General features: G+C 45.6%; 2 protein-coding genes and 2 long non-coding RNA genes across 6 annotated transcripts; 2 read left to right on the top strand and 2 right to left on the bottom strand.

The window, feature by feature from the left end:
• Nucleotides 1-4,187: 4,187 nt before the first annotated feature.
• On the bottom strand, nucleotides 4,188-60,893 carry CSNK2A1 (casein kinase 2 alpha 1). Its single transcript, XM_028144652.2, is given in 15 exon segments — nucleotides 4,188-4,830; nucleotides 6,941-7,017; nucleotides 7,019-7,089; nucleotides 8,904-8,990; nucleotides 10,716-10,864; nucleotides 11,916-12,016; nucleotides 13,274-13,375; nucleotides 14,806-14,916; nucleotides 21,533-21,616; nucleotides 23,092-23,151; nucleotides 24,391-24,441; nucleotides 24,952-25,053; nucleotides 27,224-27,335; nucleotides 30,593-30,808; nucleotides 60,760-60,893. Coding segments are annotated over 14 exon segments (1,230 nt in total). The 5' UTR covers nucleotides 30,694-30,808; nucleotides 60,760-60,893; the 3' UTR covers nucleotides 4,188-4,808.
• On the top strand, nucleotides 12,039-49,151 carry LOC129151018 (uncharacterized). The gene is made up of 3 exons (XR_008557824.1): nucleotides 12,039-12,120; nucleotides 46,911-47,051; nucleotides 49,031-49,151. It is a non-coding gene; the product is annotated as an uncharacterized LOC129151018 (long non-coding RNA).
• Nucleotides 60,894-78,222: 17,329 nt separating the features above from the next.
• Nucleotides 78,223-115,220, top strand: LOC114231359 (uncharacterized). Its single transcript, XR_008557823.1, has 4 exons — nucleotides 78,223-78,294; nucleotides 78,603-78,718; nucleotides 108,381-108,465; nucleotides 113,662-115,220. It is a non-coding gene; the product is annotated as an uncharacterized LOC114231359 (long non-coding RNA).
• TCF15 (transcription factor 15) lies at nucleotides 110,551-116,242 on the bottom strand. 3 transcript variants are annotated; one of them, XM_008140986.3, is made up of 2 exons: nucleotides 115,673-116,242; nucleotides 110,551-110,975 (listed from the first exon to the last, which is right to left on the bottom strand). In XM_008140986.3, exons 1-2 carry the CDS (start codon nucleotides 116,189-116,191, stop codon nucleotides 110,901-110,903), a joined length of 594 nt encoding a protein of 197 aa, XP_008139208.2. In that variant the 5' UTR covers nucleotides 116,192-116,242; the 3' UTR covers nucleotides 110,551-110,900. The 3 variants fall into 3 exon arrangements, 1 of the variants encoding a protein (XP_008139208.2); XR_008557822.1 differs by lacking the exon at nucleotides 115,673-116,242 and adding an exon at nucleotides 111,427-112,014 and having other exon boundaries at nucleotides 110,888-110,975; XR_008557821.1 differs by lacking the exon at nucleotides 115,673-116,242 and adding an exon at nucleotides 112,673-112,911 and having other exon boundaries at nucleotides 110,896-110,975.
• Nucleotides 116,243-123,095: the final 6,853 nt, after the last annotated feature.

Here is a 123,095-nt window from a genome sequence, read left to right as displayed (position 1 = left end):
CCATGTGATTTCATCTGGCCTCTTGTGCTCCAGCAATCCACAAGAGCATGCCCTTAGGCCCTGGCTGGGTGGCTCGGTTGGAGCATCATCCTTTACACCAAAGGCTGCAGGTTTGATCCCCAGTTGGGTTCTGTAGGGGAGGCAAATGATCGATGTTTCTCTCTCTCCCCCTTCCTCTTTCTCTAAGGATCAGTAAAAACATAACCTTGGGTGAGGATTAAAAAAAGAAGAGCATGCCTTGGGTAGCTGCTGCAACTTCAGCATGGGACTCAGAAGGAACTGCCCCCACATAGAACAAACCCAAATCCAATCAACATAGTTGCTCAGCCCAGCCAATCCTCAACCTGAAGTAGAGCTGCTTGGCTGAGCCTCGTGTGTATCAGATGAACCTAGATCAGCTGACCTAGAAATTTGTGTGAGAATAAAAATTTTTGTTGAAAGGACCAGAAAGCAAAAGCAAGAGAAAGAAAAAAGTTTATCTACATTGGCTGGCTAGAAACCTGAACAGGGATTCCTGGCAGCACAGGTATGCAAAAGCATTCCAGGAAGCAGAACTAAGTTAGGAGAAATGGGCTCGAATCTCAGGTGCTGGCCTTGGCAGACTGAATTGCCAAGGGTGGGCCTCTTCTTAGCCAGCTCCAGCAGCCCCTCCTCTGGGAAGGACTCCCTGACTATTTTCCCTTCCCTAAGAGCTCAGGACTCCTTTCTTTCTACAGAGTTTTTCTGTGACATCTATCTTAACCTCAACCCCAAGGCAACTACAGTTAATATTTTGTTTTCTTCCAATCCTTTTTTCTAGAAACAGCCCTTTCAAGTGCCAGGTGATTGTTTCAGTTTCCACCTTGAAAGGCCCAGAGGTTGTCTCCCGTCTCCCTGGGGGCATTCTAACCCTATCCCCTAAGGCTCATCTGTTTGCTAGCCTGGTGTCTTAGGGGCCACTGTGACTTCAACATCCACTTACCTTCAGGATGAATTCTGAATTTGTTTCTGCCACCCAGGAATTTCCATTTCTTTCCTTGAAATTGGCTATTTATTTGGAAGCAAATTATGCTATTTTAGTCAGCATCCTCAAGTATTTGGAGCAGGAGGAGTTAGCTGACTACCATTTCGACTGGGCAATCTGATTTTTTCCCCTGGGGACCTTTTTTTTTTACACACAGATGAAATGATTCCTTATACACAATTTCATTTCCTGCTTTTGTATTTGAAAAGAACACATTTCCCCACAGGATTGAGTCTCATGGACAACAAATGTTTGTTGAAAGGCATCTTACAGGTGAGTACATAAGGAACTCTGGGGTTGAGAAGAAGCTGAGTGGGTGAATGAGGTATACATGAGATGCGGAGAGCTGTGGCTATCAGGATTCCTTCACAGAACTGCTCAGCACACAAAAGCAAGGTCCTGCCTTTCTAGGTAAGCCTGCAAATGTTTGACTCTGACGCACAGGGTGGGACCAGGGAACCACTTACCAGCCACTGTTGCTTTCCCTTTTTAGAGGAGCCAAGAAAACACTGCCAAAGCAGGTGATGTAAGAATGAAGCTGACTCAGAAATACCCAATTGCCTTAGGAACTTCTCCAATAAACAGACTGGCCATCCTATAAACTCCCATATGGAGGTAGCTGGGGAGAGCTTCTTACAGTAAGGCCAGTAAGAATCCTTGGTGAATATAGCCACAGAGAGGCAAATCCAGTGCAAGAATATTTGGCTTTTAGTAGAAAAATGAAAAATTCAGAGGAGACAGAATGATAGAATCTTAGAGGGAAATCACAGAGGGTGGGAACAAGGCAATTCAAATTAGACCCTTGACCTGCATCTGTTGAGAACCTGTCATGTTTAATGTATACATATTTTCCCTTTCTAGAATAAGACACTTTACAGCCACTTTACCCATAAAAGTATAGCATCCCTTTAGATGTGGCATCATTTTCTGTACATAATCTGGTCAGGGTCCATTGTTTAGCTTCCAGTCACATATAATTTCACCAACTACTCATTAAACCAACCTTTTCTTATGTTAATTCAGTCTGGGGTTTGTGGCTTATAATTACAGTTGCAAGCCTCAGGTCAAGTTTCTACTGACCTTGAGATGCTCTTTATGCAACAGTACTTCTATTAACTTTTTGTGTGGTGGGGAGGGGTAAGGTGGAGGTGGGAATAGAGGATGAAATTACCATTTATTGAGCAGCTATTATGAGTCTGGTGTGGTGCTAAGCATTGTCCTTGTGCTACTCCAGTCAATCATCTTCAATACTGAGGGATAGTGGCCCATTTTAAAGAAAAAAATTTTTTATAATTAAGCACAAATTAGTAAGACATACAAGATCATCAGGGAGTTTATATGCAGGTGGGGAGAGAGACAATAAATAAATCAACAAAATAATACCATAAAAGTGCAGGTGTTGCCCTGGCTGGTGTAACACAGTGGTTAGGGCATTGACCCTCATACCAAAGGGTCTTGGTCAACGGCATGTATCTGGGTTGCAGGCTCAATCTCTGGCCCTAGTTGGGCCTCGTGTGGGAGGCAACCAATGGCATCCTTGGGTGAGGTTAAAGAAAAAAATTCAGGTGTTAAGAAAAAAGGGCAATGGGATAGTGGTAGTGAAGGCAGTGGGAGGAGCAAGGAGACACTTTATATAGGGTGGAGCATCAGCTGACATCAAGGATTTCAGACCCATTTTGAGGAGGGAACTAGGGGCTACTTTACTTCAAAGCCTTTGGCTAACTTTTTCCGTAAGGAGGGAAAGGCCCTGGAAGACAGCCTTTCTAGCATGCATGTCACCGATTACAGGCTATACAGTCCCTACAGCTGAGGCACAGGGAGGAGGAATTACCAGTAGGGAGGCAGATAAAGACTAATGATTAAACAACTACTCAAACCCAACTTTAATCTTAGGAGAGAATCTGCTGGTGGGAATCTTTAGGCAGTTATGACAAAACTAGATTTTTCAAGAGATGCTCAAACAGTCAGTATTAATTATAACCGCACTTGACAATAGGTTAAACAAGATGAAATTTAAAGACCGAGAGGAAATTAACATTCCCAAGTATGTCAACCAATCTTCAATTTTCTGTACTACTTTAAGGCTATAATAATTAGCCATACCCCGAAAATCTAATTTTACACAATATATTCCTGTCTCTAACAGGCCCACTCTAACAATTTAATCTTCCTATGTTTATCATGTATAAAATGGGAATGTTAGAAATTAAAGTTCATATTAGACATTTCAGTTTCAAGATATTACACAATGACTCCTTTATCTAAACCACACTTAACTCCAAATATTGATAAGATGTAGATGCCATAAGATAGTATGCAGTGAAGATTTAAAGGAAACTAATTTTTAAAAACTGTAAATGAGAAAGAATAAAAGGCAATTCAAGTATATACTTTTGTAGAATGTACTTATTTGGCATTGATAAGCAAGTAAAACCCAGGTTCATCTCTTTTACCAGCCCTCTTGATAGTTTTGATCGGAGCTGCCAAGTATGTTCCCATAAGCTCACCAGCACACCTTCATTCCAAGCACTGAGACTTTGCCAAATTGTCTCCGGGACTGGGGTTATCACCTTCCATAGGGCTTATTGCCATTCATTGAACACTGGTCTTTTCTGCTGTGAATAAGCTGTCTCTATGGACCTTTTCACTTAAGAATCATTCAAACTTTCTAAAATCAATGTCAGAGTTGAAAAGGAACTCAGAACACAACTCACATAGTCTCCCCCTGATTGAACACACACAGAGGTCTGGAGCGATCCAGAGGAGATTGTATAGTGAAATTACTAGCAAAGTCAGGACCAAGGACTAATCCTCCAGGGAGACAAGGAAACTAGGTTTATCAAGGGCTTAAAAAGTGCATAATACTTGACATTTACACTGATTCAATTCCAAGGAAGCAGTGGCTCCATTTTATAGATGATGAAACCGATTCAGAAGTTAATTTGCCATTTGCCAAGTACGTGACAAGGGCAGGAATGAAACCAGTCCTGTTTAGCAACGTCATGCTCTCTTTCACTGTATCTCAATGTCAAAAACTCCCAGACTTTAGAGCTCCTCAACCAATCTTAAGTCATCCCTCTTCACATCCCTATAAACTCAATATTAAATTTAAAGTACGTGAGAACTAAGCCATCTATCACATACGGTGTCGGTTGGAGAAGCAAGTTACTGCTCAGGCTGTAGGGACATTTCATTTGTTTAAATGTTTTTATTAAAAAAAAATTTAAAGACCTTCATGGCACAACTTCTTCCCAGCACAGTTATGTTTTAGTTATACCAATTACAATACAATTACAACCAATAAATCAAGGGGGAGAGGGGGAACTTCTGACTTCAAACTTAAAAAAAAAATGGGGAGAGGGGGAGCCCACTTCAAACAAAGTTTAAAAATACTAAAAAACCTTTCAGAGTAATTGCCAACACAACTGTCTTATATTGGCATTCCATCTCCTGCAATCTGATCAATGCAGACACAGGTAGTGCTGAGAAATAAAGTGTCCCAATACAAGGTATACAGATGAGGTAATTTACAACAAAGAAGTTGTTACTCTGTAAACCCTTGCCCCCCACCCACCCAATTGGGTCTTTTTTTCATGCTTTTGCAGTGACTCCTTAATTAGCATTTTTAAAAAGTTTGTTTCTTTTAAAAGGCTCTTGGGTGGCATTTCAGAGTCCTCTGCATTTACCTTCAGTTTCTTGCAAGGTCTGATGCGTGTTAGGAGGTTCAGCTGTCTGCAGCTCCTCACATCAGCCTCTGCTACACCTAGATTCTCTGAGCTACAAAGGTAGGATGTGAAGTCTTGATTTACAACAACCCTCCTCCCCACCTAAAAAGAAAGAATTCATTAGTCATCGTGTCCTGTTCAAATCACAATCCAGTGCAAACGTAATCACAAATTGCATCTCTGGCACATCCGGTGCTTTTAGCTTCTGCACAAATTCAACATGGTAACCCACACAGCATTCTAGGGCATAAAAGGGTCAAGAACAATAAATATCCACTGTAAGTGGCGACAAGAAAGAAAACCACCTGCCACACAGAATGTTCTCCCTATGGTTGAGAAGCATTATAAAAGGAGGCTTTAGCTTTCTCTAAAGTTCACCATTATACTCACTAAAGCCATCATCTTGATAAAGTAAGTTACTAGAGCCAATTTGGGTTACAAAGTTAGGTAAGTTCATTAGATTCAACTCCTCAAATAATTACATTTATCTATGACGCCCAGATGAGAAAGGCTTATGAATCTATAAAGGTAGGAGAATGGGGAACTAAGATTTTAGGCCTTAAAATATGTTGGAAGAATTTTTCCTAGTCCCCACAAGCAGCTACTGTAATTAAATTAACAGGAGAAAATACAGAGCTGATGGTTTTGCTATTGTGCTTAAAAAACTAGGCTTCCTCAGTGAAGCACCTGATAAACTTAGGTGGTTGGATTACAGTGGAAAATCCACTTTACATACACACAAACACACAAAACTGGCGACTTTTCCATCCCCAATCCCTGCACTGCTGAGACACAAAATGAATTTTATGGCAAAGGATCCTTAATCCCCAGAGACGCTTTGGCTTGTGGTGCTTTTTTAAGGCCTCTCTGCCCTGCCCGGTACCATGGGTCAAATGAGGGGTGTATAAAAATGGTGGCCTTAGGAAGCCTCCACGGTACAGGGCTGCAGGCCCCTCAGATGTGAACGTGAGACACCCACCCAGCGAGACCTTTACACAGGGAACTTAAATCTAACCTTGATAAATAAAACCAAACGTTTATTTACACCAAAGAATTCCAACACTGGATCTTTCACATATGAAGGACAAAGTATTATATATATACACACAGCAAGGGGTGGCAGGGCTGTAACAAGAGTTTATAGTTTTCCCACAATTACAGGTCTACCATTTCAGTTTCACTGGAGACAGTGGTTCTGCTCCTACCTCTCAGATACATTTACAAGACTGAGGGGCAGGCCTTCTCACTGAATGGCATGTGAAGAAAGGGGAAGGTAGGAGGGAAAGAAGGTGGAAAACTTAAAATGAAACTGTGGCCACATCTCCCATTAGCTCTTAAAGCGTTGTTAACATGAAACCTATACAGACAATGTTTTTTTTTCTTTTGTAAAAAGCAATAAATTATACCCAGTAGCTAACTGAATTCAAAATGGCCAAGTCTCCTTCCAGCTATAGAGTATGTTGGGATACGAGAGGGAAGAGGACCAAGGTAAGGAGCCTGGGAGGGAAGGTTATTGTAGTTTTAAACTAAACTTACAAGTGAGTTGGAGTTAGGGTCAGGTCAATAAGACATGATTCAGACTGAACGTAAGTTTTCACGACCTGTCAGCACTTTGGGTAGATTTTTCAGCATCTCAATGTAACTATAATTAAGACATATTTCCACTAGAGTCACCAGGATAACCCCACTGAAGCACTTTTGGAATAAAGTGATGTAAATGATGAGCAGGACACTGCTTTTATAGGTTGGGTCCTCCCTCCTTCCTTCCCACCTCCCTTGAAGAAGCTACATTTTTGTAATCTCTGGAAAAGAGCATGAGATACAAGCCCCGGGCCCCAAAGTGTGGGATGGTGGGTGAGCAATGGTCGGCATGGGAAGAAATCTCCACCCAAATGCAGCAGCAGGAATTGAGACTGGTTTATCTTTGTTCTTTAGTGATGAGGAACTGAATTTGGAAGGGGAGAAAAAAATTTGTCCGTGAAATATTCCACTTGCAGGTAATTTTTCAGGGAATCCCCTGAGTTATGAAAAGTTCGAGTTAAAAAAAAAAAAAAGAAAGAAAAAAAAAAGAAAATCAGCCTATTATAATTCTTTTTTTATGACTGAACTACTATAAATCCACAAGCAACGGTTCAGACACGGTGCTTCTTAAGTTATTTCACCCCTCCCCACCAGGCGCAAGCTGCATCAAGGAGAGAGTGGACTCCCCCACCTCTGCTCAGGCATCAGGAGACAGAAGGGGCCATTACTGCTGAGCGCCAGCGGCAGCCGGAACAGGCATCCCAAGGGGGTTGGCAGCAGCAATCACTGGTGAGCCTGCCAGAGGTCCGAGGGGTGAAGGGGTTGGCACTGAAGAAATCCCTGAAAGAAAACAGATGAGGATAAGCCAGAGACACCAATCATGGAAATCTTAGTCACCAGTTTTCCATAGCCCCTACCTCAAAAGTGACACACACACAATTCTCTTGGTCTGTTCGATGCTTCTATGTCTCTGGATCTATTTTTGTTCATCAGTTTATGTTGTTCATTCTATTCCACGCACACAAAAATTCTCTTTATTAAAGGCATATATATTATTTGCCAGATTTTACAAATAAAAATAATTTCAAGTTAAATCCTCACAAATTAAAATGGCAAGTTCTAATTAACTTAGGAGGTAAATAAAGAAATCCATGCTTGGAGAGTTTAAGCAGTCTGACCAAAGGTAAACAGCTAGTAAAGTTGGCAACTATGCTTGGATTCCAACCCAGGCCAATCTAGGGCGGCACTGTGCAATCAAATTTCCTGTTCTATAATCTGTGCTATCCTAGTGGCCACTAACCACATGTAGCTACTGAGCACTTGAAATGTGGCTAGTGTAATTACAAAACTTTTTTTTTAACATTTATTAAATTTGCTTAATTTAAATAGCCACATGTGTCTAGTCACCATCATACTGAACAGCAGAGGGCTAGAGTAAAAACTCATGTGCTTATATCACACTGCCAGCTAAAATTTCAAAATTACTTAAAGGAGCACTTCCCACCTCTAAGCTAAAACAGTATTTGAGAAAGTTCAAAAGAATATACAGTTAATAAATCTCCCCTGCCCTGTCACTATGGCACCATTTCTAGGGTATATCCTTGCAGAAATATTTTATGCATATACATGAATATAATTTTATCAAAATATTCATATGGATACCATATATAGAAATGTGATTATATACTTTTGCCCACTCCTGGTCTTGGACATGGCTCTGCATCTTGCTTATTTTATTTTCACATTATCCTGGAGTTGGAGCTAGAAAAGAATACGAAACATTCATTCTTTTCTCTGGCTGCATAGCATTCCACTGAATGGATGTCCCATAATTCATTTAACAGTTCCCTACTGAGAGCTGTTTCCAATATCTTGCTATTACAAGTAAGGCTACAACCTCGGACATGCATCATTTTGCACATAGGCAAGAGTCCCAGGGGATAAATTCTAGAAGGCAGCTAGCTCATTAACAGTAATTCTCTGAGGGTGTCTGAGTAAAGGCCCTCACTACAAGTGTACCCACGTGGATCTGCCTATATGTATAATTCTCACAATATGGGCCTATAATTTCTTTAGAATAATTGTGTACTCTGTACAAAAACTTGCTCTAAATCGTAGTGATTCAACAGTAAGGAAAAATAATTTCATATATTTACAATTTATTAGGTACACTCTAATTGCTTTGGGGGGAAAAAAATCAAAGAACCATTCTTTTACTCATAGATACCCCATGTGCAAACCCCACCTCTTCTCTCCCCAATTTCTTAATCTTGTTTCTGAGGACCATGTCAACTACTGTCACTCTAAACTGTGAAATAAAAGGATCACTTTTTCTTTTTCATGGCTTGTGGGGACATTCATGTCCCTCTGAGACATTTTGGGGATTCTGGCCTAGAAGAGCCTGTTGATAGCCTACTCAAAGTAGTGTCACTGAAGTATATCAGATGTCAAAAGTATCCTGAAGCCTAGTGGAGAGAGCTGCACAGGTTAGAATATCAATTATCAATAAGGTAATCATAACAGAGAGAAGAGGAGGTTCACAAGAAATCAGGTCACAACAGGGACCAAATCAGGCCACAAAAACACAAACAGGGAAGAATAATTGACTTCTACCGCTTAAGAAAAAAAGAAAAGAAATTCACTAATGAACTGACCTGTCATCATATTGGCGCTGCTGACAGGCGTACTGCCTCCTGGCATGTTAGATGAGCCCATTCGAGCCTGGTCCTTCACAACAGTGTCTAGAAAAAGACAAATATGTTTAAATTCTGTTAGGCTTAACGATTAAACTAATGATCTTAAAGCAGTCACGCTCATGCTTTCAATCTTATTTATATTCCATATAATTCCCAGAAGAACTTAAGGTGGCAACTGCCTTGTCTTCACCATGAATTAGACAATAGAAAACAGAATCATCTTTCCTGTCAAACTAGTAAAGGCAACCTCTAAAACTAAATGGTAGGAAGATGAGGTAATTATCCATGGTAGATCTAAGTTAACACAAAACTGATCATGTTAGGGTTTAATGAGATAATATAATCTAACCTGGCCTAGAGAGTGATATAGTATCAGAGTGAAATGATCTTATTGCAGTCCACAACTCACCTGGTTAAGCATGGTGCCAAATAGGCCAAATCCAAATTTATAGATTGTGCAAATTAGTGCTATTACCATAGACTTCAGGTCAGTCTGCTTCAAATACAGGAGACTGGGTAACCACATAATCAGTTCACTACAAAATCACTCCAACACTCCAAGAAATAATCCAATGTTGAAGCTAACAGCATAGTGGAGATGGAGTGGGTCTAATCGACATTTTCACCCAGGATAGCACAGTAAGCTATATCACAAACCTAAGTCAAGGTGTTCATAGTTAAGATTTTTAAGTTTCCCTGGCTCTCCAATAAATTATAACCAGAGACAGGACAGATATAGGGCTATCCTATCTAATAAAAGGGTAATATGCAAATTAACCATCACTCTGTCACAAAGATGGTGGCGCCCAGTCCTCTCAGCCCCGTCGGAGTACCCCAGTCCTGGGGGGGGCGCGGCCGCTGAGAGAGAGCAGCATGAGCGGCCTGGCGGAATGCTTGCTTCGTCGCCACGGCAACAAGGCAAGCGTTCTGCCCCAGCCCTGCAGAGGGCCTCTGGGGTATAGGGGGCTGGGTCGCAGCCTCCACAGCCGAGCGCAGGCCGGAAGAGAAGATGGCGGGCCTGCCTCCCATGGAAGCAGCGCGGCTCCTGGTGGCGCCCTGTGGTTCCCACCGGCTCCTGCAGAAGCTGCGGGCAGCCAACTGCACGATGAGCTATTAGTCTATATATAAAAGCCTAAGCGACCATCTGACCGTCCAACCAGTAGCTATGATGTGCCCTGATCACCAGGAGGCAGACGCTCAATGCAGGAGCTACCGAGCTGTAGTGACTTGGCAGCTGAGGGTCTAAGGTGATGTACCTGGAATCAGAGAGGAGGGAGCCTGATTCTGGGGTGCGTCACCAGAGAACTGTCCTCTCGCAATCCGGTACCCCTCAGGGGATGTTGGAGAGCTGGTTTTGGCCCGATCCCCACAGGCCAGGCAGAGGGACCCCACCCACCAGTGCACGAATCCATGCACTGGGCCTCTAGTTCATTATAATCCAACCACTCCAGACTAGCTAACGCCTGATAAGTGTCACTAACACAGTAAGAAAAGCAGTTTGTTTAGAAACAATCATGTATTAAGTACTGTTAGATAAGAATCCTTCCAATAATTCTGTAGGACAGTTGCCATCACTGTCCTCATTTGAAGAAACCAAGGCTCACTGTGGGTGAAATAACTTTGCCACAAGATAAGCAGAGCTGGGATTCCAACTCTCTTCTGGTGGGACCGTGGGTCCACAGTTTTCCTCACAGCATGTATTTTCCCTTGTCTTGTACAGTCTGCTGGGCGGGCCTACACAGGCTCTGTGGATTGAACAGTTGGACTCACAGAAATAGGGGTGTTCCATGGCTTCTCTTGCGGTGAGCCGTGACTGGTGGTCGTATCGCAGCAGCTTGTCCAGGAAATCCAAGGCCTCAGGGCTGACAAGGTGCTGGTTTTCACTGTGGACAAAGCGTTCCCATCGCTTACGGGAGTGTCTGCAGAGCCAAAAGGGGTAATGCGAAATGAAACAAGGGGTAGAGAAGCCCAACATTTATTTCCCTCCTAAATTTTCCTTAGTGACTAGGAGCCCAGCCACTAGCAAAAAGAAATCAAAACTCACGAGAGCAGTTTTATAGCACTCTGTCACCAGGGAGACAACCAAGCTAACTGGAGAGACTGAAAACAGCAGTGTTGCACAAAGTAGAAATCTGGGTGCTCACAATTTTACAAACCATAATTCATGTTCCTTTACAATACTGAGTACTTCTGCACAGCAAGGAGGGTCAGGTGGTTAGTCTAACCAGGCCTCTTTCCCATCCCCTCACACATTTCTGGCATCCCTGCCACTTGGCCAGCAAAGCCTTTGCATCAGGAAAGTCCACCACCTGGTAAGTGGTGAATGAATTAGTATTGTGCCTAGCCACTATTGTCAGTCTGTTCATCGTCTGTCTGCACATCAGTCTTGAAACATACATTTCCTATTACTATTTATTTCTCTTAGAGGGTTTTGTCATTTGGAGAAGCTAAGTCAACTGTAACACTTCTATTAGAATCTACATTTCATTAATTTTACAGGAATCCTCTGACAATAATCTCCACACCCATCCTGTAAGTGAATTTGGGAAAATGGCCATTCAATCCAGTGATTTTATCACAGGGTCACCCAAGCAGCATCCTGCAGTACAGGACCAGTGATGCTTCAGCACTGCTGGCAAAGAGGATGTAACTACTTCTTAAAATAGTTTTAAAGAAATATATTTTATTGGTTTTTAGAGAGAGGAAGTGAGAGGGAGAGAAACATCAATGTGAGAACAAAACATCGATCAGCTGCCTCCTGCACGCCCCCCACCAGGGAATCAAGCCTGCAATCTGGTATGTGCCCTGACTAGTAATCAAACTGGCAACCTTTCAGTGCACAGGATGACACCAAACCAACTGAGCCACACTGGCCAGCGTCATAACTATTTTTTGAGGATATGAAGTGTCAATTTACAGTGTGTCTTAAAGTGATTAATGCACAGATGCATAGATTTTGTTTTGACTCACCTGCCCAAGATATCATTGAAACGTGGATCTAATTCAATGTTGTATTTGTCAATATAGTCATATAAATCTTCTGTCCCCAGAACCTTGGCTATCCTCACCAACTAGGATTGAAGAAAGACAAAAACCCACACAACAATCATGTTACAAGATTAAATCAACAAACAGCCATGACTGGATTAACAGCAAGGGATCATCGTGGCTACAGGTATGAATATACACTCAATTTATTCAGATTTCTGTGTACTGTAGGAATAAGTTCCACCCAAAATTCTCTAAATCAGAACTCAATGTGATGGTGTAAAAAAAGAAAAAACAATGATATAACCTGATTCCTTCCCCTTGAAACGTCTCCCAAATGAAGCCTTATGTTTTTACCCTCACAACCCAGCTAAGGGTGTCACTTTTTTGGGGAAACTCCCCTTGTACACTCAGACCACTCACTCCCACAACTGCCTTTTGTACCTTGTCTACGTTTCTATTCTGACATTTACAACTGTAACTTATTTCCTTGTATGTTTGATTCCCTTACTAAACTATGAACTATTTGAAAGGCTGGACTAATCTTTTTTCTTAGTACTTTTAAAAATATGTGTTTTTTTTACTTTTTATAGAAAGAGGAAGGGAGAGAGAGATAGAAACACCAATGAGAGAAACATCATTGATCAGCTGCCTCTTGCAAACCCCCTGGTTTTGGATTGAGCCCCAAATCCAGCATGTACCCTGACTGGAAATTGAACCAGTGACTTCTTAGTGCCTGGATGGACGCTCAACCACTCAGCCACACAGGCCAGGGCTAGACTAAACTTAAAAAAAAAAAAAAGAAGAAGAAGAAGAAGTCTTCTCCAACTCTGCATGGTGCCTCATAAAGACTTGCTGATTTTCACTGATCTTCAAGGGGAAGTGGAGCTAGTATAAAAAACATCATCTATATTTCTACTGACATACACCAACTCAATCCATATAAAGAGACAAAAGGATCATAGAAATACCATATATAAACCAACATGTTGAAGAAAATATTCCCAACTTTAGTGAAAACTCACATTAAAGGATTCTAAGGTAATGTCCTATTTTACATGTATAATTTACAATGAAACAAGCAAACAAATCAAAAGACTAGGGGAAAAACTCAGTGATTTCAGAAGGCTAGACAGTAGCTCCCAAAACACCAATATAAGGATCAATGTTGGGCTAACTGAATAAACCATGAATTGAAAATTATTCTAGGGTCTCATTCTAAATGATTGGGATGGACATCTATATTTTAGCAAAATCCACCACACTTTCTACTAAGTAGCCAGATCTCATCATCACTAGGTTAGCCCAGTAAGTTGCCTAATGAGAACAACATGTATCACCTGATCATAATTGTCATGTCCATGAAAAAATGGCTCCTTCCGAAAAATCATACTTGCCAGCATACAGCCCAAGCTCCACATATCCAAACTATAATCGTACATCTGCATTGAAGTTAAAAAAAAGTCAGTTATAAATGAAATGACAAGAATAAATTATCTTGTACTTCCCAAATAAAAAATTACTATTAAAAAAAAATCACTCCACTAAAATGTCCAAACACCAATAACATCTTCATATATTTTTCAGTTTTTTCTTCTATGCATTTCCCCCATTATAAAACAATCTGTACATACTATTTTGAATTACCTTTTTCACTCACATAAAAACATCTCAAGTTGTGAGCCTCTGGAAACTTTTTAATGTGTAACATTATTTTATTGAACAAATGTTTCAGAATTTAATCTTTAATTTCCCTATAATAGGATAGTGTTTTGTTTAATAATACAATAATTATAAATAATATCATAAAGAATATTTTTGGCCCCGGTCAGGTTGCTCAGTTGGTTATAGCATTGTCCTGATATGCCAAGGTTGTGGGTTCAATCCCCAGTCAGGGCACATATAAGAATCAATCACTGAGTGCATAAATAAATCGAACAAAAATCAATATTTCTCTTTCAAAATAGCAGTAATTTTTTTAAAGAAAGATTTAAGGTATCTGATAACATCTTGGAGGACTGGGCATGAAAGATACGCCCAAGGATTTTATTTCTGTGAGAAGAGGGCTTTTTTAGTAAAAGGAAGGTCTTTATATATAGAACTAGAGGCCTGGTGCACGAATTTGTGCACAGATGGGGTCTGGCTGGCCAAGGGGAAGGGCCGCGGGTGGCTGGCCAACTGGCCCCGTCCCGATCAGGCCAGTTGGCCAGCCGCAGTGGGCATCATAGCTATCAGTGGTTCCAGTCATTCTGGCGTTCCAGTTGCTGGCTTTTTATATATATAGATACAATTTGTGAAAATCTTGAGACCATTATTTTAGTTTAGTCCTTAGGTTGGTTATTCCTAAGCTCTGGAGTTTCTAAATAGAAAAGGTTATCTTTGGTGTACTTTTTCTTCAGTTAGGATCAAATGCAGATCTATTCATATTCTACTGACATTATGATAATAAAAACATAAGTTACAGATGAATTGAGGTGATTCATATTTTAAATTTATATAAAAGGGACAGCCATGGACATGTATAAGTAACCTACTCAAAATGACATTTTTCGCAAATTATGTACAAAATAAGCATAGAACAGAAACCTTTTTGTTTGTTAACCCTCACTTGAGGATATTTTTTCCATTTTAGAGAGAGTGGAAGGGAGGGAGGGGTGGAGAAAAAGACACACACACACACACACACACACACACTGATTAGTTGCCTACTGCACATGCCTTGACCTGGGCTAGGGATCAAACCTGCAATCCAGATAAGTGCCCTTGACCAGGAATCAAACATGCAACCCTTTGGTTTGGGGCTGACGGTCTAATCACTGAGCGACACTGGCCAGAGCTAGGACAGAAATTTTATTTGACTTTCTCTTCTCACCTGATAGTCTACAAGTAGCTCAGGACCTTTGAAGTATCGAGAAGCAACTCGGACATTATATTCTTGGCCAGGATGGTAAAACTCAGCTAAACCCCAGTCTATTAGCCGTAGCTGCAAGAAAAAAGAGAATAAATCATAAGCAATTTTATCTTCCAAGCTACTCCATACATTGCCTTTAGGGTACTCTTTTAAAAAACTAGAGGCCCGATGCACGACATTCATGCACAGGTGCAGTCCCTAGGCCTGGCTGGATATCGAAGCGCGAGTGTCTGGCATAGAAGGGCAGGTCCCATCTGACCTTTGGGTCCTGGGCAGCACCTGGGTTGCCAGGCACCTGAGTGCGGGGGCTTCCCTGGTGCCCGAGCCCTGGCGTCTCGGAGGAGGGTAGCAGGGGGAGTTCAAGTAAGCTTAGGGGACACCCCACATTCTCACCACACCTCCATCTCCGTCAACCCTGCCCCCAGGTAGCCAGCGAGAGGTCACAGCCCTCCGCGTCCTGGCACCATAAGAAGTTTGTTGCCGCCACCCACCCCAAGTTCTCCATCCCAGCCCAGGGCCATGCCTCGATCGGGTGATGGGGGTTTGCCGGCTGGGGGCATGGACCTGGGAGGTTGGCCACCAGCCCCAAGAAGGGAGCTGGTGTTCGGCCCCTTGGGAAAGGGGACGCATCCCCCACCACCAACCCCCGGTTCCCCATCCCAGCCCAGGGCCTGCGGGCTGGGGGCAGCTCCTTCTATTGAGCGTCTGCTCCCTGGTGGTCAGTGCACGTCATTGCGACCGGTTGTTCCATCATAACGGCCGGTTAGGCTTTTATATATATATATATACTAGTGGCCCGGTGCACAAAATTCGTGCACATTAAAAGGGATTAGAGGAAATATTTTAATATTACTATTTGCCCTTTCTCTATAATAGAAGTGTCAGAAATGAAAGGAAATTAGTAAAATGTATATAAAAATCTTCCTCCTGTCAGAGTCTGGGGCGCACCATGGGACCGAGAGTCAAGTCCCCGCCCACCCACGTCTACCTCAAAATCGCGTGAGACCCAGACCCAGCCGGGCCCCCCATTGGGCTAGATCCACACCCGGCTGGTCCCACCCTTGTCATGCCCCGCTGGGCAGGGGGTGTGGCCTGAGGTCCCCTGTCAAGCCCTGCCGGGTGGGGGGCATGCCTTGTGGTCCCCCGTCAAGCCCCACCAGGCGGGAGGTGTGGCCTGAGGCCTCCCGGCCTAGGGCAAGGGGAGCAGCCTGAGGTCCCCCGGCCCAGCACGGGGGCGGTGCACCTTGAGGTGCCCCGTCAAGTCCCATCGGGCTGGGGGTACAGCCTGAGGTCCCCTGGCCTGGAGCTGGGGTGGGGGCGCATCCTGAGGTCCCCTGGCCTGCCACCAGGGTGGGGGGAGCAGCCTCAGTTCCACCATGAAGCCCTTCTGGGCGGGGCATGGCCTGAGGTCCCCTGTCAAGCCCCATGGGGGCTTGGGGGGGGGGGCACAGCCTTAGATTCCTGCTGATTGCTCGTTAAGGCTCCTTATGGGAACTCAGTGTCTGCTCTGGGCGCAGCCATCTTGTGTTACGGAACCTCCCCCTCTGCTGTGGGCGCTGCCCTCTTTGTGGCAGAGTGATGGTCAATTTGCATATTCCCTCTTTATTATATAGGACTAGAGGCCCTGTGCACGAAATTCGTGTACTTGGGGGGGGGGGGGGAAGGGTCGTCCCTCAGCCTGGCCTGCACCCTCTTGTGGTCCGGGAGCCCTCGGGGGATGTCCGAATGACATCAGTGGGACATCCTTAGCGCTGCCGTGAAGGCGGGAGAGGATCCCGTCACTGCTGCTGCGCTCGCCAGCCACGAGTCCAGCTTCTGGCTGAGTCGCACTCCCCCTGTGGGAGTGCACTGACCACCAGGGGGCAGCTTCTGCGTTGAGTGTCTGCCCCCTGGTGGTCAGTGCGCATCATAGCGATGGGTCGTTCTGCCGTTTGGTCGATTTGCATATTAGCCTTTTATTATATAGGAGGATACCAGCCATGTCACTTTAAATTAAAACCCCTTCAGTGACTACCTATTATACAGAGGGGACAAAAGTAGATTTACAATTTTCATATGGAAAAACAAAATACAAAAATGAATAATACAGAAATAAACTGTGTTTCACGTACCAACAACTGTAAACCTAGTTTATCCAACCCCTGTATTTAAGGTGAAAATCAAACTTTTTGGAAAACCCTGTTTAGCTTGACATAGCTAGTTCTCATGACTTAATTCTTGTGCTCTAGGGAAACTTGCTGAAAGACAATTTCATTTTGTGCTTCTGCAAATTTCTTATACTGCTCAGCTGAATAGAATGTCTAGACTTTTCCTATTGGTGAACATCTCATCTTTTGAGATAGTTAAGTTAGGCCCTCACTGAAGTCTTTTCTAATTATCAAGTAGGACCAACCATTGCCTTTAGACCCTCCCTGAACCACAAACAATGAAGTTGATGCTCTAACTACTCAGCCAGGGTGAACCCACAATACTTTATTGTATATTTGTTTCCTATCTTTTTTTTTTTTTCAAAATGGACTGTAAACTCCTTGAAGGTAGGGACTGTTTTATTTACCTTTTAAATTCAACATAATGCCTAGTACACACAAGAAAAACAAAAAGTATTTGTTGAGTGAATGAAGAGAAAAGCCGCACAAAATGGCCCTTACCAAAATGTATCCCGAAAGTGGAAAAAGTACTAGTACAGTCAAGAGGCAACCTTATTTGCCCATTGTGTAAAACATAAGCATGATTTGAATTGTGGGTACTAGGGTGTGACTAGTCTGTCACTGTTAACTAGGTATAGTGTCTTCATTGTTTTGATGAACAAAGGGAATTATAACAAAAGGAAAAAAAGTATAATTTTTTTAGTCTTTTTTCTCCAACCCCTTAAAAAAAGTGCTTCAGGGCTATCCCTGAGTTTCCTTTTTTTAGCAACAAGTATTCCCAGATGAGTAGTTCTGGCCCCCCCGGCTTCACACACAGCATATCAGTGTTTCTCACTTATACTCTCTAGTCCAGCAGTCACCAACCGGTGGTCCGCGGACCACTGGTGGTCTGTGAGGTCCGAAATGTTTGCGACCGCTGTTCTAGCCCATGTCTTCTACCAGCCATCTCTGCCTCTTTGATCACCCAACAAACATCTCAGAACTAAACCTCTAATTATTCCTTCTTCCACAGCCTCCACCTTGTCAGTTAAAGGTAATTCCATTAACTCTATTGTTCAGGCCAAAAACACTCCACCCTGGACTCTTATTTCCCTTACACTCCATATCTATCTAATCTGTCAACAAATCTTGTTGGCTCATATTCTGACCATCATCATCACCTCCACTGCTACTACCCTGGTTCATGCTACCACCATCTCTTGTGTGATTTACTGCAATAGCCCCTTCTCCTAGCTTGTCAAGCTGCTTTCACCCTTACCCTGTATTCCTACACAGCAACCAGAATGATCCCTTATAAATGCTTTATATATATATATTTTTAAAAAATATATTTATTGATTTTTTTACAGAGAGGAAGGGAGAGGGAGAGTTAGAAACATCGATGAGAGAGAAACATCAATCAGCTGCCTCCTGCACACCCCCTACTGGGGATGTGCCCACAACCAAGGTACATGCCCTTGACCGGAATCGAACCTGGGACCCCTGAGTCCGCAGGCCGATGCTCTATCCACTGAGCCAAACTGGTTAGGGCTAAATGCTTTATATTTTTAAAATTATTATAAATTTACTGGTAGCCCTGTGCAGAAATCCATGCGCTAGTAGCTCTCTGCAGGGCCTGGATGCTCCGCGCCCGCTGTCTAGAGTCTATCCAAGGCCCAGAGGCCCATCCGTGGCCGGGCGTGGAACGCTTGCCTTGTCACTGCGGCGACAACACAAGCATTCCGCCGGGCTGCTCACGCTGCCCGCTCTCAGTGGCCGTCCCACTGGGACTGGGGGACTCCAGCGGGGCTTAGAGGACTGGGTGCTGCCATCTTGTGGCTATGGGTGCCTCCAGCTTTGTGATGGAGTGATGGTTAATTTGCATATTACCCTTTTATTAGATAGGCTAGTAAGTTGGGAATTCTGTGTACCCTTCACCCAACTTTACATTTCCAAATGGTACAAGATCAAAACCAGGAAATTGACATTGGCACAATCCACAGACATACCTTATTATTCACCAGTTTTACATGCTGGTGTGTGTGTGTGTGTAGTTCTACGTAATTTTATCATGTGTAGATTCAGATAACTCCTACCATAAGATACAGAACTATTCCATCATCACAGGTGTCGCTTTTGCTATTATTTTTCCACTTCTAACCCCTGGCAACCTCTATTCTCTAGCTCTATGACTTCGAGAATGTATTATAAATGGAAAAATCAGCACAACTTTTTTTTTTCACTCAGCATGAGATCCAACCAAGTTGTTGCATTATCAGTAACTAGAGGCCCAGTGCATGATTAAATCATGTACGTGTAGGGTCCCCTAGGCCTAACCTGCCATCCAGGCCATATCCACTGCCCCGCAAAGCCTAGCACGCTCTGCGGAGACTGCTAGCAGCCTGCTCCCCGCTTTTGATGGCAGGGGGTCCCCGCTGGTGCCGGAGCGGACAGACAGCCAGCTCCCCTACTTTTGCTCCCCGCTTTTGATGGTCCGCAGCAGGACGTGTGCTCGCTGCCCCAGAGGCCCCTTCTGTGCCGCAGCACAGCCATGGTGCAGACGCTGATCTCGCACCACCGCTGGCGACGCGAGCTCAGCGTCCTGCTGGCCCAATCGGCCACCCCGAGTCCCGCCCCCTGCTGGCCCAATAATGGGCGTAGCTGAGTGATGGTAATTTACATATTACCCTTTTATTATGTAGGATAGTTCATTCTTTTTTATTCCTGAGTAATACTATTCAGTAATAACACTACATGGTATAGATATACCTGTTTGATTAACCATTCTCTCACTGAAGGACATTTGGCCCCCCAATTTTCTAAAAAAAAAAAAAAAAAAAAGTCTTTTTAAATTAAATAAAGAGGGTAAGACACAGAGAAACATTGATGTGAGAGAAACACATCAATTGGTTGACTCCTGCATGTGCCCTGACCAGGGCCCAGGAGGAGCCTGCAACCAAGGTACGTGCCCTTGACTGGACTTGAACCCGGGACCCTTTGGGCTACAGGCCGATGCTCTATCCATTGAGCAAAACCATCTAGGGCCCAATTTTTAACTATTAGGAATAAAGCTGTATTCATATACAGGTTTTTGTGCAGACCTAAGGTTTGGTTTCTCTGGAATAAATGCCACAGCTGGATTGTTTGGTAAGCATGTTTGTTTAGCTTTTTTGTGATATGTCTTTTTAAAAAATTGATTTGAGAGAGAATGGAAGGGAAAGAGAGAAATATCGATGTGAGAGAGAAACATTGGGGACTGGAAACACAAACTGGGCATGTGCCCTGACCTAGAATTGAACTGGTGACCTTCCAGTGAACAGGATGATGCTCAACCAACTGACCCACTCTGGCTGGCGCTGTTTGTTTACATCCCTGTCCCTACTGTATATCCTTGCCACTGTTCCAACAAGCCAGGCACATTTTTGCCTCAGAACTTTGCATCCTCTATCTGAGACATATTTCTTCCTAAGGTTGTATGGCTGATGCCCTCAAGTGTTCTCTAAATATGTCATCTTCCCAATGAAATCTTCCCTTTACCCCTTGTTTAAAACCGCAACATCCCCCACTCTTCCCTATTCCTGACTTATTTCTCTTCCACATCACTTTTAACTTTCTGGCCTACCAGCATACCCCCCAAAGGCAAGCTCCTTATGGACAAGAATTTTTTACTATCTGCTTCAAGCATATATCCCCTGCTTCTAGAACAATACCATGCATAGTGTGTGTCTAAAAAGACATTTTAGGTGAATAAATCCTCTACATCTCCAAAGTCTACAACAGTCATCACTACCTATAAAAGGTACACTTGGTTATCTTACAAAACTGAAATATTATAAAGTATGTGTTCAGTAGAACTCTCATTAATAGCACTTGTACTTGCTAAATATTTCATCCATTTCACAACTGTGCACACTTAATTCTCACAATAACCTAGTGGCATGGATAGCCAATATTATTATACCTGTTGTACAGGTAAGAGAGAGGAGGCAAACAAGAAAGGAGTTTCCCAGATACTAGTTATTCAATAAATAAAACCAGAAGCCAGGTTCCATGCCCAAAACTGATTTGCCCACTATTCTAATGTTTCCTTCTTGGCAGTATTCTTTTTGTTGTTGTTAATCCTCACCTGAGGATATTTTTTTCATTGATTTTTTTTTTAGAGTGGAAGGGGGAGGGAGGCAGTGGGAGAGAGACAGGAGAGGGAGAGAAACATCAATGTGAGACACATAAATTGGTTGCCTCCCGCATGCTCCCAGACTGGGGTCAGGAATGGAACCTGCAACCCAGATAACGTGCCCTTGACCAGGAATTGAACCTGTGACCCGTCAGTGCAGGGGCTGACGCTCTATCCACTGGACCATGTTGGCCAGGGCGTCCTTCTTGATAATATCATTAGGAATTTGAATAATGGTTTAAACATTCTGATTAATTTATTCATTTACCAAATATGTGTCAAGTGCCTAATAGATACCAGGAACTGTAACAGATGCTAGGGATAAAGTGTTGAAGATGGGCTGTTCACTCTATCAGGCAGGAAAAGATTTATTAGTCTATCACATTACCTTTCTGTGCTCATGATCAATCATGACATTATGGGGCTTCACATCTCTGTGCATAATTCCCATGCTATGACAATAATCCAGGGCCTGTAAGAGAAACAGGAGAAAAAAAAAAAGGTTAGCTTGCATAAGAGTGATTTTCTAGTTAAAGCTTTTTACTTTTTCCTCTATAGTTTTCTTTCTAGTCTCACAACATCCCTGGGAGTCAGGGTTAGGACAATCACTCCGACAGCTATTTTGCACACTTGCTCAAGATCCTAAAGTCAAACTCATGGCCTCTGAACTTCAAGTTCTGTTCTTACACAGTTGTTACGACATCCTTTCTGTTCAAAAAGACCCAAAGTGACACCAATTGCATCACTTCCAATTTCTCTCCCTTATATAAAGCCTGGATTATTTTCATAAGCATAGGCCTCTCAAAAGAAGAAAACTGGTCTGTACTACAAAGTGTTCTTCAAAGAACAATAATTCTTTAGCAGCTAAGTGTTTACAGTAAAGGTCCATGGCCCATATATTGCCTGATGCCTGTTTTTGTGAATGTTTATTTTATTGGAACACAGCCACACATATTTGCATGTTATCTGTAGCCGCTTTCATACTACAACATAGCCAAGTAGCTTGAGAAAGACCCTATGGACCACAAAGCCAAAATTTTTACTGTTTATTCCTGTAAAGATGCTTGCCAACTCCTGATTTATGACATCAAATCCAATTTGAAAACCATGTCCAAACTCAAACTAAGGTGAACTGAGTGGTACAACCTTTGGGATTTGCTAATCCTGGCTTTTAGATCAGCTGATGTCACTGGCCAAATTCTTGTCCTTTTTAAAGGGCAACTTGAGTTCCTATGGTTTCTAGGACTAGGCAAGCATATCCTTAACTTTTTGAAGTCCTGCTTGCTATAAGACTGCATGAGCCAATGGGAAGATCAAATATCTCTACTGGCATAGTCTCTTCAAGGTACTTCTAAGGTTCGAATACAGGCTTTACATCAACCCTCATTTAATAAACTTTAGCCAACTCTTAGCAATTTTCTCATATATAAAGTTGATCTTGTGACTACTAGGAGGAAGATAATTTGGTGATTTCACTTTAGAAGTCAAAGTCCACTCTAAATCAGCAATCTCTAAGCAGTGATTTATATAATTTTAGGACAATGACCCTTTGACAGCTGAGGAAGTTTTTTGTTTTACTTGTTCAATTTTAAGTGAAATAAAGTATACCAGAAGCCAACACATCTGGATATATTTACAAGTTTGAACAATTTAACTGTTAACTTTCGTAGGATCAAGATGGAGATTACAAACATTTATGGGGCCCCAGCTCTCTTCTAAATACTCTTTCCAAACCATTCTAAATTATATTCCTACTAGACTCTATTCCATACCCTTACATTAGCAGAAAAGTTCTGATGCTATTAACTTATTAAAAACTTACATGAAAAGGCCCCTTCTTTCAACATATTTTAAAAAGTTAATTCACTAGCTTTTCTATAGTCATTTGAGTTATTTAACAAAGGTTAAGATCAATCTAAAGGTATTTAGTATTCAAAGTTCCCTTACCTTCAGAATCTCATACATGTAAAACCGAATATCATAGTCTGTTAACGTCTGGTATAATTGCTGTTAAAGACAAATGCAACATTTGAGCCATGAAATACTGCTGATGGAAGGCAATTTCTCATTCTTATTTGTAGTAATTCAAACCAAGACTTGGTTCATTTGCCATCATTCCAAGATCTATATCTACACCAGTCTCTAATTCTTCAACATAACATTCCCTTTAAAGAGATACGTTGAGTCTTTATATATGCAAAAGTCAAGAATTACTTAACTTGTATTTCTGAAGCTAAAATCCACTGTTGGGAATATACCAGTTTATCTAAGTAATATGCATTGATATACATTTGCAATCAAGTTTGCTTTTCATTTACCTCCAGACTTTCTCAAAAAAGGCATTTTGGCAAATACACAGCCTCCTTAGTAGGAAACTACCTCATCTACAGATCACCAGTGAGTGTGCAGATGGCTCACTGCCAAATCTGTCAAGCCAATTTAACAGATTCCTCTCCCAATTTGAAATAAACTTTGAACAACTGTTATGTATCCTTTCCAGCTTCCAAAGAGTTATGGTCTTTAAAAACAACACATGCATGTCATTAAATGGTTAGTGATGTCATCTGACGTTTTCTTTGAAGTTATTGCTCTGATTCTAAAAGTTCCTTTTATTCTTATTTAAACAAAAGAATTCATCCATTTATTGATACCTAAAATTCTTCATACTGAATTGGTTCAAAGGCAAGTCAAATACCCTTACAACTTGAAACGCAAGAGTGTCCATATTTTTCTTTTGTACTAGAATTGAGAATTGTTTGAAGTAGGCTGCTGGATGGGCAGAAAGTCAGAGATCAGTTGTAGAGGTATGTGTTGTAGAATTTACACCACCCTAACCCAGAGGAATCCTAAGGTATAAGACGACTTTGCTTTCCATACACAATACAATCCTCCTTGAACACTGCCATTTTAAAGTAAAATGCCCACGGACAGATCTTGACTTAACATGTGTTATTGCTTTCATTACATTTGACATCAGGGGAAACTGTTAAGTGAATGGTAAAGGTGGTGAGAAGTAAATGTATTTGGTTATTAAAGAGAGCACACAACAAATAAAAATGCAAACTACCAAGATGTGGAAAGTGGCAGTTTGTACAGCAATATTTCTATCTTATAATTTAACACTGTGAAGATAAAAAGCTCTTTTAAGCAAGTTGGAAGGGAGTTCTTCTAATACTAATATCCCTAAATGGCTTTCTATGTGGTCTGAAAACCCAACAGCTTGAAATGATTGGTTATATATTATACCTTGAAGTCTGTGTTGTTTACATGTTCAAAAACCAAGGCGGGAGTTCGTGACTAGGGAAAAGAAAAAGAAAACACACATCAGCAAAAGCCCTGGCAGCTTTAATGAGCACAATGTTTGCGGATGCTACGTGGTGAATTTGGCAGTCCTCGCCTCAGTAGTAGGAATCCCTCTATTGCTACAAGCCCTCCCACTCTGATCACCACACTTAGGTCATTTTTGGGATGGATTTCAAACAGAAGACATGGAGCTGAAGTCTCACCAGGCTCTAGGCAGCCCGACAATGCGCCCATCGCCCATCGGCATCGGACCTGAGTTTGCAAAATGGATTAACACATTTCAGTTTCCAGTGCTATCAGTCTCTTATCCTAGAAGAATAAGAAATAGTCTGTGGGTGGAGGTCTCTTTGAAAGAAAGACCCAAACTAGTTAAATGCTATAACTGATTAAGCACTTTTAAAGCAGGACTTAACAGTAGAGGGGGCAACAGAGAGAGGCCAGCTGTGCTCTGAGTCAAACACCACCTCAGCCCTGGTGGGCCTTGCCAGCACATACTATACTTACCACAGGGTCTTTTACAATGTCTGCTAGTGTGATGATGTTGGGACCGCCTCGCAAATTCTCCAAAATCTTTATTTCACGCTTAATTTTCTTCTTCTTTACTGGCTGAAAGAGTACAAGTACGCACATCAATGAAATAAAGTATTTCAGGATATTTCAACAGGTAATGTAATACATACATATTTATGAGCTCCTTGAAAGAAGGAAATGTATCAGATTCATCTCTGAATCCCCTTCTCCTAGCTCTATGCCAGGCATTCTGTAGGTTACTTAGCAAATGTTGAAAGAAAAAGGTTTCCATTCCAAGTATTAGACCTCTGCAGAATTAGCATTTAATTCCAATCATCAGTCTTAAAATGTTAACTCTTTATAACTATACAAACTAGGATTATAAATGGTAATACTAATATTGTAAATGGTAATCTTGAAAAATCTTTTTACCAATTAGAATGAAACACAGACTTTTTCTATTCCTTCCTCTAAGTCTATAAATAAACACCCAACAGAGGTTAGATGAACAGGACCAACATCAAGGACAGCCAAACCATCTTTGTGCAGCATAAACTTGTGGGTTAAATGTGGGCCTTGGAGTAAAAAATCCCTAATGTGAATCTTACTTTCATGACCTGCTGGCTGTATGCCTATGGGTAAGTTACATGACCTCTCTAAGCCTTCATTTGGGAAAAATGATCAACAAGAGTACTTATCTCATAAGATGGTTATAAGAATCAAGTGAAATATATGAGATCTCAGAATATTACTGGGACACAGTATCTAGCTAGCCTTATGACCAGTATTCCTATAAATGAACTCATCTCTCTATTCTAAAAAGACCACTCTGCAGAGTCCCTTAACATACTTCCATATTCTTTTGTCCTCACTCATCATTTCCACATCTGCTCTGGGACAGAATCTTTTTCATTTTTCTGAGGAGGGCTTTGGTCCAACTGTACCATCTCCACAAAGCCTTCGTCCTAAATAGTCTAAAACAGTGCTGGTCCAAAAGAAATATAATGCAAGCCACATATATATTCTCAATGTTCGAGTACCCATGTTAAAAAAAGATAAACAGCCCGGTCGATGTAGCTCAGCGGTTGAGCACTGACCCAGGAACCAAGAAGCCGCAGGTTCGAATGCAGGTCAGAGCACATGTCCAGGTTGCAGGCTCAATCCCCTGTGTATGTGTGTGTGTGTGGGGGGAGAGGCGTGCAGGATTGATGATGCTTCTCTCTCATCAATGTTTCTATCCCTCTCCCTTCCTCTCTCTCTAAAAAGCAATAAAAACATTAAAAAAAATAGACAAAATTAATTTTAATAACATTTTTTATTTAACAAAATATATTCAAAATCTTATTTTAACATGTAAATCAATATAAAAATTACTAATGGACAGTAGAGATATATTTATTTTACTAAGCCTTTGAAATCTAGTATATTTTATCCTTATAGCATATTTCAGTTTGGACCAGCCATACTTAAAATGCTCAATAGCCACATGTGACCTGTGCCTGCTGTACTGGACCTGCAGCTCTTTCCCAGGGTGTCAGACATGCTGACATGCTGCATACAATTCTCAGAAATTATTTTAAGCATATATAATCTCTTCATTAACAAGATCAGTGGCTATTAAACTTTAATGATCCATAACCTGGATTTTTTTAATACACAGATTTCCAGGATCCACATACATATGCTCAATCTGAATCTGTACAGTGTTTTTTTTTTTTTAAAAAAAAACTGAACCAACATTTAAAAACCAGGAGAATTCATATACATATATAAATCTTTATAGTTTCTTTCTGCAAAGGAGTATCAAGCAATGCTGGTCTTGCACTACTACAGCACCCATCACTCACCTCCTCTAATCATGGGCATTTACATCAGACTAGCTGCATGTCATTTGCCTGCCTGACCTCTAAAGGCCTGCATTTGTGACTCCTCATCCTTACACCGTAGAGATAACAATTTATTGAAAACAAAAGCATGAAATAGAATTAAAAACAGAGGAAATCAAATCAGTCTTAGGCTTAGAGAGAGGACTGAACCTTTACTCCCTTCCTCTGCCACAATATAGCTGTATGACTGAAGCCAATCACTTCTCTTGCTTTAGTTTCCTAATCTGTCAAATGAAGATAATATCTATTGATTTCAGATGACAAAATAAAATAAAGGTGTTAAAGTACTCCAAACGCCCTTTCGGCATCACTATTACTTAAAAACAAATTCTAACTTCCAAAAACCTCTGAAATTACAATCTCTCTCTTTTTTTACTCACCTTGAGAATTTTAACAACAACTTTTTCATTATTTGTGATGTTGATGGCTTCAAATACTTCACTATATTTACCCCGGCCTAATTTTCGAACCAGTTGGTAGTCATCTTGATTTCTGTAAACAAAGAGTCAAAATCACAATGATTTTAAAAGTTCAACATACCAAGCACTAATTCAACTTATAAAATTTATTACCAGTAAAAGAAATATGAGGTGTCCTATATAATAAAGAGTTAATATGCTAATTAGGCCGGATGGTGGAACGACCTTCGGGAACAGCCTGTTTGGGGAGCGGGGGCTCCCAAGGAGGCAGCCGGGGCTGCTGTGAGGGCCGAGCCTTTTGCATGAATTTCGTGCATCGGGCCTCTAATTTCAAATAATTCCCAAATCAGTTTCTTTATTTTAATTGGGCCAATTAAAAATGGGCGCATTCCAAATCCTTTCAATTATTTTTTTAAATCCGAAATGGTTTACATTTATATTGGCATATGACACATAGATAGCTTGTATTAGGATTCATTATACATGCTTGACCTATAACAACAAAGAGCTTTCCCTTGGAGAATAATTTTTATATATTCCTGTCTCCTAGTGCCTGGCCCACTGTTGGCACTTAGCAGGAAGTAAATACACATTACAAGAATATTTCAATTCAGCCACATTTTGGGAGCAGCCTATTTTGAATGGGCTTCTTTGTGTTTTTGTTGTTGTTTTTTAAATATATTTTATTGCCTTTTTACAGAGAGGAGGGGAGAGGGATAGAGAGCCAGAAACATTGATGAGAGAGAAACATCGATCAGCTGCCTCCTGCACACCTCCTACTGGGGATGTGCCCGAAACCAAGGTACATGCCCTTGACCAGAATCGAACCTGGGACCCTTCAGTCTGAAAGCTGACGCTCTATCCACTGAGCCAAACCGGTTAGGACTGAATGGGCTTCTTTGTAGGTAAGTGGCTTTCAAATATATAGGCTTGACCTCTCACTTGTTCTCCTAGGCAAGCCCTGAGAATAGTCCATATAATGGAGTTTTGCAAACTATATTATAGATCATGAACCATAGTTAGGGGGTCCCTTCCTCTATTTTACCCATGTTTATTTCATGATCACTAAACAACATCAGAGTTAAAAACAAGAAATACACTAACATTTTCTCTCTGCCCCTGCTAATAATTTAGAACACTTTGCACTAAAGAATGACATAGTCCTTTTAGTAACATCTAAATTCTATTTATTCCTGCTGGAGACAATAAGAATCTAACATGTAACAAATCAGCCATTAATTTTCCTCAAGCAACTAAAAAGAAGTGAATGAACAGAAAAGGCAAAAGGTAGTAAGGACAATGAACAACATAATAATCATGGCAGGTCTAGGGCAAGGGTGCTCTTAGTTCTGGTTGAGATCCCCTCCTGTGGGAAGGTAGCCTATATAATAAAAGGCTAATATGCAAATCAACCGAATGGCGGAACAACCAACCGGTCGCTATGATGTATGCTGACCACCAGGGGGGCATGCGCAGAACATGGTGGGCGTGGACAGCAGGTGGCAGAGCATGGAACATGGTGGGCCTTAGCTGTGGTGGGATGGTGGAGCAGGTGAGCAGGGGCGCCAGACCAAGGTGGGGCACCAGTCACTGTCATTGGGGCAAGCCTCTGGTGGTTACTAAAAATTCTTTGCTCCCAGCGCTTGCACCTGCTGGTGGCACTGGAGCTGCTGCTCGCACCCGCTGCCGTGGCCCAGCACTGGCCCCGATCGCTCAGCGCAGTCAGCTGGTGTGAGCAGTGGTTGCCGGCCCTGATTGCCCCTGAGGGCTTCTCCACCTACCCCTGCTCCTGACGGGTGATCAGGGCAGCTGCTTGCACCTGCTGACGGCATCAACCGCTGCTGGCACCAGCCCCAATCGCTCTGTGCCGTCAGTGCGTGCAAGTGGGGCCAGCGGGAGCAGGGTTGCAGGCAGACAGGGGACCTGGGGCCACTATGGGAGGGGCTGGGTAGGGGTGCGGAGGATGGGCCAAGACCCGCCCCTGGGCCCACTGCAGTCTTGCGGGTCACAGTTCCTTTCAAGGTGCATGAATTCGTGCACTTGGCCCTTAATAGGAAATAAGAGCAAGCATGCAAATAGGACCATGCCAAAAACTCAATAGTACTATTTTAGCAGAACTAAATGCAGAGCACTAAATTTGAACAGAATAGTTGAATTTCTGTAAAATGGAGAGGCATCCCTAGAACCCAAAGCCTGATATAAGGAGAATTGTTAGATTATCATTAACTAGAGGCCTGATGCATGAAAATTCATGGAAGAGTAGGCCTTCCTTCCCCTGGCTGCTGGCACTGGCTTCCCTCTGGCACCCGGGACCCAGGTTTCCCTCCTCCAGCCGCAGGCAGGCACCCGGGACCCAGGTTAGCTTCCCTCCAGTCCTGGCTTTGTCAGGAAGGACGTCTGGTCTAATTAGCATATTACTCTTTTATTATTATAGATGATAACATTTACTGGTATTGTACCACTGGTTCTTGACAGTATATCTTTAAAGCACACTCTGTCTCCTTGTGCAGAGGCAATGACTTAACTGTTAAGATTAAATACACTCACAATTTTTGGAGGCTATATTTATCTACTTACAGGCTACGGACATCACATGTGGGTAGATATAAAATATAGCATATGGAAGCTGTAGCTTTATGAGTTTTCAAATAGTTTTCTTTTGCATTTGAATGTCAAAAAGCTTTTTATCACAAAAGTATGACCTGATGAATTAAATACATACCATGTTGGGACAAGAAATGCAAACATCCCAATGAGATTGCACAGAGAATTAGGAGAGCAAATACTGCTGTTCCGGCAGAGTGCAACTGTTCAAGATGGAATTTGGGCTGAATTCCATGTTAAACATGTCTAGTCTTATGATAAGGGCAAGTGTTTAAGGTCTTAATTTTGCTTCTCATTAGAAAGAGGACACCTTTCTGGAGAACTGTTTCATTCTTCAGAATCATCATGGGACAACATTCTCTGACCTCAAAAACACTTTATGTAAGAGTTAAGTATTTTCAAAATCTCTTAAGTTTTAATTCTCACCTAACCATAAAGCCCTTAGCTGAGGCAAGTTGATAGGTAACTCTTCATCAGCTTTGTATACAGAATATATAAATCAAAGAATAAGAAAAAGACTGAAATGATTCTTCAATGATAAGCTCATCAAAATTGTTAATTTGTCAAAGCAATACCTTGGTTCTTCATTGCAGAAGAAAACACAAATCGGACTTCAATCTTGAGGTTTACAAATCTCAGTCAGAGAGGTTGTGTGACATAAATTACTCTACAAATCCATGAGCCAGCCCTTTGGGTGAATATAGTGAGATAAAAGGAAACAATTACCCCCATTCCACCACATGTGACTCGTAATCCCAGTACTCTCGGGGTCTGTGCGTATTAACATCTGTGTAAACTCTGGCCCTGCTTGGCACGGGTCCCGACATGTCAGACAGGTTGGCGAACAAAGCTGAACTTGATGTTTGGAGATCTGGCAGTCACTGTGTTCAGAGGCAGCTGTGGGGTGGGCGAAGACTTTGTTTCAGAACTGTTTTCTTCAAACTGCAAAAACAAAATGCACAAGGGCCAAGGAATTACTTTTTAAAAGCATACAGGAATAAAAATTACCTTACAACAATGGCCTTAAATATAGTTCTGGCTCTCTTACCTGTTAAACCAATGAATATATTCCAACTGTGTCACAGTGTTTCCCTTAACACAGAACAAAAAACAAACAAACACCTGTATCAGCCCTAATCCTATTCTGCAAAGTAGTTTGTTACCTCCTCAGCTAAAGTTTGGATAGCCTGGAAGGGAAACATGGCATTGAGGACAGACCCATCAGTATCACTACTATTTATACATTCTATAGAAAATGTTGGCAAGAATAGTACTTTTCTTTCAGCAGCTTTCTACAGCTCAAGTAGGGATGCTAAAAGGCTCTGGAGTGGTGACAAAGCCAATATAAACCACCAGTCTGACTCTAATATTTGATGAAACAAGGAAGGAAATAGACTGTTCTCACACATCAAAGTTCAATGTCATTTTATATTAATCCAAATCATTTGGTGAACCTTATGTAATAATCAGTACATCCTTGATCACCATTTGAAATACCGTATTTTCTGGCGTATAAGACGACTGGGCGTATAGAAGATTTTCCTGGGTTAAAAAGTCGTCTTATATGCCAGAAAATACGGTATATACTTTATTTCATTAAATTCAAAAATAAAATATTCCTTTTATTTACTTAATACAGGTACAAGCTTAATAAAAACTGATAGAAAACATTAACATATATTGGATGAACTAATGAAAAATTTGAGAGAAAAATCTGTGAAATTTTAGAAATACAAACTGGTAAACTAAGTCTCCTTTATGATGCCTACCCTGATTTTTCTGAGATTCCTGTAGCATGTTGATTCCTATTACTCTGCATTTAATTAAAAATGCATTTAGCCCTAACCAGTTTGGCTCAGTGGATAGAACGTCGGCCTGTAGACTGAAGGGTCCCAGGTTCGATTCCAGTCAAGGACACATGCCCAGATTGCGGGCTCAATCCCCAATGTGGGGCATGCAGGAAGCAACCAATCAATGATTATCTCTCATTATTGATGTTTCTATCTCTCTCTCTCCCTTCTCCCTTCCCCTCTGAAATCAATAATAATGTATTTAAACAAACAAAACAATACTATGAAGATCAAATGACAAAACCTTAATTTAGATGGTAGACTGGGTAAGCTCTTGTTGTCTATACTTTCAGTGTCATATCTGTACTATCTTTTTTGTAAATTTGAAGTTATTTCAAATAAAAGGTTAAAATAAAATCTGTATAAGAAAACTGTGGCCTAGAAAGAGGAAAAGTGACCTATAATCCCGTAGCTACTACTTAATAGCAGAGCGAGGACCAGAAACCAAACTTTAGATTCTTGTGACAGTGATTTCTCTGCCATCAATTATATAAACTAATTGGATAATAATAGCTAACTCTGCAAGCATTCACTATGTGCTTTATGTGGATTTCATTTAATCCTCACCACACAAATGGTGAGAAAGTTATCATCATCCCCATTTTACAGATGAGGAAATTCAAGTAAAGAAAGTTTAAGTGACTTGCCAAAGGACATAGAGCTGGAGGAACTGACATTTAACTAGACTGTAAAATAGGGATCACTGTAATTACATCATAGGTTTGTGGTGAGGATTCAATAAGTTAATGAATGCCAACTGTTTACAACTGTGCCTACTTGAGAGCTCTAAGAGACCCATTTATGGCAACTATGATTTTCCAATGTTGTATTTAAGCTGGAGCTTAGCGAGCATACACAAAGAAGATAAACCAGAAACGATGTCTCCTTGTGCACATGGTTTAATGGCTTAAACCTTTCAGAGGATGAGCAAGAGACTGGGATGGGGATTAATGATGTACTGGAAAATGTGACAACCAACCAGTGATATTCTGGAGCCCCATGAGGATAAATTTAAATGGCCAGAAAACAACAAAATGTTCAAATAATTATTAAAAAGTGAACCAAACAGTTTTAAAAATTATTTCCAAGTATTTATTTCTTTGGTTTTATAGAACAACCAGATTATAGTAATCTATCTTAACCTAATATTGGTTAAGTGAAAAAACACACACATCCTCCATACTAGCAAAAACAAAACAGAAAGCAGACACTTTTATTGTAACTTTTGTTCTTCCCAAGAAACAAGGTCCTTGGTGCTGTGGGAGTGCTGGCTTTTTTGTGTGGCTAGACGACTGCATTGACAACAGTGAGACACTAGGAAAATGGGTAAAGGTGTGAATGTGTGCGCACCTGCAAACAGCTAAAACAGTATAGACAATAGCTGAAACCAACAGAAATACTGTCCCCAGGTACTTATCCTATCTAATAATAGAGTAACATGTAAATTACCATCACTCCGCTACGCCCACGATTGGGCGGCAGGAGGCTGGGGGGCGGGACTCGGGGTGGCCTATCCGGCCATTGAGAGGCACGGATCCGCTGCCACTGAGGGGGGCTACCCTGCTGTTGAGAGGCGCAGGGGGCGGGAGTTCCGCCCCCGGCGCCTCTCAACTGCCAGATCCATGGCCGCTGAGGGGGCCTGCCATGGACACCCAGCTGCGCTTCTCAACTGCAGGGTAGCCAGGTGTCCCCGGCAGCCCCCCTCAGCGGCCGCGGACCATCAAAAGTGGGGGAGCTGGGTGCCTGTCTGCTCCGGCACCAGGCCTTTCAGAAGACTGCCATGAGGCTTCTGAAAGGCCTGGTGCCGGAGCAGACAGGCACCCAGCTCCACCGCGAGAAGTGAAAGCGTGTAGGGGACCCTACACGTGCATGATTCAATCATGCACTGGGCCTCTAGTGACTTAATAAAATGATACTAAACTATTAAATTCTTAGCATCTTCTCTGATAAAAACAATCTTTCTCTTCAGTCTCCATATTCCTTTATAGGCATCTGTGGATCGCAAAGCCTTAACTTCTGCTCTCAGCTTAAGAAGTTTGTAAAATCAACACAAATTTAGTAACAGGGATTAGATGCAATAGGGTGATGAAACAGTAGAGTCCTGGTTTCAAATCCTTAATTGGCTACTGGGCTTCTTCCAGCGTTGGTTCATCACTTACAAAACCTGCCTAACTGCACTTGCTGACTGAAGAGAAGATCAAATGAGATAGCTCCCAGAAAGGGCTCAGGAACACCAATCACATGTAAATAATTATTAAATTACTACTATGCCATAGCTCCTCGGTGAAAACTAATAAGAAACCTATCTTTAAAAACCTACAGTTTTCACCCTGGCCAGGTGGCTTAATCAATTTGGAGCGCCAGCCAGTACACCAAGAGGTTGCAGGTTCTATCCCTGATCGGGGCACATACCTGAGGCAACGAATCAGTTTCCCTCTCTAAAAAAAAAAAAAAAAAAAAAAAATTAAAAGGCTACAGTTTTCATTTCTTTACAAAAATTATAGAAGCTGTGGTTAATTCCCAGCTTCTCAGGGCCAACTCATGGGTGAAGGTGACATTACAAAATGAGACTTCATTTCTCCCTTTCAGAAACCACCCGATTCACGTGAAAAATATTCCCCAACTCCCATTTACTAGCCCTATGTATCACAACCACCCCGTCTTCTGCTGCTCTCTTACAGCCTTGGCATTCTCTGTGATGAGCAGAGCAAGACTATCCACTAATGAAACTCTTGAGATTCTCAAGTACTTGTTTGACTGACCCTTGCAGCTTTGTACCTCATTATTAGCTGGGACCTAATTTATGAACTAGTGGATCTGACTCTCCAACGGGAGGGCAACTATCTGTTTTACAGTACCCCCCAAAAAACTTCACTTTACTGTCATGCATACCAAATAATTTGCTTATAAGAGTCACTCACATGAATTTCAATGGTTGGCCTTCATTAAATATATGGGGAGAAGATAACAGGGTTCTTGAATTCAGCAACTTTAGATAAATAAAATGGTGTGAAGAAGGAAGGTAATGAGATGGAGATAGAGTGGGGATGTGAAAAGACTGGGAAGAAAAGTCATCAAAGATAAACATTATTTTATTCAAATAGTATTTTGCTCATATCGCGGTAGAAGTGTATGTATATTCACATGCAGCCTAACATGAAGGAAATACAAGGATAGCATAAATTTCTCAATTATAACTTTGATCCTTTCATACATCCCTTCCTTTGTTCATCCCTTAAATATATGAGCATCCTATCCTATCTAAGAAAAAGGTAATATGCAAATTAACTGTCATTCCATCACAAAGATGGCGGCGCCCATAGCCACAAGATGGTGGCAGTCCAGTCCCCTCAGCCTCGCTGGAGTCCCCCAGTCCTGGGCGGGCTGCCGCTGAGAGCAGGCCTGGTGGAATGCTTGCTTCATCGCCGTGGTGACTGAGGGCCTCTGGGGGACAGGGCGACTGGCCCGCAGCCTCCGCGGCCGAGTGCAGGCCCGGAGAGGAGACGGTGGGCCCACCTCCCACGGAAGCAGCACAGCTCCCATGGAGGCGGCGGGTGGCCTACTTCGCGCGATGGGCTACTAGTTTACTATGAAGAAGTACTATGCTAGGCCTTGGAAATATAATGAGCAAGGCAGAACAGGGTGAGATACATATGCCTTTATCTGCAGACTAAGGATAATGGAAATTCATCAGAGTTTTAGGCAAAAAGTGATTCATGTACATTTTTAAAGTTTGTTCTGTCCAGGTACGGGCCAGGCAGAGATCAGATTTAGGGAGGCTGCTAACAGTCACCTATGTGAGAGAGATAATGGAAGCTTGACCAATGGTGGTAGCAATGGAGATATGTGGACTAATGAGGAACAAAAATTTATGGTGTGAAAACAGTATCTCTGGCCCTGGCTGGTATGGCTCAGTTGGTTGGAGCATCGTCCAGTGCACCAATGGGTCCTGGGTTTGATTTCCAATCAGGCCACATACCCAAGTTGTGGGTTTGGGGCGTGTATGGGAGGCAACAGATCAACGTTTCTCTCTCACATTGATGCTTCTCTTTCTCTCCTTCCCTCACTGACTACCTCTAAAATAAACAACAACAACAACAAAACACTTCCGGGCGGACTGGATAATGGGGTAAGGAGTGGGAGGTGAGTTTTAGGTTTCTAGCTAGACAGACTACTGATGTTTCATGAAAACAGAAAACACTCTGGAAGCAAACTCACAAAGTCAAGTTTTGGACTTAAGGTGAAAATGGTTTTGAGACATTAAAAAGGATACTGAACTGGAACTTAGATATTACAAGTCTGGAGCTGAAAAAGCTTCTCAGCTTTAAATATCTAACCTTCACCAGCAATTCCATGAGACAGGCATTTCTTTCCCCAACCTACAGTTAAGTAAGCTCAGTAGCATGACCTAGAATATCCAGTAAAAATGGAGTTGGGATGCAAATCCAAGTTGGCTTACCTCCCAAGGTTCAATTCTTTTCATGCCTATATAAAACTTATCACGTTCTAAACCCTTTATTCAGTAGTCTTCAAACCTTAATTTCTCTATTACACCCATAGCTCCCTGAAGTCAAGATCCATGTCTAATTTACCTAGTTACTTTACAGTAGCCAGCTGGGCTTGATTTATTACAAAAAAAATAATAATAAAATGACGCCCAGCTGGTGTGGCTCAGTGGTTGAGCATCAACCTATGAACCAGGAAGTCATGGTTTGATTCCCAGTCAGGGCATATTTCTGGGTTACTGGCTTGATCCCCAGTGTGGGGCAGGCAGGAGGCAGCCAATCAATGATTCTCTCTCATCACTGATGTTTGTATCTCTCTCCCTCTCCCTTCCTCTCTGAAATCCATAAAAATATTTTTTAAGAAAAGAAAATGCAGTCGCCTCTGAAAGGCAGGGTGCCTCAAACACTTCTGATCATCTGGTGCACAGATAGGGGGAACTAAAAGACCAACTCAAGGGTTCTTGAGAAATTGCTCCCTTTGCTCTCTCTCCCTCCCAATATTATAGCTTCTTCTACTAAAGAACAGGCCACAGACCAAACCAGAGGAAGTCGGACCTGCATTACCACCATTTGTCCACCATCCAGAGCTGAGGGGTCAGTGCCGACATGTACACATAAGGAACTGGTGGACATTGAAATTGGGTCTCAAAAGAACTGTTGGTCCAGAAAGAAACTCACTACAGACGGATTCATTTGCCTGTCAGCATAACTATTATTGCTAGTCTCACATTCAGTTCTTATAAGTATATCTCTAGTGACACATGATCTCGCTCATCTAGGGGAAATGATGAACAACATAGACTGATGAACGAGAACAGAGCCGGAAACAAGGAGGCATTGATCGGACTATCGGGCCTTAGAGGGAGGATAGGGGAGGGTGGGGGGAGGGGGGAGAGATCAACCAAAGGACTTGTGTGCATGCATATGAGCCTAACCAATGGTTAAGTTCAACAGGGGGTTGGGGCATCTGTGGGGAGGGGTGTGGGATGGGAATGGGGGGATGAGGACAAATATGTGACACCTTAATCAATAAAGAAATTTAAAAAAAAATAAAAATAAAGAACAGGCCACAATTAAAATTTGCCCCCACTGCAATAATTAAGAGAATACTGGAGAAACTTTATTTTAGCAATTTTTTAAATAGTTATTTGGAAGTTTGGAGAAGTGCCTAAGTCCTGGATACTCTGAAGGTCAATTCTCCTATTTACTGTTCATAACACATGTACCATATACCTCAAGAAAATCTAACATACCACTATTTCTATCTAAAAAGCCACCAGATTAATTCTGAAGACATAGCTAACTTCTGTTTATCCAATGTTTAACCTAAAAGAAGCCAATTATAATCAACTATGAAACATTATCTTGTCAACATTTTCCCTACTGAAGTCAGACCACACCTATAACCAATTACATGGCTCTACTTGACCTATCTATCCCATATAATAAAAGGCTAATATGCAAATTGTCCCCTCAACCAGAAGTTTGACCAGGGGGCAGGGCCAACCAACTGCCCATGGCCTGCCCCATCCCAACTGGGGGCGGGGCCAGTCAGCCAACTGCCCATGGCCCCTCCCCGCAGCTGGCCTGATCAACCCCCAATTGGGGTGGGCTGGCCGGACCCCACCCATGCTCTGGGCCTCTAATCCTACAGAATAAAATGGTAATATGTAAATTACCATCACTCCGCTACGCCCACGATTGGGCAAGCGGGAGGCGCAGGGGGCAGGACTCAGGGTGGCCGGGGTAGCTGATTGGGCCAGCAGGACGCTGAGCTCGTGGCGCCAGTGGCGCCGCGAGCTCAGCATCTGCTCAGCGTCTGCGCCATGGCTGCACCGGAGGCTTTCTAAAGGCCTGGTGCACCAGCGGACAGCCAGCCAGCTCCCCCGCGATCGAAAGCCAAAGCGGGGGAGCTGGCTGCCTGTCCGCTCCGGCACAAGGCCTTTCGAAAGCCTCTGCCGCGCCGGAGGCTTTTGAAAGGCCTGGTGCACCCGTGGACAGACAGCCAGCTGGTGCACCAGGTGCATGATTAAATCATGCACTGGGCCTCTAGTATATATATAAAAGTCTAAGCGACTATTATGACCGAATGACGGGTTGCTATGACATGCACTGACCACCATGGGGCAGACGCTTAACGCAGGAACTGCCCCCTGGTGGTCAGTGCACTCCTGCTCAGCCAGAAGCCGGGCTCACAGCTGGCGAGTGCATCTGTGGTGGCAGGAGCTTCTTCTGCCTCTGCGGCAGTGCTACCGAGCAGCGGCGGTGGCAGGCGCAGTGGGGCCAGGATGAGCGGCAGCAGAGCTGCGCCAGGCCCGGCTGGGGCTCCTCACTGGCCGCCTGCTGCTTCAGCACTCACTGCTACATCCCCCGAGGGGTCCCAGATTGCAAGAGGACGCAGGCCAGACTGAGGGACCCTATCCGTGCACGAATCCGTCCACCGGGCCTCTAGTTCTTTTTCTTTTTTTTTATACATTTTATTGATTTTTTTTACAGAGAAGAAGGGAGAGGGAGAGAGAGTTAGAAACATCGATCAGCTGCCTCCTGCACACTGCCTACTGGAGATGTGCCCGAAACCAAGGTACATGCCCTTGACCGGAATCGAACCTGGGACCCTTGAGTCTGCAGGCTGACGCTCTATCCACTGAGCCAAACCGGTTAGGGCAGGCCTCTAGTTCTTTATAAAATGCAAGGAAATAAAAATATTAAACAATAAGGCTAAAACATACACTGCCAAAATCAGAAGTTTACTGACACAAATGGAATGTAATAGAACTAATTAATTTCAATAAAAACTTCTCTTGCCCTTCACAGTTAGTGTGTTTCCCTTTAATCTTTTCTATTCCATATGATTTCTGTTTTTCAATCTGACAATAAAAAAGAAAATTAGAGGTCTAATAAATGGTCTATCTAATATCAGAAAACTGCACAAGTCTGATTGTTCATTTGTTTTAATATACTTTTATACATTAATATTCTAGTAGAAGAGCTGTAAAAATTATTCTGGAACTTTAAAGTTAAAAAGTTAACTTCATTTTCAAACTGTAATACAATTTTATTAGTTCTTGTAACCCTAATATTTATTAGGGTCTCTATCTTACCTTTTCCCCTTTCAAAAGTAGCACTGCTTTTCTTTTCCTGGCTGACACAGTGGAACTTATGTGCATATTACTAAGTGAACAAATCCAATCTGAAAAGGCTACAAACTATGATTCCAACTTTACGACTTTCTGGAAAAGACAAAACTAAGGAGACAGTAAAAAGATTAGGGGTTGTCAGGGGTTGGGAGGAGGGAAGGACAAATAGGTAGAACACAGAGGATTTGTAGGGCAGTGAAACTATTGTATGATACTACAATGGTGGATACATGTCCATCATACATCTGTCCCATCCCATACAATTTACAACACCAAGAGTGTACTCTAATGTAAACTACTATTTAAAAAGAAAAAGAAAAAGTGGCAGCAGGCGATATGAACACAAAAAAGCATTAAATAGTTAATACTATTTGGAACACTTATTTCAAATTCCACAGTTGCCCTTAATTTCCAATACTCTCCTCCTTTTAAATCAAGAGCAGAATGTTCATCAGCATTTACTATGTACCAGGAAATGTGTGCCTGTTGCCAGAAAGGGATTCTTTCTCTAACACCCAGAACAAGGAAACCAAACCATTACAATCCCAATTGATCAGCACTTGAAATAATTAAGTCAGGGTATTCTGAAGGCACGGAAAGGAATTTAAGTCACCCTGCAACCCATTATCATTCATCCAATAAATATTTATGGAGTACCTCAAAATTTTGGGAAAAGCTGTCAAGGAAATAATAACATCTAAGCTTAGTTTTGAAGAATACACAGGAAATATTCAGGTGAAGAACACTAAAACAAGAAATTGTAAAGAACAATATACTTCAAGCAAGTTCAGAATTTTAAACACCTGTAATTTTGACCCTAAAATTGCCAAAGGCTGGAACACCTTGTTAACTCCTATAAGAAGCATATCGGATCAGCAACCCTTTTATATGATTTGGAGAATACTGGTGTACCCTACTTGACTGTTACTATGTGTGCCTAAAAGAAAATAGAATCATTAATTCAAAATTATTACAATTCAAATCTCATTCTCTTCCTTTCTCCACTCCTTATACAAATCAGTTTTACTGCAGAGGTCACAGAGCAAAATGCTTTGAAAGGACAAATAACTAGGGAAGTGTAGATGGATCCCTGAAAATGTGATGAGAGCTTGTCAGTTTTCAAAGTAAGAAAGCAAGAATTTTTCAGATAATATTTCTGTTTCCAGTAATGGTGGGATAGGTTATTTGTGTCAACCTTCCTAAACACACACATACACACATACCCCTCCCCTTTCTTTGTCCCTCTTCCTTTTTCTGTCTCTCATTCTTAAATAAAACATATAAGCAAAAGAAGAGAAAATGAGAAACTCAGAGAAGCAAGCAAGCCCAAAGGGTCTGTTGATCCCTAAAAATTAAATTTTGTTCTGACAGAAACCAAAGCCCAGGGCCCTCACAAGGTAAAGAGTCTAATAGGAGAACCTCTCCATAATAGGCTGAGATTTTAGGGTTATTACCTTAGGATGAGCGTTGAAGGGGATGGGGTGAGTAGATCCAGAGAAGAATTATGACCCCATGGAGGGACTATCAGATCTGAAACTTGTTTTAAGGTGGTCCCTGGACTAGTAATGCTTAGATACCTGATATGAATAAGCTCTCTGTGGAGAAAAGTTCCTTGCAAAGTATGGGCCTCAAACGATTCTTACAAATAACTTTTCAAATACAACATCAAGTCCTAGCCAGTTTGGCTCAGTGGATAGAGCGTTGGCCCTCAGACTGAAGTATACTGGGTTTGATTCCGGTCAAGGGCTGTACCTCTGTTGCAGACTCCATCTCAGGCCCTGGTTGGGGCTTGTGCGGAGGCAATCAATCAATGTTTCTCTCTCTGTCTCTCCCCTTCCCTTCTACTCTCTCTAAAAAAAGAAAAAAAGAAAGAAATCAATGAAAAAATATCCTTGGGTGAGAATTAAAAAAAAGAAAGAAAAAGAAACAAATACAACATCCAGCTATAATAAAAGATAACTAGACACTGAAGGAAAACCTCCAAAGTAAAAACTGACAGAAAAAGAGACAACAGAAAAGGCCAGAGACTTTTGATCTTATCAGACTCAAACTACGAAACAATTATGCTTATAGGAATAAGAGATGTTTCAGAATATTTGTAGGGAACAGGATACTTTATAGGCTAGAAATTATCCACAATGTAGCAGATAAGTCAAAACTATGAAAAAAATGAGAGGAATAATACAGTGAAAGGTTTGATATATTTTTAATTGGTACTAGAAGAAAAGGAGGAAACAGGACAGGACAAAGGCAATATTCGAATAAGTAACAGTTGAGAATTTCCCAGGAGCAACCAGATAGTCACATTCCAGAAACCAACAAATTACAAACAAGATAAGTAAAAAGAAATCCACAACTAAACATCTACACCAGTGGTTCTCAACCTTTCTACTGCCGCGACCCTTTAATACAGTTAAATCATGTTGTGGTGACCCCCAACCATAAAATTATTTTCGTTGCTACTTCATAACTGTAATTTTGCTACTGTTATGAATCGTAATGTAAATATCTGTGTTTTCCGACCCACAGGTTGAGAACCACTAGCAGGTTCACCTAAGACCATTGGAAAACACAGATATTTACATTACGATTCATAACAGTAGCAAAATTACAGTTATGAAGTAGCAACGAAAATAATTTTATGATTGGGGGTCACCACAACATGATTTAACTGTATTAAAGGGTCGCGGCAGTAGAAAGGTTGAGAACCACTGATCTACACTAATAAAAGAGAACGATGCAAATTGACCGTACCTTTGCTACGCCCACCAGCCAATCAGGAGTGAGTATGCAAATTAACCCAACAAAGATGGTGGGTTAATTTGCACGCACAGGTGCCCAGCGGCCGGGACACTTGCGTCATCACCATGGTGACAACGCAGGCTTTTCGCACCGCCCCAGCTGCTCCGGGCCTCTGGGCAGCGTGGGAAGATGGAAAGGCGGCTCCTGGTGGAACGAAGGCAAAAAGGCGGCTCTAGGCCAGAGCAAAGGCTGTGCTGGCAGCCAGGGTAAGGAAGGCCCATTCTGCATGAATCTTCGTGCATTGGGCGTCTGGTATAATTATAAGCAAGCAGAAAAACTAGAGACAAGGAGAAATTGGAAAACCAAGCAGAAGAGACAGATTACATTCAAAGGAGCAATATGAGAATAGTAGTTGATTTTTCCAAAAGCAACAATGAAGCCAAGAACAGTTTAATACTGCAGAGTGCTTAGAAAAGAAACCTGCCAAATTAAAATTCTATATCCAGTAAATATCTGGATATAGATATTTTATGTTCTATAGATATAATATGTTCTATTAATGAAAGAACATAATCCCACTTAGAAAGTTTGAGTTGAAAAAAGGAGCACAAAAGAGAAAAATTTATGGAAATGTTCAAATAAACATTGACTATGAATATTAGACTTTGACATGTTATGGCTCTAACTTATAATATCTATGATGGTATTTACTTACAGAACAAAAATACCATATATTTCCAAACTAGAAAGGGGTTTAGGGGAATAAAGTGATAAAAAGAATCCAAAAGAATGGTAGGAAAAAAACTATAGAACATAAGACACACAGGGAAAAGTTAAACAGAAATATGGCTAATTATATTAAATATAAATGAAATAAATTATCCAGGTAAAAGACAAAGACTGTCAGAGACTGGATTAAAAAAGAAATCCAAATGAATTAGAGTAACCAAAACAGTTTTAAAAAATAAAAATAAAGCTGGAGGAATGACACTAATTTTAAGACTATTATTACAAAGCTAGTTATTAAAATAGTGTGATATTGGCAAAGGGATAACAGATCAAAAGAACAGAATGAAGAATACAGAAATAGATCCACACAAATAATAGCCAATTTATTTTTGACACCGGTACAAAGGAAAAAGGATAGTTTTTCTTTTTCTTTTTTTTACAAATGGTTTTGGAAAACTTGGACATCCATTTGCAAAATCATGAACTTCAACTTAAACCTCACACCTTATATAAAAAAAAAGTGTACCAATAAAACAAATTAAACAATGGGCAAAAAATATTAAGACGCTTAACAAAAAATATATAAATAAGCATGAAAAGATGCACATTATTTTTAGTCATTAGGGAAGTTTAATTAAAATAAAAATAAGATACACTACAGATCGATTAAAATGGCTAAAATTAAAAAAAAAAGCAAGCTGACAGTAAGTTGAGAAGGATTCAGAGTAACATAAATTACGTAATTCACCCCTGGTGGGAATGCAACATGATATAGTAAGTCACCTTAGAAAACAGTTTGGCAGTTTCTTATAAAGTTAAAATTATATTTTTCATGTGACCTAGCAATCCCACTTATAGCTACTTATCCTAGAAAAACAAAAACTTACATTCATAAAAGACTATACAGATAATTTATAGAAGCTCTATTCATATTCAAAGAATGTTAAGCAAATGGATAATTGTGGTCCATCTATACAATGGAATACTATCCTAATAGAGGGAATATGCTAATTCACTGCCCCGCCCTCAAAGATGGTGACGCCCACAGCCAATAAGGAGGGAATATGCTAAATGATTGCCACGCCCTCAAAGATTGCTGGGGCAGCAGGCACATCGCGTGCCTGCCTGCAGAGTCCCCCAGTCCCCTCAGCCCCCCAGGGCCAGCCCGAGGCGCAGGCAAGCCTCAGATGGCAGCTGCCCGAGGTTCAGGTAACCAGGGCCGGCCAAGGCTTGCGCTGCTGGCAGTGACAGCAGCAGAGGTGTGATGGGGCGTCGCCTTCCCGATTGCCGGGTCACCTCCTGCCTGAGGGCTCCCGGACTGTGAGAGGGGGCAGGCTGGGCTGAGGGACTCCCCCCAACTCCAGTGCATGAATTTTCATGCACCAGGCCTCTAGTTTAGCAATAAAAAGGAACTAACCATTGATACAACTTCAATGAATCTTAAAAGCAATATGCTGAGTGAAGGAGGCAATAATGTTGACAAATAGGGGTGGGAGACTCGGTGTGACTACCTACCAAGGGTTCTGTGTCCTGGTTGTGATGTGGTCACTTGAATCTATGTGTGTGTTAAATTTCATAGAATTGAAAATACAAAGAGAAATCAACTTTACTGTATATTAATTGTAAAAATTAAATTTAAATAGGATAACATGAACAACTTTATGCCAGTAAATTTGAAATTTCTAGAGGAAAGACTTACCAAAACTGACACAAAAAATGAAAACCCTAGAGTCCCATACCCAGTTCAATCAGTACTGTAACTGGGTATCTAATCTAATAATAGACAAATATGCAAATTGACCATACCTCCAACACACCCACAAGCCACGCCCACAAGCCGTGCCCACCATCCAATCAGAGCGAGTATGCAAATTAACCCAAACCAAGATGGCTACAGCCACAGAGAGCAAGGTTCCCTAGGTAACAGAGGAAGCCAAGCTTTCTGCCAGCCGTTGCAGGCCTAAGCCTCCACTCAAGCTACAAAGTTTCAATTATAGAAGGTAAACAAATTCAAACAAATGGCAGCAGGATGGAGCTTGAGAGAGCAGGCCAGGGTTGCCGCCAGCAACAGGGGTAGCAAAGCTTTCCGAACACCCTGGCCAGGCCCACCCGCTTAAGGCAACAAAATTTCAATTATAACCCAAACACAAATGGATTCGGGCCTCGGAGGGAGCCCCAGGCTTGGCTCTGCTCCAGGCTACAAAGTTTCAGTTGTAGAAGGAAAATAAATTCCAGATACCAGGAACTCCGCTTGCATCCCAGGGGGCGTGGCCGGCCTGCAAACCACCACAGGCCCCTCACTCAGGCCGCCCCTCGCCCCAAGGAAACCCCACCTGATCAGGGACACCCTTCAGGGCAAACCAGCTGGCCCCCACCCCTGTACCAGGCCTCTATCCTATCTAATAACAGAGAACTATGCAGATTGATCATCACTGCAACACACAATATAGCTGCCCCCATGTGGTCAAAGGTCCTGCCCCCATGTGGACACAGGATGGCCACCACAAGATGGCCAGCAGGAGAGGGCAGTTGGGAGGCACCCGGCCTGCAAGGGAGGGCAGTTGGGAGGCACCCTGCCTGCAAGGGAGGGCAGTTGAGAGGGACCAGGCTTGCAACGAAGGGCAGTTGGAGGTGATCAACCCTGCAGGAGAGGGCAGTTAGGGGTGACCAGGCTGGCAGAGGAGGGAAGTTGGGGGCAAACAGGCTGGCATGGGAGTGATTAGGGGGTGATCAGGCTGGCAGGCAGAAGCAGTTAGGGGCAATCAGGAAGGCAGGCAGGCAAGCAGTTGGGAGCCAGCAGTCCTAGATTATGAGAGACATGTCCGACTGCCCGTTTAGGCCCGATCCCAGGGATCGGGCCTAAACGGGCAGTCGGACATCCTTTGAGCGGTCCGAGATTGGAGAGGGTACAGGCTGGGCTGAGGGACAACCCCCCTCCGTGCACGAATTTCGTGCACCGGGCCTCTAGTTACTTTATAACCTGTTCTATCCTAATGTCTTTTTACTGTACAGCTTAACACTTCCAAAAAGTTACAAACTTTGTAAATGTTAAGCAAATGAGTAATGAACATACTCCTCCACCCCATCCCATGCCTTTACACTGCACTCCAATACTGCTTGCTGGGGGAACTCCTATTCATCCTTCAAGAATTAGTTTCACATCCAAAATGAAGCCTTTGCACACCTCTCCAAAATGAGTCAAGCACTTCCACATATTTATTGTATAATCACATGTAATTTATTTATACACTTCTCAGCAGATAACTCAAGGACCTGGACCCTGACTTATTTCCCTTGATATACACCCTGTATTTATGCTAGTGCCTAGCATGGTGTTTCATAAATGTTTGAAGAACTGAATTATCAAGACAGTAGTAAACAATATTTTGACAAAAATTAACCTTGCTTGCATATAGACCTCCTGTTCAAAATTAAGAAAAGCAGTTTAGCCCTAGCTGGTATGGCTCAGTGGATAGAGCATCGACCTGTGGACTGAAGGGTCCCAGGTTTGATTACAGTCAAGGCCACATGCCTGGGTTGCAGGCTCGATACCCAGTAGAGGGCGTGCAGGAAGCAGTCAATCGATGATTCTCTCATCATTGATGTTTCTATCTCTCTCTCCCCTCTACTTTCTTCTCTGAAATCAATAAAAATATATTTTAAAAAAGAGAAAAGTTTAGCTATACAATGGATACTTGATCTGCAACTGATGTTAAAGATGCTCTTCAGTCTTACATATAAATGTTTTCACATCTATAATTAACACCAGAGGTAAAAGTCATACTACCACTTCCCAAACAGATGTGAAAATAGTTAATATGTATGAGATGCTTCTTTGGAGCCATATGGCTCCATTTGCCCTTTTATGAGGCTGTGTGATGTATCCATGTGATGAGCACAGTGTCCAACAATCCTTGATAAAGCTACAGAAACAATTCAGTACTGTTACTGAAAGGCATTAACCTTGGAACCACTAACAACAAATGACCTTGGATCTGTCATTTCACCCATCTGATTACAGTGAAGAAACTGCAAAATATAAGTAATACTACTCTCTCCTATTTCCTCCTTTACTGTCCAGAGGTAGATTACAAAAGAGACAACCATACTTCTGCAGATGATGGATAAGCAATAACTAAAAGGGCGTGTTGTCCTAGACTTGCCAACAAAAAGTAGGCTGGAACCAAGGGCAGCAAACATTGGCTGGCTTCTAAATATAAAGGTATGTGAATGCTTATGATGAGTCAGTCCCTGCTTCTTGGGATTTATATTGATCATTTTTAAACCTAACAAGTCCAAGACCTAGGTAATATTCTTCCCATTTCACAAAAGGCAAATCGGAGTAATTGCTACAATGTCACAGAGAGGTGATTTAAAAGTATTATGTCTAGATTCACAGTCTATTCATTTTGCTCTACAGCAAACATTTATGTCCTATTTGGCTCAACAGTATGTTTTATTCCAATTTTAAAAACTGAGGTAAAATCCACATAACATAAAATTCATCATTTTAAAGTGCACAATTCAGTGGTTTTTAGTATATTCACAATGTGCAATCACCACCACTATCTGATTCCAGAACATTTCCATCAGCCCCCAAAATAACCCAATACCACACAGCAGTCATTCCTCACACTCCCAACAACCACTAATCCTATGAATTTGCCTATCCTGGATCAGTTATTAGGTTAAATTTTGAGCTAAAATGTTTTGTAATAGCCCGGCCTGTGTGTCTCAGTGGCTGAGCGTTGACCTATGGACCAGGAGGTCACGGTTCAATTCCCAGTCACAGCATATGCTTGGGCTGTGGGCTCAATTCCCAGTGTGGGGCATGCAGGAGGCAGCCGATCAATGATTCTCTCATTGTTGATGCTTCTATCTCTCTCTCTCCCTTTCTCTCTGAAACCAATAAAAAAAAAATACTTAAAAAATGTTTTGTAATAAATTATTTTTAATCGTGACTTAGTTGCTGACACTAAAAAAAATTTAACCTTCAGTTTCTCAAAAGAAAAAGAGAAGGTAGGTAGGTTTGTCTGGTAACAATAATTCTGCATTCCTGCACTGACAAAATTACTCTGCTGTACTGAGCTGTGTGTACCCAGCAATGGGCTCTAAAACCCATCCACTGGAGATGACAGAGGTAAATCTGGACAACTCTGTTAATTTAGCTTACTGGCCCAACTCCTGTGGTTATTTGAGTTAGCAATCCCTGCTCTATACTGAATAAAGAATTATCACATGCAATGGCAAACACATTTAAGTTCTCAATTTAAGACTATTTGCTCTTTGATTTAGTTTCCATTATTAGTCCAATTAGAACTTCAAAAAAACATCTTGGATCAGTTTACAATATGCCTTTTGTCAATTAAGAAATACAGAACTGACCATGGATTTACAGAAAAATTCTAATGGTCAAGACCTCTTCTCTGTATCTAACAGCACTCTGCTTACCTCTTCCATTGAGCATTGCCATTGTACTGTTTACACATCCATCTAGCTACACAAAGCTCCAAGGACAGAAAACGGTATCCCCAGGAGTCTCTACCACTGTCATGTAGATGATCCAGAAATACTTGTTGAAAGAATAACACTGTGACAAGTGATAAATCAAGCAAATGTTGCAATATTTAAAAAGAGGGGAAACTATTATTTGGACAATACAAATTATAACACTGAAAATGGAGTTCATTAATGAAATCAGAGGTCCATGAACTCCTTCAAAGTATATACCAAGCCCTAGCCAGTTTGGCTCAATGGATAGAGCATTGGCCTGTGAACCAAAGGGTCCCAGGTTCGATTCCAGTCAAGGGCTTGTACCCTGGCCTGGGCCCTGTGCAGGGGGCTACCAATCGATGTGCTTCTCTCACATCGATGTTTCTCTCTGTCTTCCCCTCTCTCTTCCAATCTCCCTAAAAATCAATGGAAAAATATCCTCGGGTGAGGATTAAAAAAAGAAAAGTATATACCAAAAAGCAGGTGCATGTACATTTTTTTTTTTGAAGAAAAACTCGAGAGCTTTTATTACAGACTCAGAGGAAATCTGTAAACTACAAAAGATTTAAGAATCACTGAGTTAGACAAAAGGAAATGTACATTTTTAACACTGTTTAATATTTATTTAAAAAGATTAACTTGACAATTTACACAAATATTAAACAATTAAATTTCTCAAACTAAGTATACCCTATTCTTTCCTAAAAGCAGAGAAGATGACAATGTATCCTAGGCTTCAATTTACGTTCCAGCATGAGCCCCAAGCTTGATGAATGATTAACAAAATGTCAGCCTCAGAAAAGATACAGTGGCATTCAGAATCAATCAGGTGAGGACATCGGTTTACACAAGGAAACTTAATTTTTGCTTTACATTACTGCTTAAAAAATAAGAACTTGATTTTCTTCTTAAGTGTCCAAACTTAAATCCTTTAGTGTCTTACATTTTTTAAATTGATGAGAAAAAGAGAAACACTGATTTGTTGTTTCACTTATTTATGCATTCATTGGTTGCTTCTTGTATGTGCTTTGACCAGGGATGGAACCTGAAACCTTTCGGTATCTGGATGATGCTTTAACTAAATGAGCACCCAGCCAGGGCTTACATTTTTAATATATCCCTTGAATTATATGTGGAAAGAGAATTTCTTGAGGGCCAGAGAGATACTTTAAAATGGTCTTTTTTGAACTTGTAAGTCACAATTATTTTAAGATTGGTCAGTGACCTCTTGAATCTTAAAACTGTTAAAATACCATTACTGAACTTTCTAAATTAGTGCTTACAGCCTTTTAAAAAGCCAAAATACAAAGAGAACATAATATTTGTGTGGCACACTGGGATAAATAATCAAAACTTTCAGACCTAAGATCATTGACTTAGATGCCCTGTATCCTGCACAAATGGCCAGAAGACTGAGGGGACCTGTATCTCCACACATCTGTTATTCTTCCTGATATAGCACACTAGCTCAAAATTACTGGTTTAAATCACCTAGAGAGATCACAGGCTAGTCAAAACCCACACAGGTTTCAAATTACCCACACAAGTTGAAAAAATTATTTCATAACTCCCCTTATTTCAAGTATAGTCCAGATATGACACTAATAAGCAACCATCTCTTCTGGGAGATCATATATTTGGAGGTAACTGGCACAAAAAAACCCACAAAAACAACAAACACAAACTAAACCTTTTATCCCTAGCTTGGAAGAATAAGCCAAAAGAATAAGTTAGTGGTAAAAATGAATGTTAACATTAAATCAAATTATCTTTTTCCTCCACTTTATAATGGTTCTCTTTTCTTGTCTCAACTTAAGGTGGTAATCATGGCCAACATTCTCTTTCATCTATCAAACTAATGCAATATAAATAGTGGTGTTTTTGCTTTTTAAATGGGGGAAAACAGGTAAAAATGGTTAACAATTAGCTCTTTGACAGTTCCCCAACCCACTCTGATCTTCAAATCTCAAGACCAAGTGCACAGAGAAACAACCTGTTCAAAGCCAGGATATAGATTTTTTTTCTTCTTCTGATCCTGCAAAGGAGCTGAATTCAGAATATAAGCATTCACAGTAAGGCCTGGTAACTCATTAATTTACTGCTTGTGTGAAATTGCAGGATTTTTAAGACATTATAATCCTAACATATCACTGAGGATTCTGTTTTTATTCTCATGTACAAAATTTACAACATTCTTATTTTAAGAGGCAAAACACTCAAGCATTTCTATAAAATGAACCAGCATGTATAGAGTAACAAATAACATTTGAGCCCTCTGTGAATTTCATTTCTCCACCTTTAAACCAGAAAAGGATCAAAGAGCCAATGTAACATAAATAACATAGAAACAGTGGGAAGTCTTCCAATGAAGGGAAGTATTGTAAGGAAACCCAAGCAGTTAGATATGAATTAATACAGTTCTAACTCAAACACTTGACAAAAGTCTAAAGTCCAGTAATGTCTCCAATTATCTATATATATAAAAGCCTAAGTGACCAGCTAAACGTTCAACCATCTGACCAATAGCTATGATGCGCACTGACCACCAGGGGGCAGACGCTCAACACAGGAGCTGCCGAGCTTCTGTGACTTGGCAGCTGCAGCTCTTGGGTGATGCACCTGGAACCAGAGAGGTGGGAGTCCGATTCCGGGGTGCATCACCCAAGAACTGCCCTCTCACAATCCAGGACCCCTCAGGGGATGTTAGAGAGCTGGTTTTGGCCCAATCCCCACAGGCCAGGCTGAGGCACCACACCGGTGCACGAATCTGTGCACCAGGCCTCTAGTCCTATATAATAAAAGGGTAATATGCAAATCGACCAAATGTTGGAAGGACAGGTTGCTATGATGCGCACTGACCACCAGGAGGCAGACGCTCAATGCAGGAGCTGCCCCCAGCCCGCAGCCCCCGATTGAGGTCTACCGGCCAACCTCTTGATCCCTTCCCTTGGAGGGCAGTCTCCAATTGCCCGATGGCGACTGGGGAACCGGGGGTGGGTAGCGGTGGACTCTGGTGGCGCCAGGCCAAGGCCCCTGCCATGCCAATCACCCCACACACAGAGGGCGACCTGTGGCGGGGGGCGGGGCCGGTAAGTGGGCGGGCACGGGCAACCCTTCAGTCCTTCCCCCCCCAGGCCAGCAGGCTCCAATTACCCAATGGCAATCGGGGAACCGGGGCTGAGTAGTGGTGAGGGGCGGGGTCAGCTGCCAGGGAAGATGGCCCTGATCGCAGGCCAGGCCTAGGGACCATACCCCTGCATGTATTTCGTGCACTCGGGTGGGGAGCGGAGGGGGTGTCCCTCAACCTGGCCTGTGCCCTCACAGACCAGGAACCCTAGAGGGATGTGCAAATGATAGCGGGGAGCGGACCTAAGCCACAGTCTGGCCTCCTTCTGCAGGAGGCTACCTGCAGGCCAATCGGGGGATGTTGCCAGCCAGTGAAGAGGCCGGCCCCACCCCCCAATCGCTGTCCCCTCCCTCTGCCTGCTGGCACCCACCTTGGCTGGCCTGGCACCACCCGCTCGCCGGCCCCGCCCCCCAATCATTCCACCGTTAGGTTGATTTGCATATTAGGCTTTTATTATATAGTTTATTATATAGGATGATAGGCAAAGATATCACTGTATATATTTTTATACAGGCAACAAAAACAAAATAAAGTCACAACTGACACTTTATTCCAATGGCCACAACTTTCTGGAACTAAAAGAAAACTTCATTTGAGACCTAGAGTAACTTAAAAGTATAACCCAGCATTTATATATGTAATAATTATTGCTATCATTTAAATGCCTCTAATAGCCTGGCCTGGTATGAGATGCACACTCCCATTTTAGAAATAAACATGTCCAGAGGTTAAACCTGCCAAGTCACAGGACTACTAAGTGGCTGAGGCCAGATCTGAACCCCTGTTTAGGAAGAAAAATTGCAAGGCAGATGGCTATTTGTTTTCATGCTACATAGTCATAAATACACAGAACATATTAACTACTTTAAACTACTGATAGAGACAGGTTCCTTCTCTAAGGAGTGTATTATTTAAGAATACAAAGCAAATTAGCGCGTTACCTAAGAGAACAGGGCATACAGAAGATGTCAATGCAGGATAATGTTCTTCAAACATATCCCTAACATACAATGCATAAGTAATTCCCAAACTATAAACCATAGGACCACTGAGAAATAAGACCTCTAATCCAGGTTCACAAGTCTATAAGGTAAGCAAACTTTGAATTTTCCCCAAGTCTGAGATGGAATTCACTTCTCTACCTAGAAGCAAGAGAATCCTATATTCATGAAGACTCAAGAACCACTCACAATTTGCACTGTATATGAGTAACTGAGGCATCTACACCGAGCTTGAGTTACATACCAACCCACCTATCAACAGCAGCAATTTAGTACCTCACCCATTAAGCAGGCCAGACCAGAAACAGGAAGTACAGGTCAAAAGGCCTCATTAAAAAATAAGAACTACTGGCAGCAGAAAATGAAAATAAAGAATAAAAAGTAGTAGCACTGACAATGAACACACTGATTTCACTGACAGAAAAGGGAAAGAACTCATATTAGGTGCCCAGAATTTCATAAATTATCTCCTTTAATCCTCACAGTAACCCTGAGATAAATTTATCTGCTGCTTTAGTTATTAATACTCACAAGTACTACTAACCCCCTTTTACAGGTTAATAATTAAGTTGTTCAAGGTAGTTATCTAAATTGTTTAGACAAAAATCTAGGCTTGAGAGATGTTAAGTAACGGTTCCCAGACTTGGTCTATCTCATTCCAACAATCCTGTTGCCCACGCCCCCCTGACAAGCAATGTTAAAGAGTGAGAAAGTCTGAACTCCCCACCCCCAAATTTCTGTAGCTGTTTCAGAAACTATACAATTGAATTTTCCCCAAGTCTGAGGAAAGCCAATAGAAATTTTCATAAGAAAACATCTCAGAAAGCTACTAAATTGTAGAATGATACATGCATCATTACAAAATGTCCTCAGTTGTAAGCTTGAGGATAGAGACAATCTAGAGATCCTTAGCACAGCATCTATCTGAAATGTAGTAGGCACTGAGGGTCTATTGAATGAGTAACATCTTTTGACTAGTTATAAATTCAATAGCCCAAAATGACTATTTTGTACTTTATAATATGCTATGGTTCATTTCTTTAGAAAAATAATTTACTATTCATTTTTAACAGGGTTGCTTTCCTAAATGTTGTAGAACATTAATGAAATAACTAAAATGGAGAAATGCCTGTTACTGTATGTCATAAATTCAGAAAAAATTTTAGTGTTCACCTTTTCAAGCAGATTAAAATGTTTCAGCTAATAAAAACCTGTCAGAAAAATCCACAAAATCAAAAAGTGTGAAAAGAAAAACAGTGGCCAATATAAAGGTATTTAAAGATATTTCTAAGTATACCTTGGTATTAAACCCTAAAACACTCATTTCAGATAACACAATTATTTTCTATGCAAGAAAACACTATTATTGCTAATGTAAAAAAAGCTTGCCCACCATAGTAACTGTTGCTAAGTAGGTTTCTTATGTCTAAGACACAGAATTTGTAGAAACCAGTGAAATGCCACTCCTAGCATGACACTGTGAATTCATTTACCTAAAACGTTTAAAGACTTAATCCTTGATTTCTACAATATGAAAAAAAAAAAGTTTGGTCAACAACTAAGTCTGCTGATTCTCTACCCTGGAGTACACCAAATATTTAAGAAAAACTGCCAATGACTTATAACCCAATGTAAATATATGCTTTGTTACAATGACAGCAGTTTCTTAATAATCCTAGAGCCGTGGTCGGCAAACTGCGGCTCACAAGCCACATGCGGCTCTTTGGCCCCTTGAGTGTGGCTCTTCTACAAAATACCACGGCCTGGGCGAGTCTATTTTGAAGAAGTGGTGTTAGAAGAAGTTTAAGTTTAAAAAATGTTGCTCTCAAAAGAAATTTCAATCGTTGTACTGTTGATATTTGGCTCTGTTGACTAATGAGTTTGCCGACCACTGTCCTAGAGGAATTTCTTCATTTGAAAAGCCAGGTGGCCTAGATTTCTATTAAGAAACAATTAAATGATACTCTACTTTTGAAATTATCCACCTTAAGAGTCAAAGTAATTTAGGTGTATAAACACACTAATACTCTTGTGAAATGAGCTTGGTCCAGGTCACCCAATGAATTATGTTAGACCTAGGATCAAATTCAGTTTGTCACTTTAAATCAAGTATCATAAGCATTATTACCTTAAAATTCTAAGCCCTTACCTAATCCAATGCCAAATCATATCAGTTCTCAATTTTTGAACTTATACACCTTGTACTGTAATTTATGCAAATGTCATATAGTTGTCAAAATAATAATCATAAATGTAACAGTTAACATCTTTTGGGCACTTATTGTGTTAAGTATTATGCTAAACTAGAGGCACCGGTGGGGTCCCTTGGCCTGGCCTGCGCCCTCTCACAATCTGGGACCCCTTGGGGGATGTCGGAGGCCTGGTGCACGGATTTGGCCCGATCCCCACAGGCCAGGCCAAGAGACCCCACCGGTGCACAAATCCGAGCACCGGGCCTCTAGTATGCATATAAGATCTTTGGTTAATCTCTTCCCACCCTCCCCACTGAGATTCATCAGTCTGTTCCACGTTTCCATACCTGTGTGTTGAGCATCCGCCCCCTGGTGGTCAGTGTGTGTCATAGCTACGGGTCGAATGGTCGCTTAGGCTTTTATATATATATAGAGATGTGTTACATGCATAATCTCAATACTCACAATGACCACATGAGGAAACTGAGGCACAAAGATAACCTTTCCAAGTTAAAATCTAGAAAAAGGACAATGCAGGGAGGGGTGCACAGGGATATATAGTAAGTCTTCACTTAATGTTGTCTATAAGTATAAGGAAACCAATTTTACCGCAGGCTAATCAATATAAACAAGAGTTAAGTTCCTATGGCATCACATCAAGCTTCTAACAAAAAACAACAACAAAAAACACATTATTCAAAGATGTGGTGTAGTTCAAAAGCCATGAATCTCCACTGCCTGGACCAGGATCCTAGGCCAGCTCGAGGGCTAAGATACTTGGTTGAACCATGTAACCTTTATGTGGCCCAATTTCTTTTCTTCTAAAGTTAAAAGTCCAACAAATAATCTCAAAAGTTACTCATACCCTGAAATGTTCTGATTTTGTAATCATCTCTGTAATTAGGTAACTAACTCAAAAAAAGAAAACAAAATTCCTCTATCCTCTGAAGTCTCCCTCAGTAGTCATTTTATGAATCTAATCACTAGGATACTGTTGGAAGAACAAAAAACAGTACTTTTTCTTAAAAGTTAGAAGTTCATTCTGCAAGTATGATCCTCAAATCTGACTCTTCACCTCAAATAACAATGACAGGGAGAAACGACCTTACAACATCTTTGGATTAGGATGGGAGGAGTGAAAGAACAGACAGACCACTGTACGTATAGGTGGCTATCAATTCATAAAAACAATCACCCATTTCTATCTCCTCTAAAAAATAGAAAATTAAGTCTTTAAAAGGTTGTCACATAAACTCATTGCTTTATTCAGCCAATAAAAATTAATGAAGAAATTGTGTTCTTTATCCAAGAAGTTTATTATAGGCATGGAAGAATCATCAATTTATAGAAATCCTACTAAAATGGCCTGTAGCTCTAGAATCTACATTTAACCAAGCTGGTCATGTAGTCCCTTCAAATTGCATATAAAGCCAGTAACAAGACACTTAAACATTAAGAAAGAAGCATAAAGCCCTAGGTGGTTTGGCTCAGTGGATAGACCGTTGGCCTGAGGACCAAAGGGTCCTGGGTTTGATTTCGGTCAAGGACAACTACCTTGGTTGCAGGCTCCTCCATGGCCTGGGCCCTGGTCAAGGCACATGCAGGAGGCAACCAACTGATGTGTTTCCCTCACACTGAAATTTCTCTGTCTTTCCTGCTCTCTCTAAAAAAAAAAAAAAAAAAAAAAATCAATGGAAAAATATCCTCTGGTGAGGATTAAGAAAGAAAGAAAAAAGGAAAGGAAGGAAGGAAGGCAGGCAGGCAGGCAGAGGTTCCACTCAACCCATCATTTTGTGAAGTCTTCCAGGACCAAATCACTTTACATAATTATCATTGCTGCCTTTGTTATCTAGAAAATAATCCCCACCCAGAAAACCAGGATAATCTGCAATAGAATAATTTCCTATCTGCAAAGTCCCTTTGCCACATGTGACTTTGACTGTAATTCAGATTCCAAGGATGAGGTTACGAACATCTTTGGGGGTAGGGGAGTGTCAGTATATCTACTACACCCACTCTCTTGCCTCCCAACTAAAGCTCATAAGTCTCAAAACTCATCATCTAAATTAGGTATAACGAGGCTCTGGGTTTAATACATTAACTACAATCCCTGGCGTACAATTTTTTAAAAAAAGTTATTTGCTCCCAACATGCAATGGGGATCAGGGACAGGGCACCAGTTATAGACATTCTAGTCCGAACAGGGAAAATATAAAACAGATCCATTGGTCCAAAGCAGTTTTAAAATCTGAGCTAACTCCATTCATTCCATTTCCAAACCAGAGAAAAATCCTCAGTGACATTCAGCTCTCTGCGCCCTTGGTTCCACCCTTCTTTTTTTTTATGAAAACCAGTACATTTATACCTGATTAGTTTTACCAGCCTGCTTTCTGCTAGTAGCATTTAGGGGGTTCACAGCCCTCTTTAATTTCCTACTCTCTCTTTCAAGCCAAGCTGTTTCTGCTAGTATAAATCCTCAAGAACCTAGAAGGCTTTACATGAATTTCACAAAGGTTCACTCCACTAGTCAGACTCAGATCCACAAAACAAACCAGGCTACACTTTCAAGACTTTTTTTCCGTGGAAATCTCCTCAACCAAATATCCATGTTTATCACATTAAGGTGTCTTTTCCACATAACCACAGGACACAATTCTTAAGCATATTTGCCACTTTGTAACAAGGATCCTTTTTCCTCCAGTCTCCAATGAATGCATATCCCACTTCCACCCGAGCCCTCACTAACAAAGGCATTACATCCATATTTCTAGCAACAATCTGTTCTTCTAAGTCTTTTCTATCATATTCCTCAAAAATGTTCTGGCCCTGGCTGGCTTGGCTTAGTGGATAGAGCATCAGCCTGTGGACTGAAAGGTCCCGGGTTTGATTCTGGTCAAGGGCACATGCCTGGGATGCGGGTTCGATCCCAATGGGGGGCCTGCAAGAGAGAGCCAATCAATGATTCTCTCTCATCGTTGATGTTTCTATCTCTCCCTCTCCCTTCCTCTCTCTCAAAAACAAAAAAAAAAGAAAAAGAAAAAAATTTCTGGCCTCCACTGCCCCTTCCACATTTTTAGGTAACAGTACCCCAACTCCTGGTATCAAAATCTATACTAGTGTGCGATTGCTGCCATAACAAATTACCACACAAATTACCACACTACATTTACCATGTAGTGGCTTAAAACAACAGAAATTTATTATCTCAGTTTCTGAGGTTGAGTGAACTGGGCTGTCTCCTGTTAGGGTCTCACAAGGCCAAAATCAAGGTGTATTCCTTGCCAGAAACTCTGGGGAAGAATCTATTTCAAAGCTCATGTAGAACTGTTAAAATTCAGTTCCTTGTGGCTGTACAACTGAGGTTTCCTTTTCCTTGCTGGCTGTCAGCCAGAGCTGGTCTTTGCTACTAGAGGCCACCCACATCCCTTCTCATGGGTTACCAGTAGCCCCCTCTAGCAACAGCAAATGGAGTCCCTCTCATGATTCTGATCTCCCAATTTTGCTTCTGACCCATCTCTTTTTTTTAACTCTCAGCTACAGAAAGTTTTCTGCTTTTAGACAGGGCTTACCCACAAAATCCAGGACAATCTTTCTATTTTAACCCTAATTACATCTGCAAAGTCCCCTTTACCATGTTACATATGTAAAGATGCTGGGGATTAGAGAATGAACATCTTATTTGGGGAGGGGCCATTCTGTCTATTACAAACCCAAACCCTATGTAAGGCTTTAAACTCAGTTCCTAAAGAAAATTTCTCCTTTCTCCAAAGGAGTATGTAAAGGTGTATGTTCAGAGACAGAGACAACTGTAAATTCAAAGCCTCACCCTGAAGAGGGTGGCTAGTTGACAGGAAAGCTTAAAAATACACTGTGGAAAAGAAAGTGCCACCCGTTTCATCCCCAATAAAAGGCAATCAATGAACCCATTATGCAGAAAATAACACAGTGTGCCCCCCCTCCCCAATGTGTGCTTCTCTTCTCTACTGTATTCAGTACAAAAGGACATAACCAGGCATACGTTGCCCTAGGGCCGTGGTCGGCAAACTGCGGCTCGAGAGCCACATGCGGCTCTTTGGTCCCTTGAGTGTGGCTCTTCCACAAAATACCACGGCCTGGGCGAGTCTATTTTGAAGAAGTGGCATTAGAAGTTTTAAGTTTAAAAAATTTGGCTCTCAAAAGAAATTTCAATCGTTGTACTGTTGATATTTGGCTCTGTTGACTAATGAGTTTGCCGACCACTGCCCTAGGGTGACCAAACTTTGTAATCAGTTAATAAATCAATCTAAGGAAACTCACAATCCTTGTGTTCCTTTTTCAAGTCATACACCCTCCTCCAACAGAAATGAAAATTCATCTATTTCAAAGTCACAGAAGGACAAACCTTCTGTGGTAAACTGCAGGTAAATTTTAGAAATGTGTGTGTGTGTGTGTATTATTGATTTCAGAGAGGAAGGGAGAGGGAGAGAGAGAAACATCAATGATGGAGAATCATTGATCGGCTGCCTCATGCACGCCCCAAACTGGGGATTGAGCCCGCAACACGGGCGTGTGCCCTGACAGGGAATCGAACCGTGACCTCCTGGTTCATTGGTTGCCGCTCAACCACTGAGCTACGCAGGCTGGGCTGCAGGTGAACTTTTTAAAATGATCTGCGGGAGTACTAGTATGGGTCCTGATCTTTCATCCCCAAGGTCCAACAAGCCAGTTAACCCAGAAGACTGACAATGAAACAAAAACACTGCAGCAACTACAAAGGCAATATTCTGAAGCCTTCCCTCCTGTTAAGATTCTTGACTATAAATTTTACTTGGAACCAAATATACCAGCTGGTCCCTTTTAATAATAGTTACAGTGAGATCTACCCAGCACTTACTGGCACTGTGGTAAGCACTTGACACAAATTATCTTGTTTACTCTTCACCATAAACTTATGAGCTAGAGAAGATTATCACCCCAATTTAAAGACAGAAAAGCCGAGGTTTACAGAGGTTAGGTCACACGACTAAACGGTGGCAGCACTGTAAATAGCAGTCACACTGATTCAGGCACCCAGGCAGTCTGGGTCCTTACCACTGGCTGTACTGCAACCCCTTGGCTGGGAGGAGGTCTCCCAGCTATGAAGAAGAAGAATCTTCCCTTTCTAGCCTTCTTTTCCTCTCCTCTCTTCCCACACACCCTCCTCATAGACCTCGGCAGCTGAAAGGTAATCAAGTCTTCTCCAATTAATTTGCCACCTCCTTTTCAGAACTCTTCCCTTCCCACAATAGCAATAGCCAAGAAGCAACTTCTGACCCTGACTTTGCTTCCCAAAAACAAACTACAGAAGCTCCACCCATCACCTGCCTCGGCTAAAAATGTTCCAACGCCGGGGGAGGAGAGGGGCGGAGAGACGGGGACGAAAGAAAAGTCCTACTCTTTCAAAAGGTCACCAGCTAAGAGGTATAGTCTTAGCCAGCCTTTAACTCTCCTTCTGCCTCCTCTGCCACCCAGGCTCCCAACTATCCCTTAACTCCAGCTCCAACCCGGTCTGCCCCACTTCGTGGTCCTCTCCGGCTTTCTCCTCGGCGACCGCGCCCGGGGTTCCCCCCACCTTGCAGCCCAGCCTGCAGGTGCGAAGCCCAGCCTCGCCCACAGGGACCCTGCGAAGGCCCCCCCGCTCCAGCTGCTCTGCTCCGCCGCGGGTTCACCCCGCCCTTCCCAGTAGGCACCACTCCCCTAGGCACCGGCCCCAGCATCCCCCTGCGGCCCCACCCCTCAAGCTCCCTTCCCCCTTGGTGACCCCCTCCTCCCAAGTTACCCCCTAGTCCCCGCCTCAGTGAAGTCCCCTTTCCCCGAAGGAGCTGGACTCCCGAAAGCTAGCTCCCACCTTCACACCAGCCTCGGCTCCCACGTCTCGCCCCCCGCCCCCCGCCCCGGGTTGGGGGGTGGCCCCGGGCCTCCCCGGTGGGTTGCAGGCGCCTCGGCTGGTGTGTGTGTAGAGGGGGGGGGGGGGCGGGCAGGGGAAGGCGAAGGGCACTCCGGAGTCCGCTGGAAGCACAAGGGGCGGCCGCGCCCGGCTGCCCTATTCTGGGCCAACCTCCACCCCTCAACAGCCTCGCCTGGCGGCTCCCACTGTACCTGTGGTGGAAGCGGCAGCGCTAGCGGCCGCGCTCCCCTCTCCTCACACAGACAATATGGCGGCGGCGGAGGAGGAGACACACGGCTCGGCCGCCAGCCGCAGGGACCAGAGCGAGGCTGCTCCCGCCACTGCCGGAAGCGGAAACCCTCTCTACCAGGAGATGGGGCGGGACTGCTTCAGACCCCGCCCCCCGCGGGATCGCGCCGAGTGCCGCCATGCTGGGATGTGCTATTGTACCCTGGGGCTCATTTCCGGACTAGGGTGCAAAACGTAAGAAGTTCTCAAGGTGAAGCGTAAGGAAGAGACTTGCAGTAATTAAGCGCGTTTTATTTCAGTACCTCTGAGAACTGACGAGAGAGACAACATGAACCTCCCCCCCTCCAAGTACCCAATTGGTTTGACCCAAGCTAAGATGGCGGTCCCTAGGTTTCCCGCACTTCACCCGCTGACGAGTGCCGTCAATCGGCAAGCCGACCCGCCTTTCTTGAAAAGAAGCATGCGCGACCTGCGGAGCTGAGGAGCGGAGCATTTTGGAAGTTGAAGTCTCCTGCTCGGACCCCTCGTCTAGGATTAAGGTTCCGGTAGTACATTTTTGTCTGCTCAAACTTCGAGTCCGGAACTAGCGGACGAAAGTTGGACCCCGGGAGTGGTGTGGCCCAGGAGTCGAGGAGGGGGCGATACTGGCCTTCTAGGGACTGAGACCTAATTCCTGTTTCCTATAGGAGTCCTATCTGGAGCTGCCCATGCAGAATAGTGTTTTCTCTGGTCGGTCTGCACCCCCCGCCCCCACCCCACCCCTGTTCTTGCCCGGGCAACCTCCCCAAAGCAGCCACAGGGCGCTTTCTGCAGTGCAGACCTGATCGTGGCGTCTTCTGGGTTAAAAATCTCCCAAGGCTCTCCTTTGTACACCAAAAACAGCAAATCTCTCCTCTTGACATCCATGTTCCTACATTATGTGGACAACCCATCCAGCCCCCTTTTACCTCCATTTCTGCCCCTCCGCGCCCCCCCCCCCCAATTCCTGATGCTCCCTCCCACTGCAAATTTTCCTGAAATTTATCTGTTTTGCCCACCTCCCTTCGCACTGGCAGTTCCTTTGGCTACTGTTACCTCCTGGACTGGCTAACATACATGAAAATAATTCAGGGGTCCTTTTCTCGGAGGATCTTCCCTCTCTTGAGCTCCCCAAGACCTAGGCACCATCTGCCCTAACTGGTTTGGCTCAGTGGATAGAGCGTCAGCCTGCGGACTGAAAGGTCCCAGGTTCGATTCTGGTCTGGGGCATGTACCTTGGTTGCGGGCACATCCCCAATAAGAGGTGTGCAGGAGGCAGCTGATCGATGTTTCTAACTTTCTATCCCTCTCTCTTCCTCTCTGTAAAAAATCAATAAAATATATTAAAAAAAAAAAAAAAGACGTATGCACCATAATTTAGCAGCCTGACTGGTGCCCAGCCTGCCTCCTCCATCATCAAACTGTGAGCCCCCAGTGGACAGGGCTGGGTCTAATGACCACCCCGCCTCCTGCAGGCCCTGCTAAAAGCTGGTGTGTGGAAGTGTTACTCAGGAATTCGTGTTCCTCTCACCTCTGAGGGGGCAGAGGTGTGAGGGCTGGAACAAGGTGAGGAGGCCGGGTTATTTTGGTATGACCAGCTGTTATCCCTGAGCTGCCTGCCCGCTCCAGCCCTCCGTTAGCAGTTTAGCTTACTGGCACCTCTGCTCCCAAAGAGACAATTTTCTCCCCCGTGGGATGGGATGGGATGGGGGTGGTGGCGGCTGCTGACTTAGAGTGATGGCCACAGGGAGGTGGCCGTGACTTCTGTTCCTCGTTGTCCGGCAGGTCTGTGGCATTTGATCTCATAGGCCGGGAAGCTGCAGTCCTGGGTGTCCTCAGGCTGGTCATTCCTCCTCTCTGGCCCTCTGCTTCCCCACCTGTGGACTGAGGAAGTTAGAGAAGATGATCCCAATGTTTCTGTGAAGCCCTCTTTCAGGAAATGACTAGCCTTCCACTTAGCTCTCCGACCATGTCTTTTTGGTTCTCGTGGCTCCCTTTCCCCCCACCTTTGTTCACATTTATTCAGTTTATAGTTATTAATCACTTGCTATGAACCAGACATTGTGTGAGGTGCATGAGCAAGACCCATCCCAGTTCCTTATGGAGAGCACCTTCTAAAGTGAGAAACAGATTATGCACAGGTAAACAAAAGAATAAAAGAAGTAATTTCAGCCCGGCCAATGTGGCTCAGTGGTTGAGTGTCACGGTTCAATTCCAGGTCAGGGCACATGCCGGCGTTGTAGGCTTGATCCCCAGTGGGAGGTGTACAGGAGGCAGCTGATCAATGATTCTCTCTCATCATTGATATTTCTATCTCTCTTTCTCCCTTCCTCTCTGAAATCAATAAAAATATATATATATATTTTTAAAAAAGTAATTTCACAGAGTGCGGGTATTTCCCAAGACTTAGCCCTCACACCTTTCCTATGATCTCAGCCCCTCCTACAGCATTATTCATTCTTCCACCCAATTCCAGCCTCCATCCGTGACCTCATGTATATAGGGCTCACCAGGCACACACATACAGCCCCTTTGTACTATGTAGGACACAGCTGAGACCCAATCCCTGCCATCTCCCAGGCTAGCCTGATATAGGTCTCTGGTCCCAAGAAGCTCCCAGTCTCCAACATCCACTAGTTATGGAGCCTTCAAAGACAAGCTCAGTTATCTTTCACATTTACACTTTCCGACCCCTTACATAGCAAGTCTCAAGCTAGACTTCCTTCAAACAACAACAGCAACAACCACAGTTAAGATGTTGACAGTGCTTGCCCTATGCCATACACTGAATGTACATCATCTAATTTAATCCTCACATTAGCTGGAGGAGGTAGAAACTAAAAGTATCCCATTGTACAGATGAGGAAACAGATTTGGTGAGATTACAGGACGTGCCCAAGATCATATGCCAGAGATGGAACTTGCATTTCAACCTGGGTCACTGCACTGAGAACCTAGATGTATCAGCTTTCTGTTGCTGATTAACAGGTCATCCCAAAACAGAGTGGCTTAACCCAACAATCATCATCTGCTTATTTGTATGGATTAGCAGTTTGGACATGTCTCAACTAGGATAGCTCTTTTCTGGTGCACATGGTCTCTGGGCTTACTCCTGCCCTTGCGGTCAGCAAGTTGACAGGCTGGCTGGTCCTATATGGCCTCATTCAAAGATCTGGCCACTGACTGGTCTGTGGCTGGAGTGCCTTGTTTCTTCATGTGGCTTCTTCAGCAGCCTAGCTCAGGCTTCCTTACAGGATGACCTCCAAAAGGAAGAGAAGAAAAGCTGCAAGGCCTCTCTTGAGGCCTAGGCTCAGAAGTGCCATAGGATCAATTTTACTGCATTTTTAAAATGTATTTATTATTTTTTGTTTTTATTATTATTACTACTAGAGGCCCGGTGCACGTAATTCGTGCACTGGGGTGTGTGTCCCTCAGCCCAGCCTTCACCCTCTCCAATCTGGGACCCCTCTCACAATCCAGGGCTGCTGGCTACCAACTGCTTGCCTGCCTGCCTTCCTGATTGCCCCTAACCGCTTCTGCCTGCCAGCCTGATCACCCCATAACCACTCCCCTGCCAGCTTGATTGATGCCTAACTGCTCCCCTGCCAGCCTGTTTGCCCCTAACTGCCCTCCCCTGCAGGCCTGGTCACCCCTATCTGTCCTCCCCTGCAGGCCTGGTTCCCCCCCCAACTGCTCTCCCCTGCAGGCCTGGGTCCCCCACAACTGCCCTTCCCTGCCGGCCTGGTCACCCCTAACTGCCTTCCCCTGCTGGCCTGATTGCCCACAACTGCCCTCCCTTGCAGGCCTGATCCCTCCCAACTGCCCTCCCCTGCTGGCCATCTTGTGGCGGCCATCTTGTGTCTACATGGGGGCAGCCATCTTTGACCACATGGGGGCAGTCATCTTGTGTGTTGGAGTGACGGTCAATTTGCACATTACTCTTTTATTAGATAAGATAGAGGCCTGCTGCACAGGTGGGGGCCGGCTGGTTTGCCCTGAAGAGTGTGCTGGATCAAGGTGGGGGCTCCCTTGGGGTGTGGGGCGGCCTGGGCAAGGGGCCTGTGGTGGTTTGCAGGCCGGCCACGCCCCCCAGCGACCCAAGCGGAGGCCCTGGTATCTGGGATTTATTTATCTTCTATAATCGAAACTTTGTAGCCTTGAATGGAGGCCTAGGCAGGCCAGGGCTGCAGGAGGTTGGCTTCCTCCATTGCCAAGGGCAACTCAAGCCTCCTGCTCTCTCCAGCTCTGTGGCTGCTGCCATTTTTGTTGGGATTTATTTATCTTCTATAATTGAAACTTTGTAGCCTTGAGTGGAGGCCTGGGCCTGCCAGGGTGTGCGAAAAGCTTGGCTTCCTCCATTGCCAGGGAAACCCAAGCCTCCTGCTCGCTCCGTGGCTGCAGCCATCTTGGTTGGGTTATTTTGCATACTCGCTCCTAATTGGCTGGTGGGCATGGCTTGTGGGTGTAGCGGAGTGATGGTTAATTTGCATGTTACTCATTTATTAGATAGGATTTTTAGTCTTCACTCAAGGAGTGAGGATATTTTTTTCATTGATTTTTTTTTTTTCAGAGAAAGTGGAGGACGGGGGAGAGGAGAGAGAGAGAAACATCTATGTGAGAGAGATATATCCATTGGTTGCCTCCCACCATTCCCCCCCCCCCCCATTGGGGATGGGGATCAAACCTGCAACGCAGGTATGTGCCCTTGAATAGGAATCAAACCCGTGACCCTTCGGTCCTTGGGCTGATGCTTTAACCAATGAGCAAACTGGCTAGGGCTAAATTTCTGTTTTTAAGCCATCCAGTCTGTGATATCTTGCTCTGGCAGCCCAAGTAGATTAACACAGGAGTCCTCGTTGTAGAAATGGTTTTTAAAGCCATGCAACTGGGTAAGATCTCCAAGGGAGTGAGCATAGACAGAGAAGCGAAGCGGACCAAGGACTGAGACTCCATCATTAAGAGATAAGAAACAAACAAAGGAATCCAAGGAAGAGCAGCTAGGGGTGTGTCCTGGGGATCAGTAAGGAAAACAGCTCAAAGGGGGAGAGCTGGTGATCTGTGTCAAATGCTGCTGAGAGGTCAAGAAGATGAGAATCTTGCCCCAGCTAGTTTGGCTCAGTGGATAGAGCATTGGCCTGCAGGTGGAAGGATCCCAAGTTTGATTCTGGTCAAGGGCACATACCTCAGTTGCAGGCTTCTCCCCGCCCCTGGCCATGGTCGGGGCGCATGCAGGAGGCAATCAATCTGTGTTTCTCTCTGTCTTTCCCTCTCTCTTCCACTTTTTCTAAAAATCAAAGGAAAAGATATCCTCGGGTGAGGATTAAAAATAAAAAAGAAGAAGATGAGAATCAAAATCTGAATTAGCAAAGTGGAGGGCATTGTTGCTTTGATAGGAAAGAGTTTAAGGAGAATGGTGGGACCAAAAGCCTGATTGGAGTGGGGTTAAGAGAGAGAAGAGGATTTAAATACAGAAAGACAAAAAGGAAAAGGAAATCTCTTTTTAAGAGCAGAAAGTCACCTAATAAATCTAGAAGAGTAAGAATTAGAAATTCACCATTTGGCAGCCACCATAGTAATAATTGTTTCAGGAGAGACTCATTCATAATGCTTCAATCAATAGGAGATTAAACTTTGAGAAGAAACAGGATATTTGCATAGTTTTAGAGTTCTCCTCACAAGATAGTTATTAATTACAAAAGGTAAAATGGCAACTTTATAGTGAAGAAACACAGCAGACACATCAACCAACTGGTCAAAGGGAGTGTCACCATTAATGGGGCAAATTGACATCATGTTCCTCCTGAGAAGGACACAGCATCCCTTCAGTGGTATTTCTGCCAGATATGCTTAACTGATTCATGAACCCAAATTGAAGGGTATTTATACAAAATAACCGGCTTGTACTCTTCAAAAATGTTGAGATCATGGAAGACAAAGAATGACTGAGGAGCAGTCTAGATTAAGGAGACCAAAGAGGCCCTAACCAGTTTGGCTCAGAGGGTAGAGCGTCGGCCTTCGGACTGAAGGGTCCCAGGTTCAATTCTGGTCAAGGGCATGTACCTTGGTTGCGGGTACATCCCCAGTGAGGGGTGTGCAGGAGGCAGCTGATCGATGTTTCTCTCTCATCGATGTTCCTAACTCTCTATCCCTCTCCCTTCCTCTCTATAAAAAATCAATAAAATATATTTAAAAAAAGGAAGAAGAACAAAGAGACACAAGAACTGAATACAGTGTGAGATCCTGGACCAGGAAAAATTGGTTTTCACTGCCTTTAAAGGATAGTAGTAGAACAATCGGTGAAATTTGAGTAAGGTCTCTATATTAGATAATAATATTGTATCAGTATAAAAATTCCTGATCTTGGTTATTGCAAGAGAATATCCTTGCTTTAAGAAAATACATACTGGTTTTTAGGGATAAAGGGACTCACATCTACAACTTACTCTATAAGAGTTCAGGAGGAGGGGAAGAAAGAGAATGATAAAGCAAAGATGGTAAAATCTGGGTGATTGATATTTGGGTATTTTTTGTACTATTTTTGTATCTTTTCTGTAATGGAGGAGAGCAAGTAGAGTCACTGAGGCAGTGGGTACAGACAACTTTGTGAGGGGTTTTGCTTTAGGACTGATGATGGGGTGGTAGGTGGAGAGCAGAGTGGGGTTAAGAGAAGTTACTTAAATGCAGACATATTAGCCTATTTTTATGTTGATGAGAATGATTCAGTAGATTGGAAATAATGATGATGCCAGAGGGAGAAGACAGAGAATGATGGGAACTATACACAAGATGGGACCATGGCTTGGGGCAGAGTATTTATAAATGGAAGCTTGTGGAAGTATTTTCTGATTGCTAGAATTTTCCCTGTGAAATAGGAAGCAAGATCCTCAGCTAAGACTGAGATGGGAGAGAAGGTGATGGAGGTTTGAGGAGAAGACAGGAAGGAATTGCCTGGGGAGAAGGAATGGGCCAAGGGAACTGCAGTGTACTGAAGGCCCATTGGGCCTAGCAGCCAGCTAAGTAAAGTGAGACCAGTCCACATGGTAGTGTGTTGTTCTTCAGCCACATTGCACCGCAGGGGAATAAGCACAGAAGGACCGAGAGTTGGTGTAACCATTGGGTGTTCCGGCAGAGGGGAGCAGGGGCCTCTCGGGAGTGTGCAGTGCATGAGGATAATGACACCCCAGGGGCTTTAAGCAGGGAGGAGGGAGGTGAGGACATGAGGGGAAAGGTGGTAGGCTCAATGAATCAGAGGTCTCAGTGGGGCTTAAGGATTGTGGGAATTGGGTACTGGAGAGAGTGAGCTGGCACAATAGAAGGTGATAGGCTAGAAATTGAGGTAATGGTGGGGGTGGGTGGATGGGTGCAGGTAATGAATATGACAGGTTGGTGCCACCAGTTAATAGCCAGCCATGGAGCTTTCAAATAATCGCAGGCCTGGCCAACATCTGACTCTAACAAAGACCTACCCAACTGGTTCTTTCCAGTGTTTCTGATTCACACAACAGTGAAGGAAAAAGTGGTTGTTTTAAGCCATAAATATTGGAGTGGTGTGTGATTCAGCAACAGTAACCAAACAGAATTGCTGGTTCCCCTGGGGTTTCAAGGGCCTATTAAGTCCTAATGCCCTAAGGCATGGGTTTTCTGTAATGAAGTAACTTCTCCGCTTCTTCCATTTGATAGTTAGAGACACCAAGGTCCCTAGGGGTTTAGTGACTTACCTAAACTTCCACAGCTAGTGAGGAGTGAGTTGGGCTCTGAGTCCAGGCGGTGTGGCACACGTACACTGTCTGTCCCCAGTGCACGGCACGGCGACTGGCACGTCCGGGCATGCTGAGCAGTGAATTGGATTGCGCCTGGGATTACCTCTGCCTTCCATTTTCCCATTTTCTCCTTCCTTTCAAGTTGTCTTGTATGTCTTAGTCCACATGGTGGAGGAGATGGGCCATCTCTCTCCTCTGTGTGGCCATTTAATCCGCCCGTCAGTAGGTTCTCCGGAGCGCCTACTTGGGGGCAGACACTTCTCACGGTTCTCAGTATGCAGCAGGAAACAGTTCAGGGTCCTGGCGCAGCTCAGTCAAGTGGGGAGAAGATCATTAGATGAGTCTATCATTGAAAACTGGGATTATTGCTAGGAGAGACCAGTGGGTGGGGTATGAGAGAGCATAACAGGAAAAGCTGGCCTAGTGGAGGGAGGGAGGAGGAGTTTGCCTGGTGAAGGCAAGGAGTGAGTTGTTTATGAGCTGACCAAGGAGGAGAAGCACACGGGCACAGGTTCTAAGTCAGGAACATGCTGGTGCTTTAAGGGCCCATGGAAGAGCCCAGTGTGCCCTGAACATACGTGGGGAGTGGGGAGTGGAGGCAGCATTGTGGGAAATGAGATAGGAGGAGTGGGCAAGGTCCTGTGCACCAGGTAGAGAAGTGTAGCTTAAGAACAATGCCAAAACCAGTTTGGCTCAGTGGATAGAGCGTCGGCCTGTGGACTCAAGGGTCCCAGGTTCGATTCCAGTCAAGGGCATGTACCTTGGTTGCGGGCACATCCCCAGTAGGAGGTGTGCAAGAGGCAGCTGATCGATGTTTCTCTCTCATCAATGTTTCTAACTCTCTATCCCTCTCTCTTCCTCTCTGTAAAAAATAAATAAAATATATATTTTTAAAAAAAGGAACAATAGGGAGCCATGGAAGGGTTAAGACAGGGAGTGACTTCATATGATTTTACATTTATAAGATCTCTGGCTGCTGGGCAGGAAGGGAGGAGGAAAGAAGGAGTGGTCTACATGAGAAGGAAGTGGTGGATATGGAGAGGAATGAATTAATTTAGGACCTGGAGTTCACCACAGGGAAACTGCGCCCCAGTGCTTCCAAGGACAGCACCCCTCTTCCAGCTCTCCCCGTCTTGGGGCTTTCAGATACTTCTTCCCTGTGGGGTAACAAGTAAGTAGTTGGATTGGGGGATAGGTGGCCAGGAAAGGTGACCTCGACCTTTTCCTGGTGACCTGTGATATTGAATTGAGAGATGAAGGAGCCACGGGGACCTTACAAGGCAAAGGGGGCATGTCCTTAGAGGACCATTGAATCACTCTCCATTTAACACTGGGCAGGCCACTTCCCCTTTATGAGCCATGGTTTCTGCCTTGGGAACATGGAAAAAGATAGTACCTACCACACTTTGGTGACATCACCGTATTTTACAGATGAGCAGACTGAGCCTCAGAGAGGGGGAGTTACTATCCCAGGGTCACTCAGAGTAAGTGTCATAGCCAAGATGGGAACCCAGGCCATAACCTGTGCTCGTGATCTCTCAGTTCCCCCATGTGCCCATCCACCCTCTTCTGGGGGCCTTGCAGGCTTGGAGATATTCAGCTCACCCAACATAGTCTTTCCAGGAGGCCCAGGAAATCCAGGGCTGGATGCTGGGTTGTTAGGAGCATGGGCTGGAATTCCATATCCAGTCCCACTCAGGGACATTATTCTGTCTGAACCTCAGATTTCCCCTCTGTAAAATGGGATAACACTACACACCACGTAGCACCTGGCAGGGGAACTGTAGGGACATAATTTATATACAGAAGTCACCGGCCCAGCACAGTGCCTTTTGAATGCTTGCTGCCTTTGTGATTGTCATGCAGTGTAATTATGGATTGAAACCCTAGGGCAGTGATGGCGAACCTATGACGCGCGTGTCAGCACTGACACGTGTAGCCATTTCTGATGACACACGGCCGCTGAGGCGGCCGCATGCCGAGAATGAAACATTTGCAAAATAATGTTTTTTCCTCAAAGTGACACACTACCCGAGTTATGTTCAGTTTTTTGGCGAAGTTTGACACACCAAGCTCAAAAGGTTGCCCATCACTGCCCTAGGGGACCCAGGGTTCCCAGTTGTTCCCTTTAACAACAGTTGCAATGCTTCTTTTCTTTTCCAAAATGAAATTCCTGGATAATATAACCTACTGACACATAATTTCAACATAAATAATATCCCAATTGTAATATAAAGGAAAACAAAGTGAAATTAGTTTAGAATAAATTACTATGTAAATATTTGAGCACAATACATAGGAAACATCACAAAGTAGTTGGGAGGTCATGGCTTAGGTGGAATCACCGTGAATCTGCGGGCTGAATTAGGAGCTCTGGTAACTCAAACACCACGACCTTGTCATGCCCGTGATCCTCCAAAATGCGAGCAGTTCTAGGTAAAGTCCTGAACCAAACATGACCCAGTCTGATTCCAACTTATGTGGAGGTCACTTTCCTGGCAAGGTCACTATACATTAAAACCAAGCAAATACACTCTACGCTGGAAAAGGCAAAATTATAGAGACAATAAAAAAGGCAGTGGTTGCCAAGGATTTGGGGAGGGAGGAAGGATGAATAGAAGGAGCACAAGGCATTTTTTGGGCAGTGGACTTCTGTGTAATACTGTAATGATAAGTACAGGACATTATGCAATTTTTAAAAAATATTTTTAAATTGATTTCAGAGAGGAAGGGAGAGGGAGAGAGGGTGAAAAACATCAATGATGAGAGAGAATCATTGATCAGCTGCCTCCTTCACGCCCCCCACTGGGGATTGAGCCCGCAACCCCGGCCCTGTGTCCTGGTCAGGAATCAAACCGTGACCTCCTGCTTCATAGGTCAACACTCAACCCCTGAGCCACACTTGCTGGGCGCATTATGCATTTTTCAAAATCCATAGAGCTGTGCAACACCAAGAGTAAACCTTAATATAAACTATGGATTTTAGTTAATAATAATGCATCAACATTTGTCCTTCATTTGTAACACAGGTATCATAAGGTATTAATAATAGGAAAAACCCGTGTGTATTGGGAAGAGGGAGTATGAGATACTCTGTCATTTCTGCATAATTTTTCTATAAACCTAAAACTGCTATAAAAAATAAAGTCTAGTAAAAATGAACAAAGCAAAACAAAACCCCACACATATAGTGTTTGTGTGTGAAATAGAATTTAGTCCCAGGCTCAGATAATTAAAAAGAGGGTTTTCATCTATGCCAATTGCTAAAAGGAACTATGAATACCACATAGGACTTGGGACTCATTGCGGGATGTCTGCACCCCTGCTCTCCTCCTGCTGTATGGCTGGGGCAATCACTGGGGACTGCCCCGCTCCTGGTGGTACTGCCCCACTTAGGATCTAGACCTTGCCCTCCGTCCCTTTACCATGAAGAACATCCTTCAGAGCTCACAGCCACCTGCTTGCTGATCTTGGGTGACGGTGACGTGGTTGCTTGATTGAAAACTCTCCCCAGCCTCAGGAACCTCAAGGTGCCAGTGTGGACACAGCTCACCCTTCAGTGTCCAGAATTCCTACTTCAAATCTAGACCCCAGCCACTTACTCATTGTGTGAACTTGAGTAGTCAGATCACTTCATTGGGCTTCAGTTTCCCCACTGGTGGGAAAGAGGGTGATAATACTTGCCTCACTCAGTATATTTATTCATTCAGGAAATATCTATTAAGCACCTACTGTTTGTACTGGGGTTACAACAGTGAACTAAAGAGAGAAACATCCCTGCCTTATTGAAACTCATGGTCTCATAAGGAGGATAGACGAAAGTCAAATAAATATATAAGATAATGTCAAGAATGGCCCTGACCGGTTTGGCTCAGTGGATGGAGCGTTGGCCTGCGGACTGAGGGGTCCCAAGTTCGATTCCGGTCAAGGGCATGTGCCTTGGTTGCGGGCACATCCCCGGTGGGGGTTGTGCAGGAGGCAGCTGATTGATATTTCTGGCTCTCTATCCCTCTCCTTTCCTCTCTGTGAAAAATCAATAAAATATATATTTTAAAAAAAAGATAATGTCAAGAATGAAGAAAAAGGGACAACCAGTTCGGGTCCCCTCCCTGCTGCAGAGAGCTTTTCTGTAATAAAAATTTTGCTTAAACAAAGAAGACAGGGTCACAGACAGAAAGACAGTAGGACAAGAGCTCCATAGTGAGTGTAGTCATGGAAGGCTTTCCAGAGGACATGGCATTTGAAAGGAAATGTGAATGAGTGAAGGAGCAAGCCATGCAAGTGTGGAGTAAGAGCATGCCAGGCAGAAAGAACAGCAAATAACAAAACCTTGAGGTAAGAACATGCTTGGTATTTCCGAGAAACAGCAAGGAAGCCAGGGAGTGTGTGAGAGGAGAGAGGAAGTTAGGACAGAGCAACTGTGTAAGGAATCAGGGTTTTATTCTAAGCATAGCAGGAGGAAACTTGAAGTTATTGAAGCCCTCCCATGTGTGTGTTCTTGCATGTGAGAAAGTAGACAGGCACACTCTAAAGCCATCCTTCTGTCCATGACCCTGGTCTGGGTCCTTTCAGTGGAAAGTGTCCTTCCTCCTTGTGGTGTCAAAAAGGGCTGGTGGTGGAAGCAGCAGTCAGGCTGTAGTTCCCATAAAGTGCCACCAGGTGACGACTCTAGGTTGTGTTTCTAACTCGTGGATTATTGATTCCAGAGTGGTTTCCAAACATCATCAGATCATCGGGAAGGCTTGTTAAAACACCAAGGGATGGACTCCACCTTCAGGATGTCTGACCTGTAGTTCTGGGGTGGGGCCCAAGAATCTGCATTACCAACAAGTTCCAGGTGATGTTGATGCTGCTGGTGCAGGGACCCCACTGTAAAAGACCCCACGGTGTAGGGTTACAAAGGTGTCTGATCAAAACACTCCATAGCTTCCCATCATATTTAGAATTACATCTAAATATGTACATTTCTTGCAGACCCCTTCCTCCCATTCCCACCATGATTCAGGTCCTGCTTTCTTCCCTCAGCTCATCTCCTGCCAGTTGCCAAACTATGGCCACAATGTTCCTTGAAGCCTCATCTTGCATCAGGACCTTTGCACATGCTGGACCTCCCATCTGGGGTGCCTTTCCCCCAGCTTTTCCATTGGCTGGCATTCTCTCATTCCTCACATCTCAGCTTGAATGTCACCTTTTTAGGGAGTCTTCTTCGGCCCCTCTCGAAGGCTGGCAGCCCTGCTCATGTTCATCCTGTTCTTTTCCTTCTTAGAGCTTGTGGTGATTTTTTATTATTTAGCCTCTATCTTAGTTAAGCAATCATCTGTCTCCTGTTTAGACTTTAGGCCCTTGAAGGCAGTGGCTATGTCTGTCTTGTTTTGTGCTTTACCCCAAATGCCCAGGACAGTGCTTGGCAGCAGGTAGGCCCCCAGAAAATAATGGTTGAATAAATGACAAAAAGAAGATGAAGGAGTTAAGCAAACAAAAAACCTCATTGACACAGACAACAATATGGTAATTACCAGAGGGAAAAGGGGGTGGGAGAAGAAGAAGAGGGTATGGGGGGCACACCGGCTCTGTGGTTGAGCATCGACCTGTGAACCAGGAGGTCATGGTTCAATTCCCGGTCAGTGCACATTCCTGGATTTCGGGCTCCATCCCCAGAAGGGGGCATGCAGGAGGCAGCCGATCGATGATTCTCATCATTGATGTTTTTCTCTCTCTCTCCCTCTCCCTTCCTCTCTGAAATCAATAAAAATATGTTTTTTAAAAAGGAGGGTAAAGGGGGAATAAATAGAGATGGAAGGAGACTTGATTTGAGATGGTGAACACAATACAATACACAGATGATGGATTATAGAATTGTACACCTGAAACCTACATAATTTTATTAACTAACTAGTAGCCCTGCGCACGAATCCGTGTGCCAGTAGGTTGCTGCCGCCCTCCTGTAGCTCTCCACCCACTGCCCCGCCCTCCTGTAGCTCCCCCTACTCCCCCCTTCATAGGTTGCTGCCCTACCCCTCCTGTAGCTCTCTACGGGCCCTGCTAGTAGTTCGCTGCCCCACCCTCCTGCAGATCCGTGATCCGGTCTTTAAGTGGTTGGTCGTTATGCCTCAGGGTGTAATGGGTAATTAGCATATTCCTCTCTTATTATATAAGATGTCAGTAGGTGAGCAGGGACTCCGTGAAAAAGAGACTTACGGATTGTGTGATGTGAGGCATCACCTCATCCTAGTCCCAGGCCTGAGCTCAGAGTGCTCTGGAAGGAAATAAAGATGACTAAGACCATGCTTGCAAATGGTTGTACGTTCTTTTGGGTGTTCCTAGCTCCCTGTCCACCTCATTTGGTGAGCATAGGGATTGCTGCTCAGAGTTCTGGGTTGTTGGGCAGAGATGATACCCAAAGGACCAGCCAAGAGGCATTCAGCACTTTAAAGTTCTTCCACCTCCATTATTACATTGCATTCTCGGGTTTAAAAAAAATCCAAAACTTGGAAATAAAACAAAAGGAGAACTGTATGTTCTTTGAGTAGCATTGTCCGACAGGCCCACTCCAGGGTTAGTTAACGAACTCTCTAGGGGGACAGATATTTGTTTGACTTGTCATTTCCTTACCTATTAAGGCCCAAACTCAGGGAAGTTATGGGCTCACTTGTAGATTTAAGTTGCAAATCATTGTTCTCCAGTAGAAAAGATCACCCCAAAGGCTACATTTGTTTGGTCCTGAAGGACATTAACCAGTTTCACTTTGCAATCCTGTTTCAGCATTTTGTCTTCCGTTAGCTATAAACCTTTCAGACTCTCTAACACTTTCTGAAGCAGCTTCACAGCTGACGAGGTAATACCAATGAATCACATACGATTTTGGCATGTGCTCACTTCTTACTGGTATGAGAGCCATGTCTCTAACTTTTAGAAAATTAGCTTTTGGGACCAGCACCACCTTTGTGAGAGGGGCTGATGGTGTCTGCTGTCCACATGGGTCTAGTGAAGCTCAGAGAGGTAGAGCAATGGTCTCCACAGGCAGAAGCTGGGACTTAACCCTTGGTTGGCCTCACCACAGAGCTCCCAGCCACATCCAGGTGCCCTGTGCTATTCTGGGCACTTCATAAACTCATCCAATATAATTCTCACAACTCAACAAATCCAAGAAAGTATTACTCTTTCAATTTTAGAGATGAAGAATCTTAGGGGACGAGCTGGAAATGAAGTCACCCCATGTCAGTGAACTCTGCGAAGGCTGATGTCAAGCATTTTGGAGTCAAATAGACCTGAGTTTCAATTCTGACTCTCACTCTCCCCAGCTATGTGACCTCAGGCAAGTTGCTCACCTACTTCCTCAGAGCTGCATTTTAAGATAGGAATAAGAACCCATCCCATGTAGTAGCTGTTGGTAATGTTTACAAACAAATCTAGGCCTGCCCGGGCCCCCTTCCCCAGTAGTGCTCAGTGCTGCCAGCCTGCCTCGTTTTGGGATCAGGAGGGGAAATGCAGTTGATCTGGTTTTGGAATCTGGAGGAAAAGTGAGGTTGATCTGACGTTGGCCGCTGCCAGGCTGGCTGGGATCAGAAGGATTCTGGGAGAATAGGCAAGTGCCTAGGAAAACCGGGGAGCGGTGTTGCTAAACAGGAGTGGGGGGAACTCAAAGGAGTCCCCAGGGTGCCAGGGTGGGTGCAGTATGGAGGGCTGGACAAGGACTCCAGTCTGTCAGCCAGGAACAACAATAAAGCTTGGGCTTAGGGGAGGCAGCCTGGAGCTTCCAAATCTGTAAAGTGGAATAACAATGACTCCTCCCTGTTTGGGATTATTGTGAGGCCCCTGTGGGACAATGGGTTTATCTGGAAGTGTGCTGTCCTAGAGTGTTCTCTGGACTTTACCCTTGTCTTAAAGTTAATGGACCCTTGACTGTGGCCTTTGTGAAACCTGAGGATGTTATCGATCATGTAATAAGGATGATGGTGAATAACATCTGCGATAGCTTAGGGCCACTGGGAGGTTGTCCTTCAGTTCTGAGCTCCGTGGGTCAGAAATAGCACAAATACACAGCCAAGGGTGGTTTAGGGCTTTGCAATTTACAAAGCCCTTCTGCATTATTGCGTTGCGCCCTTGTGCTGGGACAAATTCTGAGGCACAGAGAGGTTAAGTGACTTGCCTAAGGCTACACAGCTAGCAAGCAGTAGAGCTGGATTTGGAGCACAAATAGCCTAGTTCCCCAGATGGCCTCTGAGTGGAGAGATGGGTCACACAGCAAGCTGACCTGAGGAGGGACCTGAGGCTCCTCTGACCACACCTGCCTGTCTACTGTTCTCCACATCTGTTCCCTGGAAATTGCTGGAGGTGAGGGGAGAGGCTGGGGTGGGATGCTGAGCCTGAGGGGGAGGCTTTAGGACCCAGGGCAGGAGGGTGGGGAAGGAGAGGATGGAGGAAGGTATCTAACTTCCCCCTAGAGGGGAAAGATAAAGGCCCAAGGAGATGTTCTAGGGACCAGATGAGGAGGAATGGAAGAGGCTGGGAGGTGGAAGGAACAGCTGTAAGGGGAGGAAGCAGAACTGGGAACCCCAGGGGACAGGGCTAGGGGTGGTGTGGGGCAGGCCAGTCTCTTACAGGTGGCAGGACCCTGAATGGAGTCGAGGTCTTTTTTCTCAACAGAGGGTCCCTGTGCTAAGCGATCCTGAGGCCACTGAGGCAAGCCCAGGGTCCCTGTCCTTGGTGACTCACACATTGGAGCCCAGCTGAATGACCAGATGGACACTGTCCGGGGCATTCATTCATTTATTCAACAAATATCTTTGGAGGGCTCACCACGTGCCAGGCTGAGCTCCCAGCAGAAAGCAGCGTCCCTCTTCAAGGAGCTGCCAATCTCATGGGGAGATGAACAAACAAACACAGTAAACAAATCAGTGTACGCTCTCACATGAGACTGTAAAGCCAGTGAGGGGATGGCGAGTGGTTGGAGCAGAGCTGTTTTCTGAGGGCGGTCAAGGAGGACCTTCCTGAAGAGGTGACGTTTGAGCAAAGAGCTGAAGGAAGTGAGGACGCAGCTGTGTGAGTCTGGAGAAGCGTGTTCCAGGCCGAGGAAATAGCCAGTGCAAAGGCCCTGTAGCAGGAGCCTGCCTGGCAGCGGGGAGGGCGGAAGGCCAAGAGGCCAGTGTGGATGGGCACAGGTGAGTGAAGTGAGCCATGGGAGCTGGAGGGCAGACAGGAGAACATGGGCGGAGGCAGGGAGGCTTGTGCAGCTGCTGGTCCTCCACGATGGCAGCTTGGCAACAATTGGGGCCACTAAATGTGAACGGAAATACAAATGTCTTGCATGCTTACTGCTAGCCTGGCATTATCCTAAGTGCCATTATCATTTGCTGTTCTTTGAATCCTCACTTTAACTTTTAAGGTAGGTAGTTTTTTTCTTAATGTACTTGTCCATTGATATCTACACAGATGATCTCTCTTTCCCTTTTTTCTTTTTTATTGAGTCAAAATTTAATAACATAACTTAACCATTTAAAGTTGACAATTCAGTGGCATTTTGTGCAATCACGATGTTGTACAACCACCACCTCTGTCTGGTTTCAAAACACTTTATCACCAAAAGAAAACCTCATACTCATTAAAAGTAAATAGTGTTTTCCCCCTAATTTTACAGATGAACACGGTCCAGTACAGGCACTTGTCCCAGGTCACACAGCCAGGAAGTGGAACAAGCTGCTGCAGTTCCGGCATTCCCAGGTAAGGAGGGCAAGCCTGCGCCCCTGCTGGGATTTTGTTTTATGGAAGGGGTGGGGAGCATTAGAGGCCAGAAAAGAGGGAACCTTCTGGAAGGTGGAACAGTGACCCCCTGGAGGCAGGCTGAGTTCAAATCCCCTTTCTCCCACCTGCCAGCTGTGTGATCTTGAGCAAGACCCCTCTCCCTCCACCTTTCTCCTTTTCTGTGAAGTGGAGATAATATGAGCACCCACTTCACTGGGTGCTGGGGGAAGTGAGTTACCCATGAACAGTATGTGCGCAATAAACAGCAGCCTGCTTTTGCTTTGCAGCATTCTGCTCCTGGAAATAAGTTTGGCAGGTGCCTAAATGCAACCTCAAGTGTTGGGACTTACGAACCATCTGGAAGGAGGCACCCTCCGTTACCAGAGAGAACACAGTCTGACTGGTAAGTGATGATAGATTCTCAAAGTTGAGAGCATGGTGCTAATTTTTAAAAACAATTGTACCAGGATGTTATTAACATGAAATCAAAAGTACTTAAGGTTATCCACCTTAAGTGTGTCTCTTTCCATGGGTTTTGACAAATGTACACCCTGTGTAACCACCACCCAATCAGGATACAGATCATTTCCATCACTCCCAAACACCTGTGCCCCTCACCCATCAACCCATCTCCTGGGCCCAGGCCACCATTAATTTGATGTCTGTCATTATCGCTTGGTTTTGCCTCTCCTAGAATTACATATAAGTGGAATCAGACAGCATGTACTGTTTTGTGCCTGGCTTTTCATTAGTCTTAATGTCTCCGAGATTCATCCATGTTTTAAGTATCAATAGTTTGCTTCTTTTTATTGCCTAGTAGTATTCCCCAAATATTGCTTAAACACCTCCAGTGGGTAATTTTTTATGTGGTGCAGAGTCTGCCTTCAGTACGTGTCCAAAATCCTCTGCCTTTCCTTCCTGATCCTTGGGCGCAGCTCCATCCAAGCGAAGGAGAGCCCAGCTCTGAGTGGGTCCTGGGAGGGCGGAAGTAGCCCTCACTCTTGGGGTGGACCACCCCAAAACTAGCAAACTTCACTCTTGCCAGCATTGATTACTCTCTTAGTAAAGCTCTGTTGTCTTCTCTCCTCCATGGACTCACTCCCAGAGCTGATGATGGCCGGGGTGGGTATGGGCTTTTGAGGATATAAGTCATGCCTAGGCTGCTACCCATTGTGTGATCCTCAGCCACCCACATTCCCGCTCCAGTCTGTTTCCTCCTCCCTAAAATGGGAATGAATATGTCTGCCTCACCGGGCAGTTGAGAAGGCCCAATGAGATAATTTTGTCCATTGTTTGGGGAGAAGAGGCCTCCAGGAAGAGGCAAGGATTTCATGCCACAGGTATTTTTTGAGCATCTACTATGTGTCAGGCACTTGTTTGGTTTTGGGGATGTGATGGCAAACCAGCATATCACTGTTCTTGTTCTCAGAGCTTTAATGGTGGTAGGAGAACAGGAGACAGAGGAGGGCATCCCTGGCATGGGGCATGGCACACAAAAGAGTGTAGAGGTGGGATGGAGAGGAGGCATTAGCCAGAGTTCAGTCTGCAGTGGCTGGCAGAGCAGGGATGGGGAAGGGGGAGAAGCCATCTCCTACCCTAAGCCATGGGAGAACATAGGGGAACCTCAGACGTCAAGTTCAGTTCAGGGTTCTTGCCCAGGCAAAACTGGAATTCCCCTTGTAGAGGAGCAAGGAAGGAGCCCTTGCTACCAGGCTATGGGGGACCACCTTCCTGTTCCTGTCACACAGCCCTCGCTTGTCTGAGAGCCCCAGCCCCAGCCCCAGGTTTGAAACTTCCCCAGCAGGGACGTCCCTCCCCAAAGAGGCCAGGACCCTGGTAAAATGTCTGGGGTGCTCGTGACAACATTTCCCATCTGGTCCCCAAATCAAGTCCTGCTTGGGAATCTCGCTTCATTGAGTCCCCAGGGCCCAGTTCTCAGCCTCTAGGCTGAATTAGACCATGCCCTGGCCTAGGAATTAATAAAAGACTCGTGTATGTGTGTGTGTGTGTGTGTGTGTGTGTGGTGTGTGTGTGTGTGTGTGTGTGTGTGTGTGTGTGTGTGTGTGTGAGAGAGAGAGAGAGAGAGAGAGAGAGAGAGAGAGAGAATATATGTGAGAGATGAGTGTGTGAGAATGAGTGAGTGTGAGAGAGAATGAGTGTGAATATGTCAGTGTCGGTGAATGAGTGTGTGAGAATGAGTATGATTATTGTATGAGAGAATTATTGTGTGAGAGATTAAGAAAGTGTGTGTATGTGTGAGAGAGAATGAATGTGAGTGTGTGTGTATGGGAGTGAGTGGAGCATGAATGATCACTTCTGTCGGGACCAGGCAGCTGGACTAATGGTCCATTTCCCCCTGGTCTGGAGTCCCCCTCCTGGCCCCCAGCTGCCCTGATGGGCCAGGTCAGCCCCCCTTCCCGCTAGGAGCCCCCAGCCGCTCCCCATTCGGCTTTCCTTGTATTGTGCATGGCCTGGTTCCTCGAGGAAATGGGGCGGCTGTTTGGGTGCGGGGGCGGCCGCCAGCAGCCCCACCCCCTTCCCCCCATTGTCACTCCTGGCTTTGGCCCTTAGCCCCTGCTGCCGACACTAAAAATAGCCCTGCTCACAGGGAGACAGCCACACCCCTGAGTGGGCCTCCAGGCTTGGTGGAGGTCAGGATTGCCAGCACAGAGCTGTCCCAGGGGTGAGGGCCCTTGCAAGAGACCCAGGTCAGAGCACATTGGGGCCTTCCTCCCCTCTCTAAGCCTCAGTTTCCTCATCTGTAAAACGGGGATAAGGATACCTCCTGCTGGGGTTGCTCTAGAGTGAACAGGAGTGTGGCTGGGTCCCTACTTCTTGTCCTGCCTGGAGGGTGGTGCTGCCTGAGTATCTGGAGAACCCGAGGAGAGAAGGCACAGACGTGGCTTCACCCTCACCCCTACCTTTAGTGGCTGCCAGGGCTTCCGATTTCCTCCACCTGGGCGTCCAGAAGCGTCTGCAGGTTTATGGGTGAGCCCTGGCAGCTGCCTTCTCTCTGCGCCTCTGAGACCAGTGTGAGATCACGCTGTGAATTATGTGGCCGGCTAGGGACTCGAACCTGTGTTTCGAGCCTCTGAGGGCTGTGTTTTTTCCGCTTTAAGGGGCTGCCTCCACGCTGATGACTCTAAGGACTTCCTGGCTGGGATAACCCTGCCTTTTAGTCCACAAACACATGATTCATCAAAAAGGAAGATGCTGGGTAGTGGGCATTGAGTTCTGAACTGGGGGCTGGGTAGCTCTCCTGGAGCCTGTGGGTGTGGACAGCTGCCCTCAGATGCCACTGGTGGCCACTGGTCTGGGACTGCAAAGGAGGAGTTACCAGCATGTCTGTTTGTCTGCCGGCCTCTTTCTCACCTTCTTTCTTTCTTTGTTCTTTGTGCTTTTTTTTTTTAGCAATGAAATATTTCAAACATGGGTTCCTTTATACATGTTCAGAGTCTCAAACTCTTAGAATTACTCTTCTCACATGTTTCTGTGATTGTCTGTGTTCCCACTACTCCTGGGTCCTGGGGCAGAGACCCAGACTTTATTATTATTTCGTGTGTCCCCCCCAAACAAATAAATGCTCATGGTGGGAGTGTTCTCCCATACAAACGTTAATAATGTGCAGATTTGTCTCCACCCACATGGATTTTGGGATTTGTGGGGACACCTTGTCACCTAGTTTTGTCGTAAATCTTGTCCATTGGTTTTGGTTTGCAACCTAGTTGCTTTGTCTGTTTGGATGTGGGGATTTGGGAAGATTCAAAACCTGTTTTCCCTCAGGCACAGCCACCTTCCAGAATCGCGACTCTTCCTGAATGCATTTGTATAAGGAAGAAAGGCAGAGCTGCAGGTACTGAGGGAGCTCAGGCCACTATTATGGTTTAGGGCGCCCTGCATCAGGCGAACTTAGGCACCCGCCTGGTTCTTACACAGACACTGGTGTATCCTGCTCTTCTGACTGCTCTTAGCACTGTGTTTTGAGATTGTTCCAAGTCAGTATACAGAGAACTTCCCCATTTAAAAATAAAAATGGCTGCATGTAAAGAGGGGATTTGTAGCTTTTTGTATCGTACACCCCTTTGACATCTGGTGACAGGTTGGACCCCCTTCTCATATTCCTTTTTTTTAAGCACATAAAATAAAGTGCATGGTTATATTTTAGGAAACCCATTATATTGAAACGCCATTACTGCAATCGTAACAAGGGTTTGTGATGCAGTAAAAGAAGAGTTCCTTTAATAGCACATTAAATAAACGGTGTGGATGCAGGGCCCGGGTCTTGAGGAGCATCAACGATTTGTGGAGGTGTCTGCAACCACTGTGTTATCATACAAAAGTGCCTTCAACTTCTATTGTGACAAGGCCACTGCTAACCCTGCTGTGGCTCATGATCCACATGCATACTCGAAGGAAGTGCTGAATTTCAGTTAGAGGCTGGTGAATATGAAGTTGTTATTTGTTCTATCCAAGTTCACAGAGTCCCTGAGTTTGGGACCCCAGGTCAAACCTGCTAAAACGTGTAGCTGTCCCTGTCCCTTCTTTTATTCAACTGGTCTCTTGTTGAAAAGTCACCCTGTGGTAGCATTTCTCCAAATCTTGTCATTGCACAGATGGGGAAACCGAGGTCCAGGCTGGTGAATGGGCTGGGTAGCAGATCCTGGAGCCCTGACTTCTGTCCCAGGTGCTTGCCCAGCTCTCCTCCCCTTACCCGCCCCCCCCCCCCCCCCCCCCCAGGCTGGAGGCAGGGAGCCGGCCTGCCTGCCAGGAGCAGGTTGGCAGCTGGTGTCCTGTCCTGAGAGTGACCCGGCCCCGCCTGCGCCCTGCACCCCACCCTGGCCGGCACAGCTGTGGATGTGACAGGAGGCTTGGCTCCGGTTCACCCAGGCACATTCCTGGCCCAGCCACAGTATTTTATTTTTATTTTTTTTGGTGACTCTTTCTCCCACACCTCCCACCTTTACCCCCCTTTTCCTTAAAAATGCTCTGTCTCTCCCCAGAGGGTCCCTTTGGGCGGTGGCTCCTGGAGGGAAATGTGGCCTGGATTTCCTGGAACACATGGAGCTGGAGTCCCAGTGCTGCAAGGAGGGAGCTGCTGGCAGCAGAGTGACACCCTGCCCCCCAACATAACTGGGTTCTCTGGAGCTAGTGGGTGAGCTGGGGCCTCCATATTCCCATTGCATTGGGCCTCCGAGCAGAGGCACCTTCCGCTGTAGTGATGGGGGAGTGAGATGTTCCCCCAGGGAATCAGGGCTCTGTGACCTTTGGGGCTCTGTGACCTTGGATAAGCCACATGTTCTCGCTGAGCTCTGGTTTCCTCCATCCTTACAGGGGCCTGTGATCAGGACCTGCCAAGGCTGGTGGCCGGCCGGCCAGTGAGGAGCTGGCTGTGCTTGGGCCTTTCCTGAACCCAAAAGGCTGCCATCAGCAAGAGGGGTGTTTGGGGGGAGTTGAGGATGCAGGTTTGGGATGTAGTTGGGGCTGGAGTGAGACTGGAGACCTTTCGTCCTTCCTTCCTTCCTTCATTCATGTGACAAATACCTGTTGAGCACTTACCGTTGTGCAAGCACTGGGGCTCAGCTGTGAACAAGACACCAAGTCCACGCTGCCTCCTTGGGCTCAGACAAACAGCAGACAAATAAATGCCCCCGATGTGGTCAGGCAGAGATGAGTCCTGTGGGGAAATATAAAGCGGGGTGCAAGGTCTCGGAGGGCCTCCTCTGCGGTTATGTGAGCAGAGGCCTGAATGAAGCAGAGGGAGCCGCGTGTGCTGAAGGCTCCGAGGTGAGAGTGAGTGAGAGAAGGAAAGGCTATGCGGAGTGGCAGATGAGCAGAGAGAGGCTGAGCCAAGGCAAGGACTTCCCTTGACTCATGGGAAGCCACGGAGGGCTCTGAGCGTGCAGTGGCACGGTCCGTATAGTGAGCCACCACGGGGTCCTGCCGGAGGTGGGGATGTGGAACACCAGCTTTGAGGCCGATCAGCTTGGAACCTGGCACAGCTCCTTGCTGGCTCTTGGACCATGGGCAGGAGGCTTCCCTCTTCATCCCTCAGTTTCCTCCTCAGTAAAGTGGGGCTCGTAGCACTGGGTAGCTAAGAGGAAGGACCCTGTGTGGAGCTGCTCTTTCTGGGGGACTCTGAGGGGTGCAGCCAGTCTCTTGGGGGAGAGGCGCTGATGGCAGAGCCAAAGGCTGCTTTTGAACCCGGGTGTGGGTATGGCTTTGGGTGGAGGCTGCTCAGCTCTTTTGGACATGTGGGGTTATGTCCTGGGATGGGTATATCTCTCAGTTATCTGTAGTCCTCTTCCCTTTCTGGGTACAGAGCTGGATTTAGGGGAGCCCCTGGGGCATGGGAAGGGGGGCAAGAAACTACCCTGGGATGTGTGTGTGTGTGGGGGGAGGGGGGCGCTCCTGAGTTTCTCTGTGGTCTCAGGATGTCTTGCCAATCGCTGACCCTTTCCCAGAGGAAGCTGGGACCCATCTGGTATGCTCACTCACCTCTCTCTCTCCCCTGCCTTGAGCCTCAGTTTCCTCATCTGTGAGGTGGGCACAGCAAGTCTCAGCCCTTGCAGTATGAGGAGGTTTGGGGAAGCGGTGGTTTGTCATGCATGAGGTGCTTAGACAGGACTCCTCTGTTGAGGTGGGAGCCGACCGGCTTGGCCGCTGTGCTGAGCACCCCGACGCATGATCGGAAAGCCAATGGGATGGTGTCACTCTATTGGAGCCTTCAGTGGCTTCCCTTTGCTCTCCAGATAAAGAACAAACTCCTGTCCCGGGTGCACAGGCCCGGCTCTTCCCCATTAGCACCAACTTTGCTCTAACATCCAGGCCTTTGCATTGCTCCCTGGGCCCTTTCCCCTGGGCCTAGTCAACTTCCACTCCCTGTTTAACTGCCTCTTCCTAGAGGAAGCCCACATCAATCTGCAGCCTAGGGGCCAGTGCTGCCTGGCCATGATGGTGCTGCCTGCTCTCCTGTAACACCTGTCACAGGTGTGATTTCATGCCCTGGGGCAATTGCCTGGTTATTGACTCTCTCCATGTTACAGCTGTGTTCCACCAGGGCAGGGGCATTGTATCCACAACATCCAACACAGCGCCTGCACATAGCAGATGCTCAATAAATGCGCATAAACGGAGGGACGGAATCCTCTCGACAATCCTCTTGACACGCAGAGGAAGGAGGTGGTATTATTCCCTGTTTACAGATAAAGTGCAGGGAAGTTCAGTAACATGCCCCAAGGCCAGACAGCCAGCATCAGATGGTGTCTGTCTTGTCTGGGGATGTCTCCCTGCCAGCAGGGCCCAGAAGGTAGGCAGATGGGGTTATGCGAAGAGGAAATAGGACCATTTGGACAGGGAGGGGGTAGCAGGGTGAGCCCCACCCATCCGTGTTTTCTCCTTGAGGATGGTGGTTTGTGGCTGTTTTCCTCAAGGGCGACTCAGGTGACCTTCAGGTTGGGGCCCTGCCGAGGTCCCAGGGGCTGGCTGGGTGGAGGGCCCGGTCTGGCTCAGGCTGCTTTCCTCGCCCCTTTGCCGCCTGCTGGCTTCAGGCACAGATTACAACTTCCCCTTCTCCGCTGTCTTACGCAGGCCACCTCCGGCTGGCCATTGTCTCATTGTTTGCTGAGGGAAGCTCCAGGAGGAAATTAACCTGCTGCTCACCCCAAGCAGGGAGTTTCACCCCCAGTCCCTACTGGGAATGCCTGGGGGCCGGGCAGTAGGGGTGGGGGCAGGTAGCAGACAATACATACAACAGGCAGTTTTGAAAGGAGTGAGCTCCCAGGCAGGGAAAAATGCAAGCAGAAGCTACATGCTCTGGCAAACATTTATCAGGCCCTATCATGGGCCAGGCTGTGTGTCGGGGAGCTGAAGATACAGATGTGAGACAAAGATCTGAAGGACCCTGTAGCTGATGAGATGTGCTGTGCAGGGCCTCAAAGTCAATGCCTCTGGGGCTAGACAGGTAACAGAAATCTGAAGGCATGTGAGCAATAGGAGTGGTGGGGCTAGGACAAAATAAAAACTGCATGAGCCTCCTAAAGGCCTTTAGATTTCAATTTCATTTTAACAAGGTGCTAATGGAACCAAATAAATCCACACAGACTGGTGCAGCCTGTAGGCTTCTAGTCTAGACCTTTAGAAGGGAATTCTTACTTGGGGTGAAATTGGATCATTGCTTGTTATTGGTATCCCACTCCTCATTCCCTCAACCCACTGCTAGCTTTAGCTGGAGCTACGGTGGGTACTTCCAGCACACAGACAGCATCTCGTTTCAAGTGCCTGTCCGTCTCTTGGCTTCTCTGAAACCTTGGGAACTCTCTCAACCAGGATTCACCCCGGGAAACCTTAATCCCTGGAGGATGGGAGTTGATAAAAGTTTCCCAGCCTTTTATCCATTGGCTGGTAGCTCAGGAGTCTGAATGAGATAGGGCACTAAGCCCTGGCCAGATCGTTCAGGTGGTCAGCACCTCCTCCTGATAGGCCAAGGTTGTGGGTTCTGTCCCTGGTCAGGGCACAGATAAGGATCAACCAATGAATGCATAAATGAGTGGAACAACAAATTGATCTCTCTCTCTCTCTCTCTCTCTCTCTCTCTCTCATCAATCAATCAATCAATCAATCAATCAATTTTTTGAAAAGATAGGGCACTGGTTGACCATATTGGAGACTGGCTCGGTAACTTACCTTTATTGCCTTCCCTCCCTTTCCTTGTCCCATTCTCTCAGATTCCTCTGGCTTCCTGGGCTACTGGTACCCAAATCCTGGTCTCAGGCTCTACTTTCAAGAGAACCCAAACTAAGACAATCTCTAATGTTCTTTCTGAATAGAGTTTATGATTCTAACCTCTGTGATTCTTAGACTGAATATATTAACTCTGTGATTATACGTTTTCGTAAGTTAACCCATCTGTGGTTCCAGAATGCCATCATTCTAATATGGCCAAAACACACCTATCAGCCATGACTCAAGTATGCAAGAAATGTAACATTCCATTTTTTATAACCAAATTTTGCTTCTCCTGAGCTCCTATTTTCCCCGATGCCAGAAAAGGCAAACTTCAATCAAACCCAGAAGAAAAAAAACACCAAAAAAACCAAAAAACACCAACACAACACAAAACACCCAGTCATTTCAGATTTGAACATGATTGAGTGAGTCAAGCATTCCCCTTCCTCCCTTTTTTCCTGGGTGTTTTGTCCTGGATGGTGGGGGCACCTTAGTAATGGTTGGGGGAAGGGAGAGGAGTCTGTGACTGGTATTTCTCAAGCTGTAGCACTCATCTGGTCCTCCAGCATGCCTCCCCCTGTTGGCATCCACTGGGGAAAGCCCCACCCAGGTCTATTCTTTGACCTCTAGGGTCTCCAGCCGTTAACTATAAGTAGGGTCACATCCACTCCGTTTTCAGTCACCTGGGACAAGATTCAAAGATTTTTTTGAATCTCACCAGGCTCTAGGATGTGAATTCACTTTCATATTGTGATATCTGTTATGAAGGAAAAAGCAGGGTAGCAGAGAATGCCTCTTTGAGGAGTCTTAATTTAAGCCAAAACTAAGAGTCTAAGGAAGCCACCAAAAGACTTAGCAGGAAAGGGAGATGTCTGAGTTGTAGTTGTAGCTGTAAAATATTTGTAACATTGAAGGCATCTCCTGTGTTTGTCAGTGCACCTTACCTTTCCCCTGTTTGTTAGTGGCCTCCCTTACCTTAAAGAGGACAGAAATGGACAGAAATGGGAGAAATTATTTTCTGAGTCCCAAAGGCCAAAGCTTTTGGCTTGCAAAGTCATGGAAATTTAGTCAAAGCCCTGAGTAATTTGAGGGTATACAATTTCTGCCATAGCTAGTAGAGTAAGAAGAATAGATGAGTCAAATTAGTTTTCCTGTTTAGGAAATGAGATAAAGATTATCTGGGGAGAAGGGAAGTGTAGCAGAGATATTTAGTAGTCATGCAAAGATCTGACTTCCCTTTCTGTAGCTGCAGATGGCCACACACCTAAAGACTACATTTCCCAATCTCCCTTGCAGTTAAGTGTGGCCACATGACCAGGTTCTGACAAAGGATGTGTATGTAAACCCAATGGTGTGTGCAATTTCTGGGTCATGTATTTAAAGAAAAAAGGGACATTCTTTGGGGGGGGGGGGGGGAGGAGAGGTTAATCCTCACCGGAGGCTATTTTTCCATTGATTTTTAGGGAGAGTAGAAGAGAGAGGGAACAACAAAGAGAAATATTGATGTGAGAGAAACACATCGATTGGTTGCCTCCTGTAAGAACCTCTACCAGGGCCCAGGCCTGGGAGGAGCCTGCAACCAAGGTACATGCCCTTGACTGAAATCGAACCCGGGACCCTTTGGTCCGCAGGCCAACGCTCTATCCACTGAGCCAAACTGGCTAGGGCGGGACGTTCTTTAAGTGGCAGAAATTCTCCCATTCCTGCCAGCTAGATTTTGACGTGGTGGTAGAGGCTTGGGAAGCCATCTAAGTCCACAAGATGGAAGCTACATGTGAAGGATGTCAGAGCAACAAAACGGAAAAAGCCTCGGTTTCTGACACCATGGGACTCGATATCAGCCTGGACTAGTTACCCTCTACTAGTTAATGAGAGACATCGACTTCTATCTTACTTAGAACACAGTTAGTTTGGCCTGTGTTACAAGAACTAAATTAGCATCCCAAGTAATACAGAGGGTCAGATATAGGAGCATGTAGATACAGATGTGTGACCCTGAAGAAAGAATACAGAAACCTTGGGCAATCTTGAGGGATTGGAGAGCAAGGCCCAGGGCCTTACTCCATGTCAAACTTAAGAAACCTACAAACCTAGATGCCTGAGTGGGTGTGCAGGCCCCTGGACCAGGACCCTTTCTGCACACATAAGGGTGTGTGTGTGTGGGGGGGGGGGCGGGGGGGAAGGTGACCTGAGGGGAATAAAGAGAAAGAAGGCACTTGGAAGTGACGAAGGTTAAGTTTCTACTACCCAGTTGAATGGAGGCTATTTATTTTGGGTGTGAGCTGACAGTTATATCTGCTTCACTTATTATTATTATTATTATTATTATTATTATTCCTAGCACCAGCCTAGCAGTTCCAGAATTTCATCAATAAATTTTTGCTGAGCACCAAGGCTCAAGGCTCAGGTTCAGATCCCAGCCCCGCCCCCAAATGGCCTTGAGCATTTTGTATCCCTTTTCTGAGCCCTGGTGATCTCACTGGGACCGTAAAGGGGTTGAACTTCAGGATGTCGATGGTGCCTCTTTTTGCACTGATATCCTGTGGTTCTTCCCGGGCTCTGACACTGAAGTGAGTTCAGGAAAAGCGTGATAAAGCATCTCTGTTCCAATCTGGAGAGATGAGACACACATACACGGGCATACACACTTATCAAATATGGATAACCAAACATCACAGTAGCCAAGAGGAAATATAACATTAAGATTTAAGATGCAGACTTCGGGATTGAACAGATCTTCATCACTAGCTAGCTGGTGATCTTGGGCAAGTCACTGTTCATCTCTGAGTCTTGACTTCCTCACTTTTAAAATGAGGATAACAGTAACTACCTTTAAGGCTATTGCATTCACCACCAAACCACGATTGTGTTTGTTTTGCTGAAGATTGTGAATCATGGCAGGAACCAAGTGAAAGGCAGAGAAGGGCGGGGCTAGCAGGTCTCAAGTGTGGAATAGAGAGATCCCGGAGGGCCAGGGTATGGAGAGGCTCTTGGATGAGGCAAGCCATGAATGGTGCAGGGACGTGTAAAATTGTTAGCAGAGAGGAGGAGGTACCACTAGAGGAAGAAGGAGAACACAGACAAAGAAGCGAAGTGGAGTCAGGCTTGGGAAGATCGCTTCCTCCCAGAGCATTATTTTCCTAATCTGTAAGGTGTGCATAACAAGACCAGCCTTGCAGTGCTGTTGCAGTGAGTACTTGAGACGACATAAGTCAAGCACATGTGAAGATGCCTGGCTCTGGAACCTCATCAAATATCAGTTTCAGTTCTTTCCCTAGAGAGTGGACTCACAAAATATCAGGGCTAGAAGGATCCTCAAAGAATGTCTATAGTAACACACACATCTATTCATGACTGTTCACATATCATCCATCATCTATCCAGCTATTATCTATCCATTTTTCTTACATTAATTTAAACAGCAATAATTCATTCACCATTCATTCACCATCCATCTAGCCAAATGTCCATTCATTCTTCACCCATCATCTCCTCCTTATCCATCATCATGCATTCACCACCAAATCACTATCCATCTACCTATCATCTATTCTATATCCATCCCTCATCAATTTATAATCTATACATCCATTCAGCAGGCCACTCACCCAGCCATCATTATTCCATCTGTCTACTTATCATCTATCCATCATTCATCTATCTACCATTCACCAGTCATTAATAGCCATTTACCATCTTGTCTGCATTCATTAATCCTTATCCTTTCATTCTTCATGCATCTATTCATCTATTTATCACTCATTCATCCATCCATTATTCCATTGGTCATTTATCTATACACCATTCTCATGGATCAACTATCCATCCAACATATATTCCTCACTCATTTTTTTCATATCTATCATTCACAAGCCAATCATCAATTCACTGATTTATTCATTCATTCCTCTTCCATTCACTATCCATCCCCCATTCACCTTTTCCCTAAATATCTATCACTTATTAGCCACATCTATCACTGTCTATGCATCTTACATCTATCTAAATAACCACATACAATTCATCTAACCATTTTATCATCTGTCTATATGTATCAATCCAGTCATCCATTCATGTGCTTCATATCACCTGCTATGTAATCTGTACTAGGGATACAGACTAAGTAAATTACAATCTGTCCTCAAGTGGTTCAGAGTCTAGTAGGGAAAGACAGACAAGCCAAGAGTTATACACGAGGTGATGGCTGCTATAATAGAGGAATGATTGTACCATGTACCGTGGGGGAGAACGCAGAGAAGAGAGCCACACACTGCCTGAGGGAATCCGGAAGGTTCACAAAGGGGTGGCAGTTGATCTGGGTCTAGAGGGATGAGGAGGAGTTCACTGGTGTTTTTGTGGGGAAAACTGAGTCCTAAAATGGGGAAGTGACTGTGCACAACCATACTGAGAGTTAGCAATGGGGCAGAGACTTGCAACCAGGCCTCCAGCCTCTTGGGCTAGCTCAGTTTCCATTTCCCAAATCTGGGAGGACACGTAAGCGAAAGAACCCACCTCGAAGCTGTGGAAGAATCTGCTGCTGCTGCAGGAGTAGAGAAGGGGATTCTTCTAGACTTTGGCTCTCCGTTCAGGGAGAGGTGACAGCAGAAGGCCTAGGACTGGCATGGAGTTGACAAAGGGAAGGAGAGACTGGCCTTGGGAGGGAGGAAGAAAGAGAGGGAAGGGGTGAGGTGAGGAACACTTAGGTTTAGCTTCTTAGGTAAAGTTGGATCAAAAAAGAGACCACTAGTATGTCCTTGTTACCTTTACTCAGGTAATTAATATTGTTCCTACTCTAGCAGCCATGTTTTATTAAGCATTGACTATGTGTTAAACACTGTCTGTAAGCCTTCCATGCATTACCTCATATTGCCCCCCCCCCCCCAGAAACCCAAGTAGTTATTACTTTTATCCCCATTTTCCAGACAAGGAAACGGAGCTTCTGTGAGGTTAAGCTAGGACTTAAATATAGTCCATGTGGCAACAAATTATACATATTTTTCATGCCTTTCTCTCATTATTCTTTGGACATGGTATATGGTTATGCTAGTCACCGAGCATGGGGCATGAGTAGGGAAGAAAGAGAAGCAGCAGAAAAAAGAGAATCGTACACGACTTAGATACATGTATTCATTTAGTAAATTGTATTCTCCATCACACTGGAGATTTTTTTCTGTATCCCAGACTCTTAAACAGTGCCCGGCACATAGTAGGCACTCAAAAAAATGTTTGCTCTTATTTGAATTCTATTGCAAAGAAAATGGGTGACCAATTAAAAAATATATAGATTCATATATTCTAACACAAATCCAAAGAAATAATAGCACAAAGAAGATAGAATTTTATTTGTCTCAAGTCTGGGTGTAAATGATACAGAACTAGCATGATAGAGTTAGGGTCCCAGGCTTCTGCTTTTTTTTTTTTTTTTAATATATTTCATTGATTTTTCACAGAGAGGAAGGGAGAGGGATAGAGAGCCAGAAACATCGATGAGAGAGAAACATCAACCAGCCGCCTCCTGCACACCCCCCACCGGGGATGTGCCCGCAACCAAGGCACATGCTCTTGACCAGAATCGAACCTGGGACCCTCCAGTCCACAGGCCGACGCTCTACCCACTGAGCCAAACCAGTTTCGGCTTCTGCTTTCTTATAGTTCTGCCATCTCTAGGTGTTGCCCTGGTCAGATGACTCCCTCATGTCTACACCACAGCCTGTGAGCAGGGGGAAAGGCAAGGGGTAGCCATGAATTAAAAGATGCTCACATCACTCTGTCCACATACCACTGTCAGAATTTAGTCACGTAGCTATAACTAGATGCAAGGGGGAGGCTGGGAAATGCAGTCTTTATTCTATGTGGCTAAGTGTTCGGATAAAAGTCAGAAGTTTTATTTCTAAAGGAGAAAGGGAAAATGTATATGAGAGGCAGCTAGTGGTCTCTGGCACAGATGAGCAGATGTGTGGGCACCAGTAGAGTCTACAGTGTGAAGACTCCATAGAGAAAAATAGCCTCTCTCCCACTAGCCTGCAAGTTCCCTGAGGGCAGGGGGCTATTTAATTACCCTGATGTCCCTGGCGGCTTCTAGCTCAGACTTACAGAGAGGGCCTCTCAGACCCTGGGTAGAGATTGATGATTTGATGGAATCAGAACAAGTGGGTGAGAGGGCTCTTGCTGGTGATGAACAAAGTGGAGAGGGTTATAGGTCAGGCCGGGCCTCTGGGAGGCAGCCAGCATCAGTGGAGAGACACAGGAAGGTGACTGGCAAGAGGGCTGGACTGGGTAAAGGGGCATAGAGGAGTCTGGAAAGGCGGAAGCAGCATGGAGGTGGGGGAGGATGGCTTAGTAACCACAGCTCTTCCCTCAGTGGATGCTCAACAGCCCACTCTTATCTCATTGGTGAGGATAATGGTGCCTAAAGTTGGAGGGGGCAGGATGGGGAGGTGTTTGTCTTGAATACCAAGGGCCCATTCCTGTCAGAAAAAAACCATCAGTGGTTTCCTTCCTTCCTTTCTTCCTTCCTTCCTTCCTTCCTTCCTTCCTTCCTTCCTTCCTTCCTTCCTTCCTTCCTTCCTTCTCCCCTCCCTCCCTCTTTTTCTTCTTTCCTTCCTTCCTCCCTCTTTCTCTTCTTTCTCTCTCTCTCTCTCTCTCTTCTCTCTCTCTCTCTCTCTCTCTCTCTCTCCTTCCTTCCTTCCTCCTCTAATTATTCAATTTGTCCCAGAAATAATTTGAATCCCTTTTCCAGAAAGGATTTCATCTTGTACTGGGGCTTCAAAGAGGAGTCCAGGTCTGTTCTAAACTGGGCAACACATAGCCCTTTCTCTCTCTCTCTCTTCTATATAATAAAAGGTTAATATGCAAATTGACCTAATGGTGGAATGACCGGAACGCCTGCAGCCCCTCCCCCTGGCCAGCCCCGCCCCTGAGCAGGCACCTGGACCCTGATCATGGGCGGGGCCGGCCAGCAAACCGCTTGCAGCCCCTTGCCCTAGCTGGCCCTGGCTGGCCCTGTCCACGGCCCTTCACCCTAGCTGGCCCGCCCCCGATGGCCCCCATCAGGGTGGGCCAGCTGGACCCCACCAGTTCACGAATTTGTGCACCGGGCTTCTAATATATATATCTCCTATATAATAACAGCCCAATGACCGAATGGCAGAATGACTGGTTGACCAATCACTATGATGTGCACTGACCACCAGGGGGCAGATGCTCAATGCTGGAGCTGCCCCACGGTGGTCAGTGGGCTCCCACAGTGGGAGCAGCTGCTCAGAGGGTGGGTCCACAGCTGCTTGGCTGACCGGGATGAGCAGTGCTCCCACAGCTGGCCAATCCCCACAGGCCACGCCCCCCACCAGTTCACAAATCCATGCACAGGGCCTCTAGTGTGTGTGTGTGTGTATATATATATATATATATATATATATATATATATATATATGTGTGTGTGTGTGTGTGTGTGTGTGTGTGTGTGTATACATGTGAACAATCTACATACATACATACGTATATATAATCATATGTGTCAGAAGTTACCATGCTAGTCTCAGGAGGTACAGTGGCAAGCAAGTCAGACAAGGTCCTTGCCCTCATGAAGCTTATGGTCAATAGAGACAGATGATACAAAAATAAATGCATGAATAACTATAATTATTAAATTATTAAATCAGCCCTACAAAGAAGCACAGGATGCTCTGAGAGCATATTCAGTATTCATTCCAGCATTCATTATACCAGTATTTAACAAGATAAATGATAGAAGATCATTTTTCAAAAGAGTGAAATCATGCCTCTTGTTCAAATATAAAATGAACACGTGTCAGAATTTTTATTAAAATCATTAACTTATGAGGGAATCACACACACGCACACACAAAATGAAGAATGCTGAAATTAATTTGCTAAAGATGCAAAATGATTTTCTTTCAAGAGGACTGGAGGGGGGGATCACTTGCACCTCAAGCAGATAAAATGTATTTGCATCTCTATGGACAATAATTATTTGTATTGCTATCAGCCTTGTTACAATTTACAGAGATGTATGATGGCTGGAAGATAAAGAAAGGCGTAAATGCCTGGCTTGTGTGGCTCAGCGTTTGAGCATCAACCTATGAACCAGGAGGTCACAGTTTGATTCCTGGTCAGGGTTTCAGGCTGGATCCCCAGTGTGGGGTGTGCAGGAGGTAGCCGATTAATGATTTTTCTCTTACCATTTCTATCTTTCCCTCTCCCTTCCTCTCTGAAATCAATAAATAATATATATTAGAAAGGCATGATTGCCACAGAATCAGATAACCCGAGATGCAGAGATGACAAGATATAGCATTCCATAGGCTATTCAGTGATCTTTGTGGGCTTTTTTTCTATTTCAAGTCTTTTACAATTTTCCCTGATATGAGTCAGACCTGTGCTTGGTATCGGTAACACAGAGGTAAGCCATACAGACACAGTATCTCCCTCAGGGGGAAGGTTATAATGTTGCCTTATGTTGTAATAGTGGGGTGGAGGGCTGGGGAACACACAATTTCTGGAAGCCAAACTGAGTCTTTGCCATTTTTGTCTAAAATCAGATTATAAAAGCACTTTGTACCCTGAGAAAAACCAGGGCTCTTCTGTCTAGCTCTAAATCCCCAAATAAATGAAGTCTTGGGCCTTTCCTGTGAGTTACTGACTCCCTAACAAAAACGACTTTATTTCATGTCTGCAAAACCCCATCTGAAAACATGTGATTACCTTTGCAGATATAAAAATCAGGTGAGAAAATTGCTGTGTCTTCTACCTTGGACAGGCTAACCCTTGGTAATTTTCCCCCTCGAAGTATCTGTTAATAATTTTCATTTGGTGATTTATTATTCTAAAACCTGGATCCTCTTGTGAAACTTCTTTTCAGGTAAATTTTTGTTTGATTTCTAAATGCTTTTGTCTCTGAATTTTCTTTGAGACAACACCCAACAACAACCAAAATAATTACAAATTGTTGTAAGTGCCGTGAAATCAGTAAGTGTAGTGATACAATAGAGATAAACTTGGGAAGAGAGAATTGCTTTAGATTAGAGGTCAGCAAACTTTGTAAGGGACCAGACAGTAAGTATTTTAGGCTTTGAGGGACATCCAGTCTCTGTCACAACTCTCAGCTCTGCCATTGTGGGAAAGCAACCATAGACAACATAGAAATGAATGGACATGGCCGTGTTCCAATAAAACTTTATTTATAAAAACAGGCTGTAGGCCAGATTTGGGATATGGGCATTGTTTTCTGATCCCTGTTTGAAATCACGCAAGACTTTCCTGAGAAGGTGCTATTGAAGAGGAAACCTGGAGAATGAGAAGAAGCTGGCATTCCAAGCAGAGAGGGCAGAACGGCCCTGAGGTGGGAAGAGTTTGGAGTATCTGAGGACCTGTTAGGCGCCGGTGACCAAAGCACAGTGGCTGAGGGAGAGCGTGGGAGGTGAGGTCAGCGATGTTGGCGGGGGCTGGCTCATACAACACACTGTGGGCCACAGTAAGGAGTTTGGATTTTATTCTAGGAGCAAGACATTACAGTGTTTAAACTGTGGAGTGGCGATGTCAGATTTTAAGTTTCAAAAGAGAACTCTGACAGTTGTAAATGGGAGGGGGACAAAATAGAGGAGTGAGACCAGCAAGTAGGCTATAGTAGTTATTTGGGCAAAAGCTGACAGCAGACATGAACGATGGCCCAGATGCCCTGGCCCGTGTAGTTGAGTGGTTGAGAGTTGTCCCATGCACCGAGAGATCACGGTTCACTTCTTGGTTGGGGCACGTGCCTGGGTTGTAGGCTCTATCCCTGGTGGGGGGCATGCAAGAGGCAGCCCATTGATGTTTCTCTCTCTCTCTCCCTCTCCTTTTCTCTCTAAAATAATAATAATAATAGTGTATATGTATGTGTGTGTGTGTGTGTGTGTGTGTGTGTGTGTATGTATATATATATATATATATATATATATATATATATACACATTTAAAGATGGCCCTGGAAATGAAGAGAATGTTGGACTGGAGAGGCATTTTGTGGGGGCAGGCAGGTATGAGGTGGGATTTATCTCAGCATCAAAGAACCCCCTCCTCCCATTTCCCGCTGCATAATGCCTGAACTCCTCTCCCTGGTGACCAGGCTTCCTGATGTGGCCCCATGAACTTTCCAGCCTCACCCTTGCTACTCCTGACTTTCCCTCACCGCACCCCCCCACAACCCAGAAGAATGTACAAGATTCTACAGCACAAGTTGTGGGGCTCACTTGTCTGTCAGGCCACGTGCTTCCCCCTTTAGACTGTGAGTTCCTTGAGAACAGGAGTTACCACCAATGTATCCCCACAAAGTGAACCAAGTCACAGAGTCCTGATAAGCATTAGTGGACTGAATAAATGAACAATGAACAAATAAAGCCTCAGTGGTTTGCGCTGTTGCTCATTGAATCGATTAGTTTATAGGAGAGTAAATAAATGAAAGGAATGAATGAATGAATGAATGAACTCACAGTGCCTAACATCAAGTCTGCTTACACAACAGACTAATAAATATTTATCTTTATTATTTAAAAATGGAGTATCTTTAAACTATATATATTCATCTGGTTTAAAATATACAAATAAAGCCGAAACTGGTTTGGCTCAGTGGATAGAGCGTCGGCCTGCGGACTGAGGGGTCCCAGGTTCGATTCTGGTCAAGGGCATGTGCCTTGGTTGCGGGCACATCCCCAGTAGGGGGTGTGCAGGAGGCAGCTGATCGATGTTTCTCTCTCATCGATGTTTCTGACTCTCTATCCCTCTCTCTTCCTCTCTGTGAAAAAATCAATAAAATATATTAAAATAAAATAAAATAAAATAAAATATATTAAAAATATATATATGTAAATAAAGATAAAGTCTCATTCTCACTCCTGGTTCCCACCACTTTTATTAGTTTCTGATCTTTCCAGAGTTTCTTCAAGCAAATTTATGCAAATGAAACAAATATACTGTATTGTTATTGCCCAAGGCTATGCTTGGTGAGGGTAGTGAGGGCTGAGCTGGTAGGGATTTGTCTATCCGTCTCTCATTTATCCTGAAACTTGAATCAGAGCCCCAGACTTGGGCTTCATCCTGGCTGGGGCTCTGACCTCCCACCTGGCCTGCAGGCAGGGGAGGCACAGCCCCTCCGTAGGAAGAGATAGCACGGTTCACTGTTTCCTGAGAGGGCTGGTGCCATAGGCTCTGCCGGAGCTGCTGCTGGGTGGAGCCCCACCTAACTGAAGAGGAGCAAAGCCCGGAGCGAGAACCTTCCTCCCTTTCCATTTCTCCTTCAACTTGTTCTGAAGGAGAAAGTCTCCCTTGAATGCTGGTGTGTTTTTAACACCTCTCTTAACACTTACTTCCCTTTTTAGCAGGGAGCCAGCCTCCACCTCGGAGCCTTCTGCAGGCAGCCGGATTTGGCAAGAATTTAATGACATTGTTTTGTTTTCATTGTACTTATTTTTATGGTTACCTTCTATTTATGGCGCGGGATACTGGTTTTCCATTTATGGAGGGATCTAAAGTTCCCTTTTGAAATGAATATTTTTATGTTTTTAAAAGAAGGTCCGTTTAAAGAAGAACATGTTATGTAACTGGCAGCACAGGTGGTACCCAGACATGAAAAAAATAATAAAGAGGAGTGTGATGGGCTGGAATGGATGAAATGCCTCTCAGGTCCAATGCTTCTCCCAGCCCCTACTTTTTTTTTTTTTTTTTTAAATATATTTTATTGATTTTTTACAGAGAGGAAGAGAGAGGGATAGAGAGTTAGAAACATCGATCAGCTGCCTCCTGCACACCCCCCACTGGGGATGTGCCCGCAACCAAGGTACATGCCCTTGACCGGAATCGAACCTGGGACCTTTCAGTCCGCAGGCCGACGCTCTATCCACTGAGCCAAACCGGTTTCGGCTCCCAGCCCCTACTTAACAGAAGGGACCGCTGAGGCTTACTGAGGGGAAGGGACTTTCTCAAGGGCACACTAACGATACCGACTGAGAACTGGACTGCCTGGTCCCTCTGTGGTGGGGACAGCGTGTGCCAGAGGGGTTGGGCAAGGGCCAGAGATCGTGTGCACTCTCATTGGCCTTGCCACGACACTGGGTCCTCCAAAGCTGGCCAAGTCACAGCCAGAGGGCAGAAAGGGCCTGGGCCCTGGCGGAGAGGGGAGAAGCACGTTGGGGTTCATCAAACATTGAGCATGTGCTAGATCCTGCACTGGGTGCTGGACCTTGCCCTAAGGGGACTCAGGGATTCAGGGGAAAGGCACATCCTACACAAATAATTCAAGTTCCTGGAGGCAGTGTGGCAAGTGCTCCAACAAAGGCATTGCTAATGACATCTCGGGCTTTTGCCTGCAGAGTGTCCATTTCCCCATTTTCTTTTGGGAAACCATTCCTCCCCCACTCTTGCTTGTTGTAGCTCAGGCCAGGCAAATCCCACATCTACGGCAAAGGTGGGCACATGACCAGGCCTGGCCAATCAGAATGCTTCATTCCTCTGACCATAGGGATTGGCATAAAGTTGGACATATGGCCCAAGTCAGGCCCATGGGGACCTTCCCCCGGACTTTTGCTGGAACTGCTAGGAAGATGGCCCACTCCAAAGGAGTTTCTAAAAGGACAGTTGTGATCCAGAGTTGCTGGCAGCCATCTTTGTCTCTAACAGAGGGGAGGCCGTCTGAGAATGAAGCTGACATTGATACAGTTCTGTTGATATGCCAAGATCATCTGCATTCAGCCATAAAACCAGTGTCCTGAAGTCAGTTCTGGAAACCTATAACTTATCTTTTTCTTTTTTTCTCCATTAGCCACTTTGAGCTGGATTTCTGTCATTTACAACCAAAAGAGAACTGGCCAGTTCCAGGCAGAAACACATGGAACATTGGAAAAGGAGAGCAGTTGGGGTGATGAGGAATTGGCTGGAAATCCTTTCTGACAGGGGTAGGACTTGAGTAGGGTATTGAAAACTGAAGAGGATTTTGGTGCATGAAGAAGAAACAATAATTCCAGTGAGGGGAGCAGCTCGGGCAAAGGCTTGGCAGTGGGACCTGCAAGGGCTGGCACAGTCAGTGTGGCTGGGGAGAAGGGGAAGGATAGAGAAGTGGTGGGAAAGGGACTGGCAGGGAGGGATGTGCCTGAATTGTCCAGAAAATCAGTCTATTCCTTTGCCTGCATCCTTCTTCTTTCTTCGGTTAAGTTATCCCCAATCATTTATGAAGCACCTACTATGTGCCTGGCACTCGTGAAGGGCCGGTGAGATAGCAGTGGACAACACAGGCAAAGTCCTAGTCCTCCTGTAGTTTCCAATCTAGTTGAAGGAGACAGGCAGTAAACAAGATAACTAGATAAATAAGTATCATAGAGTCAGGTGGTAATGACTTATGAAGAAAAACTAAGACAAGGGGATAAAGATTGGTGGAAAGCTGTTTGGGATGATGAAAATGGTTGCACAACATGGTGGATGTACTTAATGCCATAGAATTGTACACTTAAAAATGGTTAAAATTGAGAATTTTATGTTACGTATATGTTACCACACACAAAACGAAAGGTTGGTGGAGGAGTGTTGTTTTAGCTTGGGTGGTCAGGGCAGGCCTCCTTGAGAAGGTGGTATTTGAGCAGAGATTTGAATGAAGGGAATTAGCAAGCCTTGAGGACAGGTGAGGGGAGAGCATTCTAGGCAGATGTCAATGGGCCTGGTGTGTCCCAGGAACAGCAAGGAGGCTGGTGCGCCTGGAGCTCAGAGAGCAAGGGGAGTGGGAGGGAGATGAGGCGATAGGGGCAGCAGAGATCGGCACCCCAGGAGAGAACCTTGGATTTCATTGTAAGAGGGATGGGAAGCCCTTGCAGGATTGGGCAGGGAAGGGGCATGAACTGACCCTTTCTACTCAGCTCTTCCCTCTCTCCCACACTCCATCAGTCTCTTAATGGAGGTATTGATTTCACCTCTGCTTCCTGTGTATCTCTGCTGGCTGCTGCCCTCTTTTGCCTGCCTTCATGCCTGTTCCCTAGTTGAGGTCATCATTTTTACATGGATGACCGAGTGGCCTCCAACCAGCCTCTGTGCCTCCCCCCCAGCCAGCCCTCACCTTGGTCACCGGGGCTTCCCACCTGCACCTCTGAGTAGTCCTTCCCTGAGTGAAGTAGTCCTTCCCAAGTCCCTGTCTACCGTGTGTTCTCCATAAGTATTTGTTGAGTAAATGAATGAGTTTGGAACTTACCTTATAAGAACAATCCCACCGCCACTGCCACTACCACCATGGTCACCACCACAGTCAGAATCACCGCCAGCCAATCTGTGTGCCAGGCTAAACACGTCAGAGTCTGAATCCAGTCTATTTTTTCACAATCCTAGGAGGAAGCTGCCTTAATTAACCCCATTTTAGAGATGAGAAAACAGCTCTGGTGCGATTAAGCCATTTTCCCAAGGCCCTGTAACGCTGAAGCAGAAGAGCTGTCAGTCCAAACTGCCCAGTTCAAAGCCATGGCCACACCTTACAGCTGGGAGAGGTGTACAGGCATTATTGCCTCCATGAGTGGGGTTTCCAGGAGTCCCTGAACCTCACATGAAGGCCAGTTGTCCATGAGCTTCTTGTGGGGAGCAGGTTCACTTGGGGAGCTTTCATCAGAGTCTTGGAGGGGTTCTTGATACTCCTGCATTTCAGATGCCCCTCTGCATACAAAGGAGAAGGATGGAGAGTTTTTAAATATTGGACTGATGAGGTCCATGCTTTTAGAAAATCACTCTGGCTATTCATTGCTGCATTATTCCTAAGAGAAAATATTGGCCACAGACAACAACAGTATGGTGATTATCAGAGGGAAATGGGGTTGGAGGAGGAAGAAAAGAGTAAAAGGGGGAAAAAGGAGACTTGACTTAGGGTGGTAAACACACAATCCAATATATAAATAATGTATTACAGAATTGTAAACCTGAAACAATTTAATATAATTTTATTAACCAATGTCACCCTAATAAATTCAATAAAAAATAAAACAATTATTGGAAGCATCCTTCATGTCCACCAATAGTGGACACCTTAATTATGTTATGGTACATCCTCCCTTATAAGGGAATAATATGCAGCTATGAAGGTGAATGGGGAACCTCTGTATGCACCAACGTGGAATCATTTCATTATATTTTTTTAAATGAAGCAGTCCTGGCCGGTAGCTCAGTGGTTAGAGCACCAGTCCTCGCACCAAAGGGTCTTAGGTTCGATTCCTGGTTAAGGGCACATACCTGGGTTGCAGGTTCAATCCTTGGTGCTTGTTGGGGTGTGTGTGGGAGGCAACCAATTGTTGTATCTCTCTTACATCAATGTTTCTCTCTCCCCCTCTTTTCCTCCCTTTCACGCTCTCCAAAAATCAATGAAAAAAGTATCCTCGGGTGAGGATTAACAAAGAAAAAACAAGAAGCAAAGTGCAGACCAGGGTATATAAAAAGCATCTATTTGTGTTTTTAAAGAGAGAGAGGGTAAGATCATAGATCCAGATTTGCTTCTATATACATAGAAAATCTTCAGCAATCTTCACAAGACAATCGCCAATGGAAACCCTACCTCAGAATGGTTTTTGTGAAGGTTAAACGAGGTACTATTAGATAATTGCTTAGAGGAGTGCCTGGCACATGGTAAGCCCTGGGTAAAAGAAGGGTTGCCTCAGGGGATGGAGACGAGGCGCCTGAGAGGTGGGGAGAGACTTCCTTTCGCCTGATGCTCTTAGGTACCTTTTGAATTTGTTATGGTGAGCAAATATTTTTGATATTTTTCTATAAATTAAAATTAAATATATCTAGATAGATAAGAGATCATCTGAGGGGGTGGGTCAGAGACTGGCAGGAGGTTCCACCCCGAACTCCCGGGAGTTCGCTGGAACTGGTGAAAGGCTACGCTGTGTGGTGTGAAAGTCAGGACGTGAGGAGAAAGAAGAGGGGGGACATCAACACGCCCACACTCCAGGGCCCACTATAAAAAGCACATTTAAAAACACCAGACTGGAAATGTTTTTTTTTTTATATTATTATTATTTTAAATAGCAAAAGCGCGTCCCCCCAGGAGGCGTGTTGCAGCTGCGGCTTCGGCAGTTCCCAGGTGATGTCAGTCCTGGCCAGGCGCCAGCCCCGGCCCCTTGGAGACGGTCTTGGTGGGTTCAGCTTGACTGTTTTTCCTTCCTGAGACTTGAGGACACCTTCCTGTCTCAAAGAAAGCAGCCTTTCCAGGGCTTTCTGAGAGCCGGGGGCGGAGGAGGTGGTGGGTCTGGGCTGAGAGGGGAGGAGAGGCGGGGGAGGGTGGGCGAGGGGTGGAGGGGAGGCTGCCTCCAGGAGACGAGTGAGGGTAGCGAGAGCAAGACAGGCCCAGCTCCTGGGTGGCTCCTTAGCCATCCCACAGGGGCAGGAGGGGATGTCCTCCTTGGGAATCCATGGCCTGCCTCCCTGACCCCTTCCTCGCCCTGCCCTGGCTGCTGCCTGGGGGACCCATTGGGGTGGGATGGGGTTGGGGGGTGAGAGACATTCCCACGGAGTTCCCAGCTGGTCAGCGCCTATTTTCCTCCCTGAGCTCTGGGCCCATCCCTCTCTCCTCTATGGTTAAAGGCCCGTTGCCAGTGTCTTCTGAGCTTGCAGGCGGCGTGGGTTTTTCTGCAGACAGAGGAACCGCAGAGCTGGGTTCGAGGTTTAACTGCACTCCTCGCTGTGTGACCTCAAGCCGGCCACTGCTCCTTTCTGATCCCCATCTGTGACATGGGTAAAATCGACTCTGCAGGGTGGTGTGCAGGATGAGACAGCACGATGCCTCTGGGCCCTTTGGCAGGTATCTGCGAAGCACCCACTATGTGCTGGCACTGTGGGAGGCACTGGGGATGCTGCAGCATGATGGCAGCCAGAGGGTGTGGTGGGCAGGGGCTCTGGCCTGGCTCTGTGATCTGGGAGAGTTGCATCCTGCCTTGGAACCTGGTCCTGGAGCAGCGGGGCAGTAGAGGAGGGAGGTGAGGCTGGGGACTCTGGAACCTGCCTACCTGGTCCACATCCAGGCCTGTCAGGCAGTGGCGGTGGGACCTTGGGGAGCCATGTTTCACTGGGTTGGGGCGGGGTAGCTGAGTGACAGGGCTCGAACAGTGCCTGGCACAGGGGTGGTGCTCAGTCAGGCTAGGTTGTTGCTACTCTCCAAAGCTTGCCTTGCTTTGACTGCTTCACGGAGCTGCTCAGAGGATAGATAGATGCCAGGGATTATCAGGTTATATTCAGGGGAGACCCAGGGACCCGCAGGCGTCCCATCAGCCATCTGATGCAGGGGTGGGCTGGACAACTTTGCAGGACCTTTTACACTCGGCAAAGCCTCCCTTCTCTTGCCTCCGAAGCATAATTTCTCCGCTTCCTCGTTCCTGGTCACACATGCCCATGAGCATTGGAAGCACCCATCACATTTATTTTTGTCTTTAAATTTTTTTTTTAATTGATGAGAGAGAGAGAGGGAGAGAGAGAGAGAGAGAGAGAGAGAGAGAGAGAGAGAGAGAGAGAGAGAGATTTGTTCTTTCACTTATTTATGCATTCATTGGCTGTTTCTTATATGTGCCCTAAACGGGGAATCTGCAACCTTGGTGTATCCGGGCACCCATCACATTTTTATTTCTGCTCAAACCTTGATTTTCTGATAGAGTGTGGCCTGCGCAGGGCAAGTACCACATCTGTCTTATTCTCTGATCATCCTTAGAGCCTGGCATGGTTCACGAGCAGGTCAGTGTGTGTTTGTTGACTGACCAACTGACTGACAGGCTGACCCACCGCCTGAAGTTGCTCTGTGAAGTCATACTCTATCCTGTGCCTTCCTGCTGTGGCTAAGGTGATGGCATCTGGAACTGGACCCCCCTGGTTCGAATCACAGCTACACCATTGCCTAGCTTGGGCTTGCTTTTCGAGGCTGTGAAATGAGGATCCTGTTGCAAGATTGAGGCCATTGTGTATGTCACTTAGAGCGATGTCTCTGACTAGTGGGTCACATCAATGTCACTTACTCTCATACTCCATCAATGTCACTTACTCTCATACTCATCGCTGCTCTGTGATGTGTCACCGGGCAGTGACTGGGACACATGGAATCTGGTTCTGGCTCATCTCTGACTCTGTGTGATGTTGGGGATACCGCCTCCCCTGCTCTGGGCCTCAGTGTCCCCACTGGTGACTAAAGGGCTCTGAGGAGATAAGCTTCCGAGGCCCTTCCATTTAGACTCTCTAAGCCTGTGTTTGAGCCTCTCCAGTCCTAGGCGTGTCCGCAATACTGGGGAGCCCGTGGGAGGCGCAGCTTCCGGGCCCATCCCAGACTCTGATGCCCTTGGTGCAGCTGGGTCCTGGGCTCCTCTGGGCGAGGGGTCAGGGTAAAGAGCCAAGCTGGGGATGCCCTTTCCTGTCTTGTTCTGGAAGCCCAAGTTTGGCCGGGCCCTTATAGGACTAGATGAAGACATGTGGGGCTGTGGTTGAGAGCCCAGTGGGGCTCTGCAGCCAGAATACCTGGTTCAAATCCATTTGCTTATTAGACACCAAGTGACCCTCGGCATGTTCTTTAACCTCCCTGGGCCTCAGTTTCCTCATCTCTAAAATAGGGCAATGATAGTACAAACTTGTTGAATAGCCTGTATTAGTTAACTTAGTAAAGTGGGAAGACCAAGGACTGACACATAGTAGGCCCTCAAAAAAAGTTAGGCATTTTTCCAACTTTTGAGGATCTGGGTATTCAGGAAAAAAAAAAAAATCAACTCCTAGATTTTACCAGCCTTCCCTCCTACAAGGCCAGTCTGTCCCAGTTTACAAAGTCCTTCTGGTCCACCATGTGCAGGCTGTACCGAGATGAGGAAACCCAAGGCTCAGAGATGGGCAGATACCCACCCCAGGTCACACAGGAGCAGAGGCCAAGCTAGACCAAGCCAGGTCTCCTGCCTTGCATCCAGTTCACCCTCAGCGCCTCCTGGGTTTCCAAGCCCTGCTGGCCTGCCCTCTGACCCTGGCCCCCTGGGAGCCTGATCCCAGGCCCATGGGGCCTGTAAGTCTGGTCTGAATTAGACACGCTGAGAAGCAAAAGTTGCCCCCCCACCCCCCAGCAGGCCGCCTGGTGGGACCGGGGCTCACAGCTGCTGAGGCTCACAGGGACATAAATCATGGTGGCAGGAGGCTTGGGGGCTGGGAACACCTTAGCCTCCCAAAGGGCACAGGGGCCTGAGAGTCATGGGCAGGGGTGCCTGGGTCCACGGTGGGTATTTTCCACCCTCTGTTGGAGCAGCTGAGGCGAGGAAGAGTCGGAGGGGGCAGGACACCGGCTGGCAGGCCTCACATCCGAGCGGGCCAAAATCTCGACCTCAACTTTTCATTCTGCAACCATTTACAAACACACAGAGAAGTGACAGAAGTAACACAGAGAACTCCCATGTACTCTTTACCTGGTTCAACAAATTTTAACAGTGGGTCATATGTGCTTTATCCTTCTCTTACTCACACACATTTTTTTCTGAACCGTTTGAGAGTATGTCACCTCCGTCACGTTCCTCTACCCCATCATAATGCTTCAGGGTGTATTTCTTAAGCACAAGGAGACCCTCTTACATAGTCATACTATTAACAAATTCAGAAAGTGTAACACTGACACAAACTTTTATCTATTGTGCTTATCTCAGTTTTGTCAACTACCCAATAATGTTCTCCATAGCATTCTCCCGCTGCCGTACAGGATCTAGTCCAGGTCAGGTGTTGCATTTTTCTGTCGAGGTCTAGATTTTTGATGTCATGTCCACATGAAGGAAAACCCGCAGACTGGATTGAATAAAGACGTTCAACTTTACATGGATGTCCTAATATGTTTGTAAATCCTCTACTTAATGTTCTCATGGTAATGCATTCTACTTGTGACTGTGTATGGGTGTTTAAGAATTAACTTGCCAAATATGCCAGTTTTCAGAATTCTGTTTTGCGTGTGTGTGTGTGTGTGTGTGTGTGTGTGTGTAATCTAATAGGAGCCTAATAAAATGGAAGTGGCTTGGGCCAATGAGGGGAATTAAATGAGGTGGAGAAGCCCTGGTCTGGAGGAAGGGGCCCTGCATTCTTAGCTCTGCTCAGCTCCAAATGCTGTGTGACCATGGCTTATTGCTGTCCTTCTCTGGGCTTTGGTTTCCCCATTGCCATGGGCGATGGGTGAGGCCTTCCTACTTGCAATTGTGGGCTTAGGGAAGGGAGCCCTGTGTCCTCCCTTAGAGGAGGGAGACCCGAGTTCCCGGAGGCCCAGCAGGTTGCTTCCTCTGTATTGGCTAAGTCTCCTCATAGGAAAATGATGAACTCTAGATCATTCTTGCTCATGCTAATGCCCCTCATGGGGGTGGAAGATGTGACCTGGAATTTTCAGCCTCCTCTTCAGGGTCCCAGGTGACTTGGCTGAAGCTGGTCATCCACTCCCTCCACCATGAGTTTCTTTTCCCTGAGCGCCTTTACTCCTCTGGCTCTAAGATACCCTCACTTAGGGAGCCTGGAGCAGCTCCCTGATGGCAAAAAGTGTGTGTTGGGGGCAGGGGTGTTAGCCAAATGGCCTCCAGAGGTCCTGGTCCGCAGCTGTCCTCTCTCAAGTCACATGTGTTGGGCTGGCCTTGCTGCTCACAAAGCCTCGTAGACATTAACTGTCTATTACCCGGGAACTCAAGGAAGATAGCAAGCTGCAAAATGTGCAGAACGGAACACTACGCAGCCTGGAAAAAGTGTGAAGCAGCTCTTTTAACACTGAAGAGTCTCCAAGATGTATTGTTAAGGAAAAAAAAAAAAGTAGAACAGTGTGTAAAATGTTACGACTTGTGTGAAAAAACTTTTGTGACTTGCCTGTATCTGTAAAGACTGTCTGGCCGGGAATCCCCAAGACCCTGGTTAAGTAATTGCCTCTGAGAGTTGGAACTGAGTGGGTGGGAGGGAAGTTTATTCTCTATTGTGTCTTCTGAACTGTGAACTCTGCAAATGTATTATCTACTTCAAAGGAAGTACAATTGAAAGAACCCAGTCTGAGCAAAGGAGTGCAAGAGGGGCTCCTGGGATGCTGTGAACAGCATTCCTTGATGGGCATGCTGGGTATACAGGTGTCTCAGCGCGTGAAAACTCGTTGTGCTGTACATTTTAATGGCATGTGCACGTTCCCGCCTGCATGATACACTTGGACAGAAAGTTTTAACGGAGTATGCTGTGAATGATTGTGTATGTTTCACAAGAACTCTGCAGGATTCGTGTTAACTGCTTACCTTTGGGATGGGTGAGAGCTCTAGGGTCTTGTAGCATTTTATTTTATTTTTTACAATGAAAACCCACCAATACTCTTTCAGAAGCAGTCATCAGTCTAGAGCCTTTCCGGAAGGACACCCAGGAAACTGCCAGCAGTAGTTGCCTTTGGGAAGGAGCCTGAGGGAGGTAAGTACTTCTCACTGCATATTATTAGATACAATTGGAATTATTTGCCCAGAGTATAAATGGTCTATGAAAACTATTTGACAAGGCAAAACAAATACTTATCGTTTTGTCCCATCTGGTTTTTTTTTTTTTTTGCTGGTTAGAGATCAGGCCAAGGAGTCCCAGAGGGGTCAAGCAACTTTTCTGAGGTCACCCAGCAAATCTGGTGGCAACAGTGGGCCTCCAGCCCAGAGCACCCAAGTGCCTGCTCTGCCCCCCACTCCCAGGTTTCCTGCCATTGACGAGGTCACAGTCCTTTTCCTGTGGCTTTGCCAGGGGCTGCCTGGACCTGGACCCGGGTATGCGCAAGGGAGTGCAATGTGCTTTCCTAATTAGCTCCCGCAGGGGGAAGCGCAACTGGATAGGAACATTAGTGTCCCTGGAACACTGGGGAAGCAAGGTAGAGGGCACTTGGAAAGCTGTCCTGGGCAGGACTCAGGCCCCTTGGGGTCCTCCTTCCTCTACTTCTTATACCAACGGGGCTACAGGGAGTGGTTTCATGGCCTACTCCAACCTGGACTGGCAACTCCAGACACCCCTTTGATCTCCTGGGCTCTCGGTTTGTCTGTGAGGCAGGTGTCCTGTGGTGTCTGGCACAGTGAGGGTGCTGGGTAGTGTTTGCTGATCTGCAAAAAGGGCAGCTCACTTCAGGCTCAGGCAGAGAGGGCAAGTAGGAGGTGGCAGAGAGGATCTGAGCGTAGACTTTGGGGCCAGACTTCAGTCGGTAAACAATGAAAGTGTTCGCTAAATAGTTTAAACAACAAGCACATGAGCATGCCTTTAGGAGAGGGCGCTGCCTGGCTCTGCAGCCTCTCCCAGCTCCTCTTCCCTCTTCCCCTCTCCCGCCCCCTGAGCGGCTCTGATCCCGGCCGCACAGGGACAGAGCCTCAGCTGGAGAGCCAAGAACTCCCGGCTCCACTGGCCAGCCGTCCCCATCACGGTCTCAGCCGGACCTGTGAAACGGGGATACACCAGCCTCCACCTCCCGGGGCTGCTGGGAGAACTGGGGTCCTGGGGCGTCTCCAGCAGGGGAGGGAGCTCACTTGAGGCTTTAAAGGTGGGCAGATCTCACACTGTCGCCCTGCCACGCGCCAGCCACGCACCTTTAGGCGCCATCATTCTTCCAAACAATCTCCATTAAAACAGGGTAAGAATACCCCCTTCTAGTACATGTGGAAAACTGTGCCTACACAGCCGCTTGTCAAGACAGGAATAGGAGATGGGTTCAAGTACAGGCATACCTCGCTGTATCACACCTCATTTTATAGCGCTTCACAGACGTTTTTTTAAGGCAAAAACCTTCCACCAGCAAAAAGATTATGACTCACTTTATCGCGATACCTGCTTTACGGTGGTGGTCTGGAACCGAATGTGCAGTGTCTCCGAGGCATGCCTGCATCGTACATTCATAAAGTGGAATGAGCAGTCACTAAAGGAGTAAGGGGGCCCTTTACCTCCGTGATCTGATTTGAGATGACAGCCAAGTTAGATGGAAACGAAACAAAAAAGCAAGGAGCGGAAAGCGTGTGTAACATGCACCGTTTGTGTAAAGAGTGGAAGAAAAAAGGTATTTTTTTTCCTGTATTTGCTTGGTTATTCACACGAAATGGGTATCATAACTGGTGGCTGAGGCTGCTTGCAGAGAGAAGTGGTAGGTGGATAGGTGTCTGCTGGTGATACCCTTTGGCACCAACAATCTTTGTATTTACTACATACCTTCTTGTACCTTTTGAATTTTGAACCATGTGAATGAATATATTCCTTATTCAAAAATGAATAAAATTAAGATTTCTTTAACCAACCACACCAGACACCTAACAGGTATTCAAGAAGACTACGAGGAACGTTTAGTTATCTCGACTTCTGGGGTCTTCCTGCATTTTCCCAGCCCATCCCTCCGGGGCACAGGGCAGCACTGGTGACATCTGTGCCTCTGCCACGGTCCAGGAGAGGGGTCACCTCTGACCGCCGATGTCCCCAGACCCTTCCCTTCCTCAGTTGGGAACATCTTTTATTTAAAAATACCTTTTATTTTAAACCCACCAATTCTCTCTCACTCTCACACACACACACATTTACACACTCACTCACTCATGCACAGACATGTACACACCCTCTGTCACCAACAGTCTTTGTTTTTCCAAAAGTTCTGCCTTGTCTCTGACCAGCCAGGGCTGGGGCCAGCTGGATGGGTCTTCACAGCTCTCCACGGTGGAGTAGAGATGTCCCAGGGGGCCTGTCCAGAGGGTCATGGGCCCAAGCCATTGTCCTCTGGTCCCTATACAATCGAGGGGTAGGATCGGCTCCTGGGGTCTTCTCCCCTGTTCTACCAGTGGCTGGCCTCTGGCTTCCTTCTCCAGGGTCCTGCGTGGAGCAAATGCTACAGGGGTCCAGGCTCATCTCCGTGGCACTCGAAGGGGGGCCACCCCCCTCACCTTCAAGCAGCTGCCTCCCAGGTCACGGCGGCCACTCTACAGGAGGGGAGAAAGAAGTATTAGGAAGCCGGATCAGATCGCAATGAACGCGGGAACCTCCGTGTCCAGTAATGCGGGACTTAATAAATACATCACAGCCACGCGATAAAGTTCTCTGCAGCATAGGGCAGAAGAAACTTTTTATGGACTGCTATGGAATGATGTCGAGATAACATTATTTAAGGACAAAAGCACACAGGAACCTGTGTGCTGAGATGTCGAGAGAGAGAAGGGCACATAAGAAATTGCTAATAGATTTCCTCAGAGAAGAGGAATTTGATGGTGGGGAGACAGAATGGGAGAGAGGCATTTTTACCTTCCTCATTTCTTCCCTATGTGGTCAGTTGCTTTTTAAAAAGAATCCAATACATAACTATTTTACATTAAAGGGCAAAACAAAACCCACAGTAGTTATCCCCGGTGCCTGGCTATCTGCCCAATGACTTACTCATTGACCTCAGAAGGAGACTACGGATTCTTCCTCCCAGCCTTCATTCAGCGTGTTCCCTCTGCCAGGAAATATGCTCTCTGCTCCTGTCTCCCTGGGAAGGTTTCTCTGTTCCTGCAATTGGCTAGCACTTCCTGCCTTTCCGGGGACATTTCACCAGGATATCTCAGAAGGGGAATGACTGGGTTTCTCTTTGTCTCCATCAGGCTGGGAGCTCGGGGAATGTTCTTCACTCTCTGACCCCCGTCCCAGCCCAGGACCTGGCATGTAGCAGGTGCCAATTGATGTTGCTTGAATCAGTGGTGACCACTGGAAGTCGAGCTAATGGTAGCAGCACCTGAGACCACCGGTCCTTCCCCCAACAGGGGCATTTTCTACCCAATATTCTGAGGTCTGACACGTGGGCTTCATCCTCACTGTAAGCCAGCGAGATCACAGACATGAAAGGTCTCCAGCTGTTGAGTGACTGGCCCAGAGGCACCCAGCCAGTTGGTGAAAGAGCTGGGCTGGAAATGCATGTTGTCCAACAGTCTGTCTTGTTTCCAGGACATGATGGTGTCTGAAATCCCACTGTGCATTCTCACCCTCTGTGCTTCACTAGGAGGTGATGGGACAGGCATCTTTCTCAGCCATCCAGAGAAAGAGCTGACCATCTGGGAGCTCTGCCCCCTGCTCCCCTCCACCCTTGGGCCCAGGTTGGGGCAGATCCATCCAGATGTGAGCCAAGCCTCCCTTGAGGCTCTCTGGGCCCAGGGACAGCGTGTTCATTCACAGGCAGGGCTATTTTGAGGGCTGAGGCCACAGTCCCAGCAGAGCCTGGGGCTTGGGCTTCTCAGACAAACTCTGGCAGGAGTGTCTGAGAAGGGGGGAAGGGGTAGGGGGAGGAGAGTTTAGTGTTGAGGATGGGGGATACAAAACCGGCCTCCCACCCTTTCGTCTATGTCCTCAGGAAGAGCCACCTCCACCCCGAGTCTGGTGGTCACTGAGAGACCTCAGTCCCATGAGAATGCTGCGACTGAACCTCAGTTTCTTCATCTATGAAATGGGGACAAAATTATTCTACTTGCACATGCAGCTGTGGAAGAAGCTTGTAAACTGCCAAAAGCACTTGAAGAGGCCCTGACGGAGTCCCAGCTTCTGCGTCTCTTAGGAACTCAGCGCCAAGGGCTCTGGGAAGCACCGTGGTTAGGAAGTGGGTTCCAGGGAGACAGATGTGAGCTTCGATCTCTGCTATGCCTTGGATTACCTGTTGGACTTCAGACAAGTGACTTCACCTCACTGGGCCTCTGTTCCCCATGTGTAAAGTGGAGTTACTGTGCCGACATGAACCCTGAGAAAGCCCTAAGCACAGTGTCAGGAACACAGTAAGTGTTCAGTGTTCACAAGTATTATCAGCATCATCTGGTAATGGCACCTCCTCACCCTAAAGCCCTCGGTGCCACTTCTGCTCCACAGCGGAGAGCATCAACTGGGGAGGGCCTTATAAGACAGTCCTATCCCACCCTCACCCCCCGGGTGATAGAAGGGGAAGCAGGGCAGAGACTAGAACTCCCTTTCTATCTCACAATTGTTACTTCTACCACAGAAGGCCTCCAGGGAGCTGTTTCCATGGTGACCTCAACACCAGACCAGCCAGTGAAGGGATAGGGTCTGGAGTCTTCGAGCTCTCTGGCCCCCCAAAGCTCAGAAAGGAGCCCCCAGGAGTTCCCTGAGACAGGCGGTTTCCTTCCAATCAAGTCTTCGAGGGGCCAAGCTGGCCCCTTTCACCTATTCCCAGAGGAGCCTGTGGAGTTGAGAGCATGCCTTCTGTAGCCAAATTTGGCTGGGTTCTTGGTCCTGTAACAGATCCCAAGCAAGCAGGCAGACCCAGGCAGGGTTCATGACCTGTGGGACAGACCTGAGACCAACCTACCTACGATGGGCACATGATAGACACACCTTCTCCCCCAGGCCTGCAGTTACAGGCCCTCCCACACTAACTCCTTCCACGTCCCAATCACCCAGGCCTGAGTTCGAATCCTGGCTCCATCATGGGCTGTGTATCTGAACCAGTGACAGCATCTCTAAGCAGGTGTGGATAACCAGAGCACCTCCTTCTCAGGCTGCCGAGCAGTGATAACCCATGGCGAGTGCTTAGCACAGAGATCAGTGCTCATCGAGACCACCATCACTGGCCAGTCTCTGCCTCGCCTCTCTGTTCCACCACCTTCAACATCTTCTCTGTTCCTTCTCCAGGTCGGGCTCCAACTCTTGCTGTGCCCTGCTTCCAGAACACCTGTCTGTACGCCCTCATCTGCTTGACTTCATTCCCAGGCATCCACCAGGAACGCAGCCCACCGGTTGTGGGCTACCTCTGGGCTCTGACAGTCCTTAGTCTCTCCCCCTCCCCACCACCAGGCCGCAGCATCCCCGTCCTCATCTCCTTGCCCTTGGCCCTGACACCACACCGGGAGTTCCTGACTGTGGTGAGGGAGGATCCACAACCTGCTTCTTTGGGAACGTTCTCAGAGCTGGCAAAAGGCGGCTGCTGGGTGGTAAGGTTTGCTGGACGACGGGACACGGCAGCGTGAAAGGCAGTCAGGGAGTGTCACCGAGGGCCCTCCACACCCCAGGCTGGCTTCTGAAGGCCCACTCCAACTTCCCAACTCAGTCTGAAGCACTGACTGGGGCCCACAGCTGAGAGCAGCAGGGACCCTCAGCGAAACCGAGGCAGCCATGGGGGTGAGAGGCCAGAACGGGGGTCTGATGAGCCAAAGAGGTGGTCTGAGGCCAGGACCCTGTAGGGCAGCCACGAGAACCAAAGACGGGGGAACTCAGAAGCCTGACTCCATGCGCTTTCACTTTTGAAAGGGCTATGGGCCATTCTCAGCCTCCATTTCCCCAGATACACATGGTAGCAGCTGGACTCCAAAGTTGTCACACAGATCAGAGTCCTTCCTGCGAGAATAGCCCAGGTCAGAAAGGGGAAAGGCTGGGGATGAAGCAGGCTCCTTGGGGCTTGGCCAGGAGAACTAGCTTTTAGCCAAGAGAGCCCCCTGGCAACCTCTGCTGCTACCCAGCCCCATTCATCACCACCAGCCTGCTTCTCATCCTCACCCAGGACAGAGCAGAGGGGCTTGATTCCCACTCGGCCAAGCCGTGTCCGCCATGCTCTTGCCCTCGCCCAACACTGCATCCCTTTTGGGGTTGGGGGCCCCTAGGAAACCCCCGTCTTCACTCCTACTGCTCATCAGCTGGGTACCTTGGGCTCTGGGTTGCAGGTATGCATCCCCTTCTCAGTCACCTGCCTTGGAGCAGGTCTCTGGATAGGAGACAACTGTTTCAAGGTCAGGGTAGCTCAGGCAAGCTCAGAACCTGCCTTCTGGCTTCCCAGCCACGAAAGTGCTGGCATCCCTGCCTCACAGCCTCACAGGCAGGATCACTACCAGCCCGATGAAGTTCTTGTGAAGGTAAAAAAAGAAAAAGAAAAAAAAGATGATCAGGAAAGCATCTGGTACATAGGAAGAGCTCAATAAATGATGGCTTTTGTTATTATTTCCTCATGCCCTCTTCCTAGCACACCTTTGGTTGGGGGGGTGGGGGGAGTTCCCTGGATGAATTTTTAATGCAATACCTGACTAATTAATCAGGGGCACTGATCTCCTTCCTTTTAGACTGTCAAATAAAAAATGATAACAGGCCTGGCTGGCAAGGCTCAGTGGTTGAACCAGGAGGTCACGGTTAGATCCCTGGTCAGGGCACAGACCCAGGTTGTTTGATCCCCAGTGTAATGTCTGCAGGAGGCAGCCGATCAATGATTCCCTCTCATTATTGATATTCCTATCTCTCTCCCTCCCTCTCCTCTCCTCTCTGAAGTCAATAAAAAAACATTTTTTAAAAATGATAACAGCCAACACAACAATAGCTGTCTGGTGTGAATGAATCAAAATTATACTTTTTTTTTGTCAGATCAACAAAAAATGTATGTTTTGGCGTGTCGCAGAATGTTAGTAATTAGTGTATGTGTGCCATGAGAGAAAAAGGTTGAAGATCGCTGGCCTCAGTCCTGCGTGTGCTCTGGGCCTCCCTGCACCCCTTCTGACTGGGAGACATGAAGCAAGTGGTTCTGCCCCAAACCAAACCCTGGGCTTGGAGCACCACTCGCCCCACGAACTCCTTCACTGGGGTCTCCGGCCCGCTTTTGCTCCGTCAGAAGCCCTGACCCCCATGACCTCCCGCCCGCAGTACCGGGGCGCCAGGCACTCACCCCCTTGCGCTGGTTGCTGAGGCAGAAGGTGCAGATGGAGCGTGGCTGGCGGCCGCCGTCGGAGCCGGCGGGCACCGCGCTCTTGGCACTGCCGGCCGCTCGGAAGCACGGCTGCCCGTCGTCCGCCGCGTCGCCCAGCAGCAGCACGTTGGCCAGGTGCGCGATGTAGCTGGACGCCAGGCGCAAGGTCTCGATCTTGGACAACTTGCGGTCCACCGGCTCGGTGGGGATGAGCGTGCGGAGCGCGGTGAAGGCCGTGTTCACGCTCTGCGTGCGGTCCCGCTCCCGCGCGTTGGCTGCCTGCCGCTGTCGCACCACCACCACCGGGCCCGCGCCGCCGCCCGCTCGCCGGCCGCCCCCGGGGCCCGGGCCGCGCCGCGCCGCCTCCAGGCCCTCGCAACAGCCAAATGACTGGTCGGAGGCGTCGCTCTCGCTGCGGTTCTCCTCGTCCTCGCTCAGCAGCCGCACGTCCGGGTACAGCACGTGCGCGCCGACGGGGCGCAGCAGCGCGAACGCCATGGGCACCGGGCCGCGTTCCTCCGAGCGCCGCGTCCCAGCCTCGGCCGCGCCCCGTCGTGCGCTCCCGCGCGCTCCCACGGCCCCGCCGGCCGCCGCCTTATAGCCGAGGGAGGGGCCAACCACGCGGCCGCCCCGGCCCGAGCGGGTGGGCTCCTTCCTGGCCAATGAGGACGCGCCCGCTGTGCCCCGGCCAATGGCGACTCGCCCGCCGCCCCCGTTCCCCAGGTTGAAAGCGTCCCGGGAGCTGGTGGCCCGCCCTGAAAGCTCCCAGTCCCCGCGGGCGAGCCGGGCTAATGCCGGGAGTCTGGATGGGTCGGGTGGCATGAGCGCAAAAACGGACTTGTAATCCGCATCCTAAACCTGCAGAGATTGCGAACAGGTCCCTTCTCGCTGGGCTTCGGTTTCCTCGTTCGGTAGGAGGATTGGGAGAAAGCAGGTCGGGGTTTTGTGCCCTCGAATTCTAATTCTGTGGTTCTGAAACTTCCTTGTGTAAGAGTTGGGAAAGGGGAGAAGGGATTTTGACAGTACAGATGCCGGATTCCTCCCATTCTGATCCAGCAGGTCTGGACCGGGGCCCAGGAATTTGCAGTAGGTCCACGATGGTGATGTCCGTGGAGAACACTTGGAGAAACACTATGATCTTTCCAAATAAGGTGTCGCATCCCCGAGGACAGAAAACAACAAAACCAAAGCAAAGCAAGAACAGAAACACCAGCCCTAGCTGGTTTGGCTCAGTGGATAGAGTGTCGGCCTGCGGACTGAAGGGTCCCAGGTTCGAATCCGATCAAGGGCACAGGCCCGGGTTGCGGGCTCCATTCCCAGTAGGGGGCGTGCAGGAGGCAGCTAAACAATGATTCTTTCTCATCATTGATGTTTCTATCTCTCCCTTTCCCTTCCTCTCTGAAATCAATAAAAGTGTGTGTTTTTTTTTTAAATAAAAGAACAACATCAGTAGCTCCATTCATTCATTTATTCATTCCACAAATATGTCTTAGGTCCCTCCTATGTGTCAGGCATGGTTTAAAGTCTGACGATACAGATTTTCACAAAACAAACTCTTCGCCTTTTACAGAGTTGACATTTTGGTTGAGGTCCTACTGTGTGCCAGACACCAGACAGACGCTTTACTGATCTTTAGTGCTCCTCACTGAGGTCGTGGGGGAGAACCCCTAATTTCCAGATAAGAGTTCTGGCCTTTAGTCTTACAAGTGGTGAGTGGGTGCACTATACCTCCCACCTTTCCCCCCACCCCTAGAATCAAATGCAAGTTTCTCTCCCTCTCTCCTCACAGTGACACCTTGGACAGCTGCAGACCCCCTGACTTCTATACATACTTCCCACCTTTAACCCAGGCGGTTTCTTCTGCTTGGAATGCCAACCCTCTTCCCCACATCACTGCGCATGCGCCCACCCCACCCCCCACTACCACCACCACCACCACCACACCACACACACCCACCCACACACACACACACACACAGGCTATCTTCCCTATTGCCTTCCTTCCTTCAGGAAACCTTAGATTGTCCAGTCTGACATGACTTCCTCCTCAGAGGCTCTGGGAAGAGTTACTGAGCTGATGATGTCTGGGGACCCTGTGTCACTCATGCCCCCTTCCCAGCTCTATCCTGGGGACTGGCCAAGACTGCATCCACTTGGCCTGGACAATAACTTTCTCTTCAGCTCAAATGGCAGCTCGTGTGCCAGAGAGAGTGCAGGGAGTGGAGCTGAAAGGCTTCAAAGTACTTTCTGGCTCCATTTTCCTTCCTTTCTTGAAGATGCTTCCCAGCCCTGCCATGTGCTTTACCGACTTCCTTGACCCAGGCCAGAATGGGGGGTGGGGCTGGAGTGTGTCCCCTGGCTGATGGGAAAACAGCTCCTGAAGTCTTCAGGCTCCAGTGTCTGAAGAAAAGTCTGTTCCCACACCTGGCTCCCCCTACCCCTTCATTTGACCATGACCTTGGCCAGGCTGGGCTTTACTGAGGCGGAGAAGGAGGTTGCACAGCCCCCTCTCCGCAGGGCCAGTCCCACATGCAGCCCCAGGCCAGGCTGCTGCTTCCTGAGCCATGAATTATTACCGGGAGATTTCCTTCCCTGTCTGCGCCTCCTTACAGGGGCTCCCGGCGCCCTTCACTTTCGCTTTCTCCCCCTTCGCCCCCTCTCTTCAGTTCTTCACCTTCAGGTGGCTTGAAATTCCTCTGTCCAGCCCCCTCTCCTTTCCAGCTTGATGGGAGAAGCCAAACAGGGCGTGAACTTGGCCCCGAAGGAAGGTGGGAGGGGGCAGACTTGGTAGTCTCATTCATTCATTTGCTCCACAGGCAGGTTTTGACACATGGGACCCCGGGAGAAAAATAAAATCATGAATGAGACGGAGCCTGGCCTGCTGCAGCCCAGAGGGGAAGGCAAGTTGTAAACAAAGAATTTCAGGACAATGTGGTTGGAGCAAGCCAGGGTCTGGCATCAGAGAGACGGTTCCGGCCCAAGGCTAGCTGCTCCTTGAAGTCTCAGGTTCCTGCTCTGAAAACTGAAAAATGGTACCCATTAGTAGGGCTGCTGATGGCTCCCTGAGTTTATGCCAAAAGAGCCAGGGCCTGACCCCCACAAGCGCTCACCGTCTGAGAGGAGCTCGTGGCAGTGTGTGAGGGGCGGCTGAGGGGCAGCTTTGACTCTGTTCTAGGCTTTGTTCGTGGGAGTGGCGAGGGGGTCCTGTCACATTCTCAGCTCACCCACACAAGAGGCATCAGCTCCTTCTGTCCTCTGCTCCAGTCACACTGGCCTCCTCACTGACCCTGGAGCTCCCCTCTGCCTGGCATGCCCTTTTTCCAGATAAACTCCATATCTTATTCCCTTTTTTCCAGCCTTCCCTCTAATCTCATCTCCTCAGGAGGCCTTCCCTGACCACTGGGACTAAAACAGCAACCGTCCCTTCCATCTCCCAGCACCCTGCCTACGGCTCTCCTTCTCCCCTTTACCCCGCTTTACTTCTTTCTATAGCATTTTTTCACTGCTTTCACTCATTCATTCACAACTATTACTTGAACACCTACTATTTTCCCAGCACAGTTCTCGGTTCTGGGACTATGGAAGTGAACATACTACATATTTATTTGTCCACTAGAATGCAAGCCTCACGGGGCGGGGGCTTTGTATTTTTGCTCATCTCACTCCCTCCCCGTTACCACCTTCTGAGGTAGATATTGTTTTTATACCCATTTTACAGATGAAGAAACTGAGGTTCTGAGAGGGAAAGTGACTTGCCTGAGGTCACACGGTGGGCCAGTGGAGGAGCTCAGGTCCGTTGGTCTCCTTCCCCAACCCCATGACCTCTCAGGCAGCCCAGAGGTGTGTGAGGGCTGAGTAGGAGTCCGTCGGGTAAGAGGAGGACCTGCCTTTCTAACCAGGGCACCCTGGGCGTCCGTCCTGCTGAAACATTTGGAGTTCCTCTGAGGCATCGGCTTTGCACATCACTGAGCCTTTGCCCAGCTGTCCTCCCTGCCTGCAGTGCCTGTCCCTTCAGGTCTGACCAGACAACCCTACTCAGCCGAAGTTCAGTGTAGCCTCTCAGTTTTGCTTCTCTTCTCCAACTTTGGTGCAGTCTTGTAGAGTTGATCACATTGTACTTTGACTTCTCTCCCTTCATCCTTGATTACCCACTTCTATTTTCTAGCCCTTACAGGGTACCCACTCTAATATTTTTACTACCTTGTTTTTTTTAGAGCTGCTTGGTTTACAACAAAATTGAGAAGGTACAGAGATGTCCTACACGCCTCTTGCCCCCACACATGAATAGTCTCTCCAGTATCAACATCATTCACTCACCAGAGTGATATATATATTACAACTAGAGGCCCGGTGCATGAGATTTGTGTACCGGGGGGTTGGGGGGGTCCCTCAGCCCGGCCCTCTCACAGTCCGGGAGCCCTCGGGGGATGTCCAACTGCCGGCTTAGGCCTGCTCCAGGACATCCTTAGCACTGATGCTGAGGTGGGAGTACGCTTGCCAGCCGTGAGCCTGGCTTCTGGCTGAGCAGCGCTCCCCCTGTGGGAGTGCACTGACCACCAGGGGCAGCTCTTGCATTAAGCGTCTGCCCCCTGGTGGTCAGTGTGCATCATAGCAACCGGTCGTTCCGCTGTTCAGTCGATTTGCATATTAGCCTTTTATTATATAGGATTGATGAACCTACCTTGACACATCATTATTACCCAGAGTCCATAGTTTGCATTATGGTTCACTCTACCTATGGGTTTGGACAAATGTACATACTATGGGTTTGGACAAATGTATTCTGACATATACCCATCACACAGTATCATACAGAGTATTTTTACTACCCTAAAAGTCCTCTGTGCTCTGCCTGTTTACATATCCCCCATCCCTGCAACCACAGATCTTTTGGTCTCCATAGTCTTGCCTTTTCCAGAATATCTTAGAGTTAAAGTCATAGTGTGTAGCCTTTTCAGATTGACTTCTTTCACTTAGTAATATGTATGTAAGCTTCCTCTATGTCTTTTCAGAGCTAGATAGCTCATGTATTTTTAGTGCTAAATAATATTCCATTGACTGGATGTGCCACAATTTATTAGTCCATTCACCTCCTGAATAGTAGCTTAGTTGCTTCCAAGTGTTGACGATTATGAATAAGGCTGCAGTAAACATCTGTATGCAGGTTTTTGTGTGGACATAACTTTTCAACTCCTTTGGCATGTGATTGCTAGATCATATGATAAGAATATGATTAGTTTTATTTATTTTATTTTATTTGTTTTGTTTGTTAATCCTCACCTGAGGATATTTTTCCATTGATTTCTTTAGAGAGAGTGGAAGGCAGGGGGAGACACAGAGAGAAACATCGATGTGAGAGAGAGACACGTTGATTGGTTGCCTCCCGCATGTGCCCTGACTGGGGCTGGGTTTTGAGCCTGCAGCCGAGGTATGTGCCCTTGACCAGAATCAAACCCGGGACCCTTCAGTCCGTGGGCCAACACTCTACCCACTGAGCCACAACGGCTAAGGCAGAGTACGTTTCGTTTTTAAGAAATCACAAATTGCCTTCTAAAGTGGCTGTACCATTTTACACTCCCACCAGCAATAGATGAGAGCTCCCGTTGCCCCACATCCTCCCCGGGGTTTGGTGTCGTCAGTGTCCGGATTTTGGCCATTCTAATAGGTGTGTAGTGGTATCTCCTCTTAATTTGCATTTCCCTATGATGTATGATGTGGAGCATCTTTTCATATGCTTATTTGCCACCTGTATATCTTCTTTGGTGAGGTGTCTGTTAAGGTCTCTGGCTTATTTTTTAATTGGGTTGTTTATTTTCTTATTGTTGAATTTTAAGTGTTCTTTGGTTATTTTGGATAACAATCCTTTACCAGATGTGTCTTTTGCAAATATATTCTCCTAATCTGTGGCTTGCCTTCTAATTCTCTTTATTTTTATTTAAACATATTTTTATCGATTTACATATATTTTAATTGATTTCAGAGAGGAAGGGAGAGGGAGAGAGAGATAGAAACATCAATGATGAGAGAGAATCATTGATCGGCTGCCTCCTGCATGCTCCACACTGGGGACTGAGCCTGCAACCCGGGCATGTGCTCTGACTGGGAATCGAACCGTGACCTTCTGGTTCATAGGTCGATGCTCAACCACTGAGCCATGCTGGCTGGGCCTAATTCTCTTTATATTGTCTTTTGCAGAACCGAGGTTTTAAATTTTAGTGAAGTCCGGCTTATCAATTATTTCTTTCATGGGCCATGTCTTCGGTGTACCTTAAAAGTCAAAACCATAGTTTCTCTCCTACATTATCTTTCAGGAATTTTACAGTTCTGTGTTTCACATTTAGGTCTATGAACCATTTTGAGTTAATTTTCATGAAGGGTGTAAAGCCTGTGTCTAGATTCATGTGCCTGCTTGTGGGCGCCCAGTTGCTCCAGCACTATTTGTTGAAGAGACTATTTTTGCTCCATTGTGTTGCATTTACTCCCTTGTCAAAGACCAGTTGACTATATTTATGGGGGTCTATTTCTGGGCTTTCTATTCCAGGCCATTGTTCTATTTGCTTATTCTCTCACCAATATTGTACTGGGTAGCTTTACAGTACCTCTTGAAGTTGGGTAGCATTAATCCTCTAACTTTAATCTTCTTCAGTGTTGTGTTGACTATTCTGGGTTCACTCTAATATTTTTTTTTTTTAAATTTTTTTTATTTAATGAATCTTTATTGTTCAGATTACAATTGTTTCTCCTTTTTCCCCACATATCTCCCCACCACCCAGTTCCTACCCCCCCCTTCCCTTACCTCCCCCCCCCGCTGTCCTTATCCATAGGTGTATGATTTTTGTCCAGTCTCTTCCCATACTCCCCACACAGACACCCCTTTCCCCCTGAGAATTATCAATCCCCTCCCATTCTAGGCCTCTGATTCTATTAAGTTCACCAGTTTATTCTGTTCCTCAGATTTTTAATTCACTTGACTTTTAGATTCACTTGTTGATATATATGTAATTGTTGTTCATAATTTTTATCTTTCTTCTTCTTTTTCCTCTTTTTAAAGAATACCTTTCAGCATTTCATATAATGCTGGTTTGGTGGTGATGAACTCCTTTAGCTTTTTCTTATCTGTGAAGCTCTTTATCTGCCCTTCAATTCTGAATGATAACTTTGCTGGGTAGAGTAGTCTTGGTTGTAGGTTCCTGCTATTCATCACTTTGAATATTTCTTGCCACTCCCGTCTGGCCTGCATGGTTTCTGTTGAGAAATTAGCTGATAATCGTATGGGAGCTCCCTTGTAGGTAACTAACTGTTTTTCTCTTGCTGCTTGTAAGATTCTCTCTTTGTCTTTTGCTCTTGGCATTTCAATTATGATGTGTCTTGGTGTGGTCCTCTTTGGATCCCTTTTGTTTGG

This window comes from Eptesicus fuscus, chromosome 12, assembly GCF_027574615.1.
Source record: "Eptesicus fuscus isolate TK198812 chromosome 12, DD_ASM_mEF_20220401, whole genome shotgun sequence".
NCBI classification, from domain to species: domain Eukaryota; kingdom Metazoa; phylum Chordata; class Mammalia; order Chiroptera; family Vespertilionidae; genus Eptesicus; species Eptesicus fuscus.
Note: the sequence above shows the minus strand (reverse complement) of the source record. Positions and strands in the feature narration are given on the sequence as shown.

Excerpts from the sequence above, each read along its gene's own strand:
- TCF15 (XM_008140986.3), bottom strand. The coding sequence starts at position 116,191 with ATGGCGTTCGCGCTGCTGCGCCCCGTCGGCGCGCACGTGCTGTACCCG. Across the intron at positions 110,976-115,672 it reads TCAGCAACCAGCGCAAGGGG|AGTGGCCGCCGTGACCTGGG; the intron begins GTGAGTGCCTGG and ends CCCCTCCTGTAG.